General features: G+C 43.7%; 3 protein-coding genes across 6 annotated transcripts; 2 read left to right on the top strand and 1 right to left on the bottom strand.

The window, feature by feature from the left end:
• Positions 1 to 24041: 24041 nt before the first annotated feature.
• Positions 24042 to 32627, bottom strand: LOC138823661 (probable rRNA-processing protein EBP2). The gene is made up of 9 exons (XM_070017141.1): positions 32472 to 32627; positions 32275 to 32358; positions 31888 to 32063; positions 30783 to 30906; positions 29673 to 29762; positions 27897 to 27972; positions 27543 to 27654; positions 25926 to 26088; positions 24042 to 25784 (listed from the first exon to the last, which is right to left on the bottom strand). Exons 1-9 carry the CDS (start codon positions 32535 to 32537, stop codon positions 25734 to 25736), a joined length of 942 nt encoding a protein of 313 aa, XP_069873242.1. The 5' UTR covers positions 32538 to 32627; the 3' UTR covers positions 24042 to 25733.
• Positions 32628 to 32661: 34 nt separating this feature from the next.
• On the top strand, positions 32662 to 93328 carry LOC138823660 (cilia- and flagella-associated protein 57). Of its 3 annotated transcripts, none has more exons than XM_070017139.1 (23): positions 32662 to 32860; positions 33055 to 33228; positions 38729 to 39045; positions 41077 to 41363; positions 44673 to 44880; positions 46990 to 47142; positions 51317 to 51456; positions 52765 to 52930; positions 54183 to 54296; positions 55496 to 55708; positions 57443 to 57616; positions 62084 to 62245; positions 65294 to 65449; positions 67050 to 67143; positions 67788 to 67978; positions 69075 to 69248; positions 70321 to 70479; positions 72991 to 73134; positions 78026 to 78142; positions 80049 to 80183; positions 80270 to 80413; positions 89197 to 89329; positions 92963 to 93328. In XM_070017139.1, exons 2-23 carry the CDS (start codon positions 33072 to 33074, stop codon positions 93175 to 93177), a joined length of 3753 nt encoding a protein of 1250 aa, XP_069873240.1. In that variant the 5' UTR covers positions 32662 to 32860; positions 33055 to 33071; the 3' UTR covers positions 93178 to 93328. The 3 variants fall into 3 exon arrangements, with proteins under 3 accessions (XP_069873240.1, XP_069873241.1, XP_069873239.1); XM_070017140.1 differs by having other exon boundaries at positions 33052 to 33228; positions 38924 to 39045; XM_070017138.1 differs by having other exon boundaries at positions 33052 to 33228.
• Positions 93329 to 102922: 9594 nt separating this feature from the next.
• LOC138823662 (transmembrane protein 125) lies at positions 102923 to 105982 on the top strand. Of its 2 annotated transcripts, none has more exons than XM_070017142.1 (3): positions 102923 to 103047; positions 104221 to 104366; positions 104600 to 105982. In XM_070017142.1, the coding sequence occupies exon 3, from the start codon at positions 104730 to 104732 to the stop codon at positions 105381 to 105383; it is 654 nt and encodes a 217-aa protein (XP_069873243.1). In that variant the 5' UTR covers positions 102923 to 103047; positions 104221 to 104366; positions 104600 to 104729; the 3' UTR covers positions 105384 to 105982. The 2 variants fall into 2 exon arrangements, with proteins under 2 accessions (XP_069873243.1, XP_069873244.1); XM_070017143.1 differs by lacking the exon at positions 102923 to 103047 and adding an exon at positions 103838 to 104066.
• The last annotated feature ends 2538 nt before the right edge of the window (positions 105983 to 108520 follow it).

The raw sequence follows: 108520 nt of genomic DNA, 5'->3' as shown, positions 1-108520 counted from the left end.
AAAGCAATTAGAGTTAGATGAGATCTTAAGGACAAGACTATCTTAATGGGATTAATGCCCTTATGAAAGAAGAGATCCAGGACATGTAGAGATATAACCAGGAAGATGTCTTCACCAGAACCTGACTGTTCTGGCACGTTGATCTCAGACTTCCCAGATTCCAGTACCATGATAAACTTTAGTTGCTTAAAGCACTCTGACTATGGCACTTTTGTAATAGGTGACCAAACTAAAAAGACACTCTGTCAAGGACGCTTTCATACTAATCTGGATTTAGAAAGAGATGGGACAGGAGGTCTGTTAAAGCCCAGTCCAACCAGAAGAGTTATGTCATCTGGTCCTGATCACCATGTCTGGATCACAAGGACAACCTCTCATTGTGACCCTCATCTCCAGGCCCACCTCTACACTCAACTCAATAGCATTCTCTAGGAACAGTCTTGATTAAAAAAAAAACAGACTTTTTCCACTATGACCTATGCCTGCAGACTGTGGGGAAGAGCATGTGGTACTTATAAAAGTAACAGAGGGAATGGGAAGGGAAAGGACTAGATGGACAGGCTCCAAAACAGATCCATATCTACCATTCCTGGTAATTCTAATGCAGAGCATCACCGGATAGCAAGTATCTTAGAGAGGCATCTGTCCCCTGTTCAGTAAGAGACCTCAACGAAACTCAGCTCTAAGGTCATCTCTGAAATCCTTATTTCCTTATATCCTAAACACTGTCCAATCAGCACACCTCACCTCCCACCTGCCATTTGCTTGTTATGACCAGCCCAAGGCTTTCAGCTTCCCTAACAACAGCTTCCTCTTCCTCCTCCCCCTCCTCCCCCTCCCCCTCCTCCTCCTCCTCCTCTTGCCCTTGTTTCTTGTTTTCCTTCTCCTTCTCTTCATTAGCAACTGAAGGCCAGGTGGGTTGAGGAAGCTGCACACCCAAAGTCAGAGGAGGGGGCAGTTAAACAGAGTGAAATGAACAGGCAAGGAAGAGAAAGACATAGAGATGGAGAAAGAAGTATCAGGACACAGAGAGAGGCACAGACATGAAAGAACATGCAGATACCAAAATCTACAGACAGTGGGAGCCCAAGACAGCCAGAAGAAGAGACGCCCCCAGATGATGATTGCTGTGGCACCTCAGATGCTGTGCCACAGCGCTCCTTACTCTTTACCTGATCGTGGTCTCTGTGGGAGGGACAGGTCAGGATTTTGAGGAATCTTTTTTGAAACTCTGCTCCAGGGATCCCTGATTCCCAAGAGGCCAACTCTGGTAACTACCTAACGAGCTTCCTGTGCTTTTGAATTCCCTGAGGTCTGAACAATAAGTCTGAACTCCAATACCTACTACTCAAGTCTGTGTACAGACAGAACTGCCTGACCCTTCAAGCCTGAGATCAGACCACTCTCTACAAGTCCTCTTTGGTCCAATCAGGCCTCTCTTCTTTCTGTCCATGCCTTCCCAGGTTCCATGTTTTCTCTTAGTGAGCACTGTACTACATGGGCTAGATTTCTGGTAAGAATTCTAAATAGACATTTTTTTTTCAAGGGAACAATAACCTATAGGAAACGCCCTAGTGTCTCCATGTAAGTCTGCAAATGAAGAGTCAGGTAGCAAAGGTGATACTATTCCAAGAAGACAAAGAGAGGAAGAGCATTGAGAATCAAGCAGTGACTGAACAGTTCAAAATAACATGGAGAAACAGAAATGTGATGCAAAGAAAACAAGGAAATAGTCAGCAACTCCAAACCCAGAGGCAAGTAGGACCCAACCCCACCAAAGCCACAACCTCAAGGTGAGCTACACATCACTGATGAGACTAGACTGACAATCTTTGGCTATAGGAGAAATCTACAGTTCTCTCAAGCCTTAAATCTGATGTGGGCTTTTGGTGTGGCAGGAACTTCTCACGCACAGCAGGCTATCATTGAAGAAGAAATGAATTCCATTGCTCCCAACAGGCTCAGGAGATCAATAAGTAGGTATCATTTGAGACTGAGTTACTATGAGGGCCTGAAAACTGAATGAACACAAGTAAGAGAGCCTGGGGAAACCCTGGGACAGTGTCTTAATGTGGCACAGCTACAAAGGGTAGTTGAGGTGGTGGGTAGGTAGGATAAGGATCCACGGAGAAGTTTAAGCATCAGTGAACACAGGCTGTTCATTTGGCAGTGAGGAGTAAGCCCTGTTGTCTGTGGATTCTGAGCACATGGCTTGCAGATTGTTTGGTTGTTGCCAGGTAGGACTGACAGCTCTGAGCTCAGAACTGGAGATTCCATTTTCATAGCTTCCTCCCTCCCACAAGGTGGTTGGTTACTGACTAGAGACTGGAAGTGCTGTGATGGACAAATAGAGTACCAACTTCCCTTCAGTCTCCCCACCCAGTGCAGTACCCAACGCTCGGTTTGCTTTCTCTACTCTCTGATAAACTTGAGAGTCACTCACTCTTCAGCTTGGACATTGGTTGTTCCTAAATACACAAACTGGAGATGGGCTCTATAGCAAGTGGGAACGTGCCTGGCCTATAAGCATCAACATTTATTGGGGCTAGCAAGTGGTGCTCCCGGCACACAAAGAAAAGTCTAAAGTGAATGCAGTCCTAACAATGACAAAACCTCCTTGACCAGCAGCTCTCTGCCCACATATAGCACCAAACAATAGGGTGGCACATACATACAGGAAGGAACACAACAGACTTTAGCTAAAAAAACATTAACCCATCTGATCTAGTTTCTCCAACTTTTTCTTTTTATTATATTATTATTATTGCTTTATTTTTTATATTTTGTATTTTAATTTTTGTTCCTAATCTCACATTTTTCTATTTCTGTAATTTTATTTTGTAATGGGATTTTTAAGATCTTGTTTTCTTCCTCAAATTCTTTTCTTTTTCCTTCTTTATCTTTTCTTTAACTTTGCTCCTTTTTCCTTTTTTCCTTTCCTTTCTTTTCCATTATTTCTTTCTTGTATTATTATTATTACTTTTAGCCTTATTAACTTTTTTGCAATCATAGGAACTGTATCCAGGTCCTTGCACATGAGACATGGTAGCCATACTCCCAACATTTTCATTTGTCTTTAAGATTGAATTCTACTAACTTTACCCAGGTTACCCAGGTTACTCATGATCCTCTATCCTCCTCTTCCCAAATCATAGGCATGCACCATTCTATCTGACCATTACTTTTATTTTTATTCTTTTGAGATAGGTTTTGTTGTATAGCCAGGCTAGCTTCAGGCTCACTATGTAGCCTAGGATGGCCTTTAATTTATATTACTCTCACATCAACCTCCCACATGCTGTTCATAGTGGCACACACTAGTATGTGCCCAACTGGCCAAAATGATATATTTTAGCCTACATTAATTTGCCATTTTCTTTTCTGTGGTTATTGGTGTTACAGTAGTTGTCTAACTTTTATTGTGTATCTATATCTGAAGGCTGATATGCTCAATTTCATAAAATAAATAATACCAGACTTAAAGGAACATTTAGGTATAGTTACAAAAATAGGGGGTGATTTCAACACCCCACTTTCATCAAAAAATCATCCTGAAAAAAAATCAACAAAGAAACTTCAAAGTTCAATAAAACCACAATCAAATAGAATTAAGAGACATCTACAGATCATTCTATCTAACACATATTCTTCTTAGCAACCCACATAACTTTCTCCAAAATAGATGACATTTTATGGCACCAAGCAATTCTTAAAAACTTTTTACATAATTTTATTGTTATTATAAAGGTGATGTACAAAGGGGTTAACTTACATAAGTCAGGTAATGAATACATTTCTTTTGGGACAATGTCACCCTTCTCTTGCTCTCTCCCAGTTTTGCCCTCCCATTTCCCTCTCATTTTCAACATAGTGTGTAGTACAACTGCTTAACTTGTTCACCCTTTGTCCCTTGATTTCTGTGCCTCCCTTACCCTCCCAATGAAGATAAATAAGATGAAAAGAAAAGAAAAACAGAAACAAAGAAGGAAACATCTTGTTTCTACTTCCCGGAGTTCATTTAAATAAATAGTATTTTATGTGATCAGATACACATAGGCATTATACCTTTGTATTTCTCTCCTAAGAGTATCTTCCTTTGGTTTTCTTTTGGTCTCACTGTGTGTGAATGCCTAGAGTCCTGCATAATTTATCATGTCCCAGTGTACTTTAGATCTAGCTTCTGCATAGGAAAGAAAACATGCACCATTTATCTCTGAGCTTGGCTTACCTCACTTACCATGATTTATTATAGCTCCGTCCATTTCCTTGCAAATTACGTATTATTATTCTTCTTAATGGCTGTGTAAAGTTCCATTGTGCATAGGTACCATGGCTTTTTGATCCACTCATCTATTGTAGGGTACCGAGGCTGTTTCCATAGCTTGGCTACTGTGACTAGTGCAGCAGTGGACATGGAAGCACGTGTCTTTTTGGTATCCTGGCCTGTGATGTTCTGGGTAGATGCCCAGGAGTGGTATGGCTGGGTCAGAAGGAAGAGCTCTGTTTTGTATTTTGAGGAACCTCCAGACTGCTGTCCAGAGTGGTTGTATTAGTTTACATTCCCACCAACAGTGCAATAGGATTCTTTTTTTCTTGCATCCCCACCAGCATTTATTATTGTTCAAGTTCTAGATGCTGGCCAGTCCAACTGAGGTGAAATGGAATCTCAAGTTATTTTGATTTACTTTTCCTTTATGGCCAGGGAGGTTGAGCATTTCCTCATTTGTTTATTTGCCATTCTTACTTCTGACAAGTCCCCCATTGGCATCTTTGACCATTTTATTGACTGATTTGTTAGTTTAGGAAGGAGTTAAATTTTGGATATTTGGCTGTTGTCAGATGTCTAACTGGTAAATATCTTCTCCCACTCTGTTGTCTTTCTAGTTTAGTAACTGTGTCCTTTGCTATCCTTTTTTAAAAATGTAATCCCATTTGCCAAGTCTCTCTCTTATCTGCTGTGTCCCTGGAACGCTTTTCAAAGTGTTTCTGCCTATGCCTATAAATTTTAATGCTTACCCTACTCCTTCTTGCAGTGATTTCAAAGTTTCAGATCTGACATTGAGGTCTTTGAGTTGATAATAAACAGGTATCCACTTTTAGTTTTCTCCATATAGATGTACAGTTTTCTCAACACCAATGATTGAAGGGGCTATCTTTTTTTCCACTGTATATTTTTGGCTCCTTTGCCAAATATCTGATGACTGTAAGTATATGGCTTCATTTCTGCATCTTCTAGTCTATTCCATTGATCTTTGGGCATGTTTTTGTGCCAATACCAAGCTGTTTTTTGTAATTACAGTAAAGATTGTAATTGTAGTAGAGTTTGAGGTCTGGGATTGTGATACCACCAACATTGCATTTGCCTAAAATTGCTTTGGCTATTTGAGGTCTTTTGTTTTTCCAAAAGAATTTTTGGATTGTTTTCCATATCTTAGTAAAGAACAACATTGCAGTTTTGATGGGGATTGCATTAAATTTGTAGATTACCTTTGGCAATATGAACATTTTTACAATATTAATTCTACTTATCCATAGACATGGAGGTCTTTCCATTTCCTGATAGATTTCACTACAGAGGTCTTTGCTTACAATCTTGATTAGGTTTATTTAAGGAGTCAGTTTTAAAATGGAATTTTATGCTATGAGTACACTAAAAAATCAGAGCCAGGAATTGGTGGCTCACACCTGTAATCCTAGCTACTCAGGAGGCTGAGATCTGAGGATCGCGGTTCAAAGCCAGCCCAGGCAAGAAAGTCCATGGGACTCTTATCGCCAATAAACCACTAGGAAATCGGAAGTGGCACTGTGGCTCAAGTGGTAGAGTACTAGCCTTGAACTAAAGAGCTGATGGATAGTGCCCAGGCCCAGAATTCAAGCTCCATGACTGACAAAAAAAAGAGAGATCTGATATAAATAACATAATGGTGTACCTCAAGCTCTCAGAAAAGAAAAACAGCAAGAAAAATAACAAGCCAAAACCAAAATTAGTAAGTAGAAAGAAATGATAAAAATCAGGGTAGAAATTAATAAAATAGATACTTTAAAAATACAAAGAATTGGTTATTTGAAAACAAGTCTGCCAACCCTTTAATCAAGCTGGAAATAGAACTGTGTCTTAAGTGTAAGAGTACTAGCCTTATGCAAAAGGAAGCTCAGGGACAGTGCCCAGGCCCTGAGTTCAAACCCCAGGACTGTCACCAAAAATATTGCTTCCAAACTAACCAAAAGAAAGAGATAGAAAACCCAAATAAATAAAATTAGAGACTAAAAGAAGGGAATATCACAGCAGCTACAACTGAAATGCAAATCATTAGGGAATATTTTGAAACGTATCTGTCAATAAGTTATCAAATACAAAAGAAATGTAGCCGAGCACCAGTGGTGCATGCCTATATTCCTAGCTACTTAGGTAGCTAAAATCTGAGGATCACAGTTTGAAGCTAGCCAAGGCAAGAAGTCAACTAACAACTAAAAAGTTAGAAATATAGCTATGGCTGAAGTGATAGAGCACTATTCTTGAGCAACGAAACTCAGAGACAAGGCCCAGGCCCTGAGTTTAAACCCCAGGACACACATACACACATACAAAGAGAGAGAGAGAGTTTAAACCCCAGGACACACACACACACACACACAAAAAGAGAGAGAGAGAAATATATAAATTTCTAGAGATATATCCTACTGAAATTGAACAAAGATATATGCAATCTAAACAAATCTATAGAAAGCAATAAGATTGAAGAAGTAATAGTCTCCCAACAAAGAAAAGCCCAGGAATAGCTAGATTCATTGCTGAATTCTATCAAAATTTTGAATAAGAACTAATCTGTAGCCCTCAAATTATTTCATAAATAAAAAGGGAACCTGGTGCCAGTGGCTCATGCTTAGCTACTAAGTAAGTCAAGATCAAAGGATCACAGTTCAAAGCCAACCCAAGTAGGAATAGTCCATGGGACTCTATATCCAAAATAACCAACAAAAGCAAGTCTGGAAGCATGTAGCAAGTTGAGCAAGAAAGCTGAGCAAACTCAGAAAGAAGAAAGGAAGGAAGGAAAGGAAGGAAGGAAGGAAGGAAGGAAGGAAGGAAAGGAGAGAGGGAGAGAGGGAGGGAGGGAGGGAGGGAGGGGAGGGGGGAGGGAAAAAAGGGGGAGGGAGGGAGAGAGAGGGAGATTCCAAACTCATACCATAAAGCCAGTATTAGCCTGATACCAAAACCAGATAAAGATATGAGAGAGAGAGAGACTATAGACCAATTTCCTTGATGAACATAGACATAAAGTATTCATAAAGTACTTGCAGACAAAGTTCAACACATTTAAAAAAATCATATACCAAGTTTGTTTCATTCCAGTGATACAAGAATGAGTCAACATCCAATAAATGTAATACAGCATATAAATAGAATCAAGGAAAAAGCATGAATGATCATCTCAATAGATGTAGGAAAAAGTCTGTCAAAGTTCAACATCTATTCACAGTAAAAACCCTAGAAAAACTAGAAATAGAAGGCTCACACATCAGCATAATAAAGGCTATGTTCAGTAAACTTGCACGCAACCTTTTCCTAAATGGGGAAAAGCTGAAACTATTTCTTTAAAAATCAGCAGTTAAACAACTATACGCATGTTGTATGGTAATTTGGGCTTTTACACCCATCTCCACCCACTTACTACCACCTCACCTCAGGGTATTTTGCTCAAATCTTTGCCCAACTTCCAGGCCTTGCATGTATGATTTCTTTCTGTGTTTAGTCCCCCGAACTCAATGTCTGGGCTTGGTGTCAGAACTGTTGTCCATCAGGTACCTAGTATGTTGCTGAGGTGAAGAAACTCTACTGTCCATGCCTTAGCAATCACCTAGCCAAGCCAGCCTTGATGTTGCTAAGTCATAAAAGAGAACAGAATGATCCAAGAGTCCATAGCCCACAAGTGTAATCCTAGCTTCTCAGGAGGCTAAGGCCTTTAGGATTGCAGTTTGAAGCTAGCCCAGACCAAAAAAAAAAAAAGCCTGTGACCTTACATTTCTAATTTGTCAGCAAAATGCCAGTTTGGAGGTATAGTGCCAAGGATAGAACACCACAAGTACACGAGTCCCTGAGTTCAAGCTCTAGAAATGGAAGAAAATAATATTTTCTTGAGATTTTTTTTCTCAGTATATATTAATTATACAAAAGTTTTGTTGTGTATTTTCATATATAAAGTACCCTGATCAAATTCATCCCCTTTATAACTCTCCCTTATCCTCCTCCCTCCATCTTAAAACAATTTCAATAACTTTCATTGTTCTATTTACACACATATATATATATATATATTACCTCAACCATATTCACCTACCCTCATTTACCCTCTCCATTGACACTCCTCTACCTAGTCCTTGACCCCCAGCAGAGCCGGTTTTCTTTCTTGTCATTTTTTTCATCATGTTTGTGTGTGTGTGTGTGTGTGTGTGTGTGTGTGTGTGTGCGCGCGCGCGCATGCGCATGCACGCATGCATGTGCACGCATGTGCATGCGCATGCACATACCCGTATTGGGGCTTGAACTCAGGGCCTCATACTCTCACTGAGCTTTTTTGTTTAAGGCTGGCACTCTACCACTTGAACCATAATGCTTTCACTCCTCTATGGAATCTAGACCTAAAAGATTGAAATGTGTACGTATATATACATATATATTTATACAGACATACACATATGTGTATTTTTACACACAAAAACTAATAATATTAGAATACATGGTCTCTATATGGATGGCATAAGGACTATCACTAAAAGCTGTTGTTTTGAACAGCGGATTAGAGCAGATATGGAAAGAGAGAGCAGTAGAAGAAATCAATCTAACTATACGCATGTATGGATTACCATAGTGATGCTTGGCTTTTTGTTCAGCTTGATGCAGTGTTAAGGCATATTTCTAAAAAGTCTGAAAGCAGACTTAACCTCTGATATGGGGAATGGTATTAAAGGGAAGATCAAAGGGAACTTTGATTTATCTATAGTGTTTGAATGTTTATAATGATTACATTAATATGTACTTGTATAGATAGAGGAAAATTAAATTATACATAATAATAAAAACTTCAGACTTAACCTCTGATATGGGGAATGGTATTAAAGGGAAGATCAAAGGGAACTTTGATTTATCTATAGTGTTTGAATGTTTATAATGATTACATTAATATGTACTTGTATAGATAGAGGAAAATTAAATTATACATAATAATAAAAACTTCAAGAGTTTCAGATGTAGCCAGGCCCTCACTAGTCCTTGAACTGTCACTTAAGAACTAATATAGACTATTTTTTTGGTCATTCATGGGGTTTGAACTTAGGGCTTGGGTGCTGTCCCTGAGCTCTTTTGCTCAAGGCTAGTGTTCTACCACCTTGAGCCATAGCACCACCTCTAGTTTTCTGGTGGTTAATTGGAGTTTAATTAGGAGTCTCACAGACTTTCCTATCTAGGTTGGCTTCAATCCTCAATCCTTAGATCCCAGCCTACTGAGTAGCTAGAATTACAGGCATAAGCCACTGGTTCCCAGCCTAAGACAACTTGTAAGGCTCCTAGTACATCTGATATTCACAGGCTGACTTGCCTGTCAAGGCTAGATCAATAGGATGTGCAGTAGCACATGCCATCTGAATTCCGAATCCGGCTTTACGACTAGGTATTTGGAGATGCAGCTGCAATCTCAGGCCCCAGGCTTTGAGCTACTATACTGAGAATTTCCCACAAGTTCTGCTTTAGCCTGACACTTCCCAGAAGACATGAAAATTGCCAATTATACCAAGAACTTCACTCTTTTAATTCCAATTAAGCTAATATAATGTCTTGAAACTCTCTACTTCTTTTCCCCTTCCTCCTATGAGTCTCCAAGTTCATTCCATTTCTGAGGCCACTACTGAGTTCCTCTGCCCCAGGAGTCCTTCATTCCTGTCCAGGGGCCAATTAAGCTACAGTTGAGTTGCTCTTAACTAAGAATTCCACAGAGACTTGTTAAGTTCAGTGCCTAAGAAAATGGGAGGATCATTAGAAGTTCAACTTATTAGACAACTGGGACAAGGCCAGCAGCTAAGCAGAAAAGCAGAAGTGACTCAGTGTCCCTCAGAGGCACCTGAAGAAATTTACTTTTTTCTTAATGCTATCTCAAGTGTGTGCATTAGCTAGTCAACACATGCCCAAAGTTCCTTTTCTTTCTTAACCAGCCCTTAGTGTTTTTATCATATGCAACCTCATCACTAACTCATTTCCCCTTCAGATTCTCATCAACAACTTTCATTCACCAACATCCCCAAATTATCTGCCTTCATCTCTTACATAATCATTCTCAGTATCATCACTTGACTCATCTTACCATCATCATCTTCATTGTCCCTCAGCTGTACTATTTCATCACCTCTTGCGAACAGTAAATGGAACAACTGATCTTTTAAAAAAAACCCTGAAATATTTCTCAGAATGCATAGAAAATTATGATAACTACATAATCTCATATGTAATTTACATTATGTCTTTACTATATTTGGGATGTTATAACAGTATACCATAAACTATGCAATTCTCAAAATTCTGGAAGCTCCAGGTCAAGGTCTAGTGTGGGCTCATTTTTTTGGTTCTTGCTGTATCTTCATATGGTAATGCAATGAAGCATCTTCTTTGAGAACACTAATCTTATGGATGAGTGCTTTGTCTCCAAGATCTTATACCTCCCCTATGTACCAAAAGGACTATGCACCTAAATCCTAGCTGTCCCTCAGATATGAGGCAATTTAACAAGCTAAATAGAAAGCTCACAGAATGGGAGAATACTTTTGCCAGCTATACATCACACAAGGGTTGCTATCCAGAAATAATATACTTAGAACTCAAAAAACTAAATACTTAAAAATTAAACCCTCAAAGAAACAACAACCCAATTAATAAGTGGACTAATGACTCTAAGAAGACTTCTCAGAAGACGAAGTAAAAACGGCCAGTAGACACATGAAATGTTCAACATCTCTGGCCATAAAGGAAATGCAAATCAAAACAATGCTGACTTTCTACCTAACCCCAGTTAGAGTGGCCATTATCAAATGAAACAAACAATAAATGCTAGTGAAGATGCAGCCAAAAGGAGACTCTAATACACTGCTAGTGGGGGATGTAAGCTTGTTCAACCACTCTGGAAAATAATATGTGAGTTCCTCAAAAAAATTAAACATAAAACTACCCTATAACCAAGAAATCCCACTCCTGGGCATTTATCTATTCAAACACAAACAAGGTTACAGTAAAGCCACCAGCACAACCATATTCATTGCAGCACTATTCACCATAGCCAAGATACAGAATCAGCCCAGATGCCCTCAGTGGACAAATGGATCAAGAAAATGTGGTATATATACACAATGCAATTTTATTTATCTACTGGAAAGAATGATACTGTACCATTCACTAAGGAAATGAAAAGACTTGGAAAAAATTATATTAAGTGAAGTAAGCCAGACCCACAGAAACAAAGGTTACATGGTTTCCCTCATTTGTAGTAGACAGACTGTGCCTATAGATCTATAAGGAAACACATTAAGATAGCCCATATGCAAGTGGTTACAAATAAATTAACTGGAGAATAACAGACTCTATGAGAGCTCTAATAGTATAATCTTTTAAAAAGATCAGGTCAAATCCCAACAAAACCAACACCAGTAAATGGGTACATGCCAGAGAGGTGCCAAGGGAAAAGAAGTAGATGAATGAAGGTAGAAAGGGAGGAAACATAGTCAAGAATTTTTTATTGTTTATACCACAAAATCAAGAAAAGTAAGGGAAGGGGTGGGGTGAAGGGAGGTGAGAATAGTGAAGAGGTGACACTGATCAAGATGCATTGTATTTATAAACTGCTTTGTTATATGGCACCTCCTTGGTACAACTACTTAATGATAGTAATTTTAAAAAAAATTAAAAAAGAAATGAGGCAACTCACAATACTGGGAGGAGCTAGAGGAGTTTCTGTCATATTCCCTTGTCAAGTTTCAAGACTGAATGGAAACTTAAGCTGACAAGCCCACTTAAACTCACATTACCTCAGAGATAGATTTTAGGTCTATCCTTTCCTGTCATTATCTACCAAGCCATTCTCTCTGTCTCTCTCTCTCTCTCTGTCTCTCTCTCTCTCTCTCTGTGTCTCTCTTCTAGGATCCCAAAGGGGAAAAAAAGGACATTCTGAAGAGATCTTCAAGGACAAATCAATGAATTCACAATTATATTCAGGTATACCAGTTCTCCCTTCTGAACAATCCACAGAGCAAATAGAAAATCCAAGGAAATACAGAAGTCTTCAGTGATCCTATCAACCAAGTTGACCTAATTAACATTTATAGAACATTCTACCCAGTAATAACTAAATAAACATTTCCCCTAGGGCAGAGAGAACATCTGTCCAACACAATCTATATTTTGGGCCACAAAACAGGTTTCAATTAATTGGAAGTACTAAAGTCATGCAGAGTGTGTTTTCTGATTATAAATTAATTGAACATCAGTACCAAAGATTTATAGAAATCTCCAAATAATGGAAATGGAATGGCAAATTTCTATGAAGAGGAAAAATTTTAAATATTTAATTGAATTAAGTGGAAAACAAAATTTAGAGATTGCATAAACAGTACTTAGAGGAAATTTGAAACTATGCAGAAGAGATAAAATTTTAAAAATAGTGTGTAACTCAATGGAGGTGTTACTAGTAAAACAAGAGAACAAAACTCAATGATTAGTTCTCAAAGAACCACAAGCCACTTAAGAAGAAATATGTAACTTGAATAATGCTTCATTTATTAAATAAAAAACACATGCACACACACACATGCTCTCTCTTTCTCTCTCCTGCCCAGTTACCTTTATGAGTGAATTCTACTAAATATTTAAGAAGATACTAACATCAACTCTATTCACACTTCCAGAATAAAAAGAGAATATTTCCCTCAACTCATTTTAAGAAGCCAGCATTTCCCTGATACTAAAACCAGACAAAGACAAAGATGCAAGAATTCAAAGGAAAAAAATTAGCAAACCAAATCTAACTGCATCTAAAAAAGTGCATCAAGACAGAGTAAGATGTATCATGGGATGCAAGGTTGAGTTAAATCCAAAAATATCAGTCACTGTAGTTCATGGTATTAATTAACTAAATTAACATAGTTAATTATACAGTTAATCATGTGTAACTAACTGTGTAATTAACTAAAAGCCATATTATTTCAATAGTTACCAAAAAGCACCGACAAAATTCAACATCCATCCACAATAAGTAGGAATGATAAGGGAATTCCTGAACCAGATAAAGAACATCTATGAAAACTAATATAAAGTCTACTTATAAATAAATGTACACTTAAATATAAATTATATTTAATGGTGTATGTATGAATTATTTTATCTTAAGATCAAGAACAAGATAAACATGTCTGTTTTTACCATTCCTATTCAACAATGTACCTTGTGTTGTTGTTGTTTTGTTGGGGGAATAGGGTCTTACTAACAAGGTGACTTTGAACTTCCCATCTTCCTGACCCAATCTCTTGGGTGCTACGATTACAGGCATGCACCATCTTTCCTGGCTAAAACCTCCACTCTTTGAAAGCGATTCTGTGAGTTGCTAGACACAAACCAATTCTATTATTATCAGACATCACTATGCACTTGTAGACTACATAAAAAGACTTGAAATGTGAAAAGACATTTATTAAATAATATTTGTCCAAGAAGAAGAATGTGGCTCTGCACTCTTCAGGGAAGGAAGGAAGTGGGTGCTCTTTGAAAGGAATTGCAGAGAGAGAGCTGAGCCATAGTAACTCCAGACACCCTACCTACAATACTATTGGACAAGTGCACTATGGCAGATGGGAAGATTTTTATATTTGTCCCTTGGAGTTTTTTGTGGTTATAGAAGACTGGTTCCTCTTTCTTACCTGGAGAATCCAGAAAGCAAGAGTTTTAGTGGAGATGCTCTTGAAAATAGGAAGAGGAGAAAGGACAATGGTGAAGTCTCCCCTTGTTCACAGAGTCTTGTAAGAACAGGAGCATTTACCACAAGATGACACAGGAGGGTTAATAGCCATCTGTTGAGCACTGGTCTAGATGGGGCAATCCTCAGTACACTCCCATTCTACTGCCTCAGCATGGCTGGATTGAAGAGCTGTTGCTTCTTGTTAAGGGGGTTACCTTTCCATCTCCCACATACACACCAGTGGGCATCAGGTTGATGTCATCACTGATACTTAAATTTTTCATCAGACTTTATGAGGATAATTTAATGTCTTTCTATAGTCTTAATTTTGTACTATTATGGGATGCCTCCATTTTGGAAATCTTCCCTGTAACAGAAGCATGTGAATTTAATAACATCTCCAAGCATAAAAGCTTTACAGTCAATGTTTGCCCTCCAAGGCTTGGCTTAACTGAGAGGGCCTGATATAAGACAGGAAGGGGCTAAAGTGTTTTAGTGAAATGTTGCTTTTGTCTTGGGCAGAGCATATAGAATGTGCTCATTAGTTTAGTAAGTAAGCTAAGAGATGATTTGGTATGGTAGCGAAACAATCCTTAATCATAAGATCACTGAAATTTTCATAATTATGTTCCATATTTATCACGAGTTATTTATCAACTAACTCTTTCTTTGGCGACTTTTCCCCTTCTCTTTCAAAAATACCCAAAATGTTTCAATTAGCAATAAGCAAACTTGGACTAAACCTCATTGGCTATAAAACATCCACTGCACAAATCTCTTAACAAATAAAAAGAACTGGATTCAGGATTGAGGCTGTGGCTCAAGTGATAGAGTGCTTGCCTAGCAAAGTCAAGGTCTTGGCATCCAATTCCCAGGGCCATGGGGACAAAACAAAGCAACAACCAAAACAATACATAAAAGTAGGCTTCTGCTAACGAATTGAGTAGACATTCAATATTTCCCTGTGTTAGATATAGGTGGCCCCTAGGAGCAAGTGCCAATTTAATGTTATGAAAAATTATTTGGGAGGCCCTTCCTATGATCTGGGCAACACTAAGAGAATTCAGGAACTACATATTATCATGAATATATAATCACTGGGAGTTAATATTTACTCTCATTATGTGTGAACTGGCATTGAATCCAGGGGACTGAATTTCCAATACTTCAGTGTTGATTTTAAGAGAAAACCAAGCTACAGCTAAAGCCAGGAGGTCAAAAAGTCACCAACAAACCCAAGAAATAGGGAATCATATACGTAGGTGTAAACCAAAAGTTTTGTCAAGTAAGGGAGGAAAAGAGGTTAGAGCCAAAGAAGGAAAACTGGAAGTTAGAGCAATAAGAGTTTAGGAAAGAAAGAGGGATCAAGTGTGCTTAAACTGTGGCTAGCAAGCAAAGAACAAGAAATGGTCTCAGATTAAAGAATGGGAAGATCTAGAGGCTTCCTTAATCAGCCACATAGGGTTAGTCATCTCAGATAAGTAAGAAAGTCCAAATCTAGTCACTAGGCTCATTGAGGTGAGCATACATCCTACAAGCTTTACTCTTGCGGTCTTATCCCTGTTGAGTTACAAAGCAGAGCATGAGACTAGAGAGACCAAAACTTAAGTTCGAAGAGACAAAGCTCTGATTCAAAGCACCTTTTCTAAATCCTGTAAAACACAATATATCCAGCTGCCTGCGCCACTTGTGATTCCTCCTAGTCTCTCTCCTTTAGCCCAAGTTCTAATCCCACCTGCTCTGTCACCCACTGTCTGCCAAGGATGAGCCCTCCCTGGTCACAATGTCCTTGTCCTTGGAAAAATGCAAAGGACATCTCCACCTACCTCTTTTCATGCACCGTCCTAAAGGATGGGAGAGGCCTTAGGAAAATGTACTGGGGCATGGACTTCTTCCCCTTTCTCCCAATTCCTGCCTCAGGGCATCTCTCCCAGGTCCCAAGCCCTTAGCTCTAGCCTGTCCTTTTGGCCAATCTTGGTCTACTGAGGGACAACACTGCATGCTGCCCAAGGGGACAATGAACATTTACCGCCCACTCTTCTCTCAGCTCTTCCCATGGACTCTCTAAGGCTGGACACTAGAGGGTGGGGGCCCGCTCACTGGACCCGAAGGGTGAGGTAGATGCTCATGATGGGCATGCACTCATGGATGATGCATGGGGTGATGTGTGAGATAGATGCTGGGCCAGGTCTGCCTCAAGCTTCCTCAGCTTGATTTGGGTGAAGCAAGAAGTTAGGACTTCTTTCAGAGGAAAAGATGGTCAAAAAGCTTGCTGGAATTGTCCCATCTCAACTCCTTCCTCCTCCTCCTCTCCCTCCTTCTGTCATCTGATCTACCTTCCTCCCCTAATCCTCAAGTCTTCCAGGCAGAAGTGTAGACTCCAGTACAGCCTGCCCAACTGGCTTCTGCCATACCTCATTTCCTCCTCTAACCACTTCTGCCTGTTACCTCACCTTAAAGGTCACTCTGCCCAGCTCTTCCCAGGCTCCTTCCAGACATTCTGCTACGCTCCCCTTTCCTATTATTCCTCCATCTGTGCCCTGACTCCTCCTCCCAGCCCTTCTGTCTAGTTCCCTGTTCTCCGCTCCCCACTGCAATCTGGCCACTCCCCCATAAGAATGGAAGAGACCACATCATTGGTGCCACCAGGATTTCCAGGACTGTGGGTTCCCCTCCCCTTGCTGGTGCATGTAGAGACTGCAGGATGATGGAGCCAACATTCAGCCTGAGGCATCTCTCTGGCTAGTTACAACACTCCTTCCCAGTGCCAGATCCTGGTTCTTATTACTGTGTTTCCCTTCGTTCTATATTGATAGTCCTTCAGGTGCCAGAGATACCTTTAACAATTTCCATGTTGCAAACTCTTCCTTTCCTCCCTGACCTGATCCAGCCTGTAGGAGCCTCAAATCACAACTTGTTTCTCAGTAGAACTATAACTGAGAGCAAATTGCAGGACCAGTGACAGAGAGGATAGAGCAGTAGAGGGAATGAGGGTCTAAGAGAGTAAATACTGTTGATCTTCACTAGGTTAAGTAAGAGCAGGAAAGGATGACTCTGAGAACTGGCTCATAGGACACAAGGCTCTATTATAAATAGATGGGGCCTCAAGGTCCTTATCTGTGTTCTGTGTTACTCTGGCTTCTCTCTGACTCTAGTTTTCTTTGTCCATGGGCTCCAGAACCAGGCCAGCAACTTCCTTAAGACCAGGCATGGTCATAGGAAATACCTCTTGTCAGAAAAGAAGGGGCCTTCAATTTGTTCTCATCAAGGTCCTGAAGGTTGAAACCCACTATCAGCTACCTCAACTCCAGAATATAAAAGGCAGCACCCTGGAAGACAAGATTGTGTAATATTGTGCCCATCTGCTAGCATCCAGTGCCCACATGACATGTTAACACCAGCTCTCCTCCATCTGATACAGACATTCAGTACAACCACAACCAAAATTCCAAAGGTGTTTGAAAAGAACTGATAAAGCTGTCTAGAAGCCAGGTGTTGGTGGCTCACGCCAGCAATCCTAGCTACTCCAGAGGCTAAGATCTGAGGATTGCAGTTTGAAGCCAGGCCAGACAGGAAAGTCCATGAGATTCACCTCCAATTAACTACTTAGAAAATCCCTGAAGTGGTGCTGTGGCTTAAGTAGTAGAGCACTAGCCAGAGCAAAAGCAGCTCAGGGACAGTGCTCAGGCACTGAGTTCAAGCTCCAGGACCAGCACAAAAAAAGAGAAGAAAGAGAAAGAGAAGAAAGGGGGAGGAGGAGGAGGGGGAGGAGGAGGAGGATTTTACTCAGAAAAGACAAGACTCTTTTAAGAAAAAAATCTTCCATATCAGATATCAGGACTTACTACTAAATGATCATTTAAGTAGTAATAATTGTGCACTGTTGCCACAACCACAAACCAATAGTCCAGAACAGAGTGTAGAAACACACACAAGGAAATGAGCATTCCTTTGTAGATTGATTCCTAGATGACCAGGTTTGTTGCTAGATTTTGCATTGAATTTTCCATTTTAATTTCTAGCTAAATTCCCTTTGGGCTGCATCTCTGCAGCTTGGCTTAACTGAAAAGGAACCAAGAGATACTTCTTTTCTTTTCTTTTCTTTCCTTCTCTGGCTGTACTGGGGATTAAACTCAAGGCCTTATACTTGCTGAACAGGTACTCTACCATTTGTGTGCCTTTCAGTCCCCTTTTTGCACTAGGTATTTTCAAGGCAGAGTTTCCCTTTATGACCTTGGAATCTCCCTGTGCTTCAGTCCTCCTATGAGATCAGCCTTACACCACTGGGGATGAGGGGGGGTGCCAATGGACTCAGCCATTGGCTGAGATGGAATGTCAAAAACTTTCCTATACCTGGAATGGCCTGGAACTAAGATTCTCTGATATCCACCACCCAAATAGCAATGATTACAGGCTCAAGCATCTGCATCTAGCCACAAACCCAGAGAGTATAAGAAAAATTAAGCTCCTAAGGACACTTGATTCAGAACTGTAGCTATTATGTCTTGACTCTCCAGTTTTTCTCAATACATAGTCTCCAGGCATGAATGAATCTTTTATACTTTTAGTTATATTAGACATTTTTTTGCCAGTCCTGGGGCTTGAGCTCAAGGCCTAGGCATTGTCCCTGAGCTTTGTTTGCTCAAGGTTAGCACTCTTACCACTGGAGCCACAGCAAAGCTGAAAAAGGAAATCAAAACCACTTCTGGCTTTGTCTGTTCATGTGGTACTGAGGAGTTGAACCAGGGCTTCAGGCATGGTAGGCAAGCACTCTACCACTAAGCCCTAGACTTTTTAAAATGCATTGATAGGCTGAAGGAGCCCAAGGCAGGCAGAAGACAGCCCCAGAGTTTCATTGGCCTTAGCTTGGCTGTGATACTGCCACAGCCTAGAGCATAAAATGTGGGGTTTGGATAGAGAAAACAAAGCTATGGAGTTTCTAGGACTTCTTTCTATCTTAGCCTCCACCCCTAAGCTCTACATATGCGTTTCTTGCTGCTAAACCACTTGTCCCAGGCTGAAGAATGCTCGCTGTGCTGGTCACAAATAAAGTGTTGTTATCCAGCCCCAAGCTACCAATGTGGCTTCTTAGCAGAATGATGGCTGGCTTTCTTTTTTAGCCTCAGGAATCCTTTCCTGAGACCTTCACAAGACAATTAGAGACATGCCAGGATGTGGGACCAGGTACCACTCACCCTGGAAAATAGTAAAGGTGCTTATTGAGCTCAGACAGCATTTGACATACTCTGTGTTTCTGGGAATGTAAAGTTTATATAATGATGTAAAAAGAAGAATCCTACGGATACATAACCAGCCAGAAAACACTGACCAAGCATACCCTGCCCAAAGTGTGTCAGGGTTTGGTAATAAGAGATGGACCAGATACATTTTCTGTCCTCAAATATTTAAATATAAACACTGTATACAAAAAGTGCTTTGATAATCAAAATGTACCCTGTGCTATGGTCAAACAGTAGCTATTGGCCACCTGTGGCTACTGGACACTGAGAAATTAATTTTTTAGTTTTATCCATTTCAAGTAATCATAGGTGGCTGGAGGCCATTGTAATGGGCAGTACCACTCTATGACCCTGAATTATGAGAGGAGGGGAAGAAGGAGGGGGAGGGAAAAGGAGGGAGGGAGAGAGGAGAAACAGAAACAAAGAGACAGACCAAAACAATAGATTATCAGGTCCTTGAAGGTCTTATTCCACTTTGGTTCCTAGCACCCAACATGCACCAAATGCTCATAACGGAGTGAAGAGGTGCATGGGCTAAGAGGAGACTAAGCAGACAGGAAGTTATATTCTAATGTGAGCAGAAGTGCTGATTTTCTCTAGTTCACACAGTACCCAAAATGCCCAGGTCTGGCATAATATTTAAGAACCTACAGAGAGAATTCCTGGGATTGGAGACAGAACAGTGGCACACTGGCTGAAAAGACCGAAGTGTCACCTTAGGCCAAGTCCTCTGCTTTGATGCTGGAAATGGAGCCACACTAAGTTGGCTCACAAGAGTGAGATTTTCAACCATATGCTGATTTACCAACTGTTAAGCCAACAGAAGTATTGCTCATGGCCTTAACATTGTTTTCATTCATTCACCAAACTTAAGTGTTACAAGCTCAGAATTTGGAGTCATATGAAGTGTGTGTGTGTGTGTGTGTGTGTGTGTGTGTGTGTGTGTGTGCATGCACACACGCACACACCTGGGTGCTGTCCCTGAGCTTCTTTTGCTCAAGGTTAGCACTCTACCACCTGAGTCCACTTCCAGTTTCTTGGTGATTAATTGGAGATAAGTCTCGATGACTTTTCTGTGTGCTCTGGCTTTGAACTGCAGTCCTCAGATCTGCCTGGAGTAGCTAGGATTTAAAGGCATGAGCCACCCAGCAGCAGGCTATATGAACTGGTTTTAAATCCCAATTCTGCCATGCATTAGCTGTGTGACTTTTTACAGGTGTTTTGAGCTCTCTCTCTCTCTTCAGGTTCTTAAGAGAATTAAACAAAAAATACAAGTGCTTAGGGTACATATGTTGTGAGTGCTAGCTAATATTTTTACTAACTACCATGTGCAAATCACTGTAATGGGACTGGGTGGGAGACTTCACAGAGTAGTGAAACAAGTAGGTGGACTTGTGAGTACACAGACAAGTGGAAAGGATGTAGGGTGAATGTGGCAAAAACCCAGAACTTTTAGAATGCACATTATTGTTTTCAGGTATTTTCCTATTTGCTTGGTATCATAAATTTCAATGGTACAATAGCATTTTATAGAAAGTAAGCAAAGTTTAGAGAAAAACAAGTTAATTTCTCAATTTTGAATTGTACTCACCAGTGTGGCTTTTCCCTACTTTGGTTGGACAAAAATAAAAACAAAGAACAACAACAACAACAAAAACTGTCGAAGATCTCTTATTCCAGAGTGAGAAGAAATACATCCAACCAGAGGAAGACACAGTACATTTTGTCTTTGGATCCTGATTTTTATTTCAAAAGGCTTGGTGAAGGACAGAAACTCCTAGGGTAAGTTCTGGCAGTTTTACCCCATTTCATATCAGAGGCAGATTGTGAGCAATGAAATCCTGCATTGTTTGCAAGGTGTTTTGTGAATCCTATATATAACTGTGCTTCTGTGAGCATCATTTCCAGAAGGAAGAGGTTCATTTTCCTTACAGGAGTGGCTGTGAACTGCAAGTGGTAGATACAGAAGTCCGAGGCATCCACTCTGCTTGTTTTCTATGTCCTTGTTTTTGTTTTGTTTTTTTTGGAGGGGGCTAAATTTTTTTTTTTCTGGAATCATCAGAGCCATCATCACCCATATCACCATCATATGAGTGCATCTAACATGGGTCAATTCAACAAGCAAGATGGTTGGGTTAGGAAGGGAAAAGACCACACGTAATATTTCTGATTTGGCAAGGAGTTTGTTTACATGTATGCAGTGAGGTCCAATTGCTTTCATACAAATATACTGAAAACATTTTATACTGCGTTTAGAAGATGCTTTTGTCATTCAGATTTCAATTTTGAAAATGTACTTGTGTTGAAATCACTACCATGAATATTTGCTATTTGACAATATAAAAAAGTAATTTGTTTATAAAACAGATTAAGCCCCTAACTACTTTTTGTCAAAAGGTGAATAGTTATAGGTCTTGTTTTTTTTAATAGAGCAACACCACCATTTGTTTTCACTTTCCCCACTAATGGGAAAGCTGTCACTTTATACTTAATTCATCCTTAAAAATTAAAAAAAGCCCCATTTGCTGAAACCATGCAAAATGATCTCACTAAACACTAAACACTGGGGGGGGGGGGGGGATCAGTTACTCTGAAGCCTAAGTCTGTCAAGCCTAGGGCAATGACTCAAGCTTGTAATTCTACTTGGGAGGCAGAAATTCAGGGAAAATCTCAACTCAAGGCAGAATTAGTGAACCCATCTGAACAAACATTAAAGAAGATTACAGACGGTGCTGTGTACCTATAATCCCAGCTATGTAGGGAAGCAGGGGGAATCATAGTCCTGGAGCAAAACCCAAACAAGTTCCTATCCATAAAATATCCAAAAAAAAAAAAAGTCAAGACATTAAAAACTGTCAAATGTATAAGGAATGAAAACAAATGCCATAGATGCTACAATTTGAAACAATACAAATATTATGAATCATCATGCTTATCTTTGTAAGAAAAAGTACTTGCTCTCTTTTTCTTGCTGGACAATCTATGACATAAACAAGCATGTTTTTGTTGTTTGTTTGAGATAGTTATTAAACTCAGGGCCCAGAGCCTTGCTGAGCAAGTACTCCACCACTCAGCTTTTTTTGTCTTAGAAAATTCTTAAGAAGGGGCTGGGAAGGTGGCTCAGTGGTAGCGCACTTGCTTTGCATGCATGAAGCCCTGGGTTCGATTCCTCAGCACCACATAAGCAAAAAGAAAAAAGCCGGAAGTGGCGCTGTGGGTCAAGTGGTAGAACGCTAGCCTTGAGCTGAAGAGCTGAGGGACAGCGCCCAGGCCCAGAGTTCAGGCCCCACAACCGGACCCAAAAAAAAAAAAAAAGAAAATTCTTAAGAAGTCTGATTCACTTTCAATGTTTTATTACTTGGTGCTGCAAATGTCTTGAAACTCCTACAAAAGTCCCTTTAACAATATTTTTGGTAGTGTCACTTTATTGGGGACATTTTCATCTCTTGCATCTCTCCTTAGTAATGTTACTAAGTTGGCCTTCCCTAACCATGACTAACCTCTACAATGGTACCAATAATAGCACTCACACATCAGCTATTTCATCTATAGCTCCTGCTACTTTCATTTCACTTATATGTCCAACTTTATCACTTTCAGTTCTGTGTTGAATATTCATCTCTGCCAGTCAGTTCCTTCAATTATCTACTTCTTTAAAATGCATGTGGGTGGGGCTGGGAAGGTGGCTCAGTGGTAGAGTGCTTGTCTTGCATGCATGAGGCCCTGGCTTTGATTCCTTAGCACCACATAAGCAGAAAAAGCCGGAAATGGCGCTGTTGCTCGCCTTGAGCTGAAGAGCTGAGAGACAGCACCCAGGTCCAGAGTTCAGGCCCCAAAACAGACAAAAAAAATAAATGCATGTGGGTTTATCACTGGAAACAGGAAGCAATGTAACTACACTGCTGTCCATGAATCCCTTGCTGAAATGAACACATAGTAACCAGACTGTGGAAGAAGTGATGCTTGACCACTATTATGTATCTGCTTTTTACATAGTGATTAGTTCTATTTGGCAACTGAAAATGCTATTTAACCCTCTTTTTGTTGTATTTTAAGACAAAGTCTCACTCTATTGCCCAGGCTTGCCTTGAACTTGGGAGTTTGTTCCCCAGAGGTTCATGTACCGCAGGCTTGGGCCCCTGTATGTGATATTAAGATTTAAAAAAAAAAAGAAAGAAAGAAAAAGAAAAGGCGGGGAGACCTTTAAGAGGTAAGACCTAGTATCAGCTATTAGATCCCAAGGAGTGCGTGGGCCTCACCAAACACACCCAACCCCTGAATCTGTCTAGCTTCCTGCTGCTACCATGAGGTTCATTGATAGCATCACCCATGATGCTCTTATTAGAGGTTGAACAAAAATGTTGTCACCTAACCCTGGACTATCAGCTACCAAATATACCTCTTTTCCTTGTAAGGTACCTAGATTTGGATATTTTGCTATTGCAAATTTTAAAAGAAACAACAAAAACATCAGCAAAAAAAAACTAACATACTGTTCCAGCAGTCATCTTAAACAAAGGACTATGAAAAGGATTGTTGGGTATAGAATGATTAAATTGCATTAGGATTAATTCTGTGGCAATGTTCTCAATGTTTTTCATATATTAATCAATGCAAATAGAAAAAGAGGTAAACACTATGTCTTTATTTTGTCATACAGGTGATAAAACAGAAAGCCTCACTTGTCCAAAGTCACAAAGCATCAAAGCTGCAAAGCCAGGACTCAATTCCAAGTCTCCAACTTCTACAGTACATCCTACTCAATCTGATAGAGAAGACAAATACTCCATTTTCTCTCTAATATGGAGATGCTAAAAAAAAAAAAAAAAAAAAAAAAAAAAGAGTCCAATTTGAATGTGTAGTGGTTACTAGAGGCTAGGAAGGAAGGAAAGGAAGCAGAGTCTGGATAATGGGTACCAAGTAAGTTTGACAGAATAAGTTCTAGTGTTCTCCAGCCCAAGTGGGTGACGTGAGTTCACATATCCTAGCAACATATATTTGGGAATAACAGGAGTTCAGAGGCCCCAAATACAAAGTAATGACAAGAAGATGGCAATGTAAATTACCTTAATCAATACATTGCATAGAAGTATCAATTATCACATTATATTTATAAATAAGTACAATTAAGCTAACTTTTTTATTTTTTTGGTGCTGGTCTAGGGCTTGAATTTAGGGCCTGGGCAGTGTCCCTGAATTTTTGTTTAAGGCTAGCACTCTACCGCTTTAGCCACACTACCACTTCCCACCTTTTCTGAGTAGTTTTTCAGGAATAAGTCTCAGACTTCTCTGCTCAGGCTGGCTTCAAACTGCAATCCCGAGATCTCAGCCTCCTGAATAGCTAGGATTACAGACATGAGTCACTAGGGGCTGGCTAAAATAACTAATTTTTAAAAAAGAAAGGGAGAGGCAAATATACACAGGGAAGGGGCAGCTAAGGAAACAGAAGACTTTTATCAAAAATTAAAAGTGTAATCCAAATCTTCACTTAATGAAAAATTTATAACTAGTGAAGAACCAAATACATGAAAGGACCAATTAGAGAACTTACAGTGTAAATGAGAACTAAAATACTCAATCAAATGACTAGGAAAAAAGAAGCAATCTTTCTCCCAACAGAGACCCCAAATACAGATCTAGATGTCATCAACAGAAGAGGCTAAATATCTAACAGAAATTTGAGTCAGAACAAAAGGAGATGGTAGGGAGAAGAGGTGATAATGTCCAGATGGAAACGTCAAAGCTTTCCAAATACCCTCATCAGAGAATGTACACAGGCCTACACCAAGTATGGTCAGGAAGAAAACTTTCAGATTGTCAGGAAGAAAACCTTCTAGAGGAAGGAAAATGAGTGAATCTGCCCCCTCAATGGCAAAAAAAGAGTCCACAGGGCCTTCAACATTCCAATGGAAAATTCACACTAGTCAAAGTAAAGGCAATTTCGAAAATGCAGAGAGATAGTATGCACCAAAAAGGCACAAGAAAGAAAAATATATGATCCAACACTGGAGCTAACCTAGACCATCTAGAAAAGAGACAAGGTGACAGCTATATGGAAGACTTAGGCTCTAGAAGGAAAATAAGCAGATAAGTAACAAAGGGTCTTGGAAACGGTAAGGGCACAGAAGGAAAATTAGTAGGCAGAAAAATCGTAAGATTATATATATAGCAACAGCTGTACACAGAGGAAATCAGATCACATTATACCAGCTGTACAGGGACTATGATAAGACAGTTTAGAAGGAGGGGAAGATGAAATGAGGTGGTGTCTGAACTTAAATCTTCAGTTATTATAAACAGAAAGCATTTTGGACTTGCTATCAATTAACTTATTCAAGGCACAAACATCAGTCTTTCAATCCTGAGGTTTTAATCCATGAGTGTTTCTTTCAAACTGTTTAATTTATTAAAAGAATTTTGTACAAAAAGAAACTAAGAAAAAGGATCTAAGTATACTGAAAATTGCATATTGTCCCTTTTTCTTCATTTTTCGTATAAAAGATGTTATTTAGCGGGTTCTGCTCTTCATTTTCTCTCTTGTTCGTTTTCCAGGTCTCTTCTAAACAAAAACAAATAAAAACAAATTTGGTCACATAGTACTTGGCTTTCTGCCCTAGGGAGAGAAGAACAAAGAAGGGAGGAGGAGGTGTGGCAGTTAGAAAAAGCCGACCCTGCGCAGCCTGGAACCTGGCTCACTTACATTCGCTCCTTTCTTCCCAGGCCTTTTGAGGCCCTTGCCATGAGCTACCTTGGCCCGGAAGCTGGATACATCATCATAGCTTTCTCGAGTATTCCACTTGGTACCTTTCTTCTTTCCACCAAAACCAAACTTTTGGTTTTTATACCGTCGTTTAGCACTGGGCCTGGAAAAGGATTAGCACCCTAAATTATGAAGAACTTGCCTCTGATTCCTTCCTACAAAGCTCCTGAGACAATACTGTTCCCAGAACCACAGCTTGTTTTTTGTTTTTGTTTTGTCGGTCTTGGGGCTTAAACTCTGGACCTTGCGCTGTCCCTCAGCTCTTCAGCTCAAGGCTAACACTCTACCACTTGAGCCACAATGCTACTTCTGGTTTTCTGGTAGTTTATTGGAGATAAAGAGTCTCACAGACTTTCCTGCCTGGGCTGGCTTTGAACTGCAATCTTCAGATCTCAGCCTCCTGAGTAGCTAGGATTATGTGTGAGCCACCAACACCCGGCACTCCCATAGTTTTAACCTCCAGAAAAGGAAAGAAAAGCAGGAAGGGATCTAAATAAATTATATGGCTTTCTCCTATTCTCAAAAAGCTTTTTAGCCAGGCACTGATTGGCTCATACTTATAATCCTAGCTACTCAGGAGGCCTGAGCAGTAAAGTCCAATTAACCACCAAAAAGCCAGACATGGAGCTGTGGCTCAAGTGCTAGAGTGCTATCCTGGAGCTAAAGAGCTCAAGGACAATGCCCAGGCCCAGGGTTCAAGGCCCATGACCGACAGACACCCCCCACCCACACCCCCCAAAAAAAGCCTGTGTCTCTACACTGCTTACTGGAAGAAGCCGGAGATCTGAAACAGGCAAATGAACAGCACAGGAACCCAACACAGCTCCTCACTCCTAGTTTCACACTGCATATCTAGTAATAGCTAATGCTGGCTGTTTCTCACATACAACCTGCTGTTTCCTAACTCTGATCCTATTCATTCAGGAGCATCATACTATCTCATAATACCAAGAGGCACAAATCACTTCCTTGATATAGTAGATAAGGCACTGAACAAAGGACTTGCTCAGTACCCTCCCAACTGAATGGCAGAAGCTGGATCTGAACCCTTGGTCTTGCACTTGTTAACTATCACATTAACCGGGAATCACACAGTTATCTGACTTTTTATTCAAATAAGCTCATGTTTATCTTCAAAGACTGTTTATGGCTTAAAAGCTCATCTGTGGGCCAGGAGCCAGTGGCTCATGCCTGTAACCCTAGCTATTAAGGAGGCTGAGATCTGCGGATCATGGTTCAAAGCCAGCCCAGGCATGGCAGGAAAGTCCATAAGATTCTTATCTCCAATAAAACCACCAGAAGAGCTCAGGGACAGTGCCCAGATACCCAGAGTTCAAGGCCCACAACCGACAGACCAAAAAAAAAAAAAAAAAAAGCTCTATGCCACTATAAGTCCTGGCCCAGGCCAGCACCAGTATTCTTCTTTCCACACAGCGGTGGGCTCCCGGAGGTCGGGGGGGGGGGGGGGGGGGGGAGAGAGGGAGGGGGCCAATAGTACTCAGGGACTGTCAGCCCAGTTCACATCCCAGAACCAAGGCAAACCAAAACACTTGTTACCCCTTCTTCATGTTCTGGCCTTTAGCTCCTGCCTTTGCGGCCTTTGTGGCCTTTGTGGCCTGTGCAACAGGTTTCTCATCTCCCTCAAGGAAATCCAGTTTATCAGAGAAGCCTGTGAGTGAAGAAACATTCTGATCAGCACCAGTGTACTATTAAAAAAAAGTTTAAGCCTCAAAATATAAGTTATAAGTGATTTGAGAAGTATAACTTCTAAAGTCGCACCATTCCCAAAATGTAAGTCTAATAGCTCCAAATCAATAAAGAAGACCTCCCAACGCATTGTGTGTTCAGATTAACTCTAAGGGTACCAGAGATCCCTGTTTTCCTACGTGTTTAGCAGAGAAATATCCTGACCTTTTTGGTACTTCTTGATGGCATTCATCATATGTGATTTCTCCTGCTGCCTCTTCTGAAGAACCTGTGTTTGCACCTGTGATATGGACACAGAAGTTATATCCATTCCCAACCACTACTCCAAGCACATGCATTCTCTCAATAACTAGTAAAAACACACATACACAGATCAATACCATCACCATTTTAACATGTACAGACATGTACATCTCTACACTAATCCAGTGTAGTTCAAATTCTTAATCTCTTTTAAACTGCATTGTGGGCAGCCTGAACCCAAAGCCTGCACTTTTTACTCATCACACAATCCTGCCTAGGAAACTGTAGCAAATCACATTTAGGTTTATATTCAAGTTCTCCTATTAATTATATCTGAGCAGATTAAATTTCCAATCCTCTGTTACTAAGTATGAAAATATCAAAAGAAAACAGAAAAACAACCATCCCAGAAAACAGAAAAAAAAGCTTTAGGGACAAAAACTATTATTTAAGGCAGAGTTTCTCACCATTAACATTTTGGATGTGATAGTTCTTCATTGGGTAAGGCCTGTCCTGTACACTGTACAGATGGTAACATCCCTGCTCCCCTACCCACTTGATACAAACAGAACCCTCTATGCCAAGTTGTGACAACTGAAAAATATCTCCAGTTACAGATGTTCTCTGGAGGGCAAAATCACCCCAAATTGAGAACCACTATCCTAAAGTTTCCTCAAATTATACATATATGCTAAGCAGCCTTACTTTTTCTTTTATTTTGATAAGTTACATTATACTAACTAATGCTTAGTGTCTTTGAAATGATGCCAACCATCCACCTTCAGATTAGAGAATCAAGGGGCTGGGAATAGGGCTTAGTGGTAGAGTGCTTGCCTAGTATGCATAAAGCCCTGGGTTCAATTCCTCAGTACCACATAAACTGAAAAGGCTGGAAATGGTGCTGTGGCTCAAGTGGTAGAGTGCTAGCCTTGAGCAAAAGAAGCTCAGGGACAGTAACCAGACTCTGAGTTCAAGCCCCTGAACTGGCCAAAAAAAAAAAAAAAAAAAAAACAGATTAGAGAATCAAGATCAGTGGACCTTGTGCAGAGGACAGGACACTACAACTTGTCAGTGAAATGACCCCAAGTAAGAACAACAGCCTCATGACCCAGATCACAAGTGTTATGTCAGAAATGCTTATGAAACCTAAACAGAGCCTTTTCAACCCCATTCCCTCCCATACACTAATTCTAATTCCTTTCTCCTTCCATTTAGAAGACCATCCAATAAGACAGTTTCATCATTTACCCGATCTGATTTTACACTAGAACTCAGACATTCATACTCAAATACACATGGATACGGGTTTTTTTTTTCTCTCAGACTTCACAGTAATAAATAGTATGATCCTCTTGCAGACTTGAGGATCATCTAAACCAAATGCATCCCATGTAGACATTTGCAGAGACTCTGAAGCGTAAAAATCTTTTGCAATTTTCCAGTTGTGCTTCTGCTGATGGGTCAGGTTTGGAAACCACTGATCTAGACCTAGCTCTTCACTACATAAATATAAACAACTAAAGCCCAGTGAGTTTTCAGTTAACCTGCTGATATCACACTACTCCTGGTACAGCACAGTGTCAGGTGAGATTGTGCTCAAGAAAACTAGCAGCAACACTGCACAGTGAGAGCAGAGCATAATCTAATACACATGTAGCACAGAACCAATCAGACCACAGCAATCTAACCTGACATATTCCTGGCCTCTCTCTAGTCCCTGCATATCTTCGTTCTCACCTTCTTTCCATATTTCCTAAGTGCTCGCAGTTGCTTAGCTTTTTCAGACTTCTCCATGGCAGCCTGTTTAGCTTGTAGCTTCTGTCGAATCTAAAATACAAAATATTGCAGATATTGCTTTTACTTAAAAGGCACTGGAACAGGGATCACAACTTGTAAATCACCAATACAAGGACAGTGAGTTTCAAAGGCTGAGCATTCTGCCTAAGGTATCACAAATGTCAGTGATAGAGCTTAAAAGTAACCTTCCCTTAACTATTCAGGAGGCTGAGATCTGAGGACCACAGTTAGAAGCCAGCCCAGGCAGGAAAGTTGGTAAGACTCTTACCTCCAATTAACCACAGAAAACTGGAAATGGAACTGTGGCTCAAACTGACAAGAGTGCTAGTCCTTGAGCAGAAAAGCTCAGGGACAGTGCCCAAGCCTTGAGTTCAAGCCCCATGATCTACAACAACAAAAAAGTAACCTTCTAATACTGCCTGTTCCAGTACACACATTGGCTACTTGTAGTCTAAGGAAGAATACTTATTCTTCCCCATTGCTGTGTATGTATTCTGGTTAAGCCACACAGCCTCAGTGCCTTTCTCTAACAGGCCAAATTATACATTTAAAAATTCCTGTAGATCCCTAACATGCTCTTTCACGAACATGTATGTTTAATTTCTTAAGTTTTTCTCAGGTAAAACCTAAGAAGCTCAATGTAGAGAGATGTATCTGGGAAGATTAGCTATGCTGGATTAGTTTCTCTGGGTACCACCAAGATCTCCCAAAATTCAGTTTAAGGCTCAAGGGAACTATTTAAATACTTTTGGATTTTACATTGACTCTCTATGCACCATGCTACCACTGTGCTAATAAGGAAATGCAAAAGCCATCTTTACCTACATTTCTTACAGTGCTTCTTTTCTGTAAACTATTTAAATTAGGGAAGTGTCATCTTCTTTAGTGTGATTGGCATGACTCTGAAGTAGAGACATAACTGTCTCTGACAACCAGACCCATTTCTGAGCTTTACATACCTTTTTCAAATATTCAGGAACTAAGCCAGCTGAATATATTTCAGTACAAAGCCTTAGTTTTTCAGAGGAGGGGGGAATCTTTATTTCTTACCTTTTGCATGTGCTGATCAGTCTTGGCCATTTCTGCAAAATAATCGGTGGGACGCTTGGTAGGGATGTGGAGCTGATGGAGCCGTGGTAATACTGCCAGCACAGCAGCCTGGGCCTGGCGGTAGCTGAGATTGTAGGATAAAGTATGAATTGCAGTGAGGAGAGCGGCATTGATTCCTTCTTATGGCCTCCCATGAGTTATCCAAGCTGAGAACATCTCTCAACCTCTGACTGTCGCTAACAATAACAAATGAACAAGCAAACAAAATGGTAATAAAACCTAATTCAGCATCCAATAAAAATTTCATTATGCATTGTTGTTTGTTGTGGTTTTTTTTTAAGTGAAAGTAAATTAGTAGCTTAAAAGCAGGGCACCTGGAACTCACCCCTGACTAATCCTACCTACTCAGGAAGCTGAGATCTGAGGATTTCGATTTGAAGCCAGCCCAGGCAGAAAAGCCCTGAGATTCTTATTTCCAATAACCACCAAAAAGCTGGAAGTGGAGCTGTGGCTCAAGTGGTAGCACACAAGTCTTGAATGAAAGAGTTCAGGGATGGTGTTCAAGCCCCAGGACTGACACAAGAGAAAGAAAGAAAAAGCAAGCAAGCAAGCAAGAAAGAAAGATAAAGAAAGAAAGATAAAGAAAGAAAGAAAGAAAGAAAGAAAGAAAGAAAGGAAGGAAGGAAGAAAGGAAGGAAGGAAGAAAGAAAGAAAGAAGAGAGAAAGAAAGAAGAGAGAAAGAAAAGGAGAAAGCGCACTTACAGGTACAATTAACACAAACTAATGCCAATTATGAATTCTTAAGTAATCACTCAAAAAGAAGTCCGCTCAGAGACCTTACATAAAGTTTGTTCAAGTAACAATACACACATACATACACAAAAATTTTATAGTGAGTTATTTACAAAACAGTCCACAAACTGGACTTCACTGGTGCCTGGAGCTCTTGTCTGAACCAGGGGGAAATCTAGCTTTTCCAGCGTCTTCTTAGGCTGATTATGCAAATTTCCTGGTGCTTCCGCAGGGGAAGGCTCACTAAATTCCCCTCTCTGGCAATCTCTAGCACAAGGATCCCCAACTTCTCCACGTTAGAAAACAAACATACAAACTCATTTCTCTTTGGAAGTCGTCTTCTGGGTTTACAGCTTTCTTCTGGTCCTTATTCTGCTGAGGAGTTGGCTGAGGTTCACTGATTTCGGGCACCGGACCGAGGGTCACATCCAGCCTTTCAACCCAATCCAGATCCCGCTTGAATTCATCCAAACACTGCTTCAGTCCATTCTAGGAGAGTCAGACACTACATTCATAAGATGAGTACCCAAGGTGTTGGTAAGCCAACAAGTCAAAGCCTTCATCCCAAATACCCACAGTCATCCACCCGGGGAAATGCGCAGGAGGGATCTTTCCCGGAAGAAGAACCGGATTCTTGCACTGCAGTGCCCGGTGATCACGCCATCTCCCAATCCCCCGTCCGGCCCCCGAGCTAGCTCACCACGTTGTTCACGGCCTTCTTCGGCCCCTCCAGCACGACATTGAGGCCTGGCTTCAGAAGTCCGCGGGAAAATGCATCTTGCAACTGCAGGACACAGGCGCGGTCAACACCGGAGCAACCGAGACGCCGCCCGCGCCCGCCCCGCGCCCGCCCCGCGCCCGCGCCCGCCCCGCGCCCGCGCCCGCGCCGACACCCACCTCTCGGTCCGTGACCACGGAGTCCTCAGAGTCCGAGCCGGAGCCCGAGAGCGGGGGAGTGTCCATCACCGCCCGCCGGCAGGAGCGGGGTGGCGGAGGTCCGCGCCGCTAGCTGGGGATGACCCTCCTCGCCGGTGCTGCCCTCAGCGTCCCACGACCGCCCGCCGCGGCCCCACGTGCGCCCGCGCCACACCAGCTCTGACAACTACCAGCTCCGGCTCCACTTTCGGGCAGAACTTCCGTTTCCGGCCTCCGAAGCACACTTCCGGTTTGTCGTCGCTATGGGAACCGCTCCGGCGTCCGGAAGCGCTGCGGTGGCTTGGGCTCTCTAGGAGTTGCAACTCCGGATACGTGCGTGGTCCGGTGGACCCAAAGCGAAAAAGCGAAAGGTAGGAGGCGGGGCGGGGGGCTCCCTGGCATTCTTGGAAGATGCTGGGGGCACCAGGGAGCTAGGGAAAGGGAGGCGCTGGGAGCTGCTAAGGTGCGGGGTGGGTGAGACCTCTGGAGGGCGGGGCAAAGGGCGTGTCCTTGGGGCGGGAGGGGCGGGGCTTCGCTCTCACCTGTGGCGTTCCACCTCCAGCAGAACTCTGGCAAAGGACTATGTCGACCGTAGTAGCCCAGGCGCTGCATGTTTTTGGCTTCCGATCTCACGTGGCCAACAATATCTTCTTCTTCGATGAGCAAATCATTATCTTCCCTTCAGGAAATCACTGCGTGAAGTACAATGTGGATCAGAAATGGCAAAAATTCATCCCAGGTAAAACCCTTTCCATCCCCACACTTAGATTAGCCGACTCCTGAGTAGCTAGGATTTACAAACATGAGCCACCAGAACCTAGCATGACTTGATTCTTTTGTTCATCATTATCCTTTTGTGATTCATATATCTTAATACCTATAGCTAATCTCATTTTATTGCAACAGAATGTTACAACCTGTGACTATGATGTCTCAAATATGCACAACTGTTGGAAGTTTAAGAAGTATTTGGGAAGTAAACTATCAAATTCTGATAATTTGCTATTAGAAATCATACCACTGGGAACATTTTTGTATTCATATATTATGCAACTTCACTTATTCAAAGATTCTTCAGAACTCACAACCAAGACTAAAACTGCTTAGATAGTATCAATTTACATTCCCACTTGTAGCCTAAGGGTCCTTATTCCTTACAACGTAATATTCCCTACAACTCTTGATTTTCAACTTTTTGGTGAATCTGGTAGTTGACAAAAGGTATCTTATTGTAGTTTTAACTTATTTCTATTAGTAATGAAGATGATGAGTATTTTTTCATGTGTGAATGGAATATTCCTACCTAGTTTTATTTTTAAGCATCTTGCTCACATTTTGTACCAATTATCATTTTTGTGGGGTTTGGGTCTTGGGTCTTTCTTACTGATTTATCAATACACTGTATATTAACCATACATTCTGATACATAATGATACAGCTGTTATAAATATTTCCAATCTGGGTCTTGTATTTTCTACCTCCTTTTGGTGATAGGCAGAAATTCTTGGTTTGAGTGAAATCAATTATTAAACACCATATAATATGCTGTTGGAATAAATAACACTGTTATTTGCTTATTTTTATGTCCAGCATATTTGCTAAACTATGATTAATTCTAATGAATTATCTATAGACGGTCAGATGTTTCTACAGAGACATTCGTACTGTCTATATATAACAATGGTTTTATTTACTTTTTTTTCTTGTGTTTCTAACTGGCAAACACCTCCAGAGAGAGTTGACTAGAAGTATAAAAATGGACATCCTGTCATGTTTCTGATCTTAAAGGGAATCATTTTAACATGTCTTACTAATGAAGAATGCTTAATGTATAAACTTATCAACACCCTTTAACAGGCTAAACAGTTTTTTCTAAGCCAGGCGGGCACTTGAAGAAAAATCTGTGAGACTCTTATCTCCAATTAATCACCAAAAAGCAAGACGTGGTGCTGTGGTTCAAGTGGTAGAGTGCTAGCCTTGAGCTGAAGATCTGAGGGACACCACACAGGCCCAGAATTGAAGCCCCATTACCACCAAAAAAAAAAAAATCCTTTCTAATTTGCTGCTTTGCCCCCAGTGAACAAATAACTGAATTTTATTACATACATTTTCTATATTTTTTCATCATACTACTAACATTTATACTAGACATCAATTTATTCAGATATTCATCTATATTTGCTCTTGTATGTACCAGGTGTTGCCACCATTAGACTTCAATGTAGTACTAAGTTCTTAATGTTTTATTTGTCTAAAAAAGGCCTTTTTGTCATTCTCATTTTTGAAAGATAGTTCAACTAGTTTTAAGATTTTTGTATAGAGGTCTGTTTCATTGGGTTATTTTTGTCTTCTCATTTGTTATGGTGGTTAACAAATTTTCCATTATTGCCGGGCGCTGGTAGCTCATGTCTGTAATCCTAGCTACTCAGGAGGCTGAGATCTGAGGATCACGTTTCAAAGCCAGCCCGGGCAGGAAAGTCCGTGAGATTCTTATCTCCAATAAACCACTCAGAAAACCAGAAGTGGCACAAGTGGTAGAGCACTAGCCTTGAGCTGAAGAGCTGAGGGACAGCACCCAGGCCCAGAGTTCAAGCCCCGTGACCAACAAAAATACAAAACAAAAAAACAAAAAAACAAAAAAGAAAAAAGAAAGAAATTATCCATAAATCTTTTTTTTCTGCAGATGATCAGACTTTCCTCCTATCTTCTTTTAAGATCCTAGCTGTCTGTGTGTGTGTGTGTGTGTGTGTGTGTGTGTATGTATGTATATATTACTTTTATTTTTCATCCTCCTAAGAATTCCCTGGGGTCCTTGGACCTAAGGCATGATGTAGTTGTTCTAGAGAATTTTTAACAGTTGTCACATCAGATATGGTATCTGTGTGTGTGTGTGTGTGTGTGTGTGTGTGTGTGTGTCTGTGTCTGTGTCTGTGTCTGTGTCTGTGTCTTTGTGTCTGTGTGTCAATGTCTGTGTGTCCTGGTACTAGGATTGAGCTGAATGCCTTGTGCTTTCTCACTTTTTTTTTTTTTTTTGGTCATGGGGCTTGAACTCTAGGCCTGGGTGCTGTCCCTCACCTCTTCAGCTCAAGGCAAGTAAGTACTCTACCACTTGAGCCAAGGTGCCACGTCCTCTTTTCTGGTGGTTTATTGGAGATAAGAATCTCAGGGACTTTCCTGCCCCCGCTGGTTTTGAACTGTGATCCTCAGCTCTCAGCCTCCTAAGTAGCTAGGATCACAGGTGTGAACCACTGGTGCCCAGCTTCTCTCACTTCTTTTTCACGCAAGAATAGCATTTTACCACTTGAGCCACAACACCATTTTTGGCTTTTTTTTATTAGCAGTAAATTGGAGATAAGCATTTCATGGACTTTTCTGCCCAGGCTGGCTTTGAACCTTGATCCTCAGATCTCAGCCTCCTGTTAGTAGCTAGTATGAACCACAGGTCACAAGTTTCAGATATTGCATCTTTTTTTTTTTCTATGACAGTCATGGGGTTTGAACTCAGGGCCCAAGCAGTCCCTGAGCTTTTTCGCTCAAGGCTAGCATTCCACCACTTGAGCCACAGCTATGCTTCTAGCTTTTTGGTGTTTAATTAGAGATGATGGTCTTATCAGCTTTCTTGCCTGGTCTGGCTTTGAACTGCGATGCTCAGATCTCAGCCTCCTGAGTGTCTAGGGTTACAGACATGAGCCACAGGTGCTTGTCAAAGTATCTTTTTCATCCTATTATCTTCTCTGGAACTCGACCATCCAAATACCATCCTCCATGATTTTCCATGTCATCAACTCCCTCTGTTATATACTAGATACTTCCTTTAGGGCTTTTTTTTTTTTTGTCTTGGTTTCATTGATTCTTTTTTCAGCTGTATCTAACATACCACTTGAGGTACTCACTGAGATTTAATTTCTGTTATTCTGCTCATTTGCTTATATTTCTTACGTGTACCACTCTTTTTCTTCTCCAAACTCACTCTTATATCACCAGGGGCCTTATTCCTATGCCCGTGGATCCTCCCAGCTACAGGTTCAAGTGTGGTCCACATACTCTCTAAGCAGCTACCCTTTTATCTTTCTTTAGGCCTAGGGCAAGGGTAGAGACGAACCTGGGAAGACACCAATGCCCGTCTTATGAGCAGACTTAGAACCATTTGAGCATGGAATTCCAGGGTTCTGGGGACCTAGACCATAATCTAGAATAGGCAATGCAAACTCCAGGTGGCCTTTGATTCCATATCCCGGTAAGGGATACAGTCAGAGGATAGTGACTCTAAAATATGGGCCCCCCAAAAACCATGCTAGCCAGGTCATGAACTTGAGAGATCTGATTTCGATCTGGCTCTTCATTTCATAAGCTCATAGAGCCTCATTTTCATCATTTGTAAAATGGAGATGATGCCTAGCTTGTTCTTATCACAGAACCATGATGGAGTGCAAACATACTCATTTGTTCATTCAACAGAAGTTAATTAAGCACTTCCTGCGTGCCAGACACAAAAATCACACACACACACACACACACACACACACACACACACACACACACACACACACACACACACACACACACACACACACACACACACACACACACACACACACACACACACACACACACACACACACACACACCTGGAATTCCATGCACAGATGGTTCTAAGTCTGCTCATAAGACCGAAGTCTCAATGAATGTAATCTTTTAAGCCAAAGTCAAATGAATACAATCTTCACTGCCACTCTTAACCCCCTCAGTCTATCTTCCACCTACCCAGGTGTCCCATTCCTCTCAGGCACCACTCATGTCTCTCTCAATCCCTCACCCAGGTAATCACTAAGTCCTACCGGTTCTTGCTTAGCATTGCTCTAGTTTCCATCCTCTCCATTCCTATCACTATCACTGCCTTCATGTAGCTTATTGCTATCATCATCTCTGCTTCTTCAAATAGTGCTGGACAGTTTTCCTCACTTCCTCTCCCCACCCCACCCAGTATTGTCTTCCATACAATTGCTGGAGAGGGCTTCCTACAACACACATCTGACCCTTCCTAAAATTTATCTTCATTGCCTCCCACGTAAAGTCAAAACTCTGCAAGTCTCTCCATGCCCCAGAACCCACTCCTCAGGTGCAGGTGTTCCCACAGGCCTTCCAGTGGAGTCCTGTGTGCTAGGCGGGAATGTTGCTGGGAGACTTGATCTTTCTCCTTGGCTTGCTGTGAAGCAGCAGCATGGAGCCCATCACAAAGGGACTAGCACATTTTCTCCGCTCATTCATCCTTCCTATCCAGGGCCAGCATCCATGGATGCCTTATCTACTATGCACAATGCCTAGGACCCATGATACTTCATGAAAAGGTTTTAATTTGTGTTAAACTAGGGAAAAAATTGAATATAACAATAATGACTAGATTATGGCAAATCCAGCCTGAGTTATGTTTCTCTTTATATCAATGTAATCATCAAATATGTGATTGCATATATTTTAAATACTTGTTAAAGAAATACTTTTAACAGAGGAAGGATCCCATGAAAGCAAATACACCTAGAGCCCATGAAAATTGTAATGCACTCTCTATTTTATTGCTCAAATAAAGGGTTGACACTTTAATCTTTGCCTTGGGCTTTGTTTTCTAGAGGCTTACAGCTTACATTTCATGCTTATTATTATTACTTCATGATTGCAAGATGCCTACTATATTCCAGGAGAAGAGGAAATAGAATGTATGTGCTTTCAAGAAAACACAGAGTTTTATTATAAAGCCACTCTAGCAGACTTCTGCATTCATTTCATAGCCAGAATGGCACACAAGTGAAAGAGAGGCTGAAGAATTAATGTGTGGGCATCATGGCCTTTGGAGTAAAAGGAGAGCATTGAGTGATGGCACTTAGGGCATGAAAGCCTCTGTAATTGGACCCTTATTCCACCCTTCTAGACCTGTGCGATGATTCAGCTGTGACTATTGCTGCAATTCTCCCACCATACTAAACCCTCTCTCATATCTATGCCTATAGCTCGAGCTCCCCCTGCCCATGTCCCCGTCTCCCACCCTACCCCATCATACTTCCGGAGAAGTTTCTGGTTCCCATCCTAGTCATTTTCATAATACCTCAGACACAGTTGAACTCAGGAATGGCCAAGAACTGGTTATTAGTGTTCATGCACCTTCCTTCTTTGTGCCAGTGGTACTCAATACCACAGAGAAGGCATGAGCTGCCCTCATTATCCCCGTTTACTTCTATTCACAGGTTCAGACAAGAGTCAGGGCATGCTGGCCTTGTCCATCAGTCCCAATCGCCGATACCTCGCTATCTCTGAGACTGTGCAAGATAGACCCATAATCACCATTTATGAACTGTCATCTGTTCCTTGCCGGAAGCGCAAAGTCCTGAGTAATTTTGACTTCCCAGCTCAGAAATTCATCAGCATGTCTTTTTCTCCAGACTCCAAATACCTATTGACTCAGTCATCACCTCCAGAGTCAAGTCTGGTCTATTGGCTATGGGAAAAGCAGAAAGTAATGGCCATAATTAAAAGTGACCTTCAGAACAATCCTATCTACCAGGTACCTGCTAGCATACTCTGAGAGTCATGCAGACTGTAAAATAGTAAGAGCTGCTTCTTAGTAAATGCTTTCTTTGTACCACAGTGTTCATTTTGTATATGCATTTAAAATGTTCATCTTATAATACCCATATAAAGAATATATTTAGATGCCTGGCTTATGACTATAATCCTAGCTACTCAGGAAGCTGAAATCTGAGGATCAGGATCACAGTTTGAAGTCAGCCCACCTGCAAAAGCCCATGGTACTTTCTAATTAACTACCAAAAAGCCAGAAATAGAGCTGTGGCTCAAGTGGTAGAGTGCTAGCCTTAAGCAAAAAAGTTCAAGGACAGCACCCAGACTCTGAGTTCAAGCTTCAGGACTAGCACCAAAGAAATGCATATGATCCCCACTTTACAGATGAGGGAACTGAAGTTCCAGGATATTAAATAACTCACCAAGATCACACAGGTAGTGAGTGGCAAAGCCAGCCATCCCTGACTCCAGTTCCTGTCATCTTTTCTCTGGCCTAGAGGTGAATTCATAGAACTTGGTCTCCTTGGCCAGGTCTCTTCAGAAAGGTTGCTGGGTAATAGGAAGATTTCAGACATGTAACATAAAATGGTAACTCTTTAGGAATCTGTCAATGAAGTTGCTATTATGTGAGAAACAGAATTTTCTACTGTGGTTTGAGGGAAAGTTCAATAACTCAGTTTATGTTCTGAGATAATAGCTAATCAATATCTCAAGCATAGGCTCCACCATTCATCGTTCCAAAGATTGGTGTATAAATAAGCACATCACAACCAGAACATTGATTTATCTAGTGTATTTCATTTCTAATTGAAGCTGCAAAGTGAAACTAGTAATCAGAGGTTGTTTGGTTAATCCAAGAATCAGACCAAAAGCAGGTGAAAACATATTTATTCCATCCAGACCATAATAAGGCCTGAAGAGCAGTCCTATTCAGTGCAGGGAATACCCTGTCTGAACTAGATCCAATGACCCAGTGAACATTTATTAGATGCCCACTATAGAACATAGAACTAGGAATACAGAGATGAAGAAGCCATAGTCCCCAAGTTGCTTCCCATCTACTAAGATCAGCAGGCTGACTGTCCATTAGTAAGGACCAAGCTGAAGATGGATTGGGATTACATAGCAAATCCCAACACATGATTTCTTCCCCACTGGAAAGGGCTGTGAACACCTATCTGACCTTCATTTCTCTGTGTTTCTAGCTGAGTTTAAATCCATTTTGTTGACACAATTTGTCTACTGTGAAAGCCTGCTCATTTGGCTCTGTGGGGGAGGGGGGAGGGAGGGAGAGAGGGAGGGAGAGAGAGAGAGAATATGTGTACTGGGGCTAAAACTCAGGGCCTGGGCAGTGTTCCTTAGCTTTTTCAGTCAAGGCTGGCACTCTACCATTTGAGCTCCAGCTCCACTTCTGGCTTTTTGTCTATTAATTGGAGATAAGAATCTCATGGGCTTTCCGGCCCACGCTGGCTTCAAACGATAATCCTCAGATCTCAGCCTCCTGAGTAGCTGAGTACCTCTTGAGTACAAAAGTGAGCCACTGCTTCCAGCTCATTCTGTTTTTAACCTTCAAAGATTTCTTTTAAGTTTAAGATTATAGGCCCCTGCATATGCAATGGATATAGATATATGTCCTTACCAAGTGTGGAATAAGATTGCATAGTTCAATGACTGGAAGGAATAATCTCCACTATCTGTTTGTTTTTTGTTTTTTGTTTTTTTTGGGTCCAGTCATGGGGCCTGAACTCTGGGCCTGGGCGCTGTCCTTCAGCTCTTCAGCTCAAGGCTAGTGCTCTACCACTTGAGCCACAGTGCCACTTTTTTTCTTTTTGCTTATGTGGTGCTGAGGAATCAAACCCAAGGCCTCATGCATGCAAGGCAAGTGCTCTACCACTGAGCCACCTTCCCAGCCCCAATCACCACTATCTGAAATATATTCATTATTAAAGTAGAAAGTAATTCCATCAAGATTGATTTTATGAATGTTTTTCTTTTATTCACTCACATTTTACAGGTGAGCATCAATCCCCAGGATAACACTCAGATTTGTGTCACTGGAAATGGGATGTTTAAGCTTCTCCGTTTTACTGAGGGGACACTAAGGCAAACCAATTTTCAGAGAGGAGAACCCCAAAACTATCTAGCCCATGCCTGGATAGCTGAAGAAAAGATCATTGTTGGCACTGACACAGGCAAGCTGTTACTCTTTGAGTCTGGAGATCAGCGCTGGGAAACGAGCATAATGGTCAAGGACACTGATGATGGTTCAAAGAGCCTGGAGATCATCCATGAATCAGAGAGGTAACAGTGCCCCTTGAGGCTGGTGCTCATGCACTTGTACTACTGGAATTATCCAACAATAGCCTTCTTCCAAAATCCCTCTACCTTGAAAACCAGCTGTGTTAGTTTCTCTGATCCTTTTAGTATTTATGTATTTAATAGTTACAACCATTGCTTAGATGTGATTCTTTTTGTTTTTATATACAATTTCACTTCAATATGATTAGTCTCCAAAACTATAGGGTTTTTTTTCCAAAAAATAAATATTTTAGTGGAAGGCCACCTCATTTACAAAACAGATCAAATACATGTCTGCCAGCCCTCACAGGATGCCAGGCATATTGCTAGGTACTGGGAATGCAGGTCTTCAAGACACATACAATTTGGTAAGAGACAACAGATCAAAAGCAAAGTGAAAGCAAGTGTAATTGGATGTGAGATAGGAAGGGGATCCAGGAAGGAGCAGTCAGCTATACTTCAGCAGATACAATCTTATCTCACACATACAGCAGTGTGCTTTTGGATGCATCAGGCATTGCTCTCAGTATTTTCCCCGTATTCCTTGAGTCTTACCCCTATATAGTACATAGTATTATCATACCAATTTTATAGACCAGAAAATGGTGACTCCAAGAAGTTAATTGATACACCCAAGATCACAGCACTTATCAGAATCAAGATTCAAACCCAGATCTCTTTGACCAAGAGTCCAAGCCATTCACCACGTGACATAGATTCTCCCTCAGTAGTTTTTGTTTTGTTTTGATTTGTTTTGGTCAGTCATAGGGCTTGAACTCAGGGCCTGGGCACTGTCCCTGAGCTTTTTTGCTCAAGGCTAGCACCCTATCATTTTGAGCCACAGCTCCACTTCCAGTTTTCTGGTGGTTATTTTGGGGGATAAGAGTTTCATGGACTTTTCCTGCCCTGTCTGGGTTTGAACTACAGTCCTGAGATCTTAGCCCCGTGAGTCACTCGGATTACAGGCATGAGCCACCAACGCCTAGCTCTCACTATTTTTAATCCACCCATTTTCACCATCCCCCCATATGATGACAACCCTGTTTTGGTTGTGGTTGCGTAGAATATTACTAATACATCCTTATGCCCTTCTCCATTTTCTTGCATGTACAGTCTTCTTTTTTAAAAAAAATTCATACACTGTTATGCACACATTTTTCATTTTCTCATTTACACATACTATACAAAGAAGTGAAGATAAAATTTCATCTGAACCCAATAAGAGGCAGAACTTAAGACAAACTGGTCCAGAAACAATCCATATCAAAAGGAGATGCTCAAGAGTCAAACTTATGTGGTACTGCACAAATTTCTTTATTCTGAAATATCAGATCTGATCAGAGTTCCATGCCAACATATTGAAAGGTCATATTGGGAGTGGGCACAAAAAGTGGCAGATCATAAAACATCTACAAATGCAGGTACCATCTTCCTGTGGGTACGGGATTTACAGCAGAAAGACTTCTTAACTCCGCCCACATGCCCCTGACTCACCTTTCTAAAGTATTATCAGCTCTCACCTCAGTCTTTTCTCACACTCTCTGTTGCACTCTCTTGCTTGAGGGCTTCATCATGTGCAGTTTCCTTGGTCCTCCCCCCTCTGTGTCGCCCCCAGATACCTACACATGTTCCTGTTTATCCTGCATGTCTTGGCTAGGACCTCTCTTACCTTTGCCCTATCTCTGCTGACTTGCTGGCCATTTCTTCCTGTCATAGTTGGTGGTCCCCAAAGAGTCCTTAGCTCTTGTCTTTCTAGACAAAAAGCTTCTGAGAGCAAGGACTACATTGATCTTATTTACCATTGATTCCCAAAGGTGTATGCATGGTATAACTCCAAATAAATATTTATAAACAAATATAAATATTTGTTATATAAATGAGTGAATAAATAAATAAAAATGGAGACCTATTCTACTACTTATCCCTTGTGTGATTTTTTTTTCCTTTTTTGTCGGTTTTGGGGCTTAAACTCTGGGCTTGGGCACTGTCCCTTCGCCCTTCAGCTCAAGGCACAGCTCTTGAGCCACAGCGCCACTTCTGGTTTTCTAGTGGTTTATTGGAGATAAGAATCTCAAGGACTTTCCTGCCGGAGCTGGCTTTGAAGCAAGATCCTCAGATCTCAGCCTCCTGAGTAGCTAGGATTACAGGCATGAGCCACCAGCACCCGGCTTGATTTTTTTTTACTCAGGGCAAGCCTGCCACTGTCCCTGAGCTTTTTTGCTCTAGGCTAGCACTCTATCACTTTGAGCCACAGCTCCACTTCTGGTTTTCTAGTGGCTAATTGGAGATAAGAGTCTCACAGCCTTTCCTGTCTGGGAACTGCAATTCTCAGCCTCCTGAGTGTCAAGGCATGAGCCACTGGTGCCCAGCTTAGCTTAGCTTCTTAAAAAAAATTGTGCTGGGGGCCAGTGGCTCTTGCCTGTAATCCTAGCTACTCAGGAGGCTGGGATATAAGAATCACATTTCAAAGCCAGCCCCAGCAGGAAAGTCCATGAGACTCATCTCCAATAAACCACCAGAAAACTGGAAGTAGCACTGTGGCTCAAGTGGTAGAGCATTTGCCTTGAGCTGAAGAGCTTAGGGACAGTGCCCAAGCCCAGAGTTCAAGTCCCCAACTGACAAAATAATAATAATAATTTTTATATTATATAATTATAATTATATTATTAAAGTGATGGACAGAGGGGTTACAGTTATATAAGTCAGGTAAAGAGTATATTTCTAGCCAAGTGCCAGTGGCTCAACTGTAATCCTACCTACTCAGGAGGTTGAGATCTGAGGATCACAGTTCAAAGCTAGTCCAGGCAGGAAAGTCCGTGAGACTCTTACTTTCAATAAACTACTCAGAAAAAGCTGGAAGTAGTACTGTGACTCAAGTGGTAGAACACTAGCCTTGAACACAGAGAAGCTTAGAGACAGCCCAGGCCCTTAGTTCAAAACCCAGGATTGGCAAAAAAATAATAATAAAGACTATATTTCTTCTTGAGCAATGTCACTTCCTGTGTGATCTTAGAAAACTCAAACCCTCCGAGCCACTTTTTTCTAAGCAAAATGAAAGTCATCATCATCATCATCACCATCATCATCATGCCCACACCAGGTTGTGGAGCTACCAAATAAATGTGTCGCCTTACAGTCCTCTCTTTGGAGTTTGTAGTGCATACCCAGACTATAGGACAGCATTTGCCTAAGGAAGGGGATCAGTGATGCTATTATCCACATCTAGGGATATCCTTCTTTCTCCTTTCAAGAAAAATTCAACTCCCTAGGAGTTAGTCTCTGAAGTTTTTATTTGCTCTTTTCCTTTTCCAGCCTGATTGAATTTCCACCAATCAGTTCCCCAGTCCCTTCCTTTGAACAGGTCACCACAACCACTAGCCACAATCAGCTGCCCATGCCCCAAGTGTTTGCCATCGCAACCTATTCGAAGGGATTTGCTTGCTCTGCTGGGCCAGGAAGAGTTCTGCTGTTTGAGAAGGTGGAAGAGAAAGACTCTTACCGGGAGAGCAGGGAAATCCGGGTAAGGAGGGACAGATGGGAAGAACAGAGCTGGGGTCTTACTGGCATTGCTCTCCAGCAGCAGCAGCAGCAGCAGCAGCAGCAGCATTCTGACAAGGAACTTGAAGGGGAAAGAGGGGCTCTAAAGCTGACCAGAAATTGTAACAGAGATATCTCGCCTGAGGATAAGATGAACAAGACCTGAGTTTAGGACATTCTGGATTTGAATCCTGGGAGAGAACTGTGGAAAATTGTATTTCTTCTTTGAACCATAAAGCTTCCATTGTTTTTTTTAACACTTCTATTATTAGTGTATGCTGATATCTGATGCCAAGCCAACTACCTGGCGTATGATAAGCTTTCAGGAATGCTTATGGAATAATTATTACAGAGTATTATGGAGAGTGGTAAGGTATGACTGCTTGTGGAAGACAAGGAGGACTTCTTAGTACTTGATAGTACTCTTGAAAGAAGGGTTTTAGAAGATGGATAATACTTGGTAGGAAGGAATGGGAACTCTAGATGGCAGGAACACTTAAGCAAAAGCACCATAGGAGGATGCAAGAATGTGTTTGGGAGATATTCTTTTCCCCAGTGAAGAGGGATTAAACGCACTTGAAGGAAAAAGAGAGTAGCTAAGGCTGATCAAGATGTCTAACATCAGCCTGAGGGTGGAGGATGTAATACGGAAGGCACCCTGTGAAGCTTTTGAGTAGAAAAGGGTTATGATTAAGGAAAGCAACCTGCCTGAGACACACAGTAGTGATTCTTGAGACACTGGACTCCAAAAGTGTTTCAAAATACACTGAATAAGTTAGACTTGGTTCTACATATATTGGCTGAATGACCTGAGATGGAATTTGGATCTTCTAAAACCTATGTTTTCTTCACCAAGAATATAATGTGAGGCTGGGAATGTGGCTTCAGGGTAGAATGTAGCCTAACATGCATGAAGCCCTGGGCTCCTCAGTATCACATAAACAGAAAAAGTAGGAAGTGGAGCTGTGGCTCAATTGGTAGCGTGCCAGCTTTGAGCACAGTATCCAGGCTCTGAGTTCAAGCCCCAGGACTAGCCAAAAAAAAAAGAAAAAGAACATGATGTGATAACTGCCATGACAGGGAGATAAAAAAATGAGATGATAATCTGTCTAAGTTGCTGTGTGCAGTAGCTGGTACTCAGAAAATTGCAGTAGTCACCCTGCTATTTTTAACAATCGATTAAGAAATCTTTTTGTTATTGCAGCAAAAGGTAATGAGATCAAGGCAGTGGGTAGTGGGTAAGAGGAAAGGGAGAGTGTCTTTGAGTAGATGTAGGAGGTCAGACACAGAAGCAAAGATGAGACTCAGGCTTTGAAGTTAGATACCTTGGGAAAAGTACCCAAAATAGGAAAATTGGCAGAAATAGCAAGAAAGGTGGGACTGAAGTGGAGAAGGCAGAAGCGGTATGAGTTTACTTTTCTCTGCCCCAAGGCTCATCCCACACAGTGAAAGGGCTGCCACATCTCTCTGCTGACCAGAACAATATACTGGTGTGCTTGCTGCCAGATGACCACAACCACTGGCTCCCAACATGAGGGCAGGAGTGGGATTTAGATTAATGTGGTTTCAGAGGATCTCAAAGGGAAGTTATCGGTTGATAATAATTTCCCCACATGCAACTATCTTATTATTCAGACACTAGTTACTAAAGGTGAGTGTGTGGTGGTGTTCAAAACCTACAGAGCCCTGTACTGGTGGTTCTCTTAGCAATTTAGGAGGAGGCTGAGATCCAGAGGATCACAGCTTGAAGCCAGTCCAGGCAGAAAAGTCTGAGAGACTCCACCTCCAAAATAACCAGAAAAAAAAGCCAAGATGGAAACTTGGCTCAAGTGGTAGAGCACCAGCTGAGCAATCAATCCAAGAAAGTTTAAGATTGAGTTTAATCTCAACATGATAAAAATAACAAAATAGCACAGAAATGGAGGCATTCAGGCCCTCCCTTCTCTATACCTGAGGCTGATCCCAAGTAGAATCCTGGTAGGATTCATATAGGCCTGGATTCTGTAGAACTCTCACAGCTCAATTACATGCTGACCAAGTACATGCTGATAGTATAGAGCCATTACAGATACCTATTTTGTGTCTTGGACAGATTCCTATAGACCCACAGAGCAATGATCCAAGTCAGTCAGACAAACAAGACATTCTGTGCATGTGCTTCAGCCCCTCAGAAGAAACTCTGATAGCCAGCACCGGCAAGAACCAGCTCTACAGCATCACCATGTCCCTGACCGAAATCAGCAAAGTAAGCCTTCTCTTACCTCCCCTGCTTCTACACCAGACCTGCATATCTAGCAGAAGGGCTGCTCACTACATGGGTAGACTTTTCTCCAGATAGATAGAGTATGTGTTCATTCAGCCTCACTTTATAATTGAGCAAAAGAAACTCTAATTTTAACCTGTTCATGTAGGAACATTTGAAGTATAATTGCTGCTGCCTTTGGAAGACACATTGATGCTGTTTAATTTAGCATAGCCTTTTACCAGAAATCACACTTCAAGGAATTTAATCTACTGCTATATTTGCTCATTAGCACAAAAATGTATATATTAAAATTTTTAGTGTTGATTTTTGTGTTGTTTTAAAATAGCACAAGAAGTTGGCTTAAATATACTATAGACATTGCAACAAAAAATGAAGCTAATTATCTACATTGTTTACTTCATCAGCAAGATATTATTATGTTAAATCCACAGGCACCTTATGGTATGGTTATAAAACATCTGATGGAATAACAAGGAAAATAGATCATCTACCATCATTACAGGAAATTTTAACATATTCTTTAAAATGTTTTTACAATTGCTTTATTGAGTTATTTTTAGAACATATTCATCACCTCAGAATAAGCCTACACTATTTATTATTGTATCTCTACCTTCCTCCCTCCCCTCCCCAATCCTAAGCAAGCACTTATCTGCCACATTAAGTATGAAAGGATTATAAACAAGATTTAGGACTGCAGGATAATCCAGTGGGAGAGATGAGCTTTAATGTTAATGTTTGTATACGTGAGTTTATGTCTTCCTGTTTTTGTTTTTTTTATTGTTGTTGGCTTTTTTGCATTTCCCTCTATGTCTGTCTTGTAATTTACCTTTTGTTTTCTATGTGTGTCATGGGTTTGTTGCTCTTGTTTATTTATCTTTCATACTAGGCATATTGGTTTTTCCAGTCCTGAGGCCTGGGCATTGTCACTGACTCATTTTGCTCAAGGCTAGCACTCTACCATTTGAGCCACAGCACCACTTTCAGCTCTTTCTGTGATTAATTGGAGATAAGAGGCAGACTTAATTGCCTGGGCTGGCTTCAAACCACAATCCTCAGATCTCAACCTCCTGAGTAGGTAGGATTATAAGCATGAGCCACTGGCATTCAGCTAAGCAAATTTTTAATGTAGCACTTAATTTCTGATTTTTTCTGATAATTTCTGATTATTCTTCACTATATATTTTAGTTATTTCATGGCACTCTTTATATACATATTGACTTGTCATAATCAGATTTAGACCTCGGCCAACTTGATACTAGTAAAATATAGAATGTTAACTTCTAACTCCTTTACTTTTTCTCCTTTTACGGTATTACTGTTTATTTGTATTATATCTATAAGTGTTACAAACCTGCAACAGTATATAGTTAAAATTACTTGGTATGTAATTTGTATTTTTAAAAGAAGTCAAGGGAAGACTGAGGAATAAATATATATTTATAGCCTTTTAACACTAAACTTATTTACCACTTTTGTTCTTTTCATTTGCTTCTGTGGGTTCAGTTACCATTATCGATATTTCATTAGTCTAATACACCCATTTGTGTGCTTTTATTGGCAGATACATTGCCTTTCTACATGCTATGGGTCCAACAACATATACATACATATATAACTAATTTTAAGCCAGTTAAAATAGAAAAAAAAGAAACATGAAGTTATATTGTCCTTATAATTAGCTAATTACTTTTACTGGTGCTCCTTATTTTTTGTGTGTGGATTTGAATTACTGTCTGAGGTCACTTGCTTCCAACCTGAAGGATTTTCTCTAGTGTTTTCTGTCTGCCAGTGCTATTGTTTGGATCCACAATGTCACCCCAAGGTCCATATGTTAAAAACTTGGTCTCTAGACTATGGCACTGTTGGAAGATTGTAAAACTTTTAGAAGAATGAGCCTACTAGGAGGTCTTCAAGTCACTGATGTGCCCTCCATGTGATGTGTGCACCAACACGTGCTCCCATTGTAATGGGCTGCCTCACACAAACTTAAAAACAATGAGGACAACAGATCATTGTCTATATAACTCTATAAGTTGATTTTCTCAGGGATTTCTTATTGTGATGCAAAGCTGACTGATACAACTAAGAACAAATTTTTTCGGTCTTTGTCAGGAATTTTTAATTTTACCTTCATTTTGATAGTTTTTCTAGCTATATAGTATTTTAAGTTGATCTTTTTTTTCTTTGAATAGTTTCAACATATAATTCCATCCCCTTATAATCCCATAGTCTTTGCTGAGAAGTCTGCTGTTAATCTTACTGGAATTGCCTTCTAACTAATCAGAGTTCTCTTATAAGTGACTAGTGATTTTTCTTTTGATGCTCTCAAGATTTTCTCCTTGAGAAAATAAAGCCTTTCAGCATTGTTATCATGATATCTATTTATGGGTGGCACACAGAATAGACCACTGCTTTTGATGACAAACACTTCTCAGATTTAAAGAACTAGGTAGATACTCAGGAGGCCAAGATTTGGAGGAGCATTGTTTGAGGCCATCCCTGGGAAAAAGTTCACAGGACCCATATCTCAACAAGAAAAAAGCATATTGTGCAGAGAAGAGGGGGAAGAAAAAGTGCTTTTTTTCTCTTCTTTTTTTTTTCCAGTTTTGTTTAAGGCTAGCACTCTGCCACTTGAACCACAGTGCCACTTCTGGATTTTTCTGTTTATGTGGTACTGAGGAATGGAACCCAGAACTTCATACATGCTATGCAAGCACTCTAAGCCATATTCCAGCCCTAAGTGCTTTTTTCTTTCTTTCTTTCTTTCTTTCTTTCTTTCTTTCTTTCTTTCTTTCTTTCTTTCTTTCTTTCTTTCTTTCTTTCCTTCCTTCCTTCCTTCCTTCTTTCTTTCTTCCTTTCTTCCTTTCTTTCTTTCTTTCTTTCTTTCTTTCTTTCTCTTTCTTTTGTCATTTGTGGGGCTAGAAATCTGTGCGTGGGTGCCATCTTTCAGCTCTTCAGCTCAAGGCTAGCATTCTACCACTTGAGCCACAGCACCACTTCTGAAGTGCTTTATTTTTTTGGGGGGGGGTCCAGTCGTGGGGCCTGAACTCTGGGCCTGGGCGCTGTCCTTCAGCTCTTCAGCTTGAGCCACAGTGCCACTTTCAGCTTTTTTCTTTTTGCTTATGTGGTGCTGAGGAATCGAACCCAGGGCCTCAGGCATGCAAGGCAAGCGCTCTACCACTGAGCCACCTTCCCAGCCCTGAAGTGCTTTATTTTTTAAGACAAGAAAAATTTCAATGTATTTAAAAGCTAATAGGAGGACAGGAAATGCAGCTCAAGTAGTAGAGTGCTTGCCTAGCAAGGCCTAGATTCCAATCCTCCAAACCCAAGAAAGATAGTGATGTGATAATAGAGGCAAGGATGTTGAAAATGTTGGGAAAAGAAGAAGCAACAAATGGAGAAGAATGCAGTCATCCATGCCTGCCTCTTTCTCTACAATATGCCGAAAGAGGAGTGGGTACATGTAAGTTTATAAGAGAAGAGAGCCAGAATTTGAAGAAATTCTCATCCCAGCCTTTGTCTTGGCTTATGAATACTTCTAACATGTATAAGCTTCATTACATTTTCCAACCCTCACACCTCATTTAGATGTCCCAGTGATACTGCCTCTGATGACAGACACCTGGAATACCTACATGCCACCACAATAGGATTTCTTTAAATTTAAAATCATCCACTTATTCTTGTTTGCTGCTGGTGGTAAAATAATTAGTCCTTTCTCTTCAGAGACAAATTTGGCATTACTTACTGACATACTTAAAATTATTCATACCATTTTACCAGCATTCCACCTTTAGAAATGCATTCTAAGGAAGTGATCAGAGAGATACATGCCTATATAGAAGGATATCTAGTCTTGTATTATTCATTAATAACAAAAATTGGGAGCCACTAAAATGTTTAAATAGTACAACAATGGTTAAATTCACTTCTAGAATATTCATTGAACAAAATATTTAATTGCCATTAAAATAATGTTTTAAAATAATAGCACCACAGGAAAATCTGCATACCATTTAAGACAATTTGCCATGGCCTAATTTCCATACATACAGGCGAATTAATGCTCCCAGGTACTAATTAGAGTTCAGATACATAGCCAGCCTTTTGCTCACCCTGCTGGGTCTTCATTCTGTATGATTTCTCCAGGGGGAGCCTGCTCACTTCGAGTACCTAATGTACCCATTACACTCAGCATCCATTACAAGTCTGTCTACCTGCATCCGCAAACCCCTCATTGCCACCTGTTCCCTGGATCGATCCGTTCGCATCTGGAACTATGAATCAAAGTAAGGACGCAAAGGCTTTGCTGCTGTAGTATGAAGAATTTCAGTTGGTAAATTTGTTTATGTAAATTGATTTAATTAGAGAGTTATACAATTTAATTACTTTGAAGCTTTCAGTTAAAAAAATTCATTTTGGTTTTTTAAATCAAGTTAGTCACCTGTTTCTCACTCTTGCATGGGCTAGGAAATTACTCTGGTTTGTTAAGTGCTTATTACACACCAGACATTATGCTAGACACTAGGGACATAAAAGTAATACCTTAATATTTCACCTTTTTTTACATAAGTTCCACTGTCCCTCCGCATCTCCTCTTTGCTCATTTTCCCCAGATGTGGTTTTTACTTCATGGATTTTACAAGTTCTTTTACTACTACTCCTCTTTTTCCTTCTCCAAACACCCTAGTGATTATATTCTTCTGGAATAACAAACTATTTCTTTATTCTTACATACAACTGCTAGGGCTGATGGGGGAGGAGAACAATACTCATGAGTGTTGGAATCTCATCAAAGCAGTATCTTCAAAGTCATTATACAACACTTGACCACTTTCTTTCTTTTGTTATTTCTTCCTTTTCTTTTCTTTCTTTCCCTTTTTTCCTTCCTTCCTTCCTTCATCTATTCATTCCTTCCTTTCTTCCTATCTTCTTTTTTTTTTTTTTTTGGTAGGTCATGGAGCCTGAACTCCGGGCCTGGGCACTGTCCCTCAGCTCTTCAGCTCAAGGCTAGCGCTCTACCACTCGAGCCACAGAGCCACTTCCGGCTTTTTTTTTCTGCTTATGTGGTGCTGAGGAATTGAACCCAGGGCCTCATGCATGCAAGGCAAGCACTCTACCACTGACCAACCTTCCCAGCCCCTTCCTATCTTTTTTTCTTCCTTTCCTTCTTTTTTTTCATTGGTAGTGGTGGTGGTTGTGGGGCTTGAACTTGGGCCCTGGGTGCTCTCCCTGAGCTCTTATGCTCAAGGCTAGCCCTCTACCACTTTCAGCCACAGCACCACTTCCAGTTTTCTGGTGGTTAATTGGAGTAAAGAATCTCACAGGCTGGCTTTGAACTACTATCCTTAGATCTCAGCCTCCTGAGCAGCTAGGATTACAGATGTAAGCCACCAATGCCTGGCTTGAACAGTTTCTTTATTAACTGAACATTATCTTCAAGTGCTAAGCAAGAATCTTCAAGTAACCAGAATCTAGAAAAGAGGAACAAATAATTGCAAGAAATGAAGTATTAACAGTATATACCCAATACAGTTGAGGGCTTGAGATAGTTAAGAGATTTTTGACTTATAATTCAATAACTATTTTTTTCATAGTACTCTGGAACTATTTAAGGAATACCAAGAAGAGGCCTATACAATCAGCCTTCACCCTTCTGGGCACTTCATTGTAGTAGGGTTTGCTGACAAACTTCGCCTTATGAATCTACTCATTGATGATATACGATCTTTCAAAGAATACTCTGTGAGAGGATGCAAAGAGGTAAAAACTAATACAGATAAAGGTCCATTCTCTTGGAAACCCAAAGTTGGAATATCAAAAACTAACACAAGCCGGGTGCTGGTGGCTCACACCTGTAATCCTAGCTACTCAGGAGGCTGAGATCTGAGGATCTCGGTTCAAAGCCAGCCCGGGCAGGAAAGACTGTGAGACTCTTATCTCCAATAAACCACCAGAAAACCGGAAGTGGCACTATAGCTCAAGTGGTAGAGCGCTCGCCTTGAGCTGAAGAGCTGAGGGACAGCGCCCAGGCGCAGAGTTCAAGCCCCATGACCGACAAAAAAAACAAAAACAAAAACAAAAACAAAACTAACACAAACTGGGAAGGTGGAGCCAAAGTCTGACTTATAAAATTTCAGTGACTTAAAAAAAAATCAAATACATCTCCTGCTGAACTCATAGAATATTTGGTTTTATCCCTGTTTTCTTATGCCAGCCAAATTTTTCACTGGACCTAAAAATTTGTTAAATCTTACCCGAGAGACAGGTCAACTCTGTCATCATGGTATCTTAACAAATATTGAAGAAGAAAAGGAATCCCTGAGCCAGGTACCAATGGCTCAAGCCTGTAATCCTAGCTACTTGGGAAGCTGAGATCTGAGGATCACAGCTCAAAGCCAACACAGCCCTTTGAGACTCTTACATTAACCAGCAAAATCCAGGTATGGATATTGAGGTATGGATCAAATGGTAGAGTGCCAGCCTTGAGAAAAAAATCCAAGCAAGAGCCCAAGGCCCTGAGTTCAAGACTCAGTAAGAGCACATGCATGTGCATGCATGCACATGCAAACACATACACACAGAGTAAACTCCAAATGACAGTTCCAGCTGAGAAAATAAGAATAGAAATAGGAAGAGCCAGGAAAACTAAGCCTCAACAGAGGCAATAGACAATCATCCAGGTTCTCCCTCCCCACAAAATAACCTGAATGAATAAGACACTGATTTCTGGAGTCACCTTCCCCCTTCGAAACAGGGTGTCTACCATACAAAGTCCAAGCTGTGTAATGATTACAGGGTAGGGCAGGGCAGGATCTGTAGCATCTTAACTGTTACGAGCTACAGAATATCAGCCCTGTCTGAAAATAGCAACCTTATTACACCTTTCCCCCCACTCCTGTCTTCACATGGAATTCCCACCTGAATGAGCTCTTCCAGAATAGCCACTCTTGACTCCAGTCTCCAGTTAGATTGCTCACTTCTTCTTGCTTGCTCCCATTGTGTTTCCCTGTAGTGTGCCTTTAGCAATGGAGGTCACCTGTTTGCTGCAGTCAGTGGAAATGTCATTCACATTTTTACCACCACGAGCCTAGAGAACATCACAAACCTGAAAGGACACACAGGGAAGGTACGTGAGTGACTAGCATCCAGGGAAATAAAGGGCTTAGATGCAGTCACTGTGCTAACCCATGCAATACAAGTGACCAAAGAAGGATTTCCTGTCTTCATAAGGCTCACTGCCAATGGGAAGAGAAACAATAAAACCAATGCATTCATTTTGAAAGGAAATGAGGAGGAGGCCGACACACTTAAGGCTGGGATGCTTGCAAAGGCTTGGTCCTATAAGGCTGAGTAGGAACTAACCAGATCCAGTGGTGAGAGTCATTGTAGATAAGGATTAAAAAACCAACTGCCAAGTACAAGTGGCACACGTCTTTAATCCTAGCTATTAAGGAGGCTGAGATCGGAGGATCATGGTTCAAAGCAAGACTGGGCAGGAAAGTCTGTGAGACTCTTGTCTCCAATTTACCAATGAAATGCTAGAAATAGAGCTATGGTTCAAGTGGTGGAGTGCTAGCCCAGGGACAGTGCCCAGGCCCTGATTCAAGCCTAGGAATGGCACACACACACACACACACACACACACACACACACACACACACACGCATGCATGCATGCACACACAGACACACAAACACAAAAAAAAGCTAAGAGACTTCAGGAAGTGTCAGAGGAACTGAAGAGTCTGTGGGGTTGGGACACAGCTGTTGGGATAAAGCATGGGATAAGATGGGACTGGGAGGCTTATGGGAGTCCAAGTGCATGGAATCTTGTTCCATGCCTTTAACTCCCTTGTTCCTCAAAGGCAGCAAGAATGTCTAGGAAAAGGTATGACCATATTTAAAAGATTACCTTGGTTGCAGACTGAAGAATACAGTGAAGGGGTCAAAGATGGAGATGCTAAGGAAATACTTGTATATATCCACATGATAAATGAGAGTATTTTGGATCCTGGTCATGGTAACATAGCAATAATTGGTCACAACCTTTAAACCCATACTCAGTCTCATATTTATAAAGTAAAAAAGGTGAGAGTGATTGGATTTCAGTATTTACAAGCATCTCAGAAAACAGAATGTTAACAATTCCAAGGAGCCATGTTTTGTGCTTTCAGATAAGTCTCTATCAGGAAGGAACATTCAGCCCTAGTCTAATAGAGCCCCTGAGAGTGTGTTGGAGTTCACTTTGGAGCATGTGCATGGTGTGTGTGTGTGTGTGTGTGTGCACATGTGCACTCTTATCTGGCTATGTCTTTATTCCCTATAGATTCGGTCTGTTGTGTGGAATACAGATGACAGCAAGCTGATTTCTGCTGGCACAGATGGTGCTGTGTATGAATGGAATCTTTCTACAGGAAAGAGAGAAACAGAATGTGTGCTCAAGTCCTGCAGCTACAACTCTGTGACCATCTCCCCTGATGGCAAAATTATCTTTGCTGTTGGATCAGACCAGACCCTCAAGGAGATTGCAGATTCTTCGGTGAGTCTCCACCTGTCCCACCTCTGGAGTCTACAGAAGACAGCATACACAAGAAAGTATAATGTGGGGGTTACAGATGTGTCTCAATTGGTAGAGTGCTAGCCAATGAGCAAAAGCAGTAAGTACTGAGCTCAAGTCCCAGTCTTAGACTTAAAAAAAAAAAAGGAAAGGAGAGAATGTATATTAAAAAAAGGAAGGCTCCTTCCTCCTGGGAGAGCATCTGGCTATTCTTCCTATTGGATCCACTCAATTCTGATCACTTCCTGAACTTCCTGCCTGTTGCTTTTCTGGCTGGATCAAATTGTAGGGTCCTTTTCCCTTTCCATTATGCTTGTTGTCTGGAGCTTCCCTTCTGCCCTCCAGGCATGGAGATCAGCTGCACCTCTACGCTGCACCCTTGCCTTTGGTCTGCACTTAGCAGAAGTAAAAACACAGCTAGAGTTATCTGTTGTCACCTAGACATGACAGCAGGTCCTTTTGAAAACTGTAACATCTAAAATTTGAGAAATCCTACATTCTCATTTCATGTAGTGAAGGGCAGAGAGAAGAGCTCAGCAAAGACAATTCAGACAAATGTGACTTCTGTCGCTCTCTAAGAGCCCAGCCACAGCTCCTCCCCGGTCTCCTCAGCCCTTGTCATGGCTACCACAGCCACCGACCAGCCTGAGGCGTGGTTAGAACCCACTTAGAACATGGTGATTCTCCTTTACACACAGAGGAAGCCTGGTCCTGATTCTGTGGTAGCTTTTACAGAGCTGGACCAGAATAATGCTACCTTAGGGCAGGGCTATGTTTCAGTCCCCTTGACATGGCTTCTAGCTGACATATTGCATGGCCCACAACAAAATTCCCTCCAGTAAGCATGCAGGCCGGGGGGGGGGGGGGGCGGGGAGGGGGGAATGAGTACATTCAGGAGAGAAGGAATGAATGAGTTTCCTGAGTATTCGGCTGTTTATATAATGGGCAGAAATCAATGTTTCCTGACTACAGTTAAGATCTGAATCCCATTCTCACATTGAGAAGTGTGACAACATAGCTGGAGTCAGACTTCCCCTCAGGTGTATGGGGTGAGGCAAGCTACTTTCCATCTCTGTGACTCATGTGTTGCATCATCTTTAAAACACACAGAATTTGGCTCCCTGGTAGGGAGGTTATGAGGACTGGTGAGTACCACATGGAAATGATTTGAGAGCCATGACTGGCACATAGTAAGCACTAAATAGTCTTCTAGTCACTAGCATTTTCTTGACTCCTTGCCAGTCAAGCATCAAGAAGTATTTAGCCTTTTATGTGTTAGGCACTACATCAAACACTATAAGAATAGAAGAAAAATCTTAAAAAAACAAACAAACAAATTTGAACCAAGTGCTTGTGACTCATGCTGTAACCATAGCTATTCAGGAGGCTGAGATCTAAGGGATTTAAGGATCACAGTTTCAAGTCAGCTGAGGCAGAAAAGTCAGATTCTTTATCTCTAACTAACCACCAAAAATCTGGAAGTAGAGCCTGGACCTAAGGCTCAAGTGGTAGAGCTCCAACCTTGAATGAAAAGCCAAGCAAGACTGAGACCCTAAGTTCAAACCCCAGTACCAGCATATACACGAGGCGCACACACATGCACACATGCACACACTGACCCCTAAGGATGCTAGTGGAGGAGAGGGAGCAAATGATGCCAAGAATCTAGAGGCATAGCGTGGACTCTTACTCTAAACAGAGCTCTATGTGTTCCAGGTCCTTCGAGAAATGTCAGCATTTGACGTCATCTACACAGCTATTATCATCTCACATTCCGGGCGCATGATGTTTGTGGGTACCTCAGTGGGAACCATCCGTGCCATGAAGTATCCTCTGCCTGTGCAGAAAGAATTCAATGAGTATCAGGCACATGCTGGCCCTATCACCAAGGTAAGAGGGGCCCTCCCCTCAGTGGCCAGGCCCTGCCTGACATACCTTCTCACCCCTCCACCTCAATCTCCTCCCCAGTGTCTGCTGCCCTTATTCATTCGTCTACTAACCAATTCTTACACATCTGTTGGCCATTAGGATTCTTTATCTCAACTACTTTTAGTTTTGACTCTAGGAAATAAAGATACAAATAAGGGGTTATGGTCAAGGTTGTGCCAACAAGGTCATGCATGATAATGAGTCGTTTGATGGGTACTGTAGGAGTCCCACCTAGGTAACCAACATGCCACATTTGGCCAAGAGATTATCCCCTCCCTTTCTAGATCCCCAAAGGATCTAGAAAGCCACTCCTGGAGAAAGTGAGCACACACTTGTGAATTAATCCTTGTATTTCCTCCTCTCATGAAGAAGTGTCTATATTCAATAGCGAAAATGTGAAAAACAACTCAGGTGACATTAGACAGGTGAGTGGATAAGCAAGATATGGTAGATTCATGTAATAGAATAGTATTCAGTCTTAGGAAGGGATTCTGAAATATACTACAACATGAACCCTGAGGACATTGTATTAAATGAAAGAAGCAAATCATAAAAAGGCAAATAACATGAGTGATTCCACTTTTATTAGAGCTTAGGAGTCCTCAAAATCATAGTGACAAAGTAGGATGCTGGTTGCCATGGGCTAGAGGAAGGAGGAATGATGGGAATGATTGTGTAATAGATATAGACTTTTGGCTTTACAAGACAAAAAACCATAGAGATGGATGATGGTAATGGCTACATATGCCAGATGTAGTTTGTAGCACTGAACTGTATACCTAAAGTGCTTAAAATGGTCCATTTTACATTATGTGTATTTTGCTACAACAAAAAGTGAATAGAAAGGATTCTCTAGCATGAGAAATGATTGACAAGAAATCATAGCCAAGCCATATACTTAGAGACTGAGGTGCCTGAGATCTGAGGATCATGGTTCAAAGCCAGCCTAGGCATGAAAGTCCATGAGACTCTTATCTCCAATTAACCAGCAAAAAACTGGAAGTGGTGGAGCACCAGCCTTGAGTGAAAAAGCTAAGGGTCAGTGTCCAGGCCCTAAGTTCAGTACTAGCACAAAACAAATTATATCCAATAATAAAGATTACTCACAGTAAATAAAAATGTACCATCTACGTTCAAAGAACCTCTGAAACACAGGTGTTGGGAAAATATGTGTCTCCTCTCCTCTTCCCTCAGTCTTATTTCAGACTGAGTTATACAAACACCCAAGGTTTCAAATTCAGTTCAAACTCTTTCATTAGCTTGCCCATAGGCATTCTCCTTATGGAGATAAGATTTTTCATTATAAAATGAAATATTTCTGTGTGCAGCCTGGGCCTTGGGTCTAAAGGAAATTGCTACACTATATTTCCCATGTTCCTTTCAGATCTACTAAGTCTCACGAATAAGATCGTACTTATCATAGAAGCAACACATGCTTGTTTCCAAACTAAAAATCATCTTAGTAGCATCATCATTAATATTTTGATGCATTTCCTCTTTCCCTTTCATATATACTATGTATGTGTTTGAAATAAAATTAATACCATACTACATGCCTACATTTTTGTGACCTGTTCTTTTTTTTAATTAACTCTATTGTGAGAGTTTTTCCACATAATTAGATATTCCTCAGAGGCATGAAGGCCCTGTCATATGATGACCATACCTCATTAAGCCTTCTCTTCCAACCAGAATGAATATGCAAATGTTTTTATGCATCTTTGATTATTTCCTGAGATTAAGTTCCTAGACAGAGACAGAAGTCCTGAATGAAAGAGCACTGTTACTACCATTTTTATTTTATTTATTTCTGGTCAGTTGTGGGGCTGGAACTCTGGGCCTGGGCCCTGTCCCTCAGGTCTTCAGCTCAAGGTTAGTGCCCTACCACTTGAGCCACAGTGCCACTTCTGGTTTCCTGGTGGTGTATTAGAGATAAGAAGGTCATGGACTTTCCTGCCCGGGCTGGCTTTGAACTGCGATTCTCAGATCTTAGCCTCCTGAGTAGCTAGGATTATATGCATGAGCCACCAGTGCCTGGCTGTACTACCATTTTTAACAAGTATGATTCATATTACTGATTGCAGAGAGACATTTTCTATAGTTCTTCCTTAACTTGTCATTTTGATATAATTAAGAGTCACAGGGAATTTTAAAGATAGTACAAGCTTCTTGTGTACTCTTCACCCAAGAATTCCATCAGACTCAAGAATTATATAGGAGTCAAGAGAATTACATCAGATTCAAGTACAATATCAACAAGAAAACTGACACTGGTACACTGCTTGTGTGTAAGCCTATGACATTTTATCACATGTATAGTTCATTGACCTCTACCACCATCGAGAGACAGAAATATTACCACCAGCATACCCATCATGCTACCCTACTGTGTCATGCCCACTTCCCCCCACCATCCCTAACCCTGACAACCATTCCCTCAATCTCCATTTCTTTAGTGTTGCCAGTTAAAAGCCACACGGTATTCTCACTGGGAATAATTCTCTTTCACCTCTACTCAAGTTGCTTTGTTTATTAAGTTTATTCTTGTCATGGATGAGTAATATTTCACAGTAGTCTGCTAAACAAGTCCCCTAATCCTTGTATTTTTTCCTAGTTTTACTACTACAAATAAAGCTGCTATAAACAATCATGTATAGGTTTTCATTTGGATGAAAATTGGCAATTCTCTGGGGCAAATGCCCAGGAGTGTAATTGCTCAATCATATATGTAAGTGGATGCTCAATTTTCTAAGAAACTAGCAGATTAAACTTCTATTAAACTTCTCCACCAGCACCATAGAAGAGACCCAGTTTCTCTGCATAATCACCAGCACCTGGTATTATCACTGTTTTGTATTTTAGCTGATCTAATAGCTGTGCAGTGGTTTCTCACCCTGGTCTTTAATTTCCTTAGTGACTAAGATTGTTGGATGTCTTTCTTTTGCATACACACTGGCCATCTCTATGTCTTCATCAGTGACATGTCTTCATATCTTTTGCCTACTCTGGACTGTTAGTGGTTCATTCATTATTGAGTTTGGAGAGTTGAAATCCTGTGGGGCCTTCTGTCTCATTCTTTCAAGAGACCAAATAACCCCTCCCTGTGGCCCTCAGTCTTATGGGGCTTGCATACACACACCAGAAAATTAGGAGTTTAAAGAAGTGAACTGTCTTTAAGGCTATGAAGTCAAGAAAGCACACTAGGAGTCAGGAGGTCAAAAGCCAGCTCTACCTTTCAAAACTATGGATTTGATTAACAGAGATACCAAAAAGCCAGAGCTAAGAAATACAAGATTACTAAAATCAAACCCACCAAGACAGAGGAATGATCTTCCCTGCTCCAAAACATGGCAAAAGACAAATCCATAGGTAAAATAGTCACTAAACAATCTATCCTTACTTCTATTTGCACAGTAAAGATTGCACCCCAAGGCAGAGACTTAAGATAGTAATGAGAAACATACCGGCAAAAAGAGCCATAATGAAGAATGAAGTCTTAGCTATAACTCTATATATGATGCCATCAGGAAAACAAGAGCCAGGCATGATGGTACATGCCTGTAATTCCAGCTACTTGTGAGGTAGAGATAGGAAGATCAAGGTCAGCCTTGGCAGAAGTGAGCAAGACGCTATTCAGCCAAGCATGATAAAGCACATCTGTGAATCACAGATACTCAGGATATAGAAGTAGGAAGACTGCAGTCCAACACTGGCCCTCTGGGGGCCAGTGAGAAACAAAATAAAATTATAAAATGACTGGAGGTATGGCTCAAGTGGTACAGTCCCACTTGAGGCCCTGAAGGAAGCCTTCAGTCCCCAGTACTGCCAGAAAAGAAAGAAAAAAAGAAAAACAAGAAGAAGAAGAAGGAGGAGGAGGAGGAGGGGGGGGAGGAGGAGGAGGAGAGAGGAGGAGGAGGAGGAGGAGGAGGAGGAGGAAGAGGAGGAGGAGGAGGAGGAGGAGGAAGGAGGAGGAGGAGGAGGAGGAGGAGGAGGAGGAAGAAGAAGAAGAAGGAGGAGGAGGAGGAGGAGGAGGAGGAGGAGGAGGAGGAGGAGGAAGAGGAAGAGGAAGAGGAGGAAGAGGAGGAAGAAGAAGAGGAGGAGGAGGAGGAGGAGGAGGAGGAGGAGGAGGAGGAGGAGGAGGAGGAGGAGGAAAAGAAGAAGCAGCAGCAGCAGTAGCCAAGTTCCTGACTAACCCCTGCTTTGAGCCATCCTGGCATTTTTTTTTCTCCCCACACACTGGCTCCCTTAAATTCATGTGTAAGAATGAAGAGACTCATGGCTATACCAAGATGCTTCTGTCAGATTCTCTGCTAGACAGGCAAGAGCCCACACAAGCAGTAACATGTACATTTGCCTCACAGCCAGCTCAGCCCCAGTCATCCATGGCCCCAGAAAGCTTCCTTGCTGTGCCCTTTTTTTTTTTAACAGATGTCGCTGACCTTTGATGATCAATTCCTGCTGACAGTTGCAGAGGACGGCTGCCTGTTCACTTGGAAGGTCTATGATAAGGACGGCCGGGGAATCAAGCGAGAGAGGGAGGTGGGCTTTGCTGAAGAGGTGCTCGTGACTAAAACAGACATGGAGGAGAAGGTAAGAACCAACTCTAGGGAAGAGGGACGTGGAAGTTCCTTTCCAGACTTCATTCAGCTTCCCTAAAGGAGGAGCATCTCGGGTCCTCTGCAAGCCTGGCTGTTGCCTGCCCTGCTGCCTGACTGCCCTGCCGCCACCATGACTGCCCGCACGCTGCATGCACACCGCCAAGCTGTCCTCTTTCTATCTCATGAGCCTCTCAACTAGACCCTTGAAAATGGCCTACACTTTTAAAACTCTCCATCTTCTGGTATATTTATTAATATCTTAAGAGTGAGGCCTAGCCTAGCCACCTCGGGCTCAGCCTCACAGTGAGAAAGATGTGGTCCCAGGCAAGAATGAAACAGACATCACCGGGTGTCCGTGGCTCACATCTGCAGTCCCAGTTACTCAGGAGCCTGAGACCTAAGGATCATGGTTCAAAGCCCATCCAGGCAGAAATGTCTATGAGACTCTTTTTTTTTTTTTTTTTTTATCCGGTTGTGGTGCCTGAACTCTGGGCCTGGGCGCTGTCCCTCAGCTCTTCAGCTCAAGGCTAGCACTCTACCACTTGAGCCACAGCGCCACTTCCAGCTTTTTTTTTCTGCTTATGTGGTGCTGAGGAATCGAACCCAGGGCCTCATGCATGCAAGGCAAGCACTCTACCACTGAGCCACCTTCCCAGCCCGTCTATGAGACTCTTATCTCCAGTTAACAAGTAAAAAGTCAGACTGGAGGGGTGCCACAAGTGGTAGAGTGACAGCTGAGCAAGGGAGGGTATGAAGCCCTCAGTTCAAACCTGAGTACCACCCAGAAAGACAGAGAGAGAGAGAGAGAGAGAGAGAGAGAGAGAGAGAGAGAGAGAGAGAGAGAGAGAGAGAGAGAGAGAGAGAAACCTGCACTGCATTTTCTGTGAGCAAATAGAAGGGAGGTTGTATAATCCTACCTCCTCAGGAGGCTGAGATCTGAGGATCATGGTTCAGAGCCAGCCAGGGCAAGAAAAATCTGTGAGACTCTTATCTCTAATTAATAACAAAAAAAAGCAGGAAATGGAACTGTGGCTCAAGCCTTGAGCTCTGTGCTAGAGCAGGAGCCATGTATACAGTTCTCCTTGTGTGACACATAGTTTCTAGCACTTACTACTCACATAGAAGACAATCAGTATTTACAAAATTGAACCGACCAACCAAGTACCCCAGTTGTGTCTGTGAAACATAATAATTGCTAGTACATGAAACCCTCCCTAAAAAAAAACAAAAGGGAGGGGGGTAACACTGTCTAGGGGGAGGTATGCGCTTTGCTGGGCTTGTGTAGCTGTAACCCCCTCTGTTTTGTTTTTTTTTTAGCATTTTCAAATATAAATAAATAAATAAATGTAAAATAATGGGCTGGGGTTGTGGCTTAAATGTTAGAGCACCTGCCTAGTGAGCATGAGACTCTGGGTTGAAACTCAAGTACAGACGAAACAAATTTAAAAGAAGTATTTAGAAAACATTCCTGAAAGTTATACCTATGACTTTGAATAACAAAACCATTGACTCCTAATACCCAGCATTTGCCATGAAGCAAGCACCATGCACCTTAAATCATAAGTAATTCTGATTGAAATTTCCCAACACTTCTATAAAGAAGTTACTGTTCTCCAAACTCCTCCCCCTTCCAGAGCAGGTTTCAAGTCATGGTGCTGGTAAGTAGTAGGTCCAGAATTCAAATTCAGATTTAGTCCAGAGCCCATTCTTTTAGATAGTGTACCAAGGGAACCTCTTTCCCGTTGATGTAGTAAATGTTCCAAAAAGTGTTTTGTAGAGACTTGAGCATACACTTTTGGACAGAACTCCTTACAGGAGAAGCTACATGTCTGACTCATGGAGAATCCCAGCGCTCTTCACTCACTGCCACTTAGCAAGAACCTAAGTGTGTTTATTGAAGATCATTAGATAGCTATTAGGTATACACAGTTGAAAAGACAGATGCGGATGGCTCACAGTTGAGTGGGGAGAGAGATGGTGAAATTGTCAGGACAGTAATGCAAAGCAGTCACAAAGCAGGATGATAGGCCACTGGTGTTTCCTGAAGATCCCTTCTAGAGATCTCTAGAGTTTTCTACATAAAAGTCAAAGGGAAGGGGAAGAGAGACACAGACAGAAAGACAGACAGACAGACAGCTTCCTGTGTCCCTGTGGCAGGCAAATTTGGCTGGCTTCTTCTCTTTTCTTCCTGGAGGGTAGGACAAAAGGGCAAATAGGAGATGCAAGACTGAACTGAAGGCCTGACGACAGTGACCAATTAGGCATGAAAGCTCTGCTACCAGGCTGGAGGTCTACATGCTGCTTACTTCCTGACCCTCCCTCCTCTCTCAGAATCCACAAGACCGCATGCTAATCATTCACTGTAAATCCTCTAATTCTTCCTTCCAGATCCTTGCCTATCTCCTTCCCTGGCTTCCTCTCTACCAGGACCCTAAAAGTCATACCTTTCCAGCCCTGGTGGCTCACCTGTAATCCTAGCTACTCAGGAGGCTGAGATCTGAAGATCACAGCTCAAAGCCAGACCAGGCAGAAAAAATCTGTCAGAATCTTATCTCCAATTAACCAGTGAAAAGCCAGAAGTAGAGATATGGCTCAAGTGGTAGAGCACTATTGATTTAAAAAAAAAAAAAACAATTGAGCATTCAAGAGCCTGAGTTCAAGCCATGCCCAACTCTCAGGTGAATGGCAGGGGTAGCATCTTCAGCCATCATCCTCTCACCTCCCTCCCACCCCACACCCAGTCTGGCCCCACTTTTGCTAAACTTGCATTCTTCAGCCATTATACTCTTTTCTGCCCCCCCTCCACCCTTACCTCAGCCCATCTCTCACCTGGACTATGCAGTCATTCCCAAACTCATCATCACAACAGTCCACGTCCAATGCAGCCTGCGCTGTGCAATGCCATCAGAAAAGCCCTGGGACAAAAAAGAAAAAATCAGCTTAATCATGAGACCTTGTAGACCCCAGATGAATGTCACAGGTTTAAATATTCTCATTCATCTGCTGTGCACACTCCTGATTCTGTTTCCTTCTTCCACAGGCTCAGGTTATGTTGGAGCTAAAGACCCGTGTAGAAGAATTAAAAATGGAGAATGAGTATCAACTTAGACTAAAGGACATGAATTATTCTGAGAAAATTAAGGAGCTCACAGACAAGTTCTTTCAGGAAATGGAGTCCTTAAAAACGAAAAACCAGGTCAGTCTAAGAACCCTGAATGAACAACCACAAGTCATAAACAGATTACCCTTTTGTTGAAGATGAGGGTGGCTCTGGTCAATTGAGATGTGTAGAATAATGTTCAGTCACAAATCAATCAGAAATGTATACAGAAAGGTGCTACATAGAAAAGAGCAGAGGATAAAATTTTCCCTCTTGAGTGGTATTAATTAGGTATAACAAGTAAACACAGAAAGTAGATAACAATGCATTTATCTCTGGAAAGCTGGGTTTATGGATCATTTATATTTTCTTTATATTTTTCTATCAAAATTTCCAAATCCCCTACAAACATTTGTGATCAGGGAAAACTTATTTTAAAACAGAGTAACTTGGTGACACAATGCCCTGGGTTTGATCCCAGTATCATGAGAAAGGGAGGGAAAATAAAAACACAAGACTTTAGAATATTGATTTCAAGGCCAGATGCTAGTGGCTCATGCCTGTAATTCTAACTATTCAGGAAGCTGAGAGCTGAGAATCATGATTTGAAGCAGTCCAGTCAGGAAAGTCCGTGAGACTCTTATCTCTAATTAACCAACAGAAAACTGGAAGTGGTACTGTGGCTCAAAGTAGTAGAGCACTAGCCTTGAGTTGAAAAGCTCAGTGACAGCATCTAGGCCCTGAGTTCAAGCCCCATGACTAAAAGAAAAAGAAAGTTTAGGTCAAATTGTTGTAACCTATTTATAGTTAGATTTGGTATAGGAGTCTCCAAGCCTCTTTTTTTCTCCACTAATCCACCCGTCCTCTCATCCAAATACCCCAGTTTTTTCTCTTTCTTTTGTTTTTGGTTGGTCATAGGGCTTGAACTCAGCTTGGGTGTTATCCCTGCTCAAGGCTAGTACTCTATCACTTTGAACCACTTCCAGTTTTCTGGTGATAATTGGAGATAAGAATTTCACAGACTTTCCTGCATGGGTTGGCTTTGAACCACAATCCTCAGATCTCAGCCTCCTGACTAAGTAGGATTACAATTTGAGCCACCAGCTGCATGTCGAGTTTTGTTTTTTTTTCAAGAGATGTTTCTTCTGTTTTGTTACCTCTATGGATCAGAGACTTTGGCTGCAAAATCCCTGACTCACAATGTTACTAAGTCATTCATTTAGTCAGCAAGCATTGATCTGAGGTCATTCATATGCACAAAATTAGGTACTGGGCCAGAACTCCTGGCCAGCAGATGTCCTGGTCACTCAGAAAAAGCTCTTCTTAGAAGTTTACACTTTGACATACCTAAAGAGTTAGAAGCAAAGTGCAAGTCACATCATACCTACAAGGACACAAATGAATTCTTACATCTTCACCCCCAAATCTATTTGCTATACCAAAACTACTCATTACGGACAAACCCGTTTAATAGCAAGGGTACAAACAGGAAGTGTAAGAACATTTGGGGTGAAATATAATATGTGTAGAAGTGATCATATTGTTGCTCCATAGAACAATATGTAGTGCAAAATAGAAACCTGAAAAAAAAAATCTTTGAGTGAAATTTACGAAGTGTGACTTGTGAAGTTGGTTCTCATCCCATGGGTGCCTTGAGCAGATGCGTAGATGAAAAAAAAATGTGACTGTGTTTTAGGTTTTAAAAACAGAAAAAGAAAGACAGGAAATAGCTCATCATGAGTATATCGACGAACTCCTAGACAAACAAAGCCGGGAACTGCAAGACCTGGGTGAGTCCATGGAAAGCCACATGGCTAAGGAAGACCTGTGAGACCTGGAAGGGGACAGGCTAGGAGTGCAAGCCCCCCAGACAACAGAAGTCCCAGGGAACATGACCCTATAAACAGTCCACATTGACCCCTGCCGATCACTGTGGTTTTTTTCATTCCTGCCTATTTACTCATTCCCAAAGTACATATTAAACACCTACGGCATGCCTGTAGGAGGTAATGGAAAGCTCAGGTTTAGAGCTCAGATGGGGAACCACCTTGGTCCTAGACTCAGCACTTACTTGCTAGGTGCTTTAAGAAGTCACCTAACCTTACCAAAGTTCATTTTGTTCTTCCTTAACATGGAGGTACTAATTCCTATTTTGCATTCTCAGGACATTTTTCTTGGCCATGACCCTTCAAATGCTACCTCTCCCACACCTTCCTAAAAGCCTTTCTGCCCAGAGTGGCATGGACTTAGTTTGGCCACCTGGAGAGCTGCGGAGTAGGAGCAGGCATAGAGATGAGGCAAGGGCTGAGATCTGGCAGGGGCAGAGATCAGGCGGGCCTTGAACTTGGCTCTGGAGGTGACAGCTCCAGCCTTGTGCCCCTCGGGCTGATGCTGCTCAACCACGGTAACAACCTGCCCTCTTTCTTCCCTTCAGAATGTTGCAACAACCAGAAGTTGCTTCTAGAATATGAGAAGTACCAGGAACTGCAGCTCAAGTCCCAGAGGATGCAGGAGGAATATGAAAAACAACTCCGAGACAATGATGAGACCAAGAGCCAAGCCCTGGAGGAGCTGACCGAGTTTTATGAGGCCAAGCTGCAGGAGAAAACCAGTCTTCTGGAAGAGGTACTTTTGGGAGCCAAGCTCTGTGTCTTCCTTTCCATAGGGAAGAAGGGGGAGGGCAGAATTAAAGAGTCATTCAATGCTTTATCAAGTAGCTACTGTCTGCCAGTATATGCTGTCCATAGGGAAATCAATTGGGGAGGGGGACAGTATGAAATGAAACCTTTCTGCTCTCAAGAAACTTACATAGAATGGGAGAGACAACCAGTAACTTCACAAATAAAAACAAAAATAGAGCTGGATACTGGTGACTCCCGCCTATAATCTTAACTACTCAGGAGGCTGAGATCTAAGGATGTGGTTTGAAACTGGATCAGGCAAGAAAGTCTCTGAGCCTCTTATCTTCAATTTCCTGGCAAAGAAAGCTGGAGGTAGCCAGTGCTGGTGGCTCACACCTAGCTCTTCAGGAGACTGAGATCTAAGGATCATGCTCTATTGAAAGGAAAATCCATGAGACACTTATCTCCAATTAACCACCAAAAAATTCTAGAAGTAGAGCTGTGGCTCAAGTGGTGAGCCAAAAACCTCAGGGACAGTGGTGCCCAGATCCTGAGGTTAAGCCCCAGGACTAGCACCAAAATAAAAAAAATTTTAAGCTGGAAGTAGCGCTATGATCCAAGTGGTAGAACTCTAGCCTTGAATAAAAAAGCCAAAGGACACGCCTAGACTCCAGTACTGGTGTGTACACACACACACACACACATGCACATGCACAAAACTACATATTATATACATACATATAGTGAGTATATATTATATTTTTATATTTATATATAATTTTATATATGTATAAAAATATTTTATGAAGTATAAAACATAATTATGATATAAAATTACATATAGGTTATCATTACATCTGTCACAAGTTCTGTGAAGGAAAATTACAGGAAGCCGGGGTATTGGTAAAGATCTGGAGGTGTTGGTAAGAGGGTGGTTGTAGTGGTAGAGCCTGAGGCCTGGCTGGCAAAGGAAGAGTCCATCTGTCATGGGGCTCCTCCCCCATTCTCTAGGAAAGGCCTCCGTGCTCCCCTTACCCCAGCACAGGAGCATCATGAGCCCCTCTCCCCATGACATCTACCCACCCCCACCCCCCTGTCAGGCACAAGAAGACGTCAGGCAACAGCTGCGGGAGTTCGAAGAGACCAAGAAACAGATTGAAGAAGATGAAGACAGAGAAATCCAGGACATCAAAACCAAGTATGAGAAAAAGCTTCGGGATGAAAAGGAATCCAACTTGAGGCTCAAAGGAGAAACAGGCATCATGAGGAAGAAGGTATGGGGGCTGTTCCCCCAGAGAGATCCAGGGCCAGGCCCAGGAAACAGAGAGAGCCCTGGGTGGCCAAGCAAGAGTCCTTCCTGAATGTCCTCCCCTCCAGTGAGCAGGTTAGGATAAGAACAGTGCCAGGTGTGCCTTTAGGCAGACATCCCTGCTACGTCCTTTGAAGGGACCACATCCCTTTTCCCAGCATCCTTTTCCGTAGGGCTCACACTGCTGGTTGCTCTGGGCTTTCACTTCTGGGGAAATAGAAAGTGACAGAAGTGGGAAAGAGGTTGAGATAGACAATGTCTTAGCCTGGAGCTACCCTGCAGGCATGGTGGATCCTGTTTGAATTCCTGAGGATGGAAGTATAAGCTTGGATAGAGAGGTAAATCTGGTATTTTTTTATTCACTGATGATGGCTGTGACTCATAGATTTGCTATAGTTAATTATCTAGCCTTAGAGAAGCCAAGAAATCACACCCCTATGGAATCTAGGGGACAATCACGCCTTCCCTTCTCAAACATGGCTAAGATGGCTCACTAAGTAAGGTCCAATCTCTGTGACCTTTGTAGGCCACTGATCACAACCTTCCAAGGTCTGTGCAAAAATAGAAGATCCTGAGTCTACTCCGGGAAATCAGCTCAGAAGCTTGCTATCAGAACAAGCTGAGAATGGGGCTTGGAAATCATCAGGCAGAATACTGTCATCCATTTGGCCTGGGAAATTCTGAAACAATCTCAAATTCTCAAGAAATTCCCTCCCACAAACAAACAAGAAAGAGTCAGGCATAGTGGCATATACCTGTAATCCTAGCACCTGGGAGTCTGAGGCGTAAGGACCAAAGAGAGGCCATCTTGAGCTATATCTTGAGACCCAGACATAAAAACAACAACAGAATGAATGTATTTCCCCCTACCCCCCCACCCCCCCACCCCCGCCAAAATGCAAAGATGTTGAGTGCATGGTATTCTCAGGGGAGAAGCTTTCAGCCCGCAGCTGGCCAGTGTTAGGGAGCTCTTTGGAAGGAGTGTGGATAAGCTCAAAGACCCCTGTGGTCTTTCCTGTTGCTGTTTGTATCTTCAGTTCAGCAGCCTCCAGAAGGAGATCGAAGAGCGAACCAATGACATTGATATTCTCAAGGCAGAACAGGTGAAGCTGCAAGGAGTCATCAAGTCTCTGGAGAAGGACATGCTAGGCCTCAAACGAGAGATCCAGGAAAGGGATGAGACGATCCAAGACAAGGTGAGGGTTTGTCCTGCAGCCTCGTTCACCCACAGCCCTGGGAGCGAGGGCCTCCAGACTCTTGGAGCACATGTATTTGACTTCATGGAGGAGATGTGAAGCACTGGAGTGATTACTGCAACGCATCACACTCAATTCTTCCAACAGCTCAGGAAACTGAGCTCCAGGAGGTCAACTATTCTGTCCCAATTCACAGTTTGTAAGAGATGGGTTGGGTTGAATCAGCTGATGCCAAGGGCCTTCATATTGCCCTATTCCAGGTATCCCAAGGTGTCTCATCTCCATGGACAGGGGGAGCTTACATACTATATGGCTCACATGGGCCTCTTGGCCAGAGAAAGACTCCTCTAGAATTGGTTCTGTAACTATTGGGTGCCCCAGGAAGTTAGTACCACTTTGGAGGAGCCCTTTCCACAAAACACTCACAAGACAGATACACATTCTGAGGTATACCCCCTCACTCTCCAGAATGAACTATCCTCCTGAGCCAATCCTAACTCCATGTGTCCTCATCATGAGCTCTGCATCTGGTATCTTAGCCAGGCAAGGATTCCCCTGTGGTTCAATGTGGGCTTCACCATTAGATAAATAGGTCCCTCCCCCTCCATTTACCAAGGATTGCTCATTGGGCAACTTCTACAAGCCTTCCATTCTCACCTTAAAATGAGAATGAGACCTATCAAGAAGAGCTTGTAAGGTTTCACTGGGATAGCAGCTATGTGCCATTTCCACATAGAAAGGATTGGGTATGAATCTGAAGCTCTCTTCGGTTTCTCAGAGTGAGAATTGACAAGGACAGACCGAGGCCTCCTCACCTAGAAAATTGTAACCATCTCCTAACATCCTTCCTTCTTGTCTCACATCACCTGTCCCCACCACCACAGCAGCCAGAGTACAAATATATAACCATGTCATTCTCCCCCTTACAGTTCTTCAGTGCTTTCCCCTGGCCAACAGCAGCGGTCAACAAACTTTTCCTGTAAAAGACTAGTTGGTAAACATTTTAAGCTTTTCCTGGCCATATGGTCTCTGTCTCAACGAATCAACTCTAGGTACCATCTGTGAAGCCACCCATGAGTAAACGATGATAAATGAATGAGCTTGGCTATGTTCTGATCAAAATTTATAAAAATAGGCACCAGACCAAATGAGGCCCATGGGCTTAGTTTGCTAACTCTTGGCCTACAGGATAAATTCTGGGCTCTTTAGACCAACATGCAAGACCATTGCCTTCCACCCTCTCCCCAGCTCAGGTCCCATTTCCCCCAACACTCAGGCAAATTATTCCGAGTACCCTTAATACATAGCTGGCCTCTGAAGCTCCCTCCGCCACAGCTCCAAGTTATAATTATATACACATCTACTTCCCACTAGTGTTTTCTCCTTAAGAACAGGAATTGTATGGGACTGGGAATGTGGCTTAGTGGTAGAGTCCTTGCCTAGCATGCATGAAGCCCTGGGTTGGATTCTTCAAGTACCACATAAACAGAAAAGATTGGAAGTAGCACTGTGGTTCAAATGGTAGAGTGCTAGCCTTGAGCAAAAGAAGCTCAGGGACAGTGTCCAGGCCCTGAGTTCAAGCCCCCGGACTGGCCAAAAAAAAACAAAAAACAGGAATTGTGTCATACATACATTCAGAATTCTAATACATGGCAAAAGATCTTCAATCAGTAAAACATAGATGGTTGGATGGATGGATGGATGATTGATGGACAGATGATAGACTGACCCATATCACAATCGCTATTAGTGTACAGTGAATTACCTGGAAACTTAGTTTTCAGATTAAAAGCAACAGCTGTCTTATTAGGCCAACAGATTCTGTGGATCAAGCATTTGAACAGGGTTACAATGGAATGGCTTGTCCCTATCCCTGATGTCTGGGGCCTCAGCAGGGAAGACTGAGGGCTGACTCAAACAGCTAGAAGCTGGGAGATCAACATCCAAAGTGGCTTGTCTGACGTGCCTGGCACCGTGGCAAGGATGGTGGGGAAGCTGGGTGCAGCCAGGTGTTTCCACCGGAGCCCTAGATGTGCTTCAGTCTGGAGGGTTCTGTATGGACTTCTTGCAGAGCAGATAGCCTCCAAGTATTCCATAAAGCTCCTTGACCTTTCTGATGTAGCCTGGAAACAACTCTTTGCTTGGGTCACAAAAAGTATTAAGTCCAGCTAGATATACAGGCGGTGGGGGTGGGGGGTGGAGGGAGAGAGTGAGGGAGGGACTGCTTTCCACCTCCAACAGAGAAGCAGGACAGTCTCAGTGGGAGAGCTACAGTGTGGGATGGGGGATGCAGCTGTCCACAGCCTGTGTATGAAAGAGTACGTGAGCAGCCCAGCAGGGAAGGAATCGTGCTGCAGCCTGGAGGAGAGAGTGCCAACTCTGTCTCCCCAGTGGAGGGAAGTCTGTGGCCTCATCCATCGGGAGCCTCCTCAGGACTTGAGATCTTGAAAGGGATTCCATGCACCAGGGCTTTGTGATAGCTCCCACTTCTTTCTCTATTTCAACCCCCAGGAAAAGCGAATTTATGACCTGAAAAAGAAAAACCAAGAACTAGAAAAATTCAAGTTTGTGCTCGACTACAAAATAAAGGAACTTAAGAAACAAATAGAACCTCGGGAGAATGAGATCAAGGTGATGAAGGAACAGATTCAAGAGGTGAGAAGCCATCTGCCACACCTGGCCTCTCAGACATTCCCACCCCCCCCCCACGCCCACCCCCCCCCACCCCCGCCTCAGCTCATCCTCTAATTGCCACCTGGCCCCAGGGGAGTGAATGAAAACTCTTGTAGCTCCTCCCTGCTCTCTGCTTCAAAAGGTAGGTGTGGTCTCATACTTCACAGACCAAGAAGGTCCAGCTGAGGGCTGAGCTCCCCCAGAGCAAAGTACTTTGGGATTTAGCTTGCTCCTTGGGGAGACGCAGCAGTTGAATGTTAGACCACCAGAGGGCAGTGTGTACTCAGCCAACAGACTCACCAAGCACCTGGGTGGTTCACAAGGTATTTCTTCAACAGAATGTTGGGGTGGAGCTCCAGGCCCTGTGCACGGTGTTTAGACTTCACTTGATAAGGAATCGGAACTCTTCAAAGCCTCTTAAGCTCAGAAGTGGAACAATTCAGAATATGTTCTGGGAAACAGGATGAAGGTAGAGAGGAGAACTTAGCAGCAAGACGAGTAGACCAGGGCTTCTGAGAGGCTGATGATGTACCACCTTCCCACTTGTGCCCTGGCTCCCCCACATACTGCATTTCCTTATACCATGTGTTCACTGGGCAGGAAACAGCTCATGGTGGGGATTTTGATTGCTGGAAAGTTGAATTCTTTTTTTTTTGGGGGGGGGGGGGTCCGGTCGTGGAGCCTGAACTCTGGGCCTGGGCGCTGTCCCTCAGCTCTTCAGCTCAAGGCTAGTGCTCTACCACTTGAGCCACAGCGCCACTTCCAGCTTTTTTCTTTTTGCTTATGTGGTGCTGAGGAATCGAACCCAGGGCCTCAGGCATGCAAGGCAAGCGCTCTACCACTGAGCCACCTTCCCAGCCCTGGAAAGTTGAATTCTTGATTTCCACCCCCATATCCTCTTCTTCCAATTTTTTTTTCCTTCTCCAATTTTTTTCTTAATAAATGGGACCATGGTTTCCCCCAGGTGAAGATAGCAATGTAGACATCTTTCTTGACTTCCCTTCTCATAACTCCATAAACCAAATCTAACAGCATCTCAAGAAGACTAATGGAAGGCCAGGGTGGTGCTAGCCCCTTGAAATCTCTGCCCTCGTCTCCTCATTTGATACTATATTTGTCAGCTGGATTTAAGATTAAGTCCACAGAAGCCAAAGGTGTGGCTCAAGTGGTAGAGCACCAGCAAAAAAGCCAAGGGAATTCAAGCCCCAGTAATGGGGTGGGGGGAGGAGGAAGAAACAACCCTCTGCCAGAGGAGAAAGGTCCAAACCTTATCATTTTAGCTTCTACTTGCCTATTTCTTCACACTGCACAAGGCTTCTCAAAACTGTTCATGTTTGGGGGTGGACAGTTCTCTGTTGGGGGTGGGGTGGGGAAGCTAGTCTGTGTATTGCAGGATCTTTAGCAGCACCCCCATTCTCTGCCCACTAGATGCCAGTGGAACCCCTTGTTTGCTCAGGGTGTTAAAAATCAGGAATGTCCCCAGAGATTACCAAATGTGTCCCAGAGGACAACATGCTTTCTCCACTGCCCCTGCCCCATTGAGACTCCCTGAATGGGAAAATTTGATGGAATTTCCTCTCTGAGAAGGGGGGAGGGGGTGTTCCCACATTCTAGGCTCATCTTCTGACTTTCAGTCAAATACTCACATTTCACATATTTCACACTTTTTCTGTAAACCTATTATTTATAGTCTCAGAGTACTTGGAGGAGGCTTTGCCCTGGGGCAGAGGGAAGAACAAAGGTAAAACTATAATCAAGGGATCGCTTCCATTCCAACCCAGTTTGTCTCTGCTGATTTAGGATGGCAGAGAAAAAGGCTGATCCACTACAGACACTCAGACTCCACCTTAGGAACCCCGCAAGCTGGAGAAACCCTCTTCTTCCACCTGCCTGCCCTGGACTAGCACACTGTCAGCCCTCACCTGAGGCCCAGGGACAGCCTCCTGGCCACTCTGCCAGGCTCTAGTTTTGTCCTTTGTGTCAGATCCTCTGACACACCAGTTAATTCCTGCTGCTTCTGGTAAAAAAGCCCTTCTGAAGCTGCTGGGGCTTTCAGGATGAAGATCAGATTGCTCCCCTTTTGAGTTCTTGCCCCTGGGTACTGTATGACCCAGCTCAGCAGCCCTCTCCTGCCCGCCCTCCTCCCTCCTCCTTACCCGGAACCTCTGTGGCCTGCAGAAATGCCTGGAACTGCCTGTGCCTCTGGCTGTTCTCTGCCTCCATTTCTGTTTCCTTTTTTCCTCTAATACTTACTTTTCCTCCAAAACCCAGCTAAAGAAGTCTCCTAGGCCGCCACCTGTGTGCTCCACAGGGTGCCTTCTATCAGTCACTGACAGCCTGTTTCTCCTTGGCTTCTCACTTCTCTTATCCCTCTGGATCTGACTACCCTACACAACGCCGCCTCGGGACAGGGAGTCGTTGCTCTAGCGGTGCAATGACCCCATGGCTGTGTGTCCTCTACAAGTCAGCTCTCCAGAGCACTGCCTCTTTACCTCCCCAGAGGCAGAGCATTGCAGTCTCTCCTCAAGTCTCTACCAGTGCTCCCTTTGCCCCCCACATTTGCCACTCATCAAATACTCATTGAGCACCATCCTTCTGCCAGACACCTTATTCTGTCTAGTAAAACGCCATGAGCAGATACTTCCTCCAGAGGCTCCCCTTCATGTCCAGAACATGGGGGTGACCCATTAGGGCCTCCTGGTACCCTAATGCCAAGAGCCTTGAGACCCAACAGAGGACCAAGGAAAAACTCAGGGGTCACACTACCTAGCCACATACCAAAAAAAAAAAGAGAGAGATGGGGCTGGGAAGGTGGCTCAGTGGTAGAGTGCTTGCCCTTGCATACATGAGGCCCTGGGTTCAATTCCTCAGCACCACATAAGCAGAAAAAGCCAGAAGTGGCGCTGTGGCTCAAGTGGTAGAGTGCTAGCTGTGAGATGAAGAGCTGAGAGACAGTGTCCAAGCCCAGACAAAAAATAAAAAAGAAAGAAAAAAAGCTGCCCTATTCCCTCAAAATAGTCAATGAGCCTCCCTATTAACAGGAATAGTAATGGCTAACAGAGTTTGTGTATAAATCAAACATCACCTTTTGCTTTGGGCAGGAATCAGGTCTACTGAAAGTGTACACACATCTAGCTTCACCCTGTTCAGAAGTTCCAGCTATCACACAGACATCTTTGGTTAATACAAATCAACAATGAAAAAAAAATCTTTCAGCTCACTGGTGGTTTCTTCTTTATTTTTTCCCTTTTAAAGACAGAATACCTCTCTGTTGTAATTTCTTTTTCTTTTTCTTTTTTTTTTTTGTCAGTTGTGGGGCTTGAACTCTGGGCTTGTGTGCTATCCCTGCGCTCTTCAGCTCAAGGCGAGTGCTCTACCGCATGAGCCACAGCACCACTTCCAGTTTTCTAGTGGTTTATTGGAGATAAAAGTCTCACGGACTTTTCTGCCCAGGCTGGCTTTGAATCGTGATCCTCAGATCTCAGCCTCCTCAGTAGCTAGGATTACAGGCGTGAGCCACCGGCGCCGGCTTTTCTCTTTTCTTTCTCTGTTCTTCTATCTCTCTCTCTCTCTCTCTCTCTCTCTCTCTCTCTCTCTCTCTCTCTCTCTCTCTCTCTCTCTCTCTCTCCCTCTCTCTCTCCCTCTCTCTCTCTCTCTGTCTCTGTCTCTCTGTCTCTCTCTGTCTCTGTCTCTCTGTCTCTCTCTCTCTCTGTCTCTCTCTCTCTGTCTCTCTCTCTCTCTCTCTCTCTCTCTCTCTCTGTCTCTCTCTCTCTCTCTCTCTCTCTCTCTGTGGTTTTTATTTTTTTTGGGTCCGGTCGTGGGGCCTGAACTCTGGGCCTGGGCGCTGTCCCTCAGCTCTTCAGCTCAAGGCTAGCGCTCTACCACTTGAGCTATAACGCCACTTCCGGCTTTTTTCTTTTTGCTTATGTGGTGCTGAGGAATCAAACCCAGGGCCTCAGGCATGCAAGGCAAGCAAGCGCTCTACCACTGAGCCACCTTCCCAGCCCCTGTGTGTGTTTTTTTCTGTTGTACTTTTGAACAACTTTTCAGGAGAATGATACTGAGTTTGCCTACTCAGCTTTTTTCTGTTTTACACTTTCAAATTGTGTGCTTTAGAATCAACCTTAAACTTTCTATTTAGGATGACTGTGGTCAATTCTGTGGTAAAGCTTCAGTCACATAACCTCACAAAGCAAAGAAGAGGAGGAGGAGGAGGAGGAGGGGGAAGAGGAGGAGGAGGTGGTGGTGGTGGTGGTACTTTTCTTGAGAATCCTGCTTCATGTTGAACTTGAAACTCCAGTACTTGAGAGTGAAGAAGTTCGAAGGAATTCAACAAAAGGGAGGAAGTTGGACCCTGGTGGCTCTTACCTGTAACCCTAGCTACTGAGTTCTGAGGATCTGAAGCCAACCCCGGGCAGACAAACTGAGGAGATTCTTACCTCCAGTTAACCAGCAAAACGCAGAAAATAGAGCTATGGCCCAGGTGGAAGTGTGCTAGCTTTGAGTACAAAAGCTCAGGTCTCAAGTTCAAGCCCCAAGCCTGGCACAGAACAAAAGAAAGAAAGAAATCTTCATGGAATCTTTGTGGTAAAGGAAAGAAAAGGTGACTGGAAAGGAAAACTTTCCAGCCTGGCCATAGACACATATGGCCCTGAGTTGAGACACATCAGGGAAGGGGACAGAAGAACTTTCAGGATGGCAACAACGAAGAAGAAAGGTTTCATCAACCAGAGAATGCAAATGAGAGGGAGAAAAAATAGGCCTTGGTACTTGGTACTAGGGAATATTTCCACCGAAAGTCTTCGGTTCTCAAATGTAATTTCCATTCTCTTACTTTCTGATTGTCTACCTCTTTTTCTCTGGTTCCCCAAAGATGGAAAGCGAGCTGGAGCGTTTCCATAAACAGAACACACAACTGGAGCTGAACATCACGGAACTGTGGCAGAAACTGAGAGCCACCGACCAAGAGATGCGCAAGGAGCAACAGAAGGTGGGAGGGCTTGCAGTCTGGCAGTGCTTGGATGCAGAGTCTGGCACCTGCCTGCAGTGGGCAGCTGGCTTGTTGGAGAAAGAACCAGCCCACTGCCAAGATGCACTTCCTGTTTTAACTCTCACTCTACTTGGCCACAGCCCTGCCTGGTTTCAGGCCCAAGCAAATTTCTATGACAGAATTCATCTGAGACTAGAAAATGACTCGGGTGCAGTGACCAAGAGGAGAGGCACTGGTTTCGTGAGAACATTTTGAGTCTTTGGCTTCTTTAGTCTAGGGGAAAATAGCACCAGAGCAGGCATTTGTACTCAGTGGTTAAAGTCGTTGAACACCAAAAACAAAACTATCAAGACTAGAAGAGCCTGAGACATCATCAATTCCTATGTCTATATTATAAGGAAAATATGGAGGTTAAGAAACTTCTATCATTTACCAGGAGTGGCTCACTCCTGTAATCCTAGCTATTCAGGAGGCTGAAATCTGAAGAACATGGTTCAAGGCCAGCCCAAGCAGGAAAATATGTGAGACTTTTTTTTTCTTTTTTCTTTCTTTCTTTTTTTTCTTTCAGTCATGGGGCTTGAACTCTGGGCCTGGGTGCTGTCCCTCAGCTCTTCAGCTCAAGGCGAGCACTCTACCACTTGAGCCACAGCACCACTTCCGGTTTTCTGGTGGTTTATTGGAAATAAGAGTCTCATGGACTTTCCTGCCCAGGCTGGCTTTGAACCATGATCCTCAGATCTCAGCCTCCTGAGTAATTAGGATTACAGGCACGAGCCACTAGAGCCCAACTGAGACTCTTATTTCTAATTAGCCACCAAAAAGCTGGAAGTGTGGAGCTGTGGCTCAAGTGACAGATGGAATGAAAAAAGCTAAGGGACAGCATCCAGGCCCTGAGTTCACACCCCAATACCAGAAGGAAGGGAGGAAGGGAGGAAGGAAGGGAGGGAGGAAGGGAAGGGAAGGAGGGAGGAAGGAAGGAAGGAAGGAAGGAAGGAAGGAAGGAAGGGAGGGAGGGAGGGAGGGAGGGAGGGGGGGAGGGAGGGGGGAGGGAGGAAGGAAGGAAGGGAGGGAAGGGAAAAGGAGGGAAGGGAAAGGGAGGGAAGGGAGGAAAAGAAAAGTGTAAGTGTACCAGCATGCATAGCTAGCTAGCACAAGTGGAGCCAATCAAGTCTTCTGGTCCTAGGCCAGTACATAGCTAGTGTTTGTTGAATAAGAATGAATTTTCCCATCCTCCACATCAAACATTTACTGTGTGCTAGATAATACTAGAAGTTGCAGGGCTACAAATGGGAACAGATTCTAATCCTTTCACAAGCTGAAGATGCTGATAGGCGATGGGTGGCATGTGCGTGTTAGAGTATGAAATAGAAACTTAGGGGATGTGGATAAAGGGCTAAGGGAGCAAAGGAAAAGAAGGGAGCCTCCCTAGGTCAGGGATCACAGATCTGCCTGATTCTCCAGGATCCTCTTCCCCCTATTCACACAGTACTCCTGACTGTCAAGAGGGAGAAAGGGAGCCCTGGCCAGAATGATAATCTCTATCTTGGCTCTAAAGTAACACATATGGTTGTATGAGCTTCCTTTCATCCAAGGCCTGTAGCCCTCAAAGGAATCCAGAGCGATAAAAGAAGCTATGTGCTGTCTCTTAAGGATGATGCACCAGGCCACTTAGCTTGTTCAGGCAAGGGACCCAGCCCAGCCAGGTACACCAGAATTTCAGTACTGTCCCCACTTAGCTGTGTGCTCACCTCAGTCTCCATGCCCAGTGGGCCCCCTGATGGTCAGTTGTAAGTCCCGGATGAGGGGACGCTTGTTCCTTTTTGTGCCCTTAGCCTCTGGCTGTAGCCCCTGCTTCTCCACCTGGAGCACACCTTGCGGTGGCCAGACTAACTATCTCTGCTTGCAGGAGCGGGACTTGGAAGCGCTGGTCAGACAGTTTAAGACAGACCTCCACAACTGCGTGGCATATATCCAGGAGCCCCGCTTGCTGAAGGAGAAGATCCGGGGTCTCTTTGAGAAGTACGTGCAGCGGGCAGACATGGTGAGCTCAGAATTCTCTTCCTGCCCTGCCCTGCTCTACGCTCCACACCTCCCCTCCCTCACTGAGAACTCCCTCGGCCCCACCAGGTGGAGATTGCTGGGCTCAACTCAGACCTGCAGCAGGAGTACGCCCGCCAGCGGGAGCATCTCGAGAGGAACCTGGCCACGCTCAAGAAGAAGGTGGTCAAGGAGAGCGAGCTGCACCGCAGCGACTACGTCCGCATCATGCAGGTACAGCATGGCGCACATCACCAAGCTCCCTGGGAAGCTCAGGCGGCAGAGACCCAGGATCTCTCAGAGACCACCCATCCTCCATGCTTCCCAGACTTCCAGGGGACCCTACAGCCAAGGGAGGACCCTCGACTCCTCCCTCTGACCTCCCAGAGCTCATCCTGACTGTGCCTGTGACCAAAAGCCTTTTCCTTGCCTATCTCACTTCACCAGGCATCCCTCTTTCCCTCCCGAGCCCGTCTGTATCCTCAGCGAACGTGTGTCCCTGCCTCGCTCCTCTCATGGCTCTCCATCCTTTGGGACTTTGGTCCAGGTCAGCTTTCCTGAGACACCCTCTCTCCTCTCTCCTCTGGTTCTAACTCTTGTTTCACTTGGCTTTGATTTTGCTGCTTTTTTAATTTGCACTTCACACCTGCTGGGACATGCCTGCCTCATCTCACTTTTCTGGTGCCCTGGGTCCTACCCTTATCTCCTGGTTCAGAGCTAGCCACACCCAGCTGATTTAGCACCCGTCAGATTTTAGGAGCTTACTACACCCATCTCCCAATCTCTTCACTGGGGCTCTTCCTGGCCCCATTATCAACACCCCCACCTGAGCATGGTATCAAGATTGCCCAGCAGGCTTCTGCTTGTATCTCAGTATCGTCTGAGGCAATTAATATGAATTAATATCAAAAGAGAGCATCAGAATTTCATTTATGAAGTATGTACCTCTTTATATTGACATTCCTTTAATGCCCCAATTAAAATACTGGAATGGGGACAGGTGTCAGTTAGATTAAAAGCCACACCCTAGGCTGGCCAGTCCATACCCAGCAGGGGAGAGCACACTGCAATTCAGGCCAGACACAGGCACAACTGACCTCATGCCATCCTAAAATTGCCCCTACCTCCATTAAACCATTACCTTACTCTGAGCCACAAAAGCACGTGGAGGCCCAAAAAGAGGCACAGTGAGTAAGACCCTTAACAGCAGCCGCATACAGCTATTACTAAATGCCTCAAGTGTCCAGAGCAAGGAAAGGTCCCTGAGTCAGATGGGCAATAAAATCTGGGTGACAACAGGAGCAGTTATCAACTGGTGACCAGCTGGGCTTTCATCCATGCCCTGCCAGCAGCACATAGGCCTGGGAGTCTTCCACAGGCTGGTCCCTTTCTCTGTGGCAAGCAGACACCCAAAACAACTGCCAGAACAGCAACTACGCACAGAATCCAAAGAAGTAAAAAGGTCGAAGCATCCACACAGGGGCAGGCAGCTTGTTCTCTCCATCTCCCCCACTCCCATTGCCCAGAGGGTGCCCAGCTAGGGTGGAGGTAGGTAGCAGAGGAAGGCCAAGCAGGGCTTGTGCCCAGCCCTGCCACTCCCTGAGGTGGGCAGAGGGAAGCAGCCACATAGGAACCCTAGCAGAGCAGCATTGTAATGCCATGTGCTGTACATTACCATGGAGCCAGAGAAGCAACTCAGACAACTGCAGAGAGCAGAAGGGGACCCAAGGCAGGGCTGTGAGGCCCCACCCCACCCCAACCAGAAAGATTCTTACTGCTGATTGCAGAGGGCCCTGAGGAAAAGATTTGACTTTCAAAAACCTTAGGAAGATTGTGTGTGTGTGTGTGTGTGTGTGTGTGTGTGTGTGTGTGTGTGTGTGTGTGTGTGTGTGTGTGTGTGTGTGTGTGTGTGTGTGTGTGTGTGTGTGTGTGTGTGCCACTTGGCTTGTGCCCAGCTTAAGAAGATGTTTTGAAAAGGAAAACTTCAAGCCACCCAAAAGCCAGAAAGTGGAGCTGTGTCTCAAGTTGTATACCATTAGTCTTGAGCACAAAGACTTCCAGGATGTGGGAGATAAGTGAGCACTGTTGTTGTAGAGACCTAGATTACACTGCTTCCACTGATCTTCGTCCAGGAACCATGGGTGAAATCCTTACCCTCTCCAGGAACACCATGTTCATCTGGAAGTGGGGCAGAAAGACATCTACCTCAGTAGCCACCATGAGGATCAAACAAGGTGCCCAACTATAAAACACTAGGAACTAGCTCAAAAATGTCATTTCCCTTTCTTTTCTCTCTGCAAAGAACTTATTCTAGAACCAGTGGAAATCCAGTGAGAGAAACAGTCCACCACATCATGAGTCAGGGGTGCCTCTGGCCTAGAGATGGGGGTTGGGGGGGTGTTGGGAGGAGAAACAGCATGCCTTATTTCAGACCCCCAGCTGGGTGCCTCAGCACATGCTAGAGCTGTAGATACATCTACCAGAGCCCCAAATGGCTAAGGAAGGCTGAGACGCACATGGTATCTGAGGGCAAGTCATTAGAAAATAATTGAAATAACGAGGCCACTGTCTCATCTGTATAACCAGATAGGAGCTGGAGGCCTTTCCATTCCATTCCTCGGCACCCTTACAGATTAGGAACTAAGAGTTGCTATGAAATACAAACATCTACGACACACATTTTATTCATTTGGTTCACATTTTTGAGGGCTTCTTACACAAGGAGCCATGGAGGATTCCAAGATAAGTATGAGAATGTTCTATCCTTAGAGAGTTCTTTAAAAGAATTGGTCCAGGTACAATGATTGACACCTATAATTGATAGGTTCACACCTATCTCAGTTACTCAAGAGACTGAGATCAGGAGGATCAAAGTTCAAGGCCTGCCAGAGCCAAGACTCCGTATTAACCAATACAAAGCTAGGCACCATATCATCTCAGTTACATAGGAAGTAAAAATAAGAGGATTAGGGTCATACTAGTTCAGCCAAAAAATAAGATCTTATTTGAAAAATATTTGGAATAAAAGGGGCTGAAGGTTTGGCTCAAGTAGTAGAGCACCTGCTCAGCAAGCTCAAAACCCTAAGTTCAAACCCTAGTAATCACCAAAGGGGAGGGGGAGAAGGCACTTGAAGCAGGTGTAGGGCCTCCAGTGGTGCTGTGGGCTCATGGTAGAAGCATGTCTTAGGAACTCGTGGGAGACTTCTCAAGGAAAGGGACATTTGAGTAGAGAATGGTCAGGGACCAGATGAGGAGAAAGCCTCCCAGGCAGAGAAAATTACCTGAGGAAAAGCAAAAGAAAGATTGGGGGGGGGTTATTTGTTTGGAATGGGGGGGGGTTGGGCAGGGGTTAAAGAACAGTGGATCTCCAGGTCTTAGTTTATCATAGAGCTGGGGCAAGAATGGTATGTAGTTGACCTCATGTTGAAAAGCGCCTTCTACCCCATGCCAAGAGGCATCAAGTGCCTCTGCTCAGGTACTCAGGGATATTATCTTTGCCTCAAAAAGATGGACTCGGCCAGGTGCCAGTGGCTCACACCTGTAGGAGCCTCCTACGAGACTTAGATCTGAGGATCATGGTTCAAAGCCAACCCAGGCAGGAAAGTCTGTGAGACCTCTTATCTCCCATTAGCCACCAGAAAACTGAAAGTAGCACCATGGTTCAAAGTGGTAGAGCACTAGCCTTGAGCAAAAGAGCTCAAGGACAACACCCAGGCCTTGAGTTCAGGCCCTACCAACTACAAAAAAAAAGATGAGCTCCATTGGTACCAGCTTGTAGAAAAAGACACAGGAAAACCTATTAGGAGATGCCTGTCAGGTTAAGGGTAAATGAGAAGGGCTTGAAAAGGGGAGAATTCTGATGTCAAAGGTATTTCAGAGTGAAAATAACAAGTTGAAATGCCATGTTAAACACAGGCAGAAGAGGAAAGGAGCACAGGAAGAGTCTAGGATGTTTGGCTGTGTAGTGAGATAGACGATGATCTGACTAAGCCATGCAAGGTTTTCAAGCTCACAAAATGCATCTGTTTTGGCCTGCTTTTCCACACTGTAAGGCACTACCTACGAGTAGAGGCATTGACCCAGTGCAGCCAGTAGGGGGCACTACAGGCTTCCCCTCCTTTCCTTCCCCAACACGGGTGTCTGAAACTTCAGCCAGGGTGTCAGGTAGTTCTGAAGGCCTCAGGCAGTTCTAGTCCCTTTGTTTAGAAATCTTTATATAAAGAGACCTTAGCATCCCTCAATCTGCCGCAAATTCTCCAAACTTGGCACTTAAGAGTAGCTAAGTGGGGGTCTGGAGGACTGGAGGGATTTTTGTAGGCCATCCAGATCAGTGGCCAACAGGAACAGAAGGCTCAGCAAGCATTTTTTGAGCCCACATTTTTTAATTCACAAAAGCACAGTTGACCTCAGCATGACCTCTGGACACAGGCCCCCTCTGGAAAGCATTTTTAAGGAGCTCAGTTTTGACTTATTGGGTAGTTCCATAGCCATAGTACTATGTGTGATATCTGAACAGAAGTCACATAAATGGGAAGTAAGAAAGTCGAGTGTGGGATGGAGTGGTCATGCAGAAACAGGGCACACTGAAGACAGACACAGCTAAGTACAAACGCCAGCTCTACCATTTATACACGGCCTTGTTCCCTCCTACAAAGTCAGTCTGATAATACAAGGTTGTTGTAGGGATGAAATGAGGTAATATATTCAAAATGTTTGAGACCCTGCTGGGATCCAGCACTTGCAGCCTTGCCATTATGATGGCTCTGACATTCTATGTGCTCTCTCTTGACTTCAGGCCTAGAACATTCTTCTCTATACTTGGTTGATCCCCTGTATCTGATTTCCATGGCATACTTCTCCTTAAAGCCTTCTTAAAGACCATGTTCAGCACAATGATCAGTGGGTCACAGATGTTTGCGGGGGGCGGGGGTGGTGGCAGGAAACTGGGTCATTGGTGATTTGGCAGGGGGAGTAAATAAATAAATAAATAAGAATTGGGCTGCATTAAGTCGGGGCCTCAGTCACACTTGAATAAGGATCTAGTTGTGCCTTGGAGGCCCATTTTGGGTATCTGGGCATCATGGAGGTATCAAAGGGTGAGTCAGAAATGAACATTCACACCAGAAGGTACCAGGAGCTGGAAATCATAGAATCATAACTGGTTGACAGGGCGTGGTGGTGGTAGTTGGAGAACTAAGATGATTATAATGGTAGAAGGCCGAGATGCTGGGAATTGCTGGCCACAGATCATAGCAGGATGAGAACAAGATAGGATTCAATAGCCAAATGATTGGAGGTGACCAAGAAGAGGAAGTAACTAAAGATATAAGCAGAAAAGACTCAAAAAGGGTACTTGCCATCTCAAGTCATCATTCTGATGATCTTTCTTTCTTTATTGAATGAGGTGGGAATGAACTAAGAAAAGCCAACTAAGAGATAATAAGTTCTAGATACTTTCAAGCCAGAGCACATGTGACTTCCTTGTGGTTCTCTCAAATCCTTTCCCCTCTGTTCTGGTCTTGTTTTCCACCTTTTAACCCTTGGTTAGGAAGATCCTCATCATATTGTAAGCTGGTATCCACTGAGTTAGTTATTCATTGGCTTATCCATCTCAGCAATAGTTATTGAGCAAGGCAGGGTCCAAGGTCTTAGCACCCAATAAATACCTTTTGGACTAATAGTGTCATGAACGTGAGGTAAAGCTGATATGAGGAAGTTCCAGCAGAATGTTATTGGATGTCATCTAGAAAGGAAAAGTGGGCATCTGGTCTTCAAGTCGTAGATTGAAAGGATAAAGCAGGGACTGGGAATGTGGATTAGTGGTAGAGTGCTTGCTTCACATGCATGAAGCTCTGGGTTTGATTCCTCAGTACCACATACATAGAAAAAGCTGGAAGTGGCTCTATGCTGTGACTCAAGTGATAGAGTACTAGCCTTGAGCAAAAGAAGCTCAGGGACAGTGCGCAGGCCCAGAGTGCAGGCTCCAGGACTGGCAGAAAAAATGGATAAAGCATTCAGTGGGTGGGGGGAAGCCTGCTGTTGGGGTGCCAGTGGCTCACGCCTGTAATCCTAGATAATACTCAGGAGGCTGAGATGTACGGATCATGCTTCCACGCCCGCCCAGGCAGGAAAAGTCTGTGAGACTCTTACCTCCAATTAACGAGCAATATGCCAGAAATGGAGATGCGGCATAAGTGGTAAGGGAATCAACTTTGAGCAAAAAGCCAAATGAGAGAAAGAGGCCCTGAGTTTGAGGCTCAGTATCAGCACCAAATAAATAAAACAAATGAATCCTGCTGCTTTAAAAAAGCAGACACACAAAAAAAGGCAGGCTCAAAGCCAGGCCTGGAGAATGAGGCGAGGGGGTTGGTAATGACACAAGTAATTTTCTCAAGTGAGGAACATGAAATTAAGTGATATACTAGAACCCAGAAGCTCTAGGTCTGAGCTTAGATGAAAAGTCTGTAGAGAGTCCTGAGCCCCAGAGGTCCATCCTCCTACAGAGAAGGACTCATCACAGCTTAGTAAGAGAAGTCCTCCCATTCATCCAGGCTCTTACCATATACCCACCATGCATGGTACAACACCCCAAGAAAAGGTACAGTTTGTTTCTGGAGTGGGTCCATCTCATATAGTTTTAGCCTGCAGCCTTATCCCTGGGAGCTGGTTAGAAATGTAGATCCCAACTATAACCCTTCTGTTACATCACCTTTATAGTAACGGTCATTTTTTAAATGTCATGCATTAAAAAAGAAAAGAAAAGCAGACCCACAGCTCCATTTAATAAGATGCTGGGGTGATTTATTTGTAGAGTTATATGCAAGACTCCATGGTAGGCAAGCAGAATACTGAGGCTGTGAACTCTCTAAGGGCAAAGCAGCCCAACATATTCGAGACACAGGGCTTCCTCCCTGATGCTAAATGGAAGAGCAGAGATGTGAGGCATAGGAAAAAGACAAGACAGACTTTATAGTCCCAACATGCAGCAGCTGGCCTCTAGCAAGCTTCGTCCTCTTTCTCTCTTCCACCCCTCCTCCTCCTCCCTCTTTGGTGCCAGTCCTGAGGCCTGAGCTCAGAGCCTGGCACTGTCCTTGACCGTCTTTGTCCAAGGCTAATGCTCTACCACCTCAGCTCCAGCTCCAGCATTTTTGGTGGTTAATTGAAGATAAGAGTCTCACAGACTTTCCTGACAAGGCTGACTTCCAACTGCTATTCTCAGATCTCAGCCCCCTGAGTAGCTAGGATTATAGGTGTGAGCCACTGGTGCCTGGACCCTTCTTCTCTTTTCCCCCCTCTTCTCAGCTTGCACTCTAGTGATGCACAACTTCTATACCAGCATTACACCCCCACCACACTCACTTCTGTCCCATGCCTTCTGTTGTTCCAGTTGTTCAGGGCCCTCTTTGCCCCTCTCCTTGATAACTCCTATAAGCCTCAGCCCTGATCCCAGATCCTAGAAACCTCCATCTTATCAAGACAGTTCCATGCTAAGATATTCCCTAAACTGTAAAGTCCCCACTTTCTATATATCAACAGAGGTTGGCATATGATGGGTACTCAGCACATTAGGATCCAGGGATACTTGTTACACACCAACATGGGGAAGAGTTCCATGGATGCAGCACATATTGATTCCTTTACTTTTCCATGTTGCTCACCAAATAGCATAGTCTCAAGTTCAGGACCCATGTATTATTTCTGTCTATATCACAAGGGCTTAGTAGATGCCCTAGTAATATAGGTTCAAAAAATGAATGGAGCCAGACATTGGTGGCTCACATCTATAATCCTAGCTATTTAGGAAGCTGAGATCTGAAGATCATGGTTCAAAGCCAGCGGGAGAAGAAAAGTCCATGAGATTCAAAAGTCCATGAAACTACCAGAAAACTGGAAGTGGCACTGTAGCTCAAGTGGTAAAGCACTAGCCTTGAGCAAAAAGAGCTCAGGGACAGCTCCCAGGCCCCAAGTTCAAGCCCCATGACCACTACCCACCACCACTAACAATAAAAAGAATGGAAAAATGAAAATAGGCAACAATACTTAAGACCCAGACTAATGGTAGGGTCTGGGTGGGGGATAGTTCAGTGACACAGCATGAACAAAGCATGTACAAAGCACTGGGTTCAATCTCCCAACACACACACACATACACATACACACACACACACACACACACACACACACACACACACACACACATGTGATTGGAATAGAATCTAGCCATGAGGTTTCTCTGATCCTTAAACATAAAAAATGCTTAGGGAAACATTTTTACTGATATTTGAAAATCTATGAATGGTGTTAGAAAAAGCTACATGTAGCTGTAATCCCAGCTACTTGTAATATTAAAGCAGGATGATCAAGAATATAAAGGTCTGCCCAGTCAAATTTAGCAAGACTCTATTTCAAAAACAACAACAACAACAACAACAACAACAAAAAACAAGAGGTATAGCTCAAATGGTAGAAAGCTTGCTTAACAAGTCCAAGGCCTTGGATTCAATCCAAGAAAAGAAAGAAAAAGAAAAAAGGAAAAGAAGGAAGGGGACATGGATGGATGGGAGCAGTACTGAGTCTACCTCAAGGCAAGTTGGCCAGTACTTTCTGAGGCTAGGCAATGTGCAAGATAAAGACTTGAGCCCGGGGCTGGAAAGGTGGCTCAGTGAGAGCCTTGCCTTGCATGCCTGAGGCCCTGGGTTCCATTCCTCAGCACCACATAAGCAGAAAGAAAAAAGCCGGAAGTGGCGCTGTGGCTCAAGTAGTAGAGTGCTGGCCTTGAGCTGAAGAGCTGAGGGACAGTGCCCAGGCCCAGAGTTCAGGCCCCATGACCGACCCCCCCCCACCCCCGCCGCCCTCAAAAAAAAAAAAAAAAGACTTGAGCCCCATAGAGTTAACCTCAGTCCAGACCACCCTGCCCGTCCCTGCCCCTCAACCCTGCAGGAACTGCCCTGCATCTGCCAATCACTCATCCACCCATACTCACTCTTTTTCTTTCTTTCTCTTTTTCTTTTTTGAAGGAAAATGTCTCTCTGATCAAAGAAATTAATGAGCTCCGCAGGGAGCTGAAGTTAACCCGCTCTCAAGTCTATGACCTGGAAGCAGCTTTGAAACTGACCAGGAAAATGAGACCACAAGAACCCGCAGAGATAGGTAATATCACTAGCCAGGAGCTGGGCATTGAGATGGAGGGCCCATCGCACAGCCTTGAGCAGGGCTCCCCTGGCCTCTTCAGGTCTCAGGACACCCTTGGCCTTCTGGGAGCCTCTGTCTACCCTACAAAGGATTTAGGAACCCTTTTCCTCTTCAAACACCAGTCCACAGAGACCCCTGTCTGAAAGCCCCCAGGGTTCACTACAATAGGCCTGCTGTACATTATGTAATATCCCTAGTGGGGTCTGGGGACAGTAGCCTGAAATCAGACACATCAGTATTCTGTAGTGACACATGAATATGCATATAAGCCTCATGAATTTTTTTTTAAAAATTCCATTTTTAAATCTTTGTTTTGCATTTTAGACTTGTGAGGTAAAGGGATTGTGGACATATGCAATTCAAATAAAGACTAAAAGAGAGGAAAATATCAAAAGAGAAGAGGGGAAATAATTTCCCAAGGAATAAGCCATGAGTTGCCAGGCATCACTGGCTCATGCCTATAATCCTAGCTACTCAGGAGGCTGAGATCTGAAGATTGTGGTTTGAAGCCAGCCTGGGCAGTAAAGTCTGTGAGACTCTTATCTCCAGTTAACTACCAACCCCCCCCAAAAAAAAAATTGGAGCTGTGGCTCAAATTGTAGAACACTAGCCTTGAGCAAAAAAGCTCAGAGACAGTGTCCAGACCCTGAGTTCAAGCCCCAGGACTGGCACAAAAAGAAAGCAAATGAAATCCGCAATGCTCTTGGATTTCTGATAGCTACAGTAAAAGGAGAAATAAAGAAATGGAATAGTGTGCACAGTTTACATTATCTTCTAGACAAATAACTTTCTCCTGGCAATAAATTCTATAAGAAACTTACCATGTGGGCCTTTCTGGAAGGGATTTTGAAGAGCAATGGACAATCTTTGTGGGCTTTCAGGTAATAGAGAGACATTCCCCGGTATTTATTTTTTATCTGGGCAAACAATGAAAACCATTTTTATAGAAATTAAACCAGTGAAATTCAAGAATTTTTGCTTTTGGGTGGCTTATATTCAGGAGTAAAACTTAGCTCAAAAACCATAGTCCTGGTGACATCTTTCAGTGTCAGCTGTCTCGTGTACTGTGGCATGGAGGGAAAGCAATTCACTGGGGAGCACATGGGAGTTGTAATTAGAAACTCAGTGGAAAAACTAAACAGTATATTAGACATCTGAAGGGAGAATTTGTAAATTAAAAGAAAAAACAGAGAAAATAGCCAGAGTGCAGCCCAGAGGGACAATGAAAGAGCCAAAAGGTAGAGGATAGAAGAGAATAATCCAGTGTATGACAGACGCCAGACCTCATATTCAGGAACCCCAATGGCTCCCAAGAAAGATAATTAAAAGGAAATAAACATCTAAACTGGAAAATACCAAAACAACCATATTAAAAGCATCACAGAAAAGAGATAGATTGCATACAAAGGAATAAAAATCCCATTGGAGCTGGTCTCCAGAGGCTCACACTTGTAATCCTAGCTATTCATGAGCTGAGATTCAAGGATCATGGTTCAAAGCCAGCCTGGGCAGGAAAGTCCATGAGACTCTTATCTCCAATAAACCACCAAGAAAACCAGAAGTGGTGCTGTGGCTCAAGTAGTAGAGCACTCGTCTTGAGCTGAAGAGCTCAGGGACAGAGCCCAGACTCAGGGTTCAAGCCCATGACCGACCCCCCCCCCAAATATCCCATTGGCATCTGACTTCTCAGTAGCAATAGTGAAAGCCAGAAATGGTGTCTTAACGCCTTCAAAGTGGCAAAGGGTACAAAATGTGCACAGAGTTGTACAGATGAAACCCAAGTTTAAGACCCTACACCTAACCTCCAGGAGTTCTGAATGTCAGGTATGGCCACTCACTGCTATGTGCCAAAAATTTTTTTAAAAAAAATAAGGGACATGATAAAAAGAAAGCAGACTTATTATGGGCCATAAGCAGCTAACTTCTATGAGCTGGCCTTCTAGAAGGCAAAGCCATATCCCAGGATTATTTGCAGGGCAGTGTGGCCAAGATCAGGCATGTTCCAGAAGACAACTGCTATTAGGAGGTCAGCCAGCACCCTACAGTCCCTGGCAGCCCCTGAGCTGCCCTGTGGCTCTGCAGTGTCGGATCCTTTTCCCTTGTGTGTGAGGGAAGAGCTTGCAGAGGCCTACTGATCTCACCAAATCAGTGCACAGCCTAGAGGGCCTTAAAGTCACAATCTGCATCAAGATTCTTGTAACATCTGGAGAACCACTGAGGGTAAAGCAAGGCTGGTGTGGCCAATTGGGCTACACTCCACTGAGTACCTCTAGGACTGCAGCTTCACACACAGGTGAGAACCCCTGGGAAGCCAGATGGTGACTGGACAAGTAGCTGAGTCTAAAGGTTATGATGAGAGAGGTCACTGCCTCTCAGAGCCTTTGCTAGTGACCATGAAAGAGAGGCAGTGGCTGAGGGAACAGGTGAGGAAATAAACAAAAACAAGACACAGGTGAGCTATACAAGCTCAAACAGGTAGATGGGGCAGGGAGGCCTGTGTGTGCTCTGCCTTCCCTGGGTAGACAGCTCTCCCAGGGCCCCAGGACTAGGGTAGAGCTTGTGTGAGGCGATGGTTAGCAGGGAGCAGAGAGAGAAGGGTTCAGGCTTCTCCTGGGAAGAAGGATGAGGTAAGTTAAATGCTCTTTTGGATGGTAGTCCTGTTAGACCAGTTAGAGGCCCAAGGCAATACTAGCCATTGGTGACCACTTCCTCATCAAAACTCTCTCTCTCTCTCCCTCTCTCCCTCTCTCCCTCTCTCCCTCTCTCCCTCTCTCCCTCTCTCCCTCTCCCTCTCTCTCTCTCTCTCTCTCTCTCTCTCTCTCTCTCTCTCTCTCTCTCTCTCTCTCTCTCTCTCTCTCTCTCTCTCTCTCTCTCTCTCTCTCTCTCTTTCTCTCGGCCTTCAATATCTGTTCCTCTCTAGCTTTCCCCCTAGGTCAGCATTAGAGTATTGGCAGTGGGAAGGCTAGACTCTCTTTTCCATTGAGAGTAAACTCAGAAACCATTTAATGAGTAAGAAATGGAGTAGTCTAGAAAGACAAGGTCTGAGCCAGAGGGCTTGAGCCCAAGCAGTAAAAGGTTGTGTCAAGAAATGGCAGACTGGTGTGTGAACAGTGTTCATGATGAAGGACCCTGGATAGTACAGAGCAAGGGGAAGCCACAGGAGTGGATGTGGATGTGACACAGAAGCCAAGGTCATTACTGCTGGGAGTCCAGCCCCAGGAGCCTAAGAATAGGATGCTAAAAGGAGGAGGAGACTGGTGGCTTAGAAGGCTGCAGAGTACACAAGGATGTGCCACCTGGCCAAGGCTTGGGGAATGGGAGGAAGAGCAGCCTCCCCTGGACAAGTCCTCAGCCCAGGTACCTGGAGACCAAGAAGGGGCTGGGTTGGGATCGTGCTCAGCTTTTGCCTTATCACTCCAAAGTGTAGCTCTTCATTTCTCTGTCTCTCCGTGAGCCAGTGAAGTAGCCTGCTTTATCTCTGTCCCCCCAACACTTAGAATTTAGTTTCTTCCTGCTGTAGATGCCCAGTGAATATTAAGAGGGATGGGTGCAGCAAACTGGCCAATTTTCTCCTCCTTGTGACCCTTACAGCACCCACTACAGACAAGGCCCCTGTCTCTCCTACCATGAGATTGAATGAGCAAGAAGAAACCGAGAGAATCATCGAAATGCAACGCCTAGAAATCCGGCGCCTTAGAGACCAGATACAAGAACAAGAGCAGATCCCAGGGTTCCACACCATTGCTGGGATCCGGCTCCCTTCCCTCATTGATTCAGAGGTAGATTTTGAAGTGCATGCCAAGTGACTCCTCTGGTAAGCCATTTCCAGCCACAGCCGGAAGTACCTAGGCCCAAGGATCTGTCACTAGCCTAGACTCATCCCTGCAGCTCTGCCCCACTGACCCCACTGACCTCTTCATCTTGTCCTGGAGATCTGGAGACATAGAATAAAGGTTCTTGCCCACAACCTTGTCCAACTTCTGCTTAACTAAATGGCTCTGGGCAGGACAGGGAAAGAGGGGAGCCTGAGGACTAGGGCCCCCTGCTCACCCAAAGCTACTGAGGGTTGTTTTGTGTGGGAATTAGGCTGCTTGGACTGCAGAGATCATGTAGGAGTTGAGGCAGCCTTCCTACCTGCTGCTCTTCCTCCTGGGCCTGAGGACCCGGCTGCCTGCTTACATCTTAGCGAGGCCCACCTGCTACTTCCTTCTTGGTTTTCTCTACTGCAAGCTAAATCGAAAGCAAACAATACCTCCTACAGTTTCTTTTCCTGCATGAAATGCAATAAGACTGAGGAGTATGTGAGCACACGTGTACTCATGCGCATGTGTATGTCATGCATGTGTGTTACATGCATGTTGCATGTTGCAAACCTAGGGCCTTTCAAATGCTAGGTAAGTGCTCTACTACTACGCTATATCTCCAGCCTTGTTTCTAAGGAGATATGTAAGGGTGACAGAAAAGATAATATGAGCAAAGTAATAGGCAGGTCAATGTTAAAATATTTCCCCAAGATCTTATACTACCTGCACACTTGGTTCTTAGGACTACAGACAGACCTCTGCTCTTCTTTCTAGACTTGTCATTGTTCTGCATACTCTCCCCAGCTATTCACTTCTAGAGGCCACATTTTCTCCTCTAATTCCCCACTCTAGGAGACCTGGCCACATGTAAGTACCAGAAAAGAGACTCCCTGATGCACTGAAGAGCAAAGGAGTATAAGCCAAATGTCCCTGGCTTCTACCTTTAGAGATAAGATTTCCTGTGCAAGCCTCCAGTCCCTTCTTGTCTCTGCTAGATCACTACAGCTATCATCTCCAGCTTCCTACCTTTTCCTGCTACTTTACCAACTCTGAGTACTGTTCTCGGATTCATTTTCACAGAAGAACTGGCTCTCCTGAAAGTACAAGGCAGAGGCCATACAGCAGAAAGTTGGCAGGGTTGCATGGGCTCACCACTAAAGACCACATCACCATGCCTGCACCCTATCAGCAGCCAGCTCACCTTCTCCATTCTAGTGTGCACCTCAGCATATCCCAGGAATAGGAAACAATTCAAGCAACCTTGAGAGGCTCATCTACAAAAAGAATCCCATTACTTTATCATGCCACGTAGTTGATCTCTTGTGGTCCTAACTAGTATCTGGACTTTACCTTTGAAGAAGAAACTGGCTTGAAATGAGACAGTAGGTGCAGTGGGAGAGTTAGGGTATAGGAGTCAGCAGACCCAGATTGTGCAGAGCCCTGAAATCACATGGAAGTTATAGACGAGAATCTAGAAGCCAGTGCTAAGCTGCTGTTAGTCACTGCACCTGCCTTCCTCTCCTTTGCCACACTGGCCTCCTTTAAGCTCTCATAGTAGGCCACGGATTCCCTGCCCCTGGGTCTTTCCACATCCTCCTTCCTCTCCAGAGAGTGCTCTTGCCCCACACCTCCCTCACATCTTAGCCTAAATGTCATTTCCTCTGAAAGCCAATGCTTAACATACCCTATCTACATTATTCTGGCCATATGGTTTTCCTCAGTGGCCCTCACCATGCCATGTCTGTTCGGTTTAATATCTTCCTCTCCTACCAGAAGAGTTCCATGTTGGGCAAGAGCTGAGTCTCAAACTCAATTGGGTATTCAAATATGGCAGTGATTGAGGGAATCCAATATTAGAGACAGGGGCCCAGTTAGGAAGAAGTTATGGGTGTCCTGGTGTGAAAGGCTGATAGTTTGGACAAAGATGATGACAGAGGGGAGGAAGAGGAGTGAACTCCTCTGAATGAAGACTAGTAGGAGTTACCCAAGCCAGAGGAGAGCGAGAACAACCTGGGAAGAAGACAAAGGCAAAGGAAATGGAGGCTCTGGAAATTCTGGGAATTCACAGTGGTTAGGAAACGTCAATAGTCAGAGAATGGGCGTTTCAACTGAAAAAAAAAAAACAAAAAAAAACCATCTTTGATTCCAGATGGACCTTACTTTATAGATGAGGAAAACAAAGCCATGAGGAATAAAAGGTCCGTGGTCACACAGGAAGAACCAGAGTTGTAGCCCCATGGTCCAGTGGACTCCCAATCTATGTTCTTATGCTCTGTAGTGGAGAGATGCCCAGGCCACATGATAGGCCACAGGACACAAGTTATATGAATGTGACTCCCAGAGGGTCTAAACCAGAAGGAAAAGAGGCAGAGGACTCCCAAGCTGAGCTAACCTGAGCCTTACCTACACCTGACTGGCTGCTATACAGCTGGTGGGGAGATTGAGGGAGAAGCAAGTCCAGGCCAGAGGAGAGCCCCATCCCTGCAGAACATGGTACTTTGACCAGCAGGTCAGCAGTGTGTTTTCTTGGCTACACAGGTGTAAACACAGCTTCTTATTAGTGAACTGGAGCCGGGGGTACAATCTTGTTTAGCTCTCTACATTCTGGTATGAGTACTCCTCCATCCTGGTTCTCCAGCTACTGCCTCTCACACCTCCCTTCACTTTGCCTAATTGGACTCCATGGGGAGGCTGGAGGCATCCACTTCCTCTACCCAAGGTTTCTGGTTGATTGTTGGTAGAGTAGGCCTGGCTGTCACTTCCTCCCACAGCAGCAGATGGGCCCTCCTAGCCCCACCTGTCCCCCGCCAGATGACTAGACATGGATCCATGGACCCCACGCTTACCCTCTAGTTGCCTCCATCAGTGAGCTCTGGAGATCTGTACAATTCTGATAGGAGAGCTGGTGCTGCTGGAGGCTGCTGTGCCATTGTGATATATAAGCCTCCAGAATCCTTTCTGTCTGGACCTCAGACATCCATTGGGCCTCTTCTGACATCCCTGTTTCCTCAGCACCAAAGAACCCTGCCTTGCAGTCAGGGTCTGACATCAATGTCTGTTTTTCCTCACTGCTTCTTACACAAAGCATTGCCAGCCATTACCCATCTAGATGTTCAACCAGCTGTTCCCATGAGGTGCCCGAGGGGTATGGTGCACCTGGGGATATTTGTCTGTGTGCCTAGGTAGTACCTAGGCAAATACACCTCCAAATCATTGCTGTGGATTTGGAGTGAGAAGTGAGGGAGAAGGCATCTCAGACCAGGAGTGGGCTCTTTCCCAGAGTCCCCCAAGTCCACTGGAGGTCCAGGGACCTGCACAACCTTTCAGCATGTCTGAGATACAGTGGATTTATGATTAAGTAAAACCAGCTGTGTGCCACACCAGCAGCAAGGCCTTTCTGCAGCACTCCTGATCACCTACTAGAGTCAGTAGTGTACAGATTTTTTTCTTTTTATTGCGCATCTACTGTGTCATAGGATAGGGTTTGGAAGGGGCAATGACAGTAGACTAGAACCTATTAAAGATATACTTCATGTATTCAATGTATTGGAATTAATGCATTCTAGTTTTGATCACAGAAGCTTTGGGTGCCCTTCTTTGGCTGGATTCCAGATGGCTCAGGTCAAGAAAGAGAGTTTCTTACCTGGCTAAGGGGTGGGGGTGGGGGGACAGTCTCATGGACTGTCTTTGGCAGAGTAGCCTGAAACACTGCTGGGGACCTGCCTCCTCTTGTCCTTGCCTCTCTGCAGAGATCAGTTGTCATTGCCAGCTCAGCTGGCAGAGGTTGCTTTAGCACCTCACCATAGTAGAAGCCTTCAAGCTAAAATGAAATATCCAACTTAATTTAAGTGACCAAAACAGAGTACCAGGGCTCAAGCTCAAATCTGGAGCCTCCCCCTCTATCCAGTCAACAGGTGAGTCACAAAATATAATTCTGGCGCAAAGGATGGTCATTGTGAGTGAGACCGATGCTCCACCAAGCAGGGAGAGTGGGGAGCTGCTTGGAACACCGAAGACCTGCAGCTGCCCTGTTCTATGTGTCCTACAGGCCACCCCTGCATCTCCCACACCTGAGCAATACCTGGCCCAGAGAACCCACAGAGGAAATGTTTACTGAATGAATGCATTCTCTTCTTTAACCTCTCTCACAACTAAATACACAGACTAAATGCTGGGTATTCCCATTTTACAAATAAAGAGAAGGAGGCCCACAGAGGGTAAGCATGGTTTCCAAAGTTATACAAATAGAACTGAAAATTAAAACTTGAACTTTGGTATTGATATTCCTCCAGCACTCAGAAAGAATGACATCACCCCATTCATAAGGAAATGGAAAGACTTGGGGAAAAAATCACATTAAGTGACGTAAGCCAAAGAAACAGAGACTCCATGGTTTCCCTCATTTGTAATAATCAGTACATGTCTAGGATAGTCCTAGCAGTGGATCACAATAGCACAATAGCTATGTACATATGACCAAATAAAATGATGCTAATTGGAATGAACTCCAAGATATGGAAACAAGAGGATTTTTTTAATGCACTGTCTGAAGTTATTTCTTTTGTCTTTCTTTTTTCTTTGTTTTATCACCTGTTGTTATTGTTTTTGACTTTGGTACCCTGTGTCTTATACATACACACACACACACACACACACACACACACACACACACACACACACACACACACACATTTGATTAGGGGAATGGAAGGAGAAAACAAAATGGTGAGACAAAGGACAAAGGGTGAACCAATGCAACAGCAATACTCACAAGATACTATGTTGGAAATGAATTTTACAACTTGGTGGAGGGGAGAAGAGGAGCTGGGGAGGGAAAATGGGAGAAAATGAGGGAGGGGTTACACTGTTCGACAAGAAATGCACTCACTACCTTACCTGTGTAACTGTAACCCCTCTGTACATCACCTTTATAATACAATAAAATAGTACTAAAAAAAAAATTAAAAACCTTGAAGATCCCACTAGCTCCCTCTAGCTCCAAAACAGTGTGGTTTCTACTATTGCGTCTAGTATGGGTGGGTGGGTGCGTGCATGCGTGCGTGCGTGTGTGTGTGTGCATGTGTGTGTGTGTGTGTGTGTGTGTGGCTAGTGTAGGGATTTGAACTCAGGGCCTCAGCACTGTACCTTAAAAGTCTTTTTCACTCAAGGCTAGTGCTCTATCACTCAAACCACACCTCTACTTCCAGCTTTTTGCTGATTAATTGAGGATAATAGGCTCACAGACTTACCTCCCTAGTCTGGTTTTAGGCTGTGATCCTCAGATCTCAGTCTTTTAAATAGCTAGAATAACAGGCATGAGCAAACTGTTTCCACAGTTTGCTTATTCATTTATGACTCTCTATTGCACTAAATGTCAGGCCTATTCTAGGAGCCAGGACCACAACAGTGAGCAAACAGAGCCAAATCTTTTCTTTCACCAAACTTCCATTACAACAGGGAAATAGACAATAATCTAGACAGATAAGAAAACTATATATCATATTACAGAGGGGCAAGTGTTAGGGGGAAACATACAGGAATAGAGGAAATGAAAGAAAGAAAGGCATGGGGATAGGAAATATTGGGCAGACTGTGACTGTAGACCAGGTGGCCTGGAAAGCCTCACTGAGGAGGTAACAGTTGAGTACATTCTTGAAGGAAAGAAAAGATAGAGCTACGTGGGAGAAAAGCATTCCAGGCAGAGGGAAGAGCCAGCACAGAGGCCCCAAGGTGGTACACACGAGGTCCAAGAATGACTTAAAGATAGTAGAAGGAGCCAGGCACCAGTGGTTCACATCTATAATCCTGGCTACACAGGAGGCTGAGATCTGAGGATTGCCATTCCAAGCCAGCCCTGTCAGGAAAGTCAGTGAGACTCTTATTTCCAATTAACCACCAGAAAATGGAAGTGGTGCTGAACTAGTTGCTAGAGCAACTAGCCATGAGTGAAAAAGCTCATGGACAGTGCCTAGGCCCTGTCAACAATGAAAGAGGGAGAAGGAAGGGGTCTCTTCAGCTTCCTGATTGAGCATACTATAAAATGGGAACATGGCAGACTGGGGCAGATGGCCCTCCAGTTTTCCCCCATCTTCAATCTATCCACGGCCTTCCAGTGCATCTGAGAGCAAGTCAGACTCACACCTCCCCATGTGTGCCTCCTTGCTTTCCTCCTCCTCCTCAATCTCCCCCTCCTCCTCTTCCTCCAGGCCTCTTTTACTGCTCATCTCAGAGGTCAACAACTTCTGCTCTGGGGACAGAGTCCAACAGCTCTGTGCAGAGCCTCCCTTCTCCAGGATCACTTAACAGGAGCCAGAACTAAAACAAAGACTTGCCCAGTCAATGTTTAAACTGAGAATTCTTTAGGCTTTGTTCCCCACTACTACCACATACTTCAAAGTCCCAAGGGAAGGAGAAAAGGAGGGGAAAGTTCATGGATCTCCTGCCCTGGCTTTACCCAGGACGTCTGGCAAGCAACTCTGCCTGGAACCAGACCCTCCTTGGGATCAGAAGGATAAATAAATAGCTAACATATACAGGAGGAATCCACAGCTGACAAGCCTGCCAGGATCTGTGCCTCTTCGTTATAAAAGAGACACTCTTATAATGTCTTGCAGAGTGGCCGAATAAATGTCTACCAATACCATACCAGCATCATTCACGTCCAGACTGCACCATAGCAGCCAGCCCTCGGTATCCTTTTCTATAGGAGGAGAATTCAGTGAGAACATAAGCACAGCCAAATGTGGTAATTGAGCACTTTAAATGTGGCCAGTTTAAATTGAGATGTGCTGAGAGTATAAAATACACTCCAAGCTGGGTGCTGGTGGCTCACGCCTGTAATCCTAGCTACTCAGGAGGCTGAGATCTGAGGATCGCAGTTCAAAGCCAGCCTGGGCAGGAGAAACCATGAGACTCCTATCTCCAATAAACCACCAGAAAACTGGAAGTGGCACTGTAGCTCAAGTGGTAGAGCGCTCGCCTTGAGCTGAAGAGCTGAGGGACAGCGCCCAGGCCCAGAGTTCAAGCCCCACGGCCAACAAAAAAAAAAAAAAAATACACTCCAGGTTTCAAGACTTGTGCAAAATAAAAGACTGCCTAATGGGTCAGACACTGGTGGCTTATGCCTGTAATCCTAGTAACTCAGGAGGCTAAGACCTGAGGATTGTGGTTCAAAGCCAGCTGGGGCAGGAAAATCTGTGAGACTCCTCTCCAGTTATCTAGAAAAAAAATAGAAGTGGAGTTGTGGTTCAAGTGGTAGAACTCCAGCCATGAGCAAAAATGTTAAACAAGAGTATGAGGCCCTGAGTTCAAGAACAAGTACCAGCATGAGAGAGAGAAAAAAAAAAAAAGAAAGAGAGAGAGAGAGAGGAGAGATTGTCAAACAGTGTGTGTATATTAAAATGTATTTGAAATTGAGATATATTCATTTTGATGCTTTAATTTCTATTATGTTTATCAACTGTGCTGATATGGAGTAATCACCACCACCTGTCATGGGGGGTACAGGTGCAGTTGGGGGGGGCATGGAGGTCAGGCACTATTACTTTGTGAATTAGAAATTATCCTGTTTTTCTTTTTTATTTCATACCCATCAGAAGGAGATACACCGTCCACATGCATCCCCAGAACATTCAAGTTCCCATATACCCTGGACCAAACTTGTCTTTCTGGTTTCATTTCCGTGCTCACTGCAGAAATCCTCCACACTGGTCAGTTCATACTTTTATTTATCCAGCGATCATCCAACAAATACTTAGTGGTTATTTCCCCATGTGCAGGTTACTGAGTACAGGCTACTGGGGGCAGGGTGGTTAGCCCTGTACCTGCTGGAGATCACATATTTGGGAAGGGGGATGACACACAACTGAATAGAGGGTGATTAAACACAATGCAGTATGAGCAGTTGTGGAGAAAGTATAGAGTCTATGAATGCAAGCCAAACCAGCCTGCAGGTCAGAGAGGGCTTCCTGGAGAAGATGACAGCTCAGCTGAAGAATTGCGTTGGCCAGACTAAGGCTCAAGAGTAATAAATATCTCTAGTAGAGAGAACTCTTGAGTACAAAAACCAGAAGAGCAAGTAGAGGGCAGGGCTGCAGTACTGAGGGATAGACACTCCTGACCGGAGGGGCTGCAGGAGCCTGGGGAAAGAGGACGTTTATTTATGGGCATATATTCCCAAGTGTTTTGGTAAAGGCTTCTACTCCTCCTTTTAGCCTCCCTAGCTACATGGGACAGGCCTATCAGGGCCCGGGCATTTGAAACTTGGAAAGAGACACAAAGCACTGGTTGGTTGCACAAGGCTCTGGTTAGAAGTACCAGTATCTTTAGTGTGGTCTTGTTTGTGAACATTTGGGTAAATGCCCAAAAGCGGGATTGCTGGGTCATAGGGGAGCTCTATGTGGAATCTTTTGAGGAACCTCCATGCTGCTTTCCAAAGTAGCTGAACAAGTTTACCTTCCCACCAACAATGCAGTAAGGTTCCCTTCTGTCCACATCCCCTCCAGCATCAGTTGGCAAACTAAAGCTACCAGCACGACTATGTTTATTGCAGCATTATTTACCATAGCTAAGATATGGAACCAACCCAGATGCCCCTCAGTAGATGAATGGATCAAGAAAATGTGGTATATATACACAATGGAATTCTATGCCTCCATCAGAAAGAATGACATTGCCCCATTTGTTAGGAAATGGAAAGGCTTGGGAAAAATTATATTAAGTGAAGTAAGCCAGGCCCAAAGAAACATAGGTCCCATGGTTTCCCTTATTTGCAATATCTAGTATATGTCTGAGTCAAGCAGAAAAGGTCAGATAAGGTGATGTTAGGGAAATGAACCCTAAGATATGTATTCAATTTTTTTTCTTTCATGCGATTGTTTCTAACACATATATAAGATTATTTCTTTGTTGCTTTGTATGTCCCTCCCCCACAGTATAACCCCTGCTTTCACTGTATTTGATGTCGGTATAATTTGTGGAGGGGAAGGGGAAAAACAAATCGTTTAAATAGAGATACAAGTGGACCCATTGCAACAATGAGATGTACAAGTCGTTATGTTGAAAACGAACTTTACAACTTGGGGGGGGGGCGGGGAGGATTGTGGGGGAGGATGGGAAGGGGAAACAAAGGAGGAGGCTACAATGCTTGATAAGAAATGTACTCATTATCTTGCCCATGTAATTGTAACCCCTCTGTACAGTATTTTCACAATTAAAAAAAAAAAAAAGAAAAAGAAAAAAGAAGTACCGGGATCATCTGGTGCTGAGCTTTGGGGCTGAGGATGGTTTTTGAGGCTGTCATTGGATTTGAGGGACTAAACTCGGGAGCAGGAAGTCCATATTGGTGATTGAAGGGACTGGGTGGTTGGGGTACCACCTAAGGCCAGAGTCTGTTGACGTTAGGAGCTAGAGCTTGGATTTTAAACCAGATGAGGGAGGGATTGGGTTTGGGATTGGAACTGGGATGAAGGTGGAGGGGAGATTCCTAGGTAGGGCTTAGGACAAACATCTGGGGCTAGGGGAGGTCTCGATAGTGGAGCTGAAGCTAAAGTAGCTTTGCAGCTGGGAACTGGGCTAGAACTCAGGCTTTGGGGCAGCCAACCTTCTTGCCACCTTCCAGGTCTCCAGCCCTAACTGCAGCAGACAGAAGCCCCTCCCTTCCTAGGAATGTCTCTGCCCAGCCGAAGGAGCAGCGCCACGTCAGCCAATCGGCTCACGCCCTGCCCTAGAAACACCTGTTAATCCCGCTCCCTCCTGGCTCACCTGAGTGCAGGTTGGGTAGGCAGGTGAAGCGTCTCCCCGGAAACGGAGCTAACGTGCTCCACCTGTCCAGCCCAGTCTTCTCAAATCGGATCCAGCACCTCCAGGCCCTTCGTAAGTGCCCTACACCCCCTCCCCGAACCCACCCCCGACTTTCTCCCACTCTTCCTCTGAGAACCTCCACCCCACCCCCAGCCTGGGCCGCTGTGCCAGTATACCTGTGCCAGCACTTTCAGACATGCAAACCACAGCCCAGGAGAATGCTGGGACTGACTCTGCACAGGGCCTCTCCCCTGTCTCCCCTGGGAGCGCCTGTACCTGCCCCACCCATACCTGCCCCACCCACTTTCGGTGCCCTTTTTAGGGACTGAGGAGGAGGCATACCCCTGTAGGGTATAAATCGTGCACAGCTATGTCCTTTCCTGGAGGGATCCAGGATCTCTGTCCTCTGCCCCATCCTGTTGCAGAGGTTCACTTAAAAAGCATACCTTGAGTCTCCCTCCTTGCTGACTGTCTCCCGTCTGTGACGATCATTGCCATTATCCTCACTTTGTAGATAAAGGAGACAGAGGGTCTAAGAAGAAAACTTCTGGGGCTTCCTGTCTTGCTCTAAGCACCTATCCTGGACTCCTAGGTCCCTGTTCTCAGCAACCCACAAACAGGCACCTTACGTGAACCAACAGGCCCCGCTTCCTTCTGTCTAGTGCAGAAGCAAAGTGGGCTCCTTGAAGGCAGAGCCCAAAGCCACTTTATTTTGGGGCAGTGTGAAGCATATGGACTGTCCTTTGGAGGACAGGTTAAATGAGTAACCACTGGGAAGGGCTGGGCTGGGGTTCAAGTCCATAGCCCTCCCTTGGAGGCTGCACCAATTTGAAGAAATCATGGAGGAAGATGGCACCCAGGAAGGGAGCAGGAGAGGAGAGGGAACAATAGGGAACAGAAGGAGAAAGATCACGGGGTGGGGGTAGGGGGCTGTACAGACATGTTTAAAGGCAGGCCTAAGAGTGGCAGAGGGAGATGAGGAGTCTGGGAGGGTGGTGGTGCCACCCCAGATGAGGAACACACAAGAGGAGCAGGTATGGGGTAAGGTGACACCGTTTGGGCCGGGACCTGTTGCATCAGGGATGACTATGGTATGTAAAGACGCTATTTGGCTCAGGAAGGGGCTTTGGGCTGGGGCAAAGAATTTGGAACTGGCATCTTTTGTTGCCAGTCCAGCGTCTGATTGCTGGTTCCAGAAGGGTTAAGTAATCAACCCCCCTCCTTCCCCACAACTCCCTCACCCAGGCACCAGCAGTGACAGCTGAGGCCATGTGAGTCTGATCCTGAATGAGGCTTTATCTCTGGCTGTTCATCTCATCATCCACTGTGTCACCAGCTCCCTCGGGCCAGCCAGGATGGGACAGGCAGCCAAGAAAGCCAACGCCGGAGAGGTCAGGGGCTGGGCAAAGGGATTCCTTGGAGGGGAGAGGGGTTGCTCTGTGTGAGATGGAATTCTTCTGGGGTCACTAGAAATGCTTTCCCTAGGGGTGGTGCAGAGGCAGGGACTTTGGGGGACAGCATGGAACACTGGGGAAGATACTCAGGGCTCTTTCCCCCAAGGCTCCTGGGTGAGACCATGAGGGCTAGGGTGGGTGGAGATAACACTATGATCCCACCCCTGCAGGTGATGGTACCCGCAGCCTGGACTGAGAAAGGAACAAGACCTGCGGCCTGTAGCTGCAAAGCAGGTGGTGGAGTCACCCGGCCATGAGCTGCACCCTCTGAGGACCGGCGCTGCCCCTGCCTGACCAAGCATGTCAGAACAAGCTCAAGCCCCAACGGGCCAAGGACTGCCCCCCGATGTGCTGGCAGAGCAGGTGGAGCTATGGTGGTCGCAGCAACCCCGGCGCTCACTTCTGTGTTTCTCTGTGGCTGTGGGCCTTGTGGCTGGCTGTGGGGCAGGCGGTGTGGCACTGCTGTCCTCCACCAGCAGCCGCTCCGGAGAATGGCGCCTAGCCGTGGGCACTGTGCTCTGCCTCCTGGCCCTGCTGGTTCTAGTAAAGCAGCTGATGAGCTCGGCCGTACAGGACATGAACTGCATCCGCCAGGCCCACCATGTAGCTCTGCTTCGCAGTGGGGGAGGGGCTGATGCTCTTGTGGTACTGCTCAGTGGCCTCGTATTGCTTGTCACTGGCTTGACCCTGGCTGGACTGGCTGCTGCTCCTGCCCCGGCTCGGCCACTGGCTGCCATGCTGTCTGTGGGCATTGCCCTGGCTTCCCTGGGCTCACTCTTGCTGCTGGGTCTGCTGCTATATCAGGTGGGTGTGAGTGGACACTGCCCTGCCATCTGTGAGACCCCCTCCACCTACAGTGGCCACAGCGGCAACAGCAGCATCTTCAGCATCTCAGGACAGCTATCTTCTGGTCAGCGACATGAGACCACCTCCAGCATTGCCAGCCTCATCTGACAAAGCCAGGACCCTCCTTCCCATGGCCTGCCTCAGTGTCCCCAGAACCATACCAGGTCATGCCTGGGTACATGAATAATATGTGTGCATGTGTGTGACAGTGTACATGCGTCTCAGCACGGGGTCAGTTCTTCTATGGGATTGCATGCTGTCCGATTAGGAGGCCATCTGTGTACCTACACCACCACACCAGGCAAGGTTAGTGTGTCTCCTTGGAACTGAGGGTTTGTATCTGTGAACTGTCATTCTGCCTGTCTGGGGTCTCTGAGTAGGGAAATCCTTGAAGATCCCTAAACTGCAGCCTTGACCCATAACACCATTAGGGATTTTCATGAGGATGGCTGTTGTCCACTTAGAACTGTATGGTTCACTGGGAACCATGACTGGAGGCAAAGCTGGAGGGACATGGGCTCCAGAAGGAGATAGGCCTAAATTGGAATCCCCCTCTAGAGCCTACAGCTGGGACCTCAGGACTAAGCCTCTGTGGCTTCAATGTCTTGATGATCATTTCACCATTGTTTATGAGGATTAAATGTCATCATGAATGGAGGGATTGGGCTCTTGACAGATGTGCAATAAAATGATAGCTGCTATTGTCATCACGTCATCTTCACCTCACCCTCTCACCTCGGAGACCTTCCTTCCCTCTACTCCACCCCTATCTTGTCCATGGCTAGCTCTTTGCTTCCACCTTAGCTTATCAATGCTGCCTTTAAGATGTCTTCAGCCAGGCCTCAGGTGTCTTCTCCTCTCAGGGAATAAGGAGCAATAAGGGGAGAAGAGAAAATGGCTTTGTGGATACACAGGTTTGGGAAAACAGTGGGTTTCTAGTCCCAGAGACAGGGATGGGGAGCCTGAGTCCATCACACTTGTTCCCTCTCTGGTTCAAAAAGGAGACTCAAGCAGGAATCATTACCAATATTTTCTCTAGAGACAGCACCTCCCTTACATTGCCTGTCTTCTGCCTGTCCCCTAAGAATGGCAGGAGGCTGCATCCGACTGAGTGGATGCCACTGCAGGCAAGGCCAGAGTCAGACTTCCCCCCAGAAGGATGTAGGATGGAGCATATGGCAGGTGCTGCCAGTGGGCCTACTTCACTGAACAGTGCAAGTTGGCATCTGTTTACTTAAGAATACATGAGACAGGGGCTGGGAATGTGGCTTAGTGGTAGGGTGCTTGCCTAGAATGCATGACGTCCTGGGTTCAATTCCTCAGTACCTCATAAAGAGAAAAAGCTGAAAGAAGTCCTGTGGCCCAAGTGGTAGAGTGCTAGCCTTGAGCAAAAGAAGCTCAGATACAGTGCCCAGGCCTGGAGTTCAAGCCCCAAGACTGGCAAAAAAGAAAATAAAAGGAAAAGAAGACATGAGGCAGATGGAGAGTGCTGTGCTGATATACAGGCATGACAGAAACACTTCTGCATCCTCCATTGCTAAAGCAGACCCATTGGCCCCTCCTTGCAGCTAGCTTGATAGTCATGTCACTAAACCCCTGTTAGGTCTGCATCACAGCCAACGGTCCACTGCTCACTCGCTCTCTGTCTCTGTCTCTCTCAGCTACCTCCTGACCATACCTCCCACTATTGTCTTCACCACCCTTGTCACTTGGTTAAGATTCTTGGTTCACCATTTCACCCATTCTTTGACAGGTTCTTTATTCCATTACTCTTATTTAACCCCTGCTCTTGGACTCCACTCTTCCCTTTAAACACACACACACACACACACACACACACACACACACACACACACACACACACACACACACACACACACACACACACTCCGGGGATCAATCCACTATCTGTTTTTCTGTAACACTCCCACTCCAGCCTCCAGTGAGAAGTTGCTGAACAAATCAGCACTAGATTTGCTTCCTCTCCCCAACAATCTCGACAGCTGTCTCAGACCCCCACCTCAAGAGAAAATGAGAGTGTGGAGTAGGAGCCTTCCTCTGTTACTCCTGTGTGCCAAGTGGCTTTGTCAGCCCAGCGAAGGAATGCAGGCTTTGTTCTAGAACAATGAAAAACATGGAGAGATTTTAACTAAGCCTGTACAATGGCCAGAATAGGTTTAGACTGTGCTGGCAGCTGTGTGGGCCTACAGATTGGATCTTAAGAAAAAAAAGGAGAAGAAATGGCCAAACAACCATTGCCTTGCCCCTGAGGGATGAGAGGATGAGAAGAGCCCAGAAGGAAAGAATAGCAGGAGGCTGAGCCCAGAGACAAGAGGACCTTGGCTCTTGGAAGACACTACAGTGGGCTGATGAGGCTGGGAAGAGAGGTAAGAAGTCAGGCTGGAAAGGTGTATCAGGCCAGTCTCGGGGCTTCAGAGACCCCTAGCAGATGGGCTAATTTCTTACAGTCAAAAAGAAGTCAGGGGAGGATTTATTTTTAGTTTTTATTGTTAGGTAGAGAAATGGTCTGGTCAGAACTATGTTTACCAATGATCATGCCTCTTGTAAAGAATGAATTGGAAGGCACAAAAACAGGAGCAGAGAAATGCATTGGAAAATTAATATATAGTCCCAACATGAGATATTAGAGCTTAGATTAGGCATGGCTACTGGCATAGAGATTCAATGAGTTCAAGAGATGGGAACTCTAGTCTCTGTGACTGATGGGAAGCTTTTTTAGATGGGAGAAATGTGACTGGTTAAGCATTGATCAAAGAAGGGTTGAAGATACAAGGTAAAGGTGTCATTGATCCTAAGTGGCTGCCCCATCACATGCCAATACATTCTCATACCAGCCAGAAAGGAAAAAAGAAAAAGAATCCCACACTTCTTTGTGATAAGGACACACTATCCGAATATATATGTACACATATGAATGAAATAAAATGTAGTCTTTATAAGTTTTTTAAAACATAGAAAGAAGTTAAAGTCCCTGAGCAGGTGGTGAAGGGTGGAAGGAACCAAGACATAGGGTAGAAAGACTGGGCTTGCAGCTCTATTTTGAAAGAAAGAAGGAAGAATATGGTTACATGTAACTTTGTGGATTTTGAGGGAGGTCCTAGGCAACAGGTTTTGTCTCTACAAGGTGGAAGCAGAGAGAATAGAGCACCACACAGAGCTGTTATGGAGGAGGGAGAGGGATCTGACCAAGAAAGCAGCAAGAGTCCTGGAAGTTTTGAGAGCCC

The sequence above is a fragment of the Dipodomys merriami genome, unplaced genomic scaffold (assembly GCF_024711535.1).
Source record: "Dipodomys merriami isolate MVZ:Mamm:240054 unplaced genomic scaffold, mDipMer1.0.p SCAF_121, whole genome shotgun sequence".
Classification (NCBI taxonomy): domain Eukaryota; kingdom Metazoa; phylum Chordata; class Mammalia; order Rodentia; family Heteromyidae; genus Dipodomys; species Dipodomys merriami.
Note: the sequence above shows the minus strand (reverse complement) of the source record. Positions and strands in the feature narration are given on the sequence as shown.

Excerpts from the sequence above, each read along its gene's own strand:
- LOC138823661 (XM_070017141.1), bottom strand. The coding sequence starts at position 32,537 with ATGGACACTCCCCCGCTCTCGGGCTCCGGCTCGGACTCTGAGGACTCC. Across the intron at positions 29,763-30,782 it reads CTGATCAGCACATGCAAAAG|ATTCGACAGAAGCTACAAGC; the intron begins GTAAGAAATAAA and ends TTTGTATTTTAG. Across the intron at positions 25,785-25,925 it reads CTGGGAAGAAAGGAGCGAAT|AAGAGACCTGGAAAACGAAC; the intron begins GTAAGTGAGCCA and ends GTTTTTGTTTAG.
- LOC138823660 (XM_070017139.1), top strand. The coding sequence starts at position 33,072 with ATGTCGACCGTAGTAGCCCAGGCGCTGCATGTTTTTGGCTTCCGATCT. Across the intron at positions 41,364-44,672 it reads ATCATCCATGAATCAGAGAG|CCTGATTGAATTTCCACCAA; the intron begins GTAACAGTGCCC and ends TTCCTTTTCCAG. Across the intron at positions 52,931-54,182 it reads CTGTGAGAGGATGCAAAGAG|TGTGCCTTTAGCAATGGAGG; the intron begins GTAAAAACTAAT and ends GTTTCCCTGTAG.
- LOC138823662 (XM_070017142.1), top strand. The coding sequence starts at position 104,730 with ATGTCAGAACAAGCTCAAGCCCCAACGGGCCAAGGACTGCCCCCCGAT.